The 144,179-nt window shown below is 32.5% G+C and overlaps 3 protein-coding genes and 1 long non-coding RNA gene across 8 annotated transcripts; 2 read left to right on the top strand and 2 right to left on the bottom strand.

Moving 5' to 3' along the window:
* Window positions 1-30,937: 30,937 nt before the first annotated feature.
* Window positions 30,938-41,513, top strand: LOC118202749 (DNL-type zinc finger protein-like). The gene is made up of 2 exons (XM_035374944.2): window positions 30,938-31,349; window positions 41,244-41,513. The coding sequence occupies exons 1-2, from the start codon at window positions 30,970-30,972 to the stop codon at window positions 41,374-41,376; spliced, it is 513 nt and encodes a 170-aa protein (XP_035230835.1). The 5' UTR covers window positions 30,938-30,969; the 3' UTR covers window positions 41,377-41,513.
* Window positions 41,514-53,467: 11,954 nt separating this feature from the next.
* On the bottom strand, window positions 53,468-87,370 carry mbf1 (multiprotein bridging factor 1). The gene is made up of 5 exons (XM_035374943.2): window positions 86,960-87,370; window positions 82,776-82,827; window positions 69,304-69,464; window positions 60,643-60,736; window positions 53,468-54,261 (listed from the first exon to the last, which is right to left on the bottom strand). The coding sequence occupies exons 1-5, from the start codon at window positions 87,041-87,043 to the stop codon at window positions 54,194-54,196; spliced, it is 459 nt and encodes a 152-aa protein (XP_035230834.1). The 5' UTR covers window positions 87,044-87,370; the 3' UTR covers window positions 53,468-54,193.
* A 16,123-nt stretch (window positions 87,371-103,493) lies between these two features.
* On the bottom strand, window positions 103,494-109,952 carry LOC146995168 (uncharacterized). Of its 5 annotated transcripts, none has more exons than XR_015043589.1 (3): window positions 109,817-109,952; window positions 106,352-106,494; window positions 103,494-106,175 (listed from the first exon to the last, which is right to left on the bottom strand). It is a non-coding gene; the product is annotated as an uncharacterized LOC146995168 (long non-coding RNA). The 5 variants fall into 5 exon arrangements; XR_015043591.1 differs by having other exon boundaries at window positions 109,792-109,909; XR_015043588.1 differs by having other exon boundaries at window positions 109,589-109,895.
* Window positions 109,953-110,191: 239 nt separating this feature from the next.
* Window positions 110,192-123,120, top strand: Hsp83 (Heat shock protein 83). Its single transcript, XM_085825737.1, has 8 exons — window positions 110,192-110,346; window positions 110,475-110,633; window positions 110,933-111,299; window positions 118,113-118,709; window positions 118,932-119,122; window positions 119,779-120,195; window positions 120,685-120,909; window positions 122,752-123,120. Exons 2-8 carry the CDS (start codon window positions 110,475-110,477, stop codon window positions 122,968-122,970), a joined length of 2,175 nt encoding a protein of 724 aa, XP_085681863.1. The 5' UTR covers window positions 110,192-110,346; the 3' UTR covers window positions 122,971-123,120.
* Window positions 123,121-144,179: the final 21,059 nt, after the last annotated feature.

Below are 144,179 nucleotides of genomic sequence, written 5' to 3'. Positions count from 1 at the left end.
TTTTGGATACCTAAAGGAAGACAAGTAGTAAAGAAAGTTATTAACGCTTGCCTGGTGTGTAAAAAGTTTGCAGTGAAGCCCGCCAAACAGTTAACGGGTCAGTTACCCAGAGATCGTGTAGTCCAAAGTAATCCTTTCACAGTTGTAGGCATCGACTTAACGGGAGCAGTTACTATTAGAGAAAAAGCGGGTAACCACGAAAAGGTGTACATAGCCTTATTTACATGCGCCGTCACTCGCGCTGTACACATTGAAGTGGTTTCAGATAAGTCAGCAAAAAGTTTCATTTTCATTACGACGTTTTTTAGCAAGAAGAGGGAGCTGCAAAGTGATTTATTCAGATAATGCCAAGAATTTCCGCAGCACATGTGAAATAATTAAAGGATTTAAAAGAATCAAAGCAGATCCAAGTGTGAGTGATTTCTTGACATCCAAAGAGGTAACCTGGAAATTCATACCTGAGCGTTCCCCATGGTGGGGAGGGTTCTGGGAGCATTTGATGAGAAGCATCAAGGAACCACTGAAGAAAATCTTAGGGAGAGCATTACTGACTTTGGAAGAGCTCTCTACAATATTAACTGAACTCGAGTGTGTGCTAAATAATAGACCTCTAACATACGAGAGCAACGAGCTGGGTGAACCTCGCCCGCTCACACCTTCACAGTTTTTATTGCCAGGACGTGGTACATTTAACTTTCCCGAGCATTTCTTGGAAATTTTTAACAAGGTATCCGACAAGGAGACTTTAACCAGAAGGAAGCTTTACCAATCTAAGCTCTTAAAATTAACATGGATCAAGTGGAAAGAGCAATATTTACTCCATCTTAGAAATGCGCATAACTTTGCTAATCCTAAAACTGAGCGGAACATTAAGACTGGAGACATTGTGTTAGTAGAAGGACCAAAACAATCCAAACTACTTTGGGACATGGGTGTAATTGAAAACGTGATTATAGGAAGAGATGGACATGTTCGAGCGTGCCTTGTTCGCAAGCCCAAAGGACAATTCAGAAGATCGATCCAGATGTTATATCCTTTCGAGATTTAATTTAGATAGAACTTTTGATATTATTGAGTTTTATTATATTATTAATTATTATGTTCATTTGTGGCTTTGATATATACTAGTATAGATTATTCTTTTATATTATTCATTTATATATGTCAGACCATTTAGTATTAATCCATTATTAATTAATGTTGATATTGTTATGTAAGTAAGTTTGTATACTCTTGTTAAAGAGTACAGGTGGGGAGTGATGTAGGAAAAAGAGATAGAGGGCGCTGCGCCGCCCGTATGTTTAGCTAATTAAGAGTTTCGGCAGAGAGGGTTGAGAGGTTGATGAGAGTGGTTGAGAGTGACATAAACTAGATACTCTGTAATCTGTATATAATATTTGTACATAGTCTTCTCTTCATTAAATAGATTTAGTTAAAGGAAAGTGTCTTTGTTTGGCCAATAGAACACAAGAACCACCGATAAAGAAGATGTAAGTAAGTTATTACACCCACAAAGATGAACTGCAACATCATCAAATGGAACCCATTCCAACAAATGCAAAATTTGTCACGGACAACTTTGCCACTACAAGAAAACAAATAATATATATGAAAAATGTCAAAAGTATGTTTGCGGAAAATGTACACATAAAAGATTTCCACTTTCATTTGCAAAAAATATACAAATAATAATGCATAAATTATTTTTGTCCATGTGAAGTAATTTTTTATTCATATTTACTAATAACTTGTCATATAACTGTAAATAATATAAAAAAATATTTAAAATTAATTTTAAACAAATTTCTCTACACATTAGTTATTCTTTCACAATGAAATCATTTTGACTGCTTTGGGGCAGAATAAGTATATACCAAGTTTCAGTCTTTCTAGTATTAATTTGCTAAATGGTTTTATCATGAGAAAGTTATAAAATCAGACTTTGGTTTGTTGTCGCTTAGCTCAGTCAGAGAGACAATGGGTAAAATTCTGAGTATTATTGCAATTTAAAGCTATCAATTACTGGTCCATCCATTAGTTTTTATTTACATATTATGCAGTAAAATTTTGCCTTTCTACTTAACTTAAATGTTTGCTAAGTATGTCAAGAGTAATGCTCAATTAAGTTTATATTTTCTCTGTAACTGACTGATTTTTCTGGCTTGTTTCAAAAGTATTTTTTTAGTGTAGTTTTAGCTCAAGGTAACTTGTTTCACATCCTGTTTCTGAGGGTAGCTGGTTTTGAGCGGGAAAGGGGTTGCTGTTTTTTTCTGCTTGATCTTGTAACGGTGCAGGGAGTGGGTGAGTTGTAGAAGGGAATGAACATTTTTCTAGTGTTTTTATTCTTGGCATTAATGAAAAAATTTTTCTTGCTGATTTGGGGGCTTTTTGCGGGAATGTAGCATCTGCTCGCTTTAAAATGGGGATGCACACTTTGCAAGAGCCTCTTTTTGGACACTTTTCCGCTGCTATTTTCTGCAAGGTCCTCTACTTGTCATGAGCCATTTTAGCTTGCACCTCTTTCTAGGAAAAAAAATAATGGACCTAAGATTTAAACCTTCCGACCTTTTTTGTAATTTACAGGAACTACCATTAATAGCTAATTTGCTGTACTTGGAATCTTATCTCTGCAGTTCCTAGCAGGGATGCAGTGCGTAAAAGTATGCAGATGCTAAAATCAGGGGCGGCCGAATTTTTAAATAATTTAAATTCATTGTAAGTTCTTGTCATATGCGAGTACTTTTTATACAGTTTGTCATATGTAAGTACTTAGTATAAAATAAAAATTTTATTAATCATTGAGCAATTTTTTTTTTTTTTTTTTTTTTTTTTTTTTTTAAATTTGGGGGCAGCAATCTTAGGGAAGTACATGGGCAGCCAATAGCCTAGGAACGGCCCTCTCTGCAGTATAAGTCGGAGTGTCGCTATTTGTTTACTGCATGTTTCATAGATGGCAAATTATAGTATTTGTTATGGAGTGTCCGGAGTGATTGTCCAACCTGCCCTGGAGTTGAGCTCTGACCACCCTGCTACCCGGTTATGAAGCATGAAGTTTCTTACATGCTTTTCCTGTTGAAGTGGCGGACAGCTTGAATTCCAGCTGCTTTTAGCTAAGTTTGTTTTTCTTTCTTATTTCTGGTTAGAATAGTATCTACTGAAATAGTCTCCAAATGTGTCCTTAATTAATGTCCGTAATTAAAATTAATTGTGACTGGATTGTTTTTTCCTGAAAGTTTCATTTAGCTGAAGTTTAGTGGTGCTGGAAAATTAGTGTTTCTTTACTTTTCTTTTTTTTTTTGGGGGGGGGGTATGCCACCATTACCTCTCATCATTTTGTGTCGTTTTGGTTTTCTGACGACACAACGCATGTACTAGAAATGAACTGATTGTAATTAGTTATGACTTGATTGGGTTGATAAAACCTTTTTGGAAAATTACAAACTTAAACTTTTTGGAAACTTAAAGCATCTAAAGTTAAAATTAAATTGGAATCACGACAAGGCAATTCCTCAACAATATTAATAATTGCATCTGTGTATAAGAGGTTTAACACAATATCTAAACATATCAAAATTAAAATAAGAATGCATTGTAGAACTAACTCGAAAAATAAAAATGCGAAAAGGAAAAATATACAAAATTATAAAAATTAATCTCTTTTTACCGAAACTCCAATTCGGAACTCATGAGAGGAAAATGAATTAAAGTTTCACAAAAGTTGATTAATGTATTTCGAAAACATGTTTCGTTCTCCTGGTTCATTTGAGATCAAAAACCGAAAACATATTCAACTAAATTTTCATTTAAGATATTAAAATTCATATAAAATCAAATCTCTAATGTACCAGAATTTTCCCTACACACTTTCGAAACACTTGGATAAAAAGAATAAAACATAACATGTTGCCAAATTGACTACAAAAGAAAACCATAAACTTTACATTATGCAAATGGACCATTCAAAAAAAAATTGGGCTAAAAACATTACATGCGAATCCGAAATTCAAAAGTAATACAAATAAAGAGCAAACAAATATACTTTAAACCAAACTGTCATTTACAGCTAAAAATTGGGACAAACGGTCAAAAATTGAGTGGTCCCCGATTATGCGAACTTAAACTTTTAATACCAAGAAAACGAAAACGTTTCATAGAGTTTTCCATAAATAATAAAATCTAACTTGAGGGAAAATTTTAGCACATTTGATATTCGATTTTTCGGCTTTATATGAATTTTAATATCTTAAACGAAAATTTTATTGTATCTTTTTTCGGTTTTTGATCTCAAATGAACCAGGAGAATGAAACATGTTAATCGACTTTTGTGAAACTTTACATCATTTTACCCTGATGAGTTCTGAATTGGAGTTTCAGTAAAAGGAGATTAATTTTTATATTTTTCGTTTTAACATTTTTATTTTAGCCTGTCTGATATACTTGGATAACATCTTCATCGTCGGGAAGAGTTTTAAAGAACATTAGAAAATATTTAAAAAATGCTTCGGAAATTGAAGGAAGCCAGTCGAAAGTTAAATCCCGCCAAATGTTAATTGTTCAGACAAGTAGTGACTTCATATCGGACAAGAAATGACTTCCTCGGACATATTGTCTCTGCAGAAGTTGTGTCTAGGGATCCAGAAAAAGTGTCGACGGTTGAAGATTGTAGACTCGAGAAGTTTCCTAGGGCTTTGCACCTACTGTAGGAGATTTGTGAAGGACTTTTCTTCAATTGCAAGACCTCTTCGCAAGCTGACAGAGACCAAACAAAAGGTCTTGTGAACAATGAAAGTGAGAATGCATTAAACAAACTGAAGGAAGCTTGAACATCTGCGACAATCCTGACGTATCCTCAGCTCGATGAACCATTTATTCTCAACACAGATGCAGCAATGAGAGTGTCGGTGCTGTTCCAAGAAGTAAATGGTCAAGAATGTGTGGTAGCGTATTGGAGCAAGTGTCAGTCCGTACCGGGAAGAATAACTGTGTCACCAGAAAAGAATTGCTCGAAATATTTAAAGCCATAGAACATTTCCATTATTATGCCTATTGTAGAAAATTTCTGCTCCGCACAGATCATGTACCGTTGTTGTTGCTGTTGCCTAATGCTCACTTGTCTCATCTATAGTCAGCGCAAGCCCACGAAATTTCTCGTAGCAAGGAGCGCAAGTTTACGCCTATCATTGGCAACAGCCTTCAGCACTTAACTGGTGACAGTGCGATTTAGCTCAGTTCCGCCCCCAATTTTGATGGAAAGCACCCCGGGGAGACGGGTCCGAGGGTCTCCCACGCCTCTTTCCCTAGCATTAACCTCTCGAGAGCACCTTCGGCTCCGCGCATATTTATAGTGCTCCCATGATGCACGGACACTATACATTTACAAACATTCATACGTTCTGCGGAATTCGAACTCAGGCCCTTCGGCACGGCAGTTAGCGACTAACCACTATACCAGTTGGGCGGCTTATGCATCTTTAACCTGGTTTTAAAATTTCAAGAATCCTGAAGGCCAAATAGCCAGATGGATACACAGACTCCAGGAATATGACTTCACTATCCGTCATCAGACGGGATCATCACAAGAAACCGCCGACGGCCTGTCGAGAAGACCCTGTCCAGAAAGCTGCCGATACTGTTCCAGAGTCGACGCAAAATACAACCTGCTTGCTCCGGTCGCACGACAAGTTACAATTTCAACATTGGCTGATCGAGACACATGAAGTCACGAAGACCAGTTGGAGAATGGCGACATTCAATCCATACTTAATTTAATGGAATCCTCAAACAGGAAATCTACCTGGCAGGACATTGCGATCTATAGTCTTGCGATAAAACAATACTGGGCTCTCTGGGATTCACTGTATATGCGAAACGGCGTCTTGTACCGGAAGTTCGAATTAGATGATGGAAAAGAATTCCAGTGGCAGCTGATACTTCCAAAACCCCGGACGTTCTTAAAGAATTACATGACAGCCCTACAGGAGGCCTCATCGGAATAATGAAGCATAACTCCCTCGCTTCTGCTGGAGTTGTAATAACTTACTAAATATTCTATACGCGGCATCGGTGGATCTTGATATGTTATGATACCAAATAAAGATACTTTCCTTTAACTAAAGCTATTTAATGAAAAGAAGACTATGTACAAGTATTATATATAGATTACAGAATACCTAGTTTATACCTCTCTCAACCACTCTCATCAACCTCTCAACTCTCGTGAAAACTTTTAATTAGCTACACATATGGGCGGCGCAGCGCCCTCTATCTCTTTTTTCTACATCACTCCCCACCTGTACTCTTTAATAAGAATACACCAACTTACTTACATAACAATATAAACATTAATTAATAATGGATTAATACTAAATAGTACGACATATATAAATGAATAATGTAAAAGAATAATCTATACTAGTATATATCAAAGCCACAAACAGAACATAATAATTAATAATATAATAATAAAAACTCAATAATATCAAAAGTTCTAAATTAAATCTCGAAAGGATATAACATCTGAATCGATCTTCTGAATTGTTCTTTGAAAGCGCGAACGAGGCACGCTCGAACATGTCCATCTCTTCCTATAATCACGTTTTCAATTACACCCATGTCCCAAAGTAGTTTGGATTGTTCTGGTTCTTCTACCAACACAATGTCTCCAATCTTAAGGTTCCGCTCAGTTTTAGGATTAGCAAAGTTATGTGCATTTCTAAAATGGAGTCAAGTGCTCTGTCCACTTGATCCATGTTAATTTTAAGAGCCTAGATTGGTAAAGCTTACTCTAGTTAAGTTTAGCCTCTTAGTTTGACACCTTGTTAAAAATTTCCAAGAAATGCTCGGGAAAGTTAAATGTACCACGTCCTGGCAATAAAAACTGTGAAGGTGTGAGCAGGCGAGGTTCACCCAGCTCATTGTTCTTGTCTGTTAAAGGCCTATTGTTTAACACACACTCGAGTTCAGTTAATATTGTAGAGAGCTCTTCGAAAGTCAGTAATGCTCTACCTAAAATTTTCTTCAGAGGTTCCTTGATGCTTCTCATCAAATGCTCCCAGAACCCTCCCCACCGTGAGGAACGCTCAGGAATGAATTTCTATGTTATCTCTTTGGATGTCAAGAAATCTCTTACACTTGGCTCTGCTCTGATTCTTTTAAATCCTTTAATTCTTGGCATTATCTGAATAAATCATTTTGCAGCTCCCTCTTCTTGCTAAAAAACGTCGTAATGAAAAAATGAAACTTTTTGTTGACATATCTGAAACCAATGTGAGTGACGGCGCATGTAAATAAGGTTATGTACACCTTTTTGGGGATATCTGCTTTTTCCCTAATAGTAACCGCTCCCGATAGCGTAATGGCAAACCGCACATTGAGTTTGTCAATGTTAACGAATTTCGCTTAGTGCGCATGCAGTGGTGTACCTTTGGCGTGGGAGGAAATACTAGCGACTAAGGGAAACAACCCTACACAAGCCTGTTAGTCATGTTGGTTTTACTGTTTTACAATTGCAGTACTACGGAAATTTGTGTGTGCTTATTGAATGTGCTTCTGTTTCATTTCGTTCTGTTTTATTTTGTTCATAAACATTTAACATCAGTTATTTGACTTTAATTCAGTAATTTAAACTGGATTTATTCCTTAATTTTTGACAGTATATATGAAAGGAACGTATAGTAAATGCTCAATTGCTTTTATTCCTCAGAAGTATAATCAATAAGTATTCAGCTAATATATCTTGTAATATTTCCTGTTTTGTATCCTTCTTAAACGAAAATGTGCGTAGTTTGTAATCGATAATTATAATCAAAGTAATGAAGCAACTTATAACCTAACAAATTTTAAAACCCCGAACTGTTTACGCGTAGATAACACAATATCAACCATATACCGTGTTTATCGTCTTTTAAAATTGCGCCAAAGTTGTAATTGCGCCAAATTCTATTCTGGGCATGCGCAGTTAGCGAAATTCGTTTAACATTGATCAACTGAATGTGCGGTTTGCCATTATGTCTCCCGATAAGTCAATGCCTACAACTGTGAAAGGATTACTTTGGACTACACGATCTCTTGGTAACTGACCCGTTAACTGTTTGGCGGGCTTCACTGCGAACGTTTTACACACCAGGCAAGCGTTAATAACTTTCTTTACTACTTGTCTTCCTTTAGGTATCCAAACTTTATTCCTGACTTTGATCAACATTGCCATGACTCCTAAATGGAATACTTTTATATGTTCACTAAATATCACTAGTTCGGTGAACTTCGTTTTCGGCAGAATAATGGGATGCTTTTTGTCATCTATTAATTCTGCTTGTTCCAGACAAACTCTGACACGCAAAATACCTCTACTGTCCAGATATGGTGCTAAACTGTAAAGCTTCGAATCTGGTTTTATTAGATTATTCCTCTCTAGTTGTTAATATCCGAAAAATAATTCTCTCTCTGGACTTGTTTTATCCAGTACTCCTCAGCTTCTTGGATCTCCAATACAATAACAACAACAAACTCTTATAACCGCTCCTGCTACTGAAAGCAACTGCGGTGTTTTGTAACTATTCTAATTGTTACAAAACGATTGTTAAAGTGTAACGATTGGAATCCACGTTTCTAACAACTCCGTTATCTCACTCCGGATTAGGCAGGAGGAGACAGGTGCTAACTACCAAAGTGGGCAAAAGCCAATAGGCTAAAACTGTGCAGAGCACGTCAACTAAGCAAAAGAGCTTAAAAAAATTTAAAAAAAAAAAGCAGCTGAGCGGCTAATAGAGCGGGGGTGCCTTTCGGCTAAAAGGAAAGAAACAAAAAGCCAAAAACTAGTCTAAGAAGCGGAGAGCTATTACGGCTAAAAAGAAGGGGAACAGGCGAAATGAAGCAAAGCCTATCGACTAAAAGGGGCTGAGAGGAAAGGCTAAACTTAGAGAAAGCTTTGTAAACTTAAAACAAAAAAGGGGGGAAGTCATGACGGCTAAAACAGGAAGTGAAGGGACAGCCAGTGAAGTTACAATGCTAGCGTAATTTAGGGAAAAAAAAACTTTTTACATAAATGAACAATTAATTAAAGCAGAGTAAAATTTAAAATAAACATATATACAAACAAAATAATAATCATAACAGATAAAATAATAAGCATAATCATAACAAATAAATAATCATAATCATAACAAATAAATAATAATAATAACAAAAATAAATAATAAATAACAATAACAAAATAATAGAAAAATTCAAAGAAACTTATAAACAGATATACAATTTCCTGCAGGTGTATACACTACACCACTACAGTAAACACTACAGTGACTAAATAAATTAGCATTACATTGAAGTGAATGGAAGAAAAATAACAATCAGAATGACATAAACATTGTAGGATTAACGATAAACAATAAAGTCTGAGTCATTTGCATGTATATGTTGCATAATTGACTTCATGGCATTAAGAGTAGAATTGCATTTTGCCAAAATTTCCAGTGAAGGCAATGGCGATGGAAAAAGAGTTGTTCTTTCTTTTGCTGTTATTGGACAAGACGTGATGTAATGGAGAGCTCCTGCAAGTTCTCCACTTGTCCCGCAGCCACATCTTGTGTTCTTTTTATGAAATCTTTGCATATATTGCGGAAATTTACCATGATTTGTCAAGACTTGATTTAAAATGTGATCTGAATGTATACGAGAGAGAGAAATTTGTGGAAAAAAGGCATAAGTCGAACGTCCTGTAGAGTCCTCATCCCATCTTTGCTGCCATGTTTTAAGCGATTCTTGCATGATTTGATTTTTGGCCGAAATCTCTGAAAGTGGCACTTCAACATCTATCTGATCTTGTTGTGTTGCTCTTTTTGCTTCGGAATCTGCTCTTTCGTTCCCTGCGATTCCAATGTGAGCTTTATTCCAATTAAGCTCTAGAGAATGGGAATCTAAAAGAGTTTTTATGATTTCCTTTAAGCTAAGAATGCTTCTTATCGTAATTTTACCACTATTTAAACTTTGAAGGGAACTACGACTACTTTAAACTCTCTTACTGGCGGATTCGAAGATTCAAATGTATGAATTCTTAATCTTTCTTTACCAATAGTTGGTAAACTTGCTTTCCTAGAAATAAACTGACAAACATAAGATCTTTCGGACGCTGAGTCGCATAACAACCTAACGTTAAATGTGGAATTATCCTACCAGTTGGCCTTTCAATGTTTGATAATAAATCACGTCATTAGAAATTTGCTTACTCAGTGTTTCGAGGAACAGCGAACTAACATTTGTCTCTTTTCCTGCGCTCGCAGTATTTTTTATGGATTTATTTTCTTGCACATTTGCATCACACAGGCTCTCTAAATGCGACATAGATTTTCAAATATTACATTTAACCCATTTCGCCTTACAAAACGGTTTTTTGTGATCTTTTTTTTAATCAGCGCTTGCACTTAAATTGATCGTATAACGCTTTGTGTTTCTCTGAAATACTCAAGTCGCAGTCTTTTGAGAGATGAGATTTAAGACAAAAGTTGCACATATAATTTTCAACCAATGTATTAAGCGTCGCCGCTGATACCATTTTCTTTTTAATTGGAGCACTCTTACGATAGTTGTCGATATTTCTCTCGCTTCAATTCGAAAGTTTTTGTTGATTAAAACCCAGAGTTAATGACTTTTCGCGCGCTTCTACTTCTCTCTTTAGAAACAACAATAAATCTGACACTATTAACTCTGTGCCGACCCTTTGCCCCCTACTAAACTGTAACACTAAATCGTGCGGTATACACTTATATAAAATAGGAAGTAATAGATTGCCATAACAATTAAAATTAATACGTATCTAATGTCTCTAAAATTCTTGTTTGAACCGTTATTTCATCATATAGTTTTCTTAAACTGGATACATCACTTGAGCGACGTACTAGCTCCAAAGCTAGGAGAACGTTCATATGCGCGCTAACTAATATTTCTTTTTTCCCAAATCTGTCAGTTAAGATTTCGATGGCCTTTTTATAGTTTTGTCCTATTAATGACAATCCGCTTACAGCTTTTGCAGCTGAATCGGTGAGTAAAGATCTTAAATAGTTAAATTTCTCAACATCTTGAAGCGTATTGTTTTCGTGAACGGCAGCTTTATACTGAGCCCAAAATTCAGTAAATTTACATAAATCGCTGCTGAAAAGTTTCTAAGGTAATGCGAGGTAATTTAGTATAATAATTAGTTTTGATTTCCGAAACTTGTGAAGTTGTTTCGGTTTTACCCACATTTTGAATATATCTATTGACTTTTGATTTACATCTAATGATGGATTCGCTATATTCTAAACAATATTCCACCTCTGTCTCTAATTCCTGAACAATGCTTTGAGCATTAATAACTTCATTATATTTTAACAAGCTAGTTTCTCTCTCGATTAACACTGAAAGGGATTCCTGCATCACTTCTAGGTTCGGATTCTCGCTTTGCAATTCCTCTTCCAATTTCCTTATTAATTTTGTTACACTGGTACGAACCGAACCTCTAATTTTTCTATTTCTCTCGACAGTTTCTTCAAAACTCATTTTCAAAGATAAATTGCATGCAGACAAAATGAAATGACTCACGCTTCGACGTGGTGCTACCAAAACTTGATGTATATAATAACTTACTCAATATTCCATACGCGGCATCGGTGGATCTTGATATGTTATGATACCAAATAAAGATACTTTTCTTTAACTAAAGCTATTTAATGAAGAGAGGACTATGTACAAGTATTATATACAGATTACAGAATATCTAGTTTATACCTCTCTCAACCTCTCAACTCTCTCTCTCCTTTAAACTTTTAATTAGCTGCACATACGGGCGGCGCAGCGCGCTCTGTCTCTTTTTTCTACAGGAGTAATACGAGGACTGACGTGCAAAAGTGATGCAAAACATATGATGTGCAAGTCGGAAAGGACCAAAGAAACGCAGCCGAGAGATGTTCCAACGTTACAATGTAGGAGTGCCCTTTGAAATCCTTGGAACTCTGCATAAACTGCTGATGGCAGCAAATAAATCCTCGTTATCATTGATTACTTCACGACGTGGCCTAAAGCGTTTCCTATTCCTGATTAAGAGGCTGTGACGGTAACAGAAGTAATAATACAGCACTGGATTTCCAGATTTGGAGTGCCTCATCAATTACGTTCCGATCAAGGAGGAAATTTTGCATCGTCTGTAATAAAAGAACTCTGCAAGCTACTCGGCATTGATAAGACACATCCCCAATTAGACGGCAGGGTAGATAGGTTTAATCGAACCATCCTTAATAACTTCCCGCTGGTGGTTTCCAGAAACCAATAGGACTGGAACAAGACGTTATCTGCTTCTACTAGCCTATCTCAGTGCTGTCCACAGGACTATCGGTTATTTCTCATCCCAGATGCTCTTCGGACGTGACCTCTGTCTGCCTTGTGATCACCTGTTTGGTCGTCCTTCGGTTAGCGAGATATCGCCAAGCTAGCAACAATTTTGACAACAAATAGCCAAAAGTGGTCGAACTTGACGACAATCTGGCGACATTTTAGTCTAGTTTCTGTATCATCGTAATAATTATTGTAAATGAATAACTGTAGTTGATTTCGTGCGTAACCGTAAGTGTATTCGGCCCTCGTGTGCCTTCAAAAATTTCGAGAAGCAGAAAGCACTAGAAATATCTTGGCGGCCAGGTGAAAACTATACAAGGCCAGAGAGAGCATCTGCCTTGATTTGCTGTTGTGAGTTGTTAGTTCAGAGCAACTTTGGAATATTGGAAGCTTCGCTTTTTAGATGAGTTTGGCTTGCGTTGTGTTTAACATTCTTAGTAGTTTGATGTGTAACTTCTGATTGTACTCTGTGATACTGTGAACACCTATACGATTGCTTCTGTGGAAAGTTTCAGAACTTTGAAGTGCTTCTTTTGTTAAAATAAATTTCATCAACCTATCATCGGACCTGTGTGCATTCAATCTATTTCGAACACCTACGCACGCAACAACATAATCTAAAGAGTCATTTTCCGCGAAACATTTCATTAAATATAAACTTCTAAGATAATAATAATAAGATTCTCACTAGTGTATTTCTCAGTTACTATAGAAAGTGACGAATCTTAAGAACTAGTTAGTGAATAATCACTTAAGTTCGTGTAACAAGAAACAACAAGATGGAAGGGTAACTAACCCTTTATTATTCCAATAAGATTTAACAAAACTCCGTCTTGGAGTGCACAATAAAAGCAAACACTTGGGCTTGAACTTAAGAGACTAAGAAATTAAGAAATTAAGAAATAAACTAAAACTAAGATTAACTAAAGAGATATAGCCGAAGCTATCAAGATTCTAATCGAGTTGGTCCCTTAACTCTATTTGACTACCAAGCTTATCAAGGGCCTGAGTACGGCCGAGGGTAATAACAGCTTTGAGAGAAGGCAACCAAAAGGCAGACGCGCGCAAATCAGAAACTCTGATTCTCTCTAACTGAGCAAGTAGAACTTCGCGGTTTAAATACCTCTCCTCCTCATTAAGTATTCAGAGTGAATTCAAAACTACGTTCTGGCCGGAAGTAGTAAGTTGAAGTTAAGAATTTGACAGGAAAAAAGTTTAACTCAAAATTTAACTGTTAATAAAATTAACATTATCCTTACAACTTTTTTCACCGGAACAAATGAAAATCGAAGCATAATAACCAAATTCAGCATTACGAAAGCAACAAAATACTTTGAAAAGTTTATCAGATACAGATGGAGTTCCTACAAAAGTTACTTACATTGTTGCACATAAGGTTGCAAAGCAGTGCAATTCTTTTCCTGACGGGGAATTTGTGAAGTAATGTTTGATAGGTATTGTTGAATTATTATGCCTCGATAAGAAACAAACATCTGAAAACATTTCTCTGCCACGAGGAACTCTTATGAGTCGAATTGCTAATATTTCAAATAATTTATGTGGTGAATTAAATTTAAACTGAAAAATCCGAAAAAGCGGCGACCAATTGACTCATTCACGCTTAACTGACTCTGCGGTCTGCCCAAAGAATATCTAAGGAGTAGAGATTCTTTTGTTTGCCTGACTGACTGACTGATAACTTATAGCCAGAATACCACTGAGATCAGTAGTTTATCTGGCTCAATCAAATTTATGCCAGATGGGCACAATAACATAGAACTATCTTCACATAACGTCCGCCGTAAGGAGAAGCTAAGACGGATAAAGAATAGGAAGACCAGCAACGCAAGAGCTCACTAGCAAGTAACCGGCCCGGTAAAGGCGTGACTAAGTGGGAGTCATAAAATGAATGTAGAATGTGAATAAACTTAGTGAATTTAAGAAATACACAGTACAATAAATGAGTAAGATACAAAATTAAGAATGCTAATAAACACATTAGGTACATTATTTACAGGTGGGCATTAGGTGGGAAAGTTCGGGTCCCTGATAAGGTGGGCCGCAAGTGCGCGCAGTTTGGCGTCCTCATTCAATATTTCGTAGGTAAAGATATCAAAATTTCTCATATGGTCACAGTTCAGAGCTTTCGTGAAGAATTTCCTGTTGATCTTATTCAGGTGCTCTTCTAGAGTGCCCAGTTTTAAGTCACAGTGCATTGCGGCCCCCCCCACCCCGGTGACTCAAACGATCGCACCTATATGTGCGGTAATTAGGCAAATTTATACGCACGCATGGCGTGGCAAAAGTCTCTGTTACAAGGGCAATATCAATATTGTGATTGTTAAGAAAGTTTAAAAAAACTTGTTCTGAATGGCATGAGCATTCCAGAATGCTAATTTTATAGGATCTCCTTGTGTGGTGTACCTATCCATTAAGATCTTGATTTATGGTAGTTTTGTCCTTATGAGTAGGTACATTTTGTCCTATTTGCTGTGTTAAAAGAAAGCCGGATCTCTTTATGACCAATGCAAGCTCGGCCAGATGTGCAAAAACAGTTTTTGCTTCCTTGATCGTCTCTGCATACAAACCAGTCGACAGGGCTTGTGAAAATGATTTATTTTCTATAACCCTACTAGTATAGACTTTTGGATTATCCTGTTTCTTTTTAGGGAACATCTCACACCTCCTAAAGTTCGTGTGTATGTGTATTTAATTATGGCAAAGCACACTAGGGCTATCTGCCTAAGGGGAGGGATGCCTTCGTGGAGGACTTTCTAAGGGAAACTGGCTCGTATACACGTTACACATGGGGAAAACCACGAAAACACCCATGCAGCCAGCCCGTTCGCGGGATTCGAACCTCGGACCGAACTACCAGTGTTCAGCGACTTTACCGCTCGGCCGCTGGTGGGCCCTCCTAAAGTTCGAGGTGTGAGATTGTTTACAGTTCGCACAACGTGGTGGCAAGTCAGAGTTTTTATTAGGGCATTCAAAGGACAAATGTCCTTCTCCGCATCTCACGCACTTGGGTGCATAGTTACAGCCAGTTTGCGTATGATGAAATCCTTGGCACCTATAGCATTGTAGCGTGCCCGATCTACCTTTATAGTTTTTGACTTTAATTCCTAGGTCACATAAGTGAGTTTCGTTGTGTATATCTTTTGATTTGGGTTTCTTAGGCAGAGTAACTAAAATAGCGGGAGTTTAATAACCTCCCCTTTTCTTCTGCGCGTAAGTTGCTTAACTGATTCAACTTTGGATCCTAAATCCTCTAACTCCTCTTGTATTTCTACCGTATCTGTATCTCTTAAGAGACCTCTTATCACTACTTTTGTTTTTATCCTCAGGAAGCGTGAATGAGTGATGTTCCACTTTCGTGTCTTTTAAATAAGTAGTCTGCCTGTAATGTTCAGGGTTTCTGATGAAAATTTTAATCCCTTTATTATTCTTATTAGAGTTAATGTTTCTCTGTTTAAGTGCCCTAGCTATGTTTTTCCAAGTAGGGTAATCTACTTTAACAGTTATGGGTGGTATCCGTGACTTTTTCACAAATTCCGCTTCTATGTTTTCATCTGGTCTGCCTCCCGCGGCTACGTCTTATAGCAACACTGTACTTACCCTCCCCCGGTCAGCGCTAAATCCCCGAACGCGCAGGGAGGTCACATGATCGTCACTTCATGTATAAGCCGACATTACAACGAAGCTCCCCAAAGCTGTCAGCTTTGGCTCCGCCCAGCACCAACAACAACTTCGGTCGATGTAAACATAGTTCGCAACTTTGATTCGGAAATCTGAAATAAGTCTTTGTGGATATCTGTGAGAGGAGGCGCTGCGATCACCGAGGCAAGCGGCTGCACGTTCACAGCGCTCCGTAAAAGAGTGAAAAAATTCCTTTTCCCTTGGTGATTATCAATTAAATTACTTTGAAATAGTGTTTTTTCTACAAAACCTATCTCTTTAGAAAAGAATTTCCGCTCCTATGTTGACAAGAATAAAATAGCGGACAATGTGAGGCCTGGACTACGAAAGCCTGGAATTTTAATATAAGTACTTTTCTTTCATCTAAACTAAATCAAATTTCTATAAATAAGTGCCTTTAAATCAATAAATTTTAATTTTTCATCAGTTTTTAACATTAAAAAATACTTGAAATTGCTCGTTGCTTGTGGCTTCCTTTGTGAATTAATTCCAAAGAGACGCCAACGTTATCAGTTCACGTCTGTCACCACCTACAAAGGCTGCGAGGAATCTCGTGAGAGAGAAAATTTGGGGACTCGGGGCATCGCGCTACTTCCCTCTCGGATATTCTGGTTTCTCTTTTTTTCTTTTTTTTTTTTTTTTTTTTTTTTTTTTTTTTTTTTTTTTTTTAGATTGCTTAAATTGCTTAAATATATTTTCGCCTTTAAGAATATTATACCTCACCGATTTTTTTCTCACACTGTTCTTTGCTATCTGTTGTTAAATGTCCATATGTAAGGGACGGATTATTCTTCACTGCCTTAAATAAATTCTTAGAACTATGAGCTTATATAAATCACAATGTGCCTCATTGTGTTACACTAGCATTAAGTAACTAGTAATGAATTATGATAGTAAAATAATTAATCTTGTAATAAACTATGATAGTAAAATAATTAATCTTGTAATAAATTATGATAGTAAAATAATTAATCTTGTAATAAATTATGATAGTTAAATTAATAAATACTATGTTTAATTTGTGTTTTATAATAGTACATATACTCTGTAATTTACACACACACACACATATATATTATTATTATTATTATTATTTGTTTTTTTTTGTGTGTGTGCGGTTGTGGTCTTGTATTGTATATGGTTCTATGTTGTTTGTCTGCTGCTGTTTTTTGAAAAATGTATGAAAATGTTGGGAACGAAAATAGAAAATGTTGGGAACGAAAGTAGTTACTTTAGTTAAATTAATATATACTTTTGTTTGATGACTTTTGTTGATATCTCAGAATGCAAGCATACATATTTCTTTATATTCCATGCTAAATACCTTGATACGAAGCATTTTAACACCGCCAATATTTTTTTTTCTTAGTAACACATCCATTCACCACTACCAAACACACTCACTACACACACACCTGTGAGACACAATTTATTGTAAATGAAGACAGATTCTTCTCCCTTTAACTACACTCATGGACACAATCGTATTTTAGGATATTTTCTACTTCTTTTCCTTTTCTTTCTCTAGCCCTTTTTTTTCCTCTATAATTTTTGGGCCATTTATTTTAAATTTTATTTAATCCCATCTTTTCTTCCCGGCCTTTTGAACTCGTACAAAGTGTACGAAGTTCCTTTTTACTCTCCTCAAATACGAAATTTTATATATACCTTTCTATATACCTTTCCTTCGCACCTATGCTTGATTTTTTGCCCATCGGTGCAAAAAGACTTAGCGGGTGCAAAACAAGATATCTGTCTACTTTGTCTGTCTGGATATCTGTGACTAGCATATTCACAAAGCCTACAGACCATTTCGCTACGGGCTGCTCTCATTGGAGGAAACATCTGCTTGGCGTTCATATTTGGAATGGCGATTTATCGCCCTGTAGGCGTGGTAATTAACGCCAAACAAACGGAAACAGCGTTTATTTCATTTGATATTTTTTTAGTTTATGAATGAAAGCTTAGAAGAATTGTGTGGAATATATTTTAAATAACCTGCTGATCTTTTTAGTAGTTTATTTGTATTTGAATTTAAACTTTTAAAAGAACGTAATTGTTTTACAAGAAAAAGGTGCTTACATGGAGATAGCATATGCACTTTTTCGTCATTTCTGTTAGAAAGAGTCTATTGTGTAAATTTCCATAACACATTAAATTATACAAATAAAGGAATATTAAAAAATTAACCAAATGAACACATTCAGTAAACATTTAAGGACGTCGGATACCTATTCGTTTTACCTAAATTATGAGTAAGTATAAATAAAATTATATTTTATTCCATTATGCGCTATTTCTATCGAAACGCTTTTCGGGATCTTGGATAGTAATCTTGCTACTGGTACCTACTACAAAGAGTACAAACCAGTAAATAAAAATAAGAAAAATTAACATTAACAAAAATAGAAAAAATAAAGGCGTTTAATTTTTAACACCGCATCCGAAGACGAAAAGACAAATAATGACAAAGTCATTCAATAAAGTTAAAACTAAAATTAATCAGTGCAGAGAAGAGTTCATGATAGCTACAAGCGGGAATACAACCGGCGACCTTAGAAGCCTGAGAAATTTTCCCGCTCTCGTTACCTCTGAGCTGCGGTTTCTCCGGTGAGTTATGCGCACTTTTTGGTACACCACGCTCAAATACAAATTGTAAAAGCGATGAACCAAAAGTCTCCAAGCACTAGATTCTGTAACCCTACGTTTCCTGTTTTAACCACTCAGAGCAAACAGCAGCAGAAACGGTCTGTAGGCTTTGTGAATAAGCCTGTGACTAAGACTGCCCAGTAGGGATACTAATTTTTCGATAGGCCGAATACTTCGGTCAGCGCTAAATCCCCGAACGCGCAGGGAGGTCACGTGATCGTCGCTTAATGCGTAAGCCGACGTCACAGCGAAGCTCCGCCCAGCATCAACAACTTCGTTTGATGTAAACATGGTTGGCAACTTTGATTCGGAAATCTGAAATAAGTCTTTGTGGATATCTGTGAATATGTATGTTTGAACGATTTCGAGCACTATACAACTAAATGGCTTGGTTATGTTTCTCCGTATAAGAAAGCGAAAGAATAAATAGTATTAATTTTTTAGATTGCTCTTGTATAGAAAATGTAGTGCACGTAAAATAAATCTTCAGTAAGATTCTAGTATTAGATAATTTTACATGATACGATTGCTTTCTCAAGTTCACTGATTAAACCAAACTTAGTCTATAAATTTCTCTTTCAAAGAATATTCAGAATAAAACTGGGATTATGGTAACCTCACAATAAGATTAATAATTTAATTCACAATGGACTGTGTTTGAATAAAAAAATATATGTGACACAAGAAAAAAATAGCAAATAATGTATGGAAATGCCAATCAACTGCATTTCCATATATTATTTGCTATTTTTTTCTTGTGTCACATCATTCATTATCATTGGCAAACTTGTGAATAAAATTTATATAATTGCTACTAAAACATCTGTGTGTTTTATTGGATTTAAGATGCTTGCATAATAACAGATATGTGTTATGCCACCATTCATACTTGTGGATAAATATCTCTCACATAACAGTTTATAATGATATCAACACAATTAGAAACTGAATTTCATGGTGCCAGGCAAACTGGGATTTGTGTTTGCTCACTTTCAAAATCAATTTAGTTTTATCCAAAATCTAGGATCCTATTTTTTTTACCTAATTTTAAATAGTTTCCTTGCCAATTCAAAAAAAAAATGTACACAGTTTCTATTCTCTGATTTCGCAAATCAACAGATACATAAATCAGAAATTACAGAAAAAATGACAGTTTTTTATTGCTATCTGAAATTAGGTGCATTTGAGTAAAAATTTTATTATATGATGATGCAGTTAAAATATAAAATGAGCAAAATTTCAAGCACACATCTTGTAATTTATTTATTTGCATCATATTTTTCAAACAAAAATCTCACATATGTTAAAAAAATCATGAGCAATGTTCCTATTAAAAGTTTTATGCTCATTTTTTCTCTAATAAGTATGTTTTTAATATGTTTGTGTACTTTTATCATGCATTTTAATAATACAAGTGAAACTGAAAAAAATTAATAAGTATCAAATTTTATATGTGGCGCTCAACACACTTCTGTTCTGCAGTGTTGCCTCTGCGATAATTTTATAGAACACAGCATTTCTGAATATTAAAAAAAAATGGATATCAATTGTATAGGCTGCATCTTTATGAAAAACAAATTAAAGGCAGATTCTGCCAAACTGGGAAATAATAGGTAGCAGTGCCAGGAATGTGTTTTTTTCTACATATATCAACCATTCAACTTACTTTCTGTGTTTTCAGCATTTATCTTTACCATCTGTATTTCTGTCACTAAACTTGATTTAGTATTAAACTATTATTTTAATTCTAAGGTATGCATAGATGGAATTAGTTTCATTAGTTAAAAAGATTATTAGTAAGTAAGATGCTTGCTTGCAATGGTATACTGCTAAAGATATATAAGCATGCAGGAAAAGGATTGTTTTAGAGGACATAAATTATATCTTAATAGACAAATCAGCAAACCAATCAATAATATAATTTGCTATTTCGGAATTTTCAGCAACAATACATTTTATTTTCTTTTCCTTTTTTTTTCTTACAAAGTTACAAAACAGAAAAAAATCCATGACTGTTTCAAAATTTAAATACTCAAACAAAGTGTAGAGAACAAAATATGATCTTAATATTGAATATTTATAAGAACTGTTCAAATAAACTATCACTAACAGCAACACATGCATCACAACCACAATGAGGTAATTGGCATATACTTCTACAGCAATGGTGCTAATTTGGTGATCTCATTTTGTGATCGAATTTTGGCTAGCCTATATCAAATAATATGACAAAACAGTTTGTATCATACAGGCAATCAGTCTCTTCAAATTTGTTGCACTATGCATGAACTATCTTCTCTGTAAATACTTCTGTTTGATAGTTCATAATTTAGAGTAAACTTGGAAAGATTTGTTATTGTACTGCTAAGCAACTTTTGCTCTATTTAATATTACTATTATATTAGTGTTTATAGAGTATAAACTCTGAAGGAAAATATGATACCTCGTGATTTAAAGAAATTATTCTGTACTTTGCTATTAACGCAATTCGTACAGTCTATAAACAAGTTATTCTTTTATCTAAAATTACAAATTTAAGTTTTTAAATTATTGAATATAGTTCTGTTTAGATCATAATTATACTTACAAATTAACACTGCATTATTTAGATTATAACAAAGGACTGAACAGCTATTTGGCTAAGAGGAAGAATGCCTTTGTGGAATACTTTTTTATAAGAAAAGTTCCTCGCTTCCATGTTACACATGGAAAAAAAGACAAAAACTCTCATACAGTCAATCCATTTGCTGGGATTTGAAACTGGGTTGAACTAACAACACTCCTCAGTTTTATCAATTGCCTATTGTGAGCCATTTCTGTCACAGGAAAATATTGTTAATACACATTAAATATGGATCCCACCAGTCGTTGGGAAGTTATGACCCCTGAACATTGGTAGTTCAACCCAGGTTTGAACACACTCAAATCGGCTAGCTGCATGGTTGTTTTTTTCCATGTGTAACATGAATATGAGCTAGTTTCCCTTAGGAAGTTCTCCATAAAGGTATCCCTGTCCTTAGGCATGTAGCCCTTGTGTACTTGTGCCATATTAAAATAACCTAACCTAACCTTAAATTTGAATGCAGTGTTCACAGTTAATGGTAAATCACACATTTTAAGGTATTTTTAAAAAATTTCTTGAACTATAGAGAAAATTACTCATTATCTGTAATATGTGTTATTGATCTTTTCGCATTCCTAGACATCCATACCCTGTATGGTCATTAAACCTTTAACTGTAATAACTCATTTGCACCATTGGAAAGAAACATTATATCTATTGCAACGATTCATCCACTGCCACTTGTTTTTTTATATTCTCCTTTTTCTATATAACACACATATATGTCTAAATTTTTGTGCTTTTGTTCTCACCATATGCATAGTCATCTGTTTTTAGGTAAGGAAATATCTGAGAATATTATAAACTTGGTATTAAAATTCCAAAATCAGAAAGAAGAAAGAGGCGCGTGATGTCTTTAAAGCAAGCCACGTTACAGTCTATGCATGCAGAAGGCTAGATATGAGATTTTGCCGAAAACAATCAAAACTGCACTATGCTGTCCACCACTAGGCTATAACATTAAAATTCCCATTGGAGGGATCATAATCTGCAGTCATGCTACTGAAAAACCATCTGTGAGAATGCTATACATATGCCTGGGTTGAACAATAAATATTTTTTGGTGAAATCATGGGTTGCCACGTAAATGCTTTTTGGCGACATGGTGCCTTGCTTCATCAATATATTCTCATGACTTATCGGTGGAAATGTACCAAAATAAAAAAAATCAACTGGCAAAATATTAGGTACTGTTCTATTTTATCGGGACCGGATTGACAAATATATGCATTGTTAAGTATGTATATACAATGTACACGTACATTCGTACTTATAATATATGAACACATACATCCATATATACATGTATAACATGTCTACATTTCTGAATTAGGTCCTGATAAAAGAACAGTGCCAAATATTATACGCAAATAGATAAATTATGCATTTAATAGACAATACAGTGGCTTTTAAAATAAAGCCCTCACCAACCAGTTAAAAATCCTTTACCTACTTCAACACAGCCTCTTTCTACTCAGATATTTATAGATTTAAAAATTTCCTGTGAGGAGACATCAGTAAATTTTCAAGTCCTTGCTACGTAATGTAGAGTTTTATGAAATTAACTAAAACATATGTAATACAGAGTAATGACACATTTCTATATTTTAAAAAGAAATTAAAAGAAATTCATAATTGGAGGACATCAAAATCAAAACATACTGATATGGCAACGACACGAACTGAAAATATAAACAGAACCTTAGTTTTAAAAATGTTGCGATACTTCTCTTTTGTATTGCAGCTTCCATTTTTTAAACATCAAGCTGTCATCAGAATTATTGTCAAGTTCATGTCCTCATGTACACTTTGTTGCTGCCCTACTTCCTCAATTGCTTTTAATATGGCATAAGAAGCATTCTACAGTAGTGGCCAAAATTGTGGACACTTTTGGAAATTTTTATGTTTTTGAACTTTGTATGCTTATAGAAAACGTTACGTTTCACAAAATGCAAACTTGTATATATCATTTTAAAGAGAATTTATTACTGAATTCAATACAAAACACAAAATTCAATTATTTGCAATACAAAAAAGTTAAACGATACATTATCATCGAGTCATCGATATACATTAGATAGTGATGATTGCAGTGAGTTATCAGTACTTAGTAGGGTACCCTTTATTTTTGATTACAGCTTCACATCGACGTTTCATTGAGCTGACAAGAGTTTTAAGCTCTTCTTTCGCTATTACATGACGCCAGGAATCAATTATAGTATCAATTAGTTCCCTTTTATTTGATGTGCGGCTCATTCGGACAAGAGTTTTCAAACGGTGCCACAAATTTTCGATAGGGTTGAGGTCAGGACTGTTTCCCGGCCATGACAACAATTTAATGCTCTTTGTACGAAACCACTCTTTCGGTATTTTGGCCGTGCGGCAAGGAGCAGACTCCTGCTGAAAAATAAACGAAGCATTGTTGCGAAAGAGATCTCTGATGGAAGGTGGAAGTTTGGGTTCTAGAATAGTGTCAATGTATTTTCTGGCATTCAGTGTCCCATCGATGACATGAAGGCGACCAATACCATCTGCTGACATGCATGACCAAATCATAACATTAACTGGGTTCTTCACAGTTGCCTGAATGCAGTCAGGATGTAGCTCTTCTCCTATTCTACGTCTTACAGATTTTCGCCCATCACTACCGAATAACGATATCTTAGTTTCATCACTCCATATAACTTGTGACCACTGATCATCTGTCCAATTAATGTGTTCCTTTGCCCACTGTAGTCTTTTTTTCGTTGCTGAAACTTAAGATAAGGCTTTTTTCGTGGAATTCTACCTCTCAGTCCAACATCTGTTAATCTTCTCCTGATTGTTCTTGAACTGACAGAAACACCAGCATCATTCAGATCACTTCTGATGGCCGCTGATGAAATTTTTCTATCTTGGAGACATAGTCTTTTAATTCTTCTGTCATCAATAGATGTGGTGCACCTTTTTCGGCTTTTTCCTTTTTTGTTTTTTATTGAATTTGTCTCCTGAGCTCGTAAACAAAACTTTCGGACTCCAGATGTAGTCACTGAACCACCCACCTGTCTTGCAATTCCAGCATAGGAAATACCACTTTCCCGTAACACAATAATATTACATCTCTTTCTAGGTGCCCAATCTACTCTTTTATTTGACGTTATTGCTTCTTGACTAAATATTAAAAATTTTTATAAAAATTCCTACTTGTAATTGCAGTGTATAAGAAACAGGTCCTCCTTCTACAGAACAAAGCAAAATAATGAATTGTTTCAAGTGTAAACATGATGTCAGCTTCTACTGGCAGTTACTAACATTTGATTGGTTCTCAGAACAAGAACAGTGATTGGCCAGGAAAGCTAGACATTACAAACCACTTCATAACTGTGTTTTTTATTTATATTAAAGTACATATAACTTTTTTGTATTGCAAATAATTGAATTTTGTGTTTTGTATTTAATTCAGTAATAAATTCTCTTTAAAATGATATATACAAGTTTGCATTTTGCGAAACGTAACATTTTCTATAAGCTTACAAAGTTCAAAAATATAAAAATTTCCAAACGTGTCCACAATTTTGGCCACCACTGTAAGGTCTTAAAGATTTTTGCTATATTAACTCTGCAAAGTAAGATATATGATGATAGTGAAACGTGCCTCTTCAATTTTTATCCCACCACTTAGCGGAGCTCCACAGTGTTTCTATATTTTATATCGAGCAACTGTTGTTAGATCAAGAAATAGAAATTTATATTCCACAGAAAAATGTCTCTTAAGCTGGTATTTACAAGTTCCTGTCTTTTATATTCTCACCAGAAGTTTGAATAAATTGTCACTCCCTCTTGTAGATGGTCGACAACTTTTGGCATGAGTGTGGATGGCTCTCTATTTAGAAACTGAACGAGAAAGAATTTTTCAGTTTTTTGGATTGGATTGGATTGGATTATTCAATTACGGCAAAGCACACAAGGGCTATCTGCCTAAAGGGAGGGATGCCTTCGTGGAGGACTTTCTAAGGGAAACTGGCTCGTATACACGTTACACATGGGGAAAACCACGAAAACACCCATGCAGCCAGCCCGTTCGCGGGATTCGAACCTCAGACCGAACTACCAGTGTTCAGCGTCTTTACTGCTCGGCCGCTGGTGGGCTCAGTTTTTTGGCATAACTTTTCATATATACAGTATTGTAGAAGAATCATGCCAGTTTTTGTTTTTTGTTGTATGAACAGATTTTCCGCTATGTTCAAAATTTTTTCAGGACCACCTATTCACATATTTGGTTGGTGGATCATATGTAGAGAATACATCTCTCTCGTAAAAATGTTCCAGTGAATAGTCATATTTTTTTAGTGTTTCTTTCATTTTATGCTGTTACAAACAGTATTCTGAAACCACTAAACCAGCTGTTAAAACATATACTTTTCTTTCATTTGCAAATTTTCGAACTGCACCTCTAAATGCTTTCACTGATGTGAAATTTTATTTAATGTCCATTTTTGCATATTGGAATGTGATGTAAAATATGCGCATTTCTTGAAAGAAAGATATAGCAAGCATCTTCCTTACTTCTCAGTAAATTAAGAATTTTAAAATTAAAACATAAATAAAATTCATTAACATGTAGAATACTGAAAGCTCTTCTTGTGATGAGAGAATTCTGAGTTATTATAAATTATTAGCATTTGCATGGTAAGGAATATAATAACATGGTTTCCTCGAAGGTCTTCTCATTACAATTAATCATCATTGTTGGGTCTGCCAGATGTTTCAGAATAGTTTACATTGGCGATTTATCGAAAATCTTGACACCTTTAGAAAACAGGGTCTATAATAATAAGAAAGAAACAAGGATAAGGTTCGGAGAACAGCCTTGGTTGCGCCTACTTGGCTCCTTTAAGGATATGGGCGACATTTCATTATGCCAACGGAAGTAAATATCATGTGGGGAATAGGTGCTACGGAGAAAAGGAAAATACATGGGGAAAACGGGATTAAGATGTGTTTAAGGCTGTTCTCCGAACCTTATCCAGAAACAGTATCACATCCTTACCAAGCTTGATTTAATTTATTTGATTATAGCACGTAAAGGCTATCAACCTAAAACGATGGATGTCTTTGTGAAGGACTTTCTGGGGGAAACTGGCGCGTATCTAGACTAGAAAAGCCTAGAATCCATTTTTAAGTCATTTTTAAGCCTTAAATTAATATTAGCTTCCTATGAAAATACCTTGGCAGCTCTACAAGGGCTCATTCATATTAAAATTTGAGTGTATTTCACAGGATAAAAATTTGTTATTTAAATTTAGTGTGGGTGCAATGTATTTTTCAAAACTGTTCAGAACAAACTTATATACACATTAAAAATTCTGAACATGCAAAAATTAAAAAAAAAAAAAAAAAAAAAAACTTCCACCAGATCTTTAGTTTAAATATACTGCATGATAGCTTTTTAATCCAAAGATTATGTAAATAATTTATATTTAAACCTTCCTTTCAGATATAGAATAAAATAATACAAGTTTTCACATTTAATACAAAATGTTCATAATTTTAAATTCATTAATTATTCATTTGAATAATATATAGAGAAACAAATGATATTTTTTTCTAATACAATGATGAAATTAAAGCACAAAACATTAATTATTAGATGAAATGTATTGCAAATATTAACAGAATTAATTTAAAACTGAAATCTCATATATTTCTCAGTGATTTAAAATAAATACACGAATATTTTGGAAAGCAATATATGCTAAAATGTTAATATTTCGTATGTATTTAGTTAGCATCTGTAGTATTTTCAGAAAAATTTCCTTTGCTTCTGAAACTCATATTGCTTCAATTTATACGCAGAAATTTACTGAGCGTAATAGACATAGTTCGGATGTCACGTGACCTCCCTGCGCGTTTCGTGATTTAGCGCCGACCTACCCCCTCCCTTTCTTCGCGACCGCTAGCGCAGACCTGACTATCTTTTTTCGTCTCCCACACTACTCTTTCTCCTCCTCCCAGATTCTTATCAGAAGTCGAGTAAAAAGATGTTCCTACATCTTGACACTCGAGTATAAAATACGATCTGTGTGATGCTTAGGGGAAAAAAATGAGAGATTCGTTAATATATATATATATATATATATATATATATATATATATATATAATTTATTTACTAAACAGTATTGATTAATTAATTATATTATCTCCTAAGTTTAATTAAAGTAGAATTATTTTAAAAGTGGGCATCCATACTGGTAAGTTATATATTGAAAGATGTTTTGAAGTAATTTGAAAGCAAAATGTTAATAATGTTTTAACCGGGACTGGAGTTAAATCATCACGAAGAATAATATTTCAATTGTAAAAGGAAAAATTAAAACATGTAATCATTGTCATTGATCGGAAATTAGTTGACTTTTCAAGGGGAACAAACCAACTCCCGTTCAATGAACAATAATTGATAAAAATACGTAAATACGAAAGTGTTTCGTCTTTACTCGAGTTATAAGTTAAAGCCAAACCGGCAATTCTAGTCAGGCCAAATATTTCCGCGAATAGTAGGAATTATGAACCAATTCTGATACTCAAAGAACTTATTCTTATGAAGTATTTTAGTCAATTCAATTTTGAGTAAAAATCGATTACTGTAGAGAAATCCTACTATAAAACTCGAGTAACCGTCCCCGACATTTTCATGTTTATGCATTTGAGTACTATATTATTTGTAGAAATTAAACATTGGAAATTGTCATTATGAAATTGAATTCAAAGTAAAGTTGAAATAAACATAGAAGATTATAAAAAAATATAAATAATGCAAACTTTGTAAAAACAAATCAAAGATAATATAAAAATAATATAAAAAATAATATAAATAAGATCAGTGAATGTACATGAAGATATAAAGGCCAGAAAAGGTATTAAGTAACTTACATTCTTTCTAGTGGGGGAGTTGGCAAAGTGTTCTCTTCGTGTCTGACTCAGAAGTGTAGGGTGTCCGAAAATTCTTAGCGGCAGTATGGGCTTTGAATAATATCAGTCGGTAAGACTTGGGTGAAGTAATTTATGGTAGTGGGTGGGACTTGGAATTCTTGAAGGATGTATTTTGTGGAGTTCTTATCTGAGAGAGACCGTCTGTTAAGATTTTTTTGAAAATACTAGTGAATGGAAATTAATTAATTTCTGGCTAATTGTCGTGTCGCAATGATTAAGAATTTAAGAAAGGAAAAAGGCATTTTCACTGTCCAAGAGCTAATAGACAGTCTAAAGGCATGAAATAGGCCCATTTTTTTAGTAACAGTATATGTCTGAAGACAATTAGCTTTTTACAATATATACAATTGAGTAATTACACTAATACAAATCTTCCAACTGACAGTCATCCAACTTATAGCGCCTTCTCAGGTTTAGGAATAAATTATCATATCCCTATCAGTTAAATGATTTAGAGTGAGTATTAAACGCCTGCTCTTTTAAGGCAATGGTTGATAAATTGAAAGGGAATTAGATTATTTTTGAGAATTTTGATAAGGGTCAAAATTTCGCGTTGTAAATCTATTGTATCTGTGCATATAGTTTTAATTCGTTGTATTTGATTAATTATAGTATTGTTAATTACTTTTTTGGATATGTTGGAGTTCCAATTTATTAATTTGTTAGTATTGAAATTGAAGTTTCTTGTTTTGTCAAAAAGTACAATTTTTTTTGTAGTTAATGATTTGAAGATCTAGAAAGTCTATGCTATTTTGTGAATTATTAGTTTTATTAAGTGTAAGACAATTCGGATAAATCTCGGAGTGTTCAATTTTACCAAAATTATTAATTGTAATAAGGTCATCAATATATCTGTAGGTGTGTTTGTAGTAATTTAACTCTTGTGGTTGTAGATTTTTTTTGGAAGTTACATTCTTTGACAAATAAAAAGATATTACAGATCGAGGTGCTGGAATGTAAGCCCATTGGCAATCCTCTGACTTGTTTAAAAAGTTGATTTTGAAACTTGATGTAGTTATGAAAAAGTGTGCATTTTAGGTAGGTTTTCCATTTGTCAAGAGTCATGATATTGAGTATATTAGGGAAAAGTTTTGGTAGATCAAGTAGACTGGTGTAGATATCTTCTAGAGGAAGTGAGGTATATAAGTTTTCAAAATCATAGCAGTTAATGTTTTGGATGTTAATGGTATGAATGGTATTAATGACAGGAGTGTTATTATGAATGATCCAGCAATAGTTATGATTAGTGTTACAATCATTGAAAATAAATTTACAGATTTTATTAAGTTGAATTGAAAAATAATAGTCTACATTTTTCTTGTAATTATTAGTTCCATTATCTATAAATCTAAATTTTAATGGTGTTTTATGGAATTTGGGAATCGCATAAAGATTAGTAAATCTGTTGTAGTTTGCATTGAAAGTAATATTGAGTTTCTTATGAAAAGTTTTAATCCTGTTTATTATAGATGTTTCTGTAAGGTTGGCTAATTGATAAGTAGTTGCGTTGAGAAGTTCTTTATGAATAATTTCAGCGTATAATTGTTTTCATATAATGCTAAAGTTATTAGTTGCTTTATCTATTTTTGTAATAGTAAAAAGCTGTTTTAATTTATTAATATCTGATGTAAGTTGCGACCAATTCAGTGTACTTTTAAATTTGAGGTGACTGATTTCGGTGGATATGCGTTGAAGAATTTTAGCTTTCCATTTTAAGAAGGTATCTTCATGTACATTCACTGATCTTATTTATATTATTTTTTATATTATTTTTATATTATCTTTGATTTGTTTTTACAAAGTTTGCATTATTTATATTTTTTTATAATCTTCTATGTTTATTTTAACTTTACTTTGAATTCGATTTCATAATGATAATTTCCAATGTTTAATTTCTACAAATAATATAGTACTCAAATGCATAAACATGAAAGTGTCGGGGACGGTTACGCGAGTTTTATAGTAGGATTTCTCTACAGTAATCGATTTTTACTCAAAATTGAATTGACTAAAATACTTCATAAGAATAAGTTCGTTGAGTATCAGCATTGGTTCATAATTCCTACTATTCGCGGAAATATTTGGCCTGACTAGAATTGCCGGTTTGGCTTTAACTTATAACTCGAGTAAAGACGAAACACTTTCGTATTTACGTATTTTTATCAATTATTGTTCATTGAACGGGAGTTGGTTTGTTCCCCTTGAAAAGTCAACTAATTTCCGATCAATGACAATGATTACATGTTTTAATTTTTCCTTTTACAATTGAAATATTATTCTTCGTGATGATTTAACTCCAGTCCCGGTTAAAACATTATTAACATTTTGCTTTCAAATTACTTCAAAACATCTTTCAATATATAACTTACCAGTATGGATGCCCACTTTTAAAATAATTCTACTTTAATTAAACTTAGGAGATAATATAATCAATTAATCAATACTGTTTAGGAAATAAATTATTATTAACTAACTTTGCAGCAATTGCGCAAGTAATAATAACTTGTATTCGCACTAAATGGATTTAAGATCATACAACATTATATATATATATATATATATATATATATATTTAAAATATCTATTAGATTAAGTAAAGTCGAATGGCAACACCCTATGGAGTGATGAAATAATGTTTTGTTTACTGGCGCGATCCTTGGGCGCGATGAACGTGGCGAAGAGAAGGCTATTCTCCAGTAAGAGTATTAGAATAATATTGACATCAGACTTTTCAAAGCTTGCAGCAAATCGTACTAAGATTTTTTATAACCCTGTGAGAAATATAACTTTGCCAACAGTTCGTATTTATTCAAATACTGCTTATGAACATACTAAGGAACATATAACTAAGAGTGATACGATCGGAAAGATACAGCCAAAATTATTTTTAGCATTTACTTGTAAAATATGTAAATCTAGAATTGAAAAACATATTTCGAAAATAGCTTATACAAAAGGTGTTGTTATTGTCACATGTGACGGATGTCAGGAAAATCATTTGATCGCAGACAACTTGGGTTGGTTTCCGAATTTGAAATCTATGAGGTAATACTAAATAAGTGCATGTATATTTGAATATTTCCATCTGAAAAAAAGTTTGTTAATTTATAAGTGTATTCTGCGTTAACATCTAGTTAAAGATAAAGATATTGCTAAACATTTTCATTTTATTAGCAACCTGAATTTTTCCAGCTTAGAACCCCCCTTTTTTTTAATGTAGCTAAGGCACTTTAACATGAACTCTTTTGGGGATACAGAAAATGTGGTACTTGAATATTAGCAGCATTTTCTAAAACACTGCCAGCAGTCTGTTAGTGCATTTTGGTTGAGGTTGCCTGGTTGAAAGAAGTATAGCATTTTGTTTTAGGTAATTTAAGAGTCTATTGTACCATGCTATAGAATGAATATATGGATGATTTTTTTATTCATGTATATATATATATATATATTACTAAATCAAAATATATTGTTTACAGTATAGTTGAATGATACTATTATAAGTTTAAATGATTTGATAATTTTACATTCTAAAGGTAATGATGTATTAGTGGTACTTGGATAAGAAAACAACAAACTAGCAACAATAAATTTCACATCACACTACTTAAAGATTGATTTGTTATATATTGTTGGCTATATAAGCAGGGAATGAAAAAATTAATGTAAATAATGTTGTTAAATCAAGATGTATGAGAAATTTTGCAACTCTGAAAAAGGATGAATAATGCTTCAGGAATAGTTGAAATACTGTTTGTAATTTTATTCTCTTGTTTTTGTAAAAATCTAAAATTTACTTTTACATAGTATGTTAATTGTTAGTTTACACTTAGTATGTTCAATATTTTTGTTTGATACTGAAATTAATATAAGCATTTTAATATAATATTTGATGATCTTGATTAGACTAGAACAGGGTTTCTCAACTTATTTGCCCCATGTACCTTTCTTTCTCATTGTTGCTAGAATATCATCCCCCTTTACAAAACTTGAAAATTACATTTATATTTATTTAAATTTAGATTAGTTTTTAATCAAGGAAAAGTATAAAAGTATTAATAAAATCCAATGTGAAATAAAGTAGTTTTTATAGTAATAAAATGAAACTAAATATTTAGCAGATAAAATAAAAGGCTGACCGCATTCCCCTATAATTATTTATGTCAGTGGTTATTTATGTTCTCAGAAATGCTGATTTCCTCTAGGGATGGCCATCTACAGGAGAAAGGTAGCATGAAAGAATTTACTATACATTTCCATATCTAAGCTGCTAACTCTCACACTGAAAATTAAATAGTGTAGTTTATGCCATTTGGAACTAGCTGTTCAATTATGATGAGAGACTATTTTAGTGTTTAATTAAAAGTCCTATAAGGTTTTGTCAAAAGCATGCATTTTAACCCTTTGACGCAAGCTATATTATTTTTATAATTTTTTAACTAAAAACTCTAGAAATTTAATATTATGATCCTAGAAACAAGTAATAATATATAAATTTTAAAAAAAAAAATCTATGCTTGCCCAGTGTTCTGTGGGTGGTAGTCGCACTGTGAAATTAGGACTTTGAAACTTACTGAGGTAGTTGGGGGGGGGGGCTTACCTTTTTCCGTGCACGTTTCCAATAAATGACAAAATTTATTTATTTTAAAAAATATATGTAAGAATTGCATTATGTGTAAATTTTTTACAGTATTTTACAAAGTAAATTGTCAGAAAAAATTAAAAAATAAACATTTATGCAATTTTTCTATAGCAGTGAAAATATAAGTACCTACATAATGAGGACGTTCGGATAAATGGTTAAAAAGACTCAGTAAAGTAAGGGGGAAAAACTTCAGTGTTTTTTTATTATTATTTATTTATTTTTTATTTCAAAGAAAAAATTTTTTGGTGACATTGTTCAAAGCATGTTTTTGTCGTTTTGGTACATGCATAGACCCACATTGCACATGCACATTTCGCATATGTATCTTGGATAAATCTTTGGATTATGGTAACTTGGCGATTTTTTTGGTGACCAACCCTGCTACAGCAACCTGCTAGTGTTTTTTTTTTTTTTTTTTTTTTTTTTGTACGCCATTTTGTTTTTACAAAGTAAAGGTTTTTTTTTTTTTTTTACTCAACAATTTTTCCAACAATCTGCTAACCGAATTACGCTTATGCTACAACTTTTATGGAACAAAAGTGCTTAATCATACGAAGATTAGGTGCGAAATTGTTTCTAAGTGCTTATTAGCTAAAATCACGATCGGAGTTTTCCAGAAAGTAGTGGAACAAACGAACGTGCACAGAAATTTGTTTTTAACAGGGCAAATTTATACATGAAACATGTAAATAATTTTTCTCATAAATTAGAAAAATTTGCACAAAAATGCAGGAAAATTTTGTGAATCTTAATCTGTGATTGGAACTCTGTACTTCTCAGATTATTGCTAAAGTTCTAGCTAGTAACCTTTATCGCCTTACCAAAATGTCGCCAAATTATCTGTTACCATATTCCAAAGATTAGCCGTATCTTGTTCTGTAAGGTTTCTTCCTTGTGCTACAAAATGTACACTTCCTGCAACTAAATTTCACTGGTATATGTCCAGCATTATTTAGTTACTTTTCATCTGGCACATGAAATTTGTGGTTTTTTTATGTTAATGGGGGGAGGGGGCTTGGTCTTTTTGGCTTTTTGTCCCAAAATATTTAGAAAATATTTTTACTTTAAATAAAACTTTTACATGATTTCTATTTCTAATAACAGCAAAGTCTTTACATTAAATTTAAACCACACCAAATAATTTATAAAATCACAATACTAGCTTGGGTAGCAAGTGTGTTGAAGTCAGAGAAAAATCTCTGGGAAAGAAAGGCCTTTTCACTGGGCAAATGTATGTATTGTTTAGTAATAAAATAACTCTGTGGTTTCAAAGCCCTTTATCTATATCTGGGTAAAAATAAACATTCCTATTTGAAAAGCAACCAAACAACCATTGTGAAGAGCAGTGGTTTCAAGGCGCAACCACCGAACCTCTAGAGGATTGTGACACAATGGTCTAGTGGATCAATGGTCGCACCCTGAAACCACAAAGCAAATGCCATAAATATAGATATGTTTTTTTATATATGCAGTTTAATTATTGCAGTTTTTTATTGTTTACGATAGAAATCATGATGTGAGATGAATAACTTTTGAAATTTAAAGTTGTTTATATTAATAAAAAGAAGTTTGTGGTGATGGCGATAAGGAACGCGCCTTGCGCCCTGTGACAACCCTAGAGGAGAATTTTCTTACGAGTAGAGAGCAGAGCGAAACAGGCCGGCTGTCGGGGAAATAGTGATTCCTATCATATTGTTACCGCCAATCCTCGCATTCCATATCACAGATTATGTTCTTACAGCATTAATATAAATATTAACAAGACATAGTGCACAATAAAAATTAAGCTTTATTTCGGAACTTCGCGCACACTCTCCGACAGCCGGCCTGTTTCGCTCTGCTCAAAGGAACTGGGGGGAAACTCTGTGATGATGGCGATTAGGAACGCACCTTGAACCCTCCAATAAGTGTGGCAACCCTAGAGGAGAAGTTTCTTACGAGTAGCGAGCAGAGCAAAACAGGCCGGCTGTCGGGGAGTGTGTGCAAAGTTCCGAAATAAAGCTTAATCTTTATTGTGCACTATGTCTTGTTAATATTTATATTAATGCTGTAAGAACATAATCTGTGATATGGAATGCCAGGATTGGCGATAACAATATGATAAGAATAAGTTATTTTGTCAAATGGAAAACAAATTTTAAAAGGCATCCAATTTGAAGTACTAAGACTTAAAACATGTATGATTCTGCAGTCATTTTGTGTTATTTAGAGGTAAAAGGTCAGTAATCAATTGATTTTCACTTAAAATTTTCGGAAAGAAGAGAAAAAAATTCAAAAATTGTAGTTTCATGATATTTTAATATGGGAATCTAATGAAAAGGAACATGAGCTACGACTTTAAAAAGTACTCCAGAGAGCACAAGAAAATAATTTGAAGTTCAATAAGGCTAAATGTAAAATAATAGTTAATCATGTGAATTATATAGGGCATGAAAAGTGAAAGTTATAAGTGAAAATGGACTAAAACCTGATTTTTCTAAAGTGGAAGCTGTTGTTAAAATGCCAGAACCTACAGATGTGCCAAAAGATTTTTGGTATTAATTATTTAGCCAAATTTATTTCTAACTTAACTACTATTACTGCCCCATTAAGACAATTACTTGATAAAAATGTTCTCTGGCAGTGAACTGAAAACATCAAAAAGCTTTCGAAACACTTAAAGAATTGGTTTGAAAAGCACCCGTATTAAAATTCTATCATGTTAATAAGGATGTAACTCTTTTAGTAGATGCAAGTTCTGAAGGATTAGGTGCTGTTTTACTACAAGAAAAGCAACCAATTGCTTATGCTTCCAGAGCTCTAACGAAAAGTCAGAAAAATTATGCTCAGATAGAAAGAGCTATTACTTTTGGATGATCCATATTTCATCAATATATATATGGCAAGTGTATTACAATTGAAACTGATCATCGACAATTAGAAAGCATAACTAAGAAACCTCTTTTTAAAGCACCACAGCGATTGCAAAGAATGCTGTTAAATTTACGAAAATATAATCTAGATGTACCATACAAAAAAGATAAAGACTTATTAATAGCAGACACTTTGAGTAGAGCATATTTGAATACAACAAATGAAGATACAGAAATTTATATGCTGATTCCAGCATCTGATGACAAAATTTATGAACTGAAGAAAGAAAGTGAATAGGATGCTACACTGCAGTGCATAAAGAAATAATTCTGAGAGGTTGGCTAGAAAAGAAACATCAGGCGGAACCTCAAGTCAAAGTATTTTGGGACAATAGAGATGAGTTGACAATGGAAAATGACTTATTTTTCAGAGGATGAAGGGTCTATACAAAAAGAGATGTTAAATTTAATTCATGAGGGTCATTTTGGTATAGAAAAATGTAAGAAAAGAGCTAGAGATGTTTTGTTTTGGCCACTTATGAACAAACAAGTAGAAGATAAAATTTCAAAATGTCTTATATGTAATGAATACCAGAATAAAAACATAAGAGAGCCTATGATACCACATGAAGTTCCCAATTTACCTTGGTATAAAGTTGCAACAGATTTATTTGAGATTAACAAAGATGTATACTTATTAATTGTATACTATTCCAACTTTTTTGAAGTCTCCAAACTACCAGATATTCGAAGTCAGACAGTGATCAGTTACATGAAATCTCATTTTGCAAGATATGATATACCATTGATAGTGATATCTAATAATGGACCTCAGTTTGCAAGTAAAGAATTTGCAAAGAAATACCAATTTAAACATATAACAAGCAGTCCATACCATCCACAGTCGAACAGATTAGCAGAGCGTTCAGTACAAACAGTGAAGAAATTGTTAAAAAAAGCTCAAGCAGATCATGCTGATCCTTATTTAGCAATGTTAGCTCATAGGAACACTCCAACTAATGAGATATTGGGATCACCAGCTCAGCGACTTATGAGTACAAGAACAAGAACAATTCTTCCTACATCCAAAGAATTGCTAAAACATAAAGTTATGAAAAACGTAAAAGAATAAAATCAATCAAGAAAGAACTAAGCAGAAGTCATATTATAATCGTCATACATACCATCGCTAAGCAAAGGAGATTGTGTTAGGGTATATCAAGATAATCGCTGGAAACCAGCAGTTGTAGAAGTATATAAGACACCTAGATCATATATACTGAGATCAGGTGAATCAGTATTGAGAAGAAATAGAAAAGACATCAGAGAGAACAGTTCTGCTCAGCTGTTGAAGAGATTATCAGAGGAACAGAACAAGGAGCTAATGCACAGAAAACAGATGTAAAAGGATATGATTCCAGATACAGTCAACAGTCGTTAATTCGGACACCCATAATCCGGAATGATCTATAATCCGGACCTCAAAGCTAAAATCTTTCTGCGCATGCGCACAGGGGTTTAGGCGTACGCGCAAGACCTTTACGACTGCGCGTATGCGTCTGTGCAAGCACAGAATATGTTTTTGTGTGCACGTTTAATGTATAACGAACGGTATAAGCTAAAATTATCTAATTATCTATTTCAATTAATGTTGATGATTGCGTTGTTTCTCAATCTTCGAATTGGATCCGGCTTATTATTTTTTGCAGACTGTAAGAGCAATTTTATAAAAGTAAGCTTGAACTTTCGATTATGTCAAATAGAATTTCCGATGCTGAAGCTCCCAAAGGATCTAGAAAACGAAAGTATATTTTGATGTCCATCAAACAAAAAACGAATTGCTACAAAAAATGGATAAAGGCATATCCTTTGTTTATCTAACCGTTCCGAAATCTGTTTATCAATTTCGCGCTGCTCTGCGGGGGGGGGGGGGGACGTCGCGTTGCGCAATGAACTGAAAGTTGATCTGTCAGCACTATCGTTATCTTCAGAGCAGATGTTTTTATTTTATTCGGCTTATAATTCCTTACTAAATGTAGTATTTAATCTCGATGTACTCCGTCTTTGATATGATTTAAATCAAATTCCTCGTCATTATAAATATCACGAATACAAATCAAATAGTTTTCTGATTGCAATTTTCTAATTTCGGCTATGCGTAAGGTATGCTTTACGCATGCACGCATTGAAAGAAATGTTTAATAAAGTAAACAAATAAATATTAAGCTTCTTTTTTTGAAATTTTGATACCCTTTAGATCATAATTGCTCATTATTTTATAAATTACGGTTTCATATTTTTAATTTTATAATTTCTGCATGCCATCTTACCAGATTTAAACTGATGATCTATAATCCGGAATTGCCGAAGTCCGGATTAGAGACTTTTGACTGTATTCTCAAGGGCAAAGGTTAGAAGAACAACTACCAAATTCTGCTAACTCAGAAACAAGGGGTGGTGAGCAAAGAACTAGAAGTGGGAGAGTGATTAGAAAGCCGGCCAGGTATTTGGACTGTAAAAAAAAACTTTTGAACTCTTGAAAAAATGGAAGATGTAATATTTAATAATTTGTAAATGGCAACATTTAATATTTAGTAACTTGTAATTGGCAACACTTTGGATACAGATATGAAAATATAACTATGCTGGTATTGCAGTTCTCTGTAATATAATACATTCTATGATTATAAATACAGTCAAAAGTCGTTAATCCGGACTTTTCGGGACTTCAGCGATTCCGGATTATAGATCATCAGTTTAAATCTCGTAAGATGGCATGCAGAAATTCTAAAATTAAAAATATGAAACCTTAATTTATGAAATAAAGAACAATTATAATCTAAAGGGTATCAAAATTTACAAAAAAAAAGCTTAATATTTATTTGTTTACTTTATTAAACATTTCTTTCAATGTAAGTTGTTTAAGTTGCTTCGTTTCATGTGATAAATACTTTCTCTTTAATTTTATTAAACAGACATAATTTCTTGTTCAGTTACAAAGTTTCGCTGTTCAAGTCCCGTTAATTGTTGTGCCGAGAATACCGACTAACTTGTCAATCGAAATTTTTTCGTTTTCACTAACCTCTCTGTCACATTCTTCATGTCTTTATCCATTTTTCGCAGCAATTCCATTTTTTGTTTGATGGACATCGAAACATACTTTCGTTTTGTATGATCCTTTGGGAGCTCCAGAATCGGAAATTCTATTTGACATAATCGAAAGTTCACGTTTACTTTTATAAAATTGCTCTTACAGTCTGCAAAAAATAATAATCCAGATCCAATTCGAAGATTAAGGAACAACGCAATCATCAACATTAACAGAAATAGATAATTACATAATTTTAGATTATGCCGTCCGTTATACATAAAACGCACACGCGAAAACGTATTCTGCGCTTGCGCACACGCATATGCGCAGTGGTAAAAGGTCTTACGCGTACGCATAAACACCTATGCGCATGTGTCAATGCAGCGCATGCGCAGAAAGTTTTTAGCTTTGAGGTCCGGATTATAGATCATTCCGGATTATGGGTGTCCGAATTAACGACTTTTGACTGTAAATAGTTCATAAAAACTAAAAGTGTGCTCTCATTATTCTATATTAGGCTTGAAGTATCCTTTCAATAAAACTTATATTCCTACCCAATTTCCTATTTGATATTTATAATTTATTATACAGTAGAATATTCTAAATGTTAAAATATGGAAAAGTTTGTTGGGTTTAATTATCCGGTGCGCACGGGATTTGGCGACTTTATGATGAGCAGTAAAAACGACATAGTAGATGAGTAGTAAACGGGTCATTCAAAGAATATACTATATAGTTATACATAGTATAAAGTGATGGTATATAGTGTATAATATATACATAGACGTTCTTTGGGACATTTTTGGTGTTGGCGATAATTTTCAAAATCGTACCAATGCTGCACCTTATACTAGGATTTTACCTTTCGTTGCAATATATATACTTTCATAGGTACTACTTTGGTAGATGGTTGCACGGATTTTTGGCGATTTACATTGGCGCAATTGTTGACGCGGTTTTTAGTCATCAGCCATCTTGAAAAATGCTGTTTTTACGTATTTTACGCATATAGTAAAGTATTCGAAACTTTAAAAAAATAAATATCGTTAAAAATAATGAATCAATTTTTTGTTAAAAACGTTGTTTTTTAAGATGGCTGGCAAATGTAAATAAATACATTTACTAAGAGTATAAAATGGTAAAAAGTAAGGTTTAATTATTACTTTCAGATAATAGAATAAAAACACCGCTATGAAAACATTGCGCCAACATTTAATTGGATTAAAATATTACTTAAATTGAATATCAAATTAAAAACATCATACTAACATTTAAAAGAATTAAAATATTACTTAAATACTTTAAAATAAGTTTTATAGGATTTAATTATTTAACATTAAAACATATGTGGCAATAAATATCTCAGGAATTTTTGAAAACATTCTATTAATTTTTTAATAAAAATTGAAGTATACAATTATAAAGTAAAAGAAAATTATGTACTTGCATTTTTTTAAAGTATTTTACCTGTCATATATTAATAAATACACACACACACACAAAAAAAAAAAGGGGGGGTCTTCTAACGATCTTTATCTGTGATTTACCTCTCTCGCATTTCATTGAAGAAGCAATTAGCGAGGTTTTCTCCAAAAATTTTAAATAAATTTCGTCTGACGCTATTAACAATTTATAAATAAATCTTTCATTAGGAAAGACAGATTGGCCAAAATAAGGTCTCAAAGGGCAATTTTTTTATTCCGATACCAATAATGCTTGGTAATTATCAATAACAACATTCATCATTGAAACGGACGAGGAATTCGAAGAGATCAATAATAAAATTTTAAAATGGCGCGGTAATGCACAAATATTCAGTGACCAATCAGGGAGCTGATTACCTCACTCATAGAATTAAAATTATTTAAATAATCATTCATAATAAAATCATTTTTTAAACAAATGCAAAATTAAATTGTATTTTAATATTTAACAGCCATAAATAATGTTTAAAACATTAAATTTATAGATATTAATAAAGCCAATTACTTTTTAAGCAAGGTGACGTCATTGATTACATCATCCACAACATAAAATTATATAAAATATTATTAACAACAAAATTTGTATTTCAAATAAAAATGCAAAATTAAATTGATTTTTAATATTTAGAAGCCATAAATAATATTTAAAACATGGAATTTATGCATAATAAAGCGCATTATTTTTTTAAAATAAAATGACAACAAAGTATCGGTTACCATAAATAACTTATCCAGCGGGTTTACCATAAGTCATATTACTCGCCAAAAATCCGTGTAACCGTCCACCAAAGTAGCACCCTTTCATATTTGATATATATTAAAATGTATATACAAACTTCTGAGAATTTACAAGGCATTTATTTATTTCAGAAATATTGAAGAAATAATGGCTGCTAAAGGTGAAGTTGAGAAGAAATCAGTAGATGGTCTTCAGATTCAAGAAACATCACCTGAAAATGACATTCATCTGACAGATAAAGTAATAAAAGAAAAAGAAAATTAAATATTATGTGTTTTAATAGATTGAGTATAATTTATCTGAATGCACAAATTTATGAGTTCATCAGCTGTCAGTATATTATTTATTTCTACTATTTGTTAACTACTGCTAAACAATAAATCCTTCTTTGTGACTTTTGACATTTTTATGATTGAATTTAAACATTTTTTTCCTGGGCATTTAACAATTATGCTATTAATAATGCTCAAATTTTTCAGTTCACTATCTATATATAATTTGCTCTGTTATATATTTATGTAATTTAAAGATTATAAAAATGAATTTTATATGACTAACGAAAAATACAAAATATTGAAACAGTAACATGATGTACACAAATAAAAGATGAGGTGGCCAAGATGCAGGTAGTTAGAATTTACATTAAACGCTATAGAACAAAGTTAAACTACTAGTAATGAAAGTATTCTCAAGTTCATGTTGTTCTCAACGTTGCCAGACTGAGTGATTTTTTGCAGATTTGCTACTTTTGACAAACCTGTGCAAGTAAAATTTTAGTGTAAATAATTTTGTGACTTTAAAGGCCTTTTTTAGTATATTGTGAAACATTCATATTTTTAAATGTATCTATTAAAATTAATTTTTAAAAAAGTTTATTTAGGCTTAAATAGAAGTTGCCATTTGGCAAATCTGAGATCATAGAGCAGGTGCAAACAGTTTTTACGTGTTTGATTGATTGCTTTGTTTAATATTTTGATGGTAGGTGTGCAAAATTTGTTTGATTGTAGCTGCTGTGTTAACTCTTTTGCATCGAAGTTACCCAACATACCAACCATTCAGACAGCAGGTTGCCTGAATTGTTTTTTAACTTGTGCTTTCCCCCCATCACGTTATTGCATTGCTTTCGAGAGTTGTTAAATGACATGCCAATCATTCCCTTGAAGCAACTAAAAGTATTTCTGTTATTTTATTGCATCTTCTTTTCCCTTTGTTTTCTGTCAGTGTTTAGCTATTGATGCCCGAAGTTGTAATCCTGCACACTTAAATAGATTATTGTTAGCGCTGTACCATTCTACTTGTTCATGGGGGAAGGAAAACCGTTTCAAAGAGAAATTCATACACACGGGCATTTTCGAAGTTTGAAGAAAACAAATTTGGTCCTTCGTTTATGTGAAACAGTTAATGAAGTGTGATCTATGAATTGGGAATGATTGGCATGTCATTTAACAACTCTCGAAAGCAATGCAGTAACGTGATGGGGGGAAAGCACAAGTTAAAAAACAATTTAGGCAACCTGCTGTCTGAATGGTTGGTATGTTGGGTAACTTCAATGCAAAAGAGTTAACACAGCAGCTACGATCAAACAAATTTTGCACACCTACCATCAAAATATTAAACAAAGCAATCAATCAAACACGTAAAAACTGTTTGCACCTGCTCTATGATCTCATATTTTCCAAATGGCAACTTCTATTTAAGCCTAAATAAACTTTTTTTAAAAATTAATTTTAATAGATACATTTGAAAGGGATTTCAACCCTTTGTCAAATAGCACTTCAATAACTTTCTTATAAATAAATTTAATGACTTTTTAAAAATGGAATTTTCCAGCTGCTGAAGGAATGGAAAAAGTCATAAAACAAAATGGTACTATCTGATTCTATGACATTTGTATGTGTGTGTGTGCTTTTGTGCTGCTTCAAGAGCAATCAAGGATATGGTCACTATCAAATGTTAGTTACAGCAAGATGTGTGCAGATGTGCTACATTGTAGGGTACATAATATGAAACAGCTGCCTCTTTTGCAAGACTGGAATGATGCTCTTTCTTAAAAATGCCGCATAATATTTGACTGTAATAGAAATGATTTGATTCTGGAACTTCCTTAAAGAAAAAAAGGCCATGTAATGAATGATACTGTGAACCTATACCACACCATCATCTTTATCTGACATAAGAATGTTTCTGCAATCGTGTGTAGGTATTCAGTCACCAAGATGCAGAAGTTGAGTGCCTTTACCTTCTATTATGCAAAAAGTGCATCTCATCACATCACAGGACATTTGACAGCTTATCTGCATTGTTTTCCATCTATTAAAAATCCATCTACAGATTCATGACATCTCTTAACTTTTTAATACACATGGAATCTGAAATAGAAATTATCCAATACCCCATTTCTTTATTAATTGCTAATTTAATTTTTTATATTATGTATGTAAATTTTGATAGATTTTAAACTATCCATTGCTGGCTTATTGTCATAGCAATAAATACATAAGATTACAAATAATTACATTTCTGGTAATTACTATTCCGGTTATGTTACTTTTTAAACAGGTATGATTATCGGAATACACTAATACAAACTTAATCTAAAACACAATGCTAGTATTTTTTAAAAATTTATTCTCCTTAATATTTTTCTCTCTAATGTTAATTTGACTTCAGGCAGTATCTGCTTACATTCTTGTGTGGTCCCATTGCACACAGTGACTACAGTTGTGATCCACCTGGAAGATTTGCTATTCATTGTAGGGTACAACTTTTATTCAATCCTTGAATGGCGTGATAACTGCTGAAGAAACCTATTTCACCTTGCAATCCATATAAAGCTGTTTTAATCTGTGGAAGAATTTTACAAGGATTTTATTTTTGGTGGAGCCTCTTACTTGGTTAGGAAACTTGTCTCAATTTTCTACAGAACTCCTTCAAAATTAATTTCCTATCGCTAAGCAAGTCAAGCCTTTTTATGCAATTGCTTCACAAATTTCGCAATAATATGCTTTATGAAAATTTCTTTCCGCATGAAACTCTTTCATAATATTAATTCTTTGGTAGAGATTGTAATTTATTTCACCAATTGTTAGGCACGCTGAAACATTTGGAGTCATGGGAAGAATCACTGGTTTGACAATGATTTAAATTTTAGTTAAAATGTTCAATTCCCATTTTATCAAATATTATTATTCTAGATAGAGATCTTTCACCTTAATCATAAAATCTTCATATCAATATGTCACATCAAGCAATGAGGGATGAACAGAACATAAACATCTCTGCTCTCCAAAGTTTCTGTCAAAATCGGCATATTGATACAGTACAAAGTCTGACATCCGGACTCGGCAGGATTTAGGCGATCCCAGATTTGAGATTTTTCAAGGATCATCATTTTAAATTCAAGATGGCATATAGAAATTATAAAATTTAAAATATGATCGCGATTTGTGAAATAATGAAGCATTTATGATCAAAAGAGTATTAATATTTATAAAAAAAAGCTTAATATTTATTTATTTACTTTATTAAACATTTCTTTCAATGAAAGTTGTTTACATTGTTTTTGTGCTAATACTCACTCTTTAATTCTATAGATAAATCTAATTTCTTGTTCAAAGTATTCGGTCCTATTGCATGTTCTCCACATTTGTCCCTTTGCAATTATTTTTGTTTCCCAAAAACTAAAGTTGCCTCTCAAAGGAAAGTTTTAATCAACTACGGAAGACATAAAAGGGAAGTGACATCACACTCTTACAAACATTACAAAAACAGACCTCTATAAGCCTTAAATTACTTGTTGCATTTGTATTAAAACAGCAAGTTGCATCAATGTACACTTTAGAATGTTTCAATATTTTTAATACATTCTGATTACTTTATTTCAATACTCTGAGTGTTCAGTACAACTATGATTACTTGAACTTCAGCAAATCGAAGTTTTCGATGGAATGGTTGTTAAAACTAGCAATTCGAAATCAAGTTAAACACAGTATTCAAAACTAATACTAATTTAAAGTCAAATTTTTAATATTTGTTTTTATTATAAAATTATGTAAATCAATATATGCATTTCCTAAATTAAAACGTGGATTATACATTTTTATCACTTATATATATATATACACTTTTTACTATATTACAACTGTGCTTTATTGTATTTTTCTTTTAAAATATGCAATTTTTCAAAAGCATCAAAGCATATAATGGATTGCAAAGCATTCTTCTTCTGAAGAAATTGAAATTCAAATAAATTAAATCAAATTCCTGAAACATTTATATTCAAATAATAATAAATAGATTTAAAGCACACAGCTTGAATAAATAAACAAAAAAAAATTAGCCATGCGACTCAACAAAAAAACAAAACAACAAAAAAAAAAAAAAAAAAAAAGAACCAGAAATAATAAATTACAATAAACTGAAGAAGTTCACCAAGTGAAAAAAGTGCAGTATACTAAATTTTGTAATTATTTCGCAAGTTTCACTTCAATTTTTACAAATTTGGTATTTAGGTATAATTTGAGTTGTAGGATCAAAATATGGAAAACAAAAAAGACATGTTAATTCAGAAGAAGTCCAATATTCTATCTGTTAGGACAATGATATGTATAACCCTAATAAAGTACAAAGTCTTTAATCCAGACTCGTCGATTCTGGATTAGGGTTTTTTCCGTATTATAGATCATCAATTTAAATCTGGTAAGATGGCATGCAGAAATTATAAAATTAAAAATATGAAACCGTAATTTATGAAATAAAGAGCAATTATGATCTAAAGGATATAAAAATTTACAAAAAAAAAAAAAAAAAAAAAAGCTTAATATTTATTTGTTTACTTTATTAAACATTTCTATCAATGCGCGTATGCATAAAGCATACATTACGCATAGTCGAAATTAGAAAATTGCAACCAGAAAACTATTTGATGTGTTAAGACACAATAACACGCCGAATAAATACTAATTCAGAAGTCAAACAACAAAAATCAGCGTTATATTTTCAAAATTTTCACAGGACTATTTTCGATGGTTTTACCGAACCACCATCCTCAGCTGCAAAACCACAAACGAACAAGATAGGAAATAATGATTAGATAAGATAAGAAAGCATGGACAAGAATAAGCAAGTGGCGCCATAGTAAATTTTCCAGAAATGTTGAATGTGTGAAAATTCCAGATAGTTGAGCATAAAAAGTGCAATTTAAAGTATAAACGTCAAATAAATCAAAGAAATTCCAATCTAAAATTTTAAAAACAGACATCTTACTTGTTATAAGCTTGAACAAATGCCTACATTTAACATTATATACAATTAAATAAATAAAACACATTTTAAATGTAAAAGCTGAGTTATAGAGCAGGTCCTGAATTTTAAGCATTTTTTGCGAGGGAAAAAGTAGATAACTTATATCTTAGCTGCTGATATAGCTTGCATTATTCTTTACAAAAACTGTATTGGCTTATTGAGAATTAATTTGGTTTACATAAAGCAAGATGAAGATATTATGATTACATTGTAATGTCACACTTATCTATTACTGGTTCTAAATGACACTCTTTGAGACAGTTTTTGTTTGTTTGAAGTCATAGTTTTGTACATATTTTATGATAGCTTTATGAGTCTCTCACTTTCTTAATTTTCTTTTAGGTTGGGGACTGACTTTTTTTTATTTGAATGTCGGTCAGTAAGGCAATTAAAGTAAATAAAATTCGCTTCCTTCAATTAAAGAAACAATCCATTTAAAATTTTACTTCAAAAGAAAAACATTCACTTAAAAAATTTACATATAGTATAAATAAACTATTAAAATTTTCTCAAATTTCTTATATGCACTTTTATGAAAATTTTTTTGGGGAAAAAATCTGTTAATCCTATAAGTCTAACAGTCACAACACAGTCATGTCAATTTTTAACCAACTAAAGTTCCATGAGAAAGGCAACAAGATGTGCATTATTAAGATTTTTTCTGAAATGTTCAGCATGGCGAACTTTAAAAACATGTGTTTCCATTTTATCATCATCACATTCATCGTCATAATTTCTATTGTTCTCTGGATTTACAGCATAAATGATTTCTTCATCACCTAAAGACTGACAATGTGGTTTGCTGTTTTCTACATTTTTCATTACAAAACTTTCTGAGCAATGTCTTCACATCCTCTTATTTCTTGAAAACAAGCCTATGAATTCACCGCCTGTTGATATTTAACTGCTAGTGGTGCTTACATCTTTAGCACATATAAACCATACCTTTTTTCATGATGTACAATACGAAGAATTGTAAATGACCGATCACTGATAAGAAAGGTCAAAAGATCAATTATTGAGATAATTCACAAATGTTGATCATTTTTATTGCACCCTTTCTAACATTATCACATTTTAACGATTTCTTTAACATGATTACCTGTTCAGTTAACAGAGATCTCGGTTGATAAAAGCTCAGTTAACATAGGTTCTACTGTATATGGAAAACATCTGAACATTGGCTAACTATTTTGTCAAAGGATACTGTAAATTAAGAAAGGCTTTTATTTGATATTATGTTATAGATAGCTAGATTATATTAAAATTTTCTTTAAAAGTATGATTAATTTATATTGTGGTGGATTACACAAAGATAAATTTATATGTGCGATCATCTCACAAGTCCTAATCTTCGAGTTGTTATGAGGTGTGAAATGACATACTCCGACATAGCAGAAACAAACCTGAAAGCCCTGATGTAGGCATGTTTGAGAAGTTTTGAAAGTTAGTTGGGGGTCTGTCTAACGCAGTTAGAATCACAGCTTCGTGTAGAGTTCCAGAGGCTGTAATCCAGTTAATATAGTACTTTAAGGTTCCAATTAAGCCACTAAAGTCGTTTTGTATTATTTTAAGTCGAGTTTTGCAAGATGCAAAAAATAAGTTTTAAATGAATGTTTACATTTTTACGTTTTATCTTGTGACCACAGTAAGGATTAATGATAGCAATAACCTGTTTTAATATGCAGAGCTAATTTTTAAGGGTAAGCAGTTAGTCATAAATAATTAATTTAGGTAGTTAGATCACTTTAGTCATTATAGATTTACATGGCCACTATTAAATTTTATTTCTTTTTTAACAGTATTTTTTAAAAACACCCTATTAAAATCACAATCTAATAAAATTTCACAATTTAAAATACATTTCATTTATGACATTGATTCTTAAACAACAGTAGGAGAATTACACATTTAAAAGCTACAAAATATTTATGTTTTGTATCAACAACACTAAAAAAATATTTATGTATCTTTTTAATTTGAAGCCTTATTTTGGCTAATTTATATCGATTTCCTTTTCTTTAAGCATCTTTTCTCTAACAATTAGAAAGTTGTCTCAATATGCACACCAGTCATCTCGCTAGTTTCTGCATGCTTTATCTCCTAACTTGTCAACATCTCCACAATGTACATATGAGGTTTTACTTGATCTGATAAAAGTTAAATAGTCCAATCCCCCCCCAACAGGCGTGAAACAAATTATGTTTATGTCTGAAAGTAACTCAGACAAAGGTTTAAATAAGCCTTTTATTTAAAAAGAACTTGGAACATAAAATCATGTTCTTATGCTAAGAAAATCAATTATAGTTTGTGGTGATGTAATTAAACACGAAGATTCAAATTCAAACTAAAAATGTGGACTAGTAGTCAAAGACTATACAATTTAATTTTAACTTAAGCTGGCTTAGTAACTCTATCATAATAACAAATTCGAATGTGGGCAGCGATAATGCAAAGACGAATATTTACAAATTATAGAGCTGGCAGGAACTAATGCAGCGAGCAAGCGGAGGTCAGAAACACACTTCTGTCTTGCACTCCAAAAACTTCAGCTTAAAAACTGCTTAGTGATTTGCATTCTGCTAAGGAAATAAAAATGGCAAGTAAAGGCTGAAATTGTAAAAAACTCGGTAATTATAAAATAACAACTGTACATATCTTTGAAGTATAATTTTCTTCCTCTTTGTGTATTCAGTTTCTTTTTTAAACATGTTTTCTTTTCACTTTAGAATTCTTGGATTTAATTAAAGATTTCTGACATTCTAAAAAAACAAAAGCATTTAGAATGTAAAGAAAAAGCTGATAAAGTGCTGGTTTCAGGGCCGATGAGGCATAATTTTTAGAATTTAGAGACACACCGAGCAACAAAATCTAGAAATGGCAAAACTTTAGTATCAGAAGTAAAACATTCAAATATTATGCTTTCATTGTTCTTCCAGATGTTCTCCAAAAAGTAAAAAATTCATCACAAATTTTCTGTAAAATACATCCATTACATGTTAATACTATGGAGACATTTTTCATTTTGTCATATTTTTCTGGAATCTTCTATACTTCGCGACAAGCTAACTTGAGAATACATACAAGGCTAGGACGACCTTTTCACCCTGTACTTCAAGTTATCCATAAGCAGTAAACTGCCCGCGGATATTCAATTCCTTCAATTCGCTACACATTTGGTGACTTCTTGCCAAATCCAACGTATTTAAATAACAATCTTTTCATGCAGTGAAGCTGCAATTGAAACTGATAGTTCATTGTAGTGTAAAATGTAGCGCATGTTATTCATTATCTTAATTTAAATGAAATTTTTCACTATTATATAAATGGGATGTGTACGAATTTGATAACATTTAAAACCTGAATCGTTTCTTCAAACTTGAAGCGGAAGAGCTAACAATATATTCCTTACAGTTCGGGTCAAACTTTTCCCCCCCCAAGACCGTTCACTTAGTTAAAAGTAAAATACATAAATTTTGAAAATATTTTCTCTTTAATTTTTAGAGTTAACACAGCTTGTTGCTATCAAAACAGTGAACGAGGAAAAAGTTTTGGATTTTTGTTTTTTAAAGATGTTAATTTGATTTTAATTTTCCAATTGTTTAAAAAACTCTGACAGTATTTTATAGCAGACATTATAAAAATTATATTCTGTATTAATTATCTCCTAAGACACATACACTTTCAGTCAGGCCCAGATGATCATCCTCCTACAGTACATTTTATCCTATCTTTTTGATTACTGCTTAAAATAAAATATTAAATGAATAAAAAGACTGGAAACTTAGATCTTCAGATTGCAGTCTAACGACTAAAGAGTTTACCATTAAAAAATTTCAAGGTATTAAAAAAATATTAAAACTTAAAAAATGTGAAACAAACATAAAAATTAAGAAATAAATTATCTTATACCAATGAATTAATCATATACCAATTAATTCTACTAATCAGTTAAAATAAGAAATGTCTTGTACTAGTTACAACAAAGCACAAATGTTCATAAGAACTAAAAAAGTATAAAAGAAATTAAATTAAGAAGTGTGTTTATTGCTTTTAAGACATTTACCATATTAAATGTCTGTTTGCTTGTATTGTAAGAATAAATTAAGGTGTTAATGCTTTGACGAATAAAACGTCTTTTGCGCTACGGGGCGTGAAATGTACGTCTTTTGCTTCATGCAGGGAAATATATTGCTTTTACATCTCTCAATTTATAAAAAGCAGATTGATTCAGCTCTCTGAGAATCTGTGAATTATATCTTGTCATGTAGAACTGTATAAGTTAGGTGAAAATCATACATTACCTTCCAGGTATAAAAACAACAAGCATATCGTACGGAAAAATCTGGCTATTCCTTTCCTTAGATGGAATCATCTGCAAATCAAGCGTATTAATGATAGAGTTGCTTAAATAACACTGGTAGTACTGTAAGCTCTGAATTGCATAGGAGTCCCTCAGTGTATTATATAAAAGTAGTCCTTTATCTTTATAAAGTTCCCACGAAGCCATCTCTTCCTTTAAACAGAAAGCCTTGTTTCTTCTACCATGGTTAACTTAATTGATCAGTACTTCCATATTGGTTAGGTTAGGTGATTTGAATATAACAAAGCCCACAAGAGCTATCTGACTAAGGGGTGAGATGCATTCATGGAGGACATTCTAAAAGAAACAAGCTCATATTCCCGTTACACATGAGTAAAACACCAACACCGACCATGAATACAGCCCGTTTGCTTGGGTTCAAACAATGACAAACTATCACTATTCAGAGATTTAACCACTCGGGTACTGGTGGGTCACTTGCATATTATATTTTCTAAGGGATTTGTTAGCTTGTTATTATGATGTTATTTATAATTGTTTATAATTCTGCCTTTTTTTTAATTTTTGGCTTGAAAATGACCCTTGTATTTTTAATTTGTGGTCCTGAAAAGGGCCTTTTATTTAACTGAGGTATTCACTCGCGATAAGATCATAACAAGTAGCAATATCGTTATCATATTTATTAGGAAAATGCTCCCGTAGTTTTACAAAAAACATTCATTATGATAATCTTAGCGGAGCTGTGTTTTCAGGTTTATGAGGTTTTCCAGCTTTATGATGTTGAAAATTATACATATACATCGAAGATGAAGCAGATACCATGACAATTGCTTTTTCTCCTCCCGGTTAGTGAATGAATGTTTTAATTGCTTTTCTCGTCAAGAGCGGGGAAGGTCGGGGTTGCTGGAATTTGCAGTTTCACCAATAATGACCCCCCCCCAAAAAAAAGGATGTCTGCCTGCTGGTCATTGAATGATTGACACGATTTAGCAAATTTTTAAACAAAACGCTGGACGCAACATAATCTATCGTTTCACACATTTTTTCCTTCTGATCTCTTTGTTCAACAGTATTCGTATTTCACAGCGAGTAATTTTTACAATATTACTTCTCGAAATGGTAGAACTATATTCTATGGCGGACGCATATACTTTCTACTATATCCAGTGTTCTCAATTTAGGTTGACCTGTAGTATAGAATTGTGGGTCTGTAAATCTTGCCTTCAAATCTTTCTAAACTTTCCAAGCTGCAATGTATAAAATCCTACAAAAAAATTACCCCTACCAATTCTTCAATGGCAAAAAGCCTGAAATATTTTGGGGAAAAAAAATCAGAGGGGAAAAAGTTTAAAACTAATTTTATAATGTTTATTCTCAGAATTCTTAAAATACTGAAACAATTACATGGGAAAAACTCTTACCATGCAAAAATTACCATTAAAAACTGCCCTTTGAATGCACGACGTTTTTTGCAAATACGTGAAGAAATGGGAAGTAGTCGTACCCAGCTTCTTTTTCATACCGATGTTCGTTGGCTATCTCAAGGAAAAATTTTAAATCGATTGTCTAAACTTGGAAATGAACATCAATGTTTTCTTAATGATAGAGCTGAAAAATTGTTTACATGACTGGAAATGGCTTTGTAAACAAGTATACTTAGCAGAAATATATTCTCTCTTTTAAACTTCCTCAACTTATCGTTAAGAAGCAAAGACATTTCATTGTTTCACGTTCAAGACAAAGTGAATGCTGCCATCACAAAACTAAAATTGTGGCAAAAAAGAGTTGGTACTGGAGAAGTAAACTCGTTTCCCCTCTCTTCTTGAGTTTATAACAAGTTCGACTACTAGAATTGGTGCTGGTACTCTGAAATGCATAACACAGCATTTCGAGAGTTTGCAAGCGAGCTTGAAAAACTATTTCTCTGCTTTAAACAAAAATGAATGGGTAGGATATCTGTTTAGCATTAACACAACATCCATTCCATTAAGTTACTCCCACGCTGAGGGCATTAACTGTACCTTACTCTCAAAATAATTGCTTCTATGCATTTAATTACTGATTAGTATTTGATGTTATGATATATCAATAGTGCTTTTCATGGATTTATACAAAGGTGACTCAATGCACAATTCAATATGTAACCTAACCTACACGCAATGGAGTCACCCCAGTAGCGCACCAAGTCTCCAATACATGACATAAGTTTTATAAAATGTTTGCTCTTTTTGCTATAAATTACAGAAAGGTAACCATTTATTTAATTTCAAATAGAGATACATTCATAAAAAAAATTTACGTAATTACAGTTAAGTATAAATATCACCACCATGAATTTTCAGCAATAATATACTGATATTTTCTAAATTTATGGCATTTTTACAAATGTTAAAGCAAAAACAAACTCTGCAGATATTTAAATGCAAATAATGAAGCCTTTATTTGTTAGCATTGCTAATTAAGAAAAATTCAGAAAATAAATAAAGTTCCTATAAAATTAGGAAAATGTGCATATTTTTCCATACATGCTCTCATAAACATAACCCTGTGACATAAATTTCCCACCCTTTAGCTGAAGCCGATTAAATTAAAAGTTAATATCAACAACTTCAGTGTTACGGCTTTAAAAAATGCCATGTATTTTTACTTTCGAAAATTTAACTCTACTTCATGACTGCCCAAATTTGTGTCTTTTTTACATATGCACAGATATACACACACATAAGATATTCATTAATATCCTTTTATTTATTACAAACCTACAGCCAGTTCCTCAACACACTATTAAAATATATTTGCATTTTTCAGTGGTACTTTTTATGGACAGTTATGGTATTACTATTTTTAGTAAGTAGTAAAAAATAATAAAACAGATGAACATAGAAGATAATGACAGCCAATAAGAAAAGATATTGCTTAAGACTCTCACTACACAAATTCACTTCATAAAAAGTCACACAAAAATTCTTAATCATATTCGATGATCAGCCAATTCAAAATGAATTAACTTTGAATGCAAGATTTTCTCCCCCAAATGTTCATTATGAATCATTTAAAAAAATAGGTGCAAAATATTATCTCTGTGAATTAATACACAAAAAAGCTGGCAGAGGAATTGCATTTTATTCCTCTAATCTAACAGGAGAGAAACCACAGGTATGCTGATACATACGTGCAGATCACATAATGATCTTCTTCACTACTAATTATGACAACATGTCATTAAGAAATTTAGTTATTTAACAGAGGAATATACAGAACTCAAGATTTTTAAAATAAAGATAAGTAAACTGTGTGTGCAAAACACCAGTCTTCTGTAGACTTAAAAAGCACAACACCTGTAATTTCTTTAAATATGTATATAAAAGAAACTCACAAAAAATATACAGATACTGTATAGTTTTACAATAAGCAAAATTTGTTGCTGAAAAGCAATTCTTGAAAAGTAATTTGTCATTTTTTCTTTGCAGCAGATTTTGGCTCCATGGGCTGGCCTTTTTCTTTGCCTCGCAACTTCATACCTGTTAAAAATTGCAAAATTTCTTAATATATTAATTTTTGAAGAGATTCAATAACAACAAAACTATTGAGACTCTGCCATATATTTCCAAATATAAGCCAAAAGAAGATTTTACTCAAAAAAATTCAATCTAAATTGGAAACCTAAATTTAAAATTGCCTTATAATTACACATATTGTATACTGCCAAAAGTATGAGTAACGCATCATCAAAATACAAAACCATCACCTGAATGGTAGGTAAGTGCCAATTCATTTTCAGCTTCCATTTAAAAAACAGCGGTGATAACATTGTACAGCATGAATATCAATTGGTGCTTCAGTAAAAACATGTCAAATTTTCCTTTGTTCTCAACTGCGGTAAATGTTCTCAGGCAGTTACAAGATTATTTTCTCCAAGTTGCAGTTTTACAAATAAGATACAATTCTTAATTGTTGCTACATATGTAATATAAAATATCTAATAAGGTATTTAATATCTTATTTATATAGATATAGAATACCTACATAATAAAGGGCATACATATTCTGTTAGTTTTAAACTAAAGACAACAATATATATTAGAGAAAAAACAATAACTGAAGAAAATAATATATAAATTTTATCTACAAAGTGGATAGCAATGAAATGAAGGCCAATGATATTTATACAGATTTACCTTAAGCAGATTTCAGAGAATTACTAGAAAATACCAATATAAGGAAATTTGATTCATGTATAACAAAAATATTTTTTCTATTATTTAATCTGCAATAAATATTTTAATGAATTATTTGAAAATTACTTTAATATTTTGAATTCGTATATAAGCCTCTTTCTCCCCAAGCTTCAATCGTACAAAATTTGCTATCTTCTTGGCTTATGGATGACAATATATAATACTTGTAAATTTTTAAGAATACTCCAAAATAGTTAATACTGATACTAATAAAAAAATATGTAGTTTAGATTAAGTAAAATCATCTTTAAGACGACATCCAAACATATGATACAAATGAAATTCCTCCAGAGTATAAGATTGACTTTGATTAGTGATTTATTACATTTCTTTCATAGAATCAGTAGGCAATTTTCCCTACAAAATTGTAACATATATGTATAGTCAATCTCAATTTTTTAAATATAAGTTACTTTCATTTTATATTATATAAGTTATTTGCAAGCATTTTTTCTGAAGTTATTTATTTGAAAGTTTAAGAAAATATTTTCATAATATATTAACAAATAAAACAAGTAATTTAGCATGTAACACTTTTCAAAATTATGAAAACTTTGTTAAAATGTGCAGTATATCTAATATTTATTATCAAGGCTGGAGTCAAATTCTTGAAAAGTTCTTGCTCCTCACAGCTTCTTAAGATTGTATTTTTTTTTTTTTTTAATCATTTAAAAAAATAATTCTATCTCATTTGCATCAGCTTAGACGACACATTTAAAGAATTTTCAATTTTCGTAACAAAAACAACTAAACATATTGTAAAAAAAGGGGGAAGGAAAGAAAAAAAAAAAAACAGTTGCTAATAAGTCAAGACAGTCAAGTCTGGACAGTCAAGTTCAGGGCTTTCAAGTCAAGTTCAGGGTCATGAATTTTGGGGGTCATAAAAATTTAGGAAAAGCTAAATATTAATATTCAAAATCAGTTTAGCAACATTACATTATATTACACCTAAGAGTTTATAATGACGAAAGAGCATTTATGCCAATTACGACTGGTCACCATGCTCTCACTATCAAGCTTCTCAAAAAGACAATTGTGGTTTTCCCCATGTGTAACATGTATACGAGCCAGTTTTCCTTTACCTTACACATGCACAAAGGATGGGGGGCTGCAGAATTTTTGAGTCCTTTCCATCAGTTATCTTTTTACTGTATTATCTGTTTGTTTTACGAGGAAAAACAGATAAGAACTATCAACATATCTACTTCTGTTTTCCTGAAGGGGGATAATTTTATTTCCTCATTTATTACTTGTGTCATCTGCAACAGAGCTGGATTAACCATTACGCAAAATAAGCACCTGCTTAGGGCACCAAGGAAAAGAGACACAAAAAGGTCCTTAGAAACTCAGGAAAGGAAACACTACAAAAATCACCAATTGTGGATTTTACCATGGAATAAACAGATCAGGGAAACCACAACCGAGAGAGAAGAAATTGGGAGAGTAAGTATACATTTGGCACAGGGCACTAAAACCCATTAGGGTCTCAAAGTCTCAACATGGTCCTGTTTTCAATAACATTATCAATGTTTTTTGATGAAATTCTGATGGGCACTGTTATTCTAGAAAATATTAAAATTTATTAGCTTAAAACTTTTTAAAAAAAATTTCTATACTGCATAAGTAATTAACAGAAAACTAATTAAGTCATACATTTTATTTTTAATATTCTGCAGTTTTGAAACCAAATAATAACCTTTTATTGGCAGACTCACCGGGTCAGGTTGTTGCATATACATATGGCATCAAAATCATACTTTAACTGTTCTCCAGTTGATCAGAGAGACAGCATTTATAGGTCAAAAAACCAAAACACAACTGGAAATGTATATTTTTACAACAGAACACTTTTTTAAGAGTTTTTTGGGCTAAAATTGTTTTTTAATACTACATGGTAATTTTACTAAAATTCTCAGATACTTTTAGCTTTTAAGTTTGTCACATTCATTTCTAAAATTCCTAATTATAATATATCAAAAATTTCATAGATTCTAGTATATTCTTTTCTATCACAGCTATGACATTCGTTGCCAGTTATTTTTCAATTTTATTATTATGCGACAAACAACAGGTTTATATTACAGAACTTCACGTTTCTCTCGGGAACGAACAGCAATGTACGCTGCGAGGGCTGATGAAAGTGATCAAGTTAAGGAAGCTTAATTAAGATAACCCCCTTTGCAGTATATCCATTACCGATCTGGTAAGAGAGACACGTTTTTGTGTGAGAAATGGCGAGCAAGTAAGACGCATCACATGTCGGGAAAGCTGTTGTCTTTTCCCTTCTGTAATAATGCTGTAATGTTACTTTTAATTAACCAAATAAATTTTAAAAAAATTTTTAAATAAATTTTAAAAAGAAAATCAGTCTTAGATTTTTACATCACAAAAGTTTGGCAACGGTTCAGTCTCTTATTTTAAACTTTTCAGGAAGTAATCATCGAAAAATACTGTTTTATCATCCTCTGGATGTGTGCACAAGAAAAAAAGACATTTATGTTAGATGAAGTTTTCACAAATGACAGCTCACAATGGAATAGAGAATTTTCACAAATGGTAGTTCACAATAGTGTCTGTAAAGACAGTGCTGGGGGCAAAGATAGGTGAAAATATTGCCAATGGACATGTAACTTTCACTCACTGCATGATTCACCAAGAATTACTGGTAGCCATAAAAACATCACTAGATGTAAATGATGTGTTTTGTTATGCTACCAAAATCAATAGTTTCACAAAAAGTCAAGCCATTAATAATTTACCTATTTTCAAACCCCTGCAGTAACATGAATTCTGACTGCAAACATTATAACTAGCTACATGTAGAAGTATGGTGGTTCTGAAGAGGTCAAAGTTTATTTAGATTACTAGAGTTGAAGAGGAATGATGCAGCGTTCAATCTAATGGTTTTAATGAGTTTAATTAATTAAACTTATTTCTTAGATGACAAAACTAAAATGTCATTTTTAAATATAAAAATAAAAACAAATAAATAAATGAAAATGATTCCAGTAATTTAAGAGCCCGCGAAGATTTTAATTCCATTAAATTAAAATGTCAACAGCTTTCATATTTGAACATGTTACAAAATGGTTAGAAAAAGGAAATGATTAAAAGAAACAATTTTAGCGGCACCATTTAAAAAATAAGTAACTACAAGCATTGGACTGCATAATGCATCATTACCAGATGAAGTTGTATTTTTAAACATGCAGGAATCCAGTTTTGTTGATCACAATGAATTATTGCTTTCAAAACTGTATTATTCATCAGATATTTTTCAAAGTAATTGTGACATTAAAATTGAAAAGAATGTTTAGTTAAAAACATAAATATATGCAAAAATAAAGAGGAAAACAAATCTTAAGAAACGTTTACATACTTCTAAAACTGAAAATATTCCTTAAGAGTTATAACTCATCACCTGAAACTTTTGGAGACAAAAAAATACTTTCCTTCAAATTTTGATATTATCCCTAGAATGCTACCCATTCATCTCCTAGATGAAGCCCATAACAAATAATCTTGCCCTGTCTTCCCTCAAACGGGAAATGGGATGTGTGACTCAGTACCTTTACATGACTTTGGCTACTACAGATAAAGACATTCCTTCTTACCGAAATATTTTGGAACAATATTTGCCTCACAGACAAATGTAATATTTGCTTTTCAGAATCCAGCTTAGGTTTATTTGTATGTTGCCTTAAAGATGTCATCCGGGAGCGATGAGGAAAATTCTGTTTCAGGGGATGAAAGATGATTTTGCTGAAAACCCTGAATTCTCAGACAGTGACAAAGATGAAAATGAGGAACTATCATTTCACAATAAAGATAAAGAACAATGCTTGAAAAATAAAGCCAGGATGATGAAAATAATAAAATTGAAATAAAGCTAAAAATTCCAAAATTTTTTAGTCATGACAAATCTATTATTTATCCCAGCAAAATTCAGCTCAATAGTGATATGTCAAAGTAGTCATCTGTTCTTAAATCAAGCAACCCCAAAACAGCGTCTTGCAATATTAGTAAATTTATTAAAAAACTTGGGCTGAGCCACATAAGTGATTGTAGACACACTGGATCAGATGTGCAACTGTAACGTCATGTAGTAGAAAACTCATCCATGGTCTCTTTGTGCGTTTTATGCATGATAAATAACAGTTTAATAAATGCATATGTTATATATGTGCATAGTATGGATCGAAAATCCAAAAAGGCATTATCAAGAAAAAGTTCACAATAATGTTAAGATACTCTTGCTCTATGAATGAAGAAGCATTACAACATACTAACTTTGCCTCAGTCAACAAGATCAATTTATAAGGGAACTGCTGAAATTAGATCTGAATATTCTCCTCCTGAACAATCTGACAGTAAAAACGCAAAAATATGTGTATTTTGCCCGTACAATTTGCGCAGAATGACATGCAAGTTTTGTCAAACATGTTTCAGAGCAATGTGCAGAGACCACCATGTGTAAAGATTACTTTCAGAATAAATGACACTTTCTTGCTAACTTGAAGTTCAAGAGTCATGAAATCATCTGCAGGTAGTATACTTTTATTTTAATTAGTTTTTAAAATAGGTTTAAACATGCTTACACTAACTTCCTCTTGCAGAAGAATGGTTACCATTTCTGTAAATTTTTCAAATAACATACTAGGGTTAAAAAAGAAAACTGGGTGAATAAACCACACATATTTGAAATAACTAGTGTCAGTCATGTAAGATCTAACTCTCCAAGAAGACTGCTGTGTTATCAACAGGGTTCATACACATTTCTGCACATGGAAATTTCCTTATTTACTTTTCAGCTTCAAAATACTATATAATAAGTCGCCAAAATGGAAAGTAATGCCACTTTATAATAGGACAGCAAAAAATGATATTTGTCAGTGAATTGTCAAAAATATTCCTCCATAACGATAATTCACATTCAAAACAGCAGTCATAAGACAGAAATTTCAGATGATTAAAATTAAGGACTTTTAAGGACCGTATGAGCCTGTATCGAGCAACCTTAATTTAAAACTTAAATTTTTATAACAAATACTCAATTGATTTTGGCTGGAGATATAGACTGAATTTTCAACACCTTCTGAAATGGCCTTCAACAAACTTCTAGTATTTCGTACTAAACAACTACACGAAGTGTATACCAAAGAATATAGTTATGTAATTAATTTTCAGAATAAAGTTACGTAATGCTTTATCATCAGTGAATGTTTCAATTCATATTTTTCATTTATATACCCCTACAGAAAATGTCGTGAAAATATTTGCATGAATAAAAGGGGTAGCTTAACAGAGAAGTTTGAGAAGCCCTGGTCCAGTCTGTACCAGATTGTCAATCTGATTATCACTTACAAGTGGTTAAAACCTGCAGTTCATTCATTATTTGCAAACTATTAAATTTTAACAAAGCTGAATTATCTAAATATCATTACAGATCAATAATGTGTTGCTTGATTAAATAAAATTTTTATTGCTATTTATATTGGCATTCAGAAGGTATTCAAACACACAATGCAAATACATTTCTAAAGTATTAATCAGTGTATGCTAAATTATTAACAAACACCACACACAAATGCAAGCAGAAGGTTTGAAAAGACAGAAAAAATTGAAGTAGGATCTGGAAAATAACACAAAAAATATATAACCAACCTATGACCCTCTCTATTTTTGTGAGAATTTGTTGATTAGGCACAGCTCTTCCTGCTTCATAATCATTTATAACCTGAGGCTTTTCATTAATCCTCTAAAGAATTAAAGATAATTTTATTACTTTATAATATATTGCCAAGGTTACATAAGATATTTCAAAGTTATTAAAAAACTTGCAATTAAATACACAACTAAATTCTTCATTGCAAACACAAATTTCCACATCACATGGCAAAGAGGCATCAATATCATTTGCAGATACTACAGATTCTTCATTGTCATTCTCTCAAACTTAGTTACAATGTTACTTTCCAGCTTTGATGTTACATGACTACCATTCACAAATCTGGCTAAAAGCAGACTCGATGTTATTACCCACTTTCGGCTTGCATAATCCACAAATCACGGAGCATCCTTGTTGATAAATAACATGCAATAATAGTATACAGAAAGTATAAATATATTTTACAAAATTTTTAATTTACCTTACAATAAACTAAATAGGTCGAGAAATATTGCAATATCAGATCTTATGGTGCTTCTCAGCAAATAATTCTAACTGTTTGTTTTAGATTATGATGAATTGTTGAATTAAAATGGCTTGTTCTCTGGCACTGGATAATCAAAATAGAAGCAAGATATTCAAAAGAACTGCTGTTAGCATCAATACATTTCGGCCAAGTTGTTTTAAGCCTTATTTCATACCAATGGTCAAAATTTTTAAAAAGCAAATCACATCTTCAATGCATTACTATAAAAATTTAAATTTTAACATTCATTTGAACAGAGAATATTTGAAATGTCGTACGTAAAATTCTAATACAAGGTCACAAGTGTAAGCAAAGTGTTCCACAACATAAAATGTTGATTTTCAGCATCAATTTTCACATGGCACATCCTCAAATGTTCCCTTGAGAAACCATACAGAAAATTGCATATTATTTATTTTAAAAGTAATTACATTTACAAGAATTTTTTGGCTAATTTTTAGAATGGAAAAATACACAGATGATAATATGCCTTTGTTTCTTGGTTAGCTAATGCAAGGCCTGTATGAAACCATGTGTCATTATCAGCACACAACACTTACTTTCTCCACTTCATTTGAAACTGTAGTTCCAAGACTTCATTCATGTGCTTTCCATGAAGTAAAATCAGCTGAACATAAGTGAGGGGAAAAAAACAGAGGACTCAACTATTAGTCTCAGCCACTGTTACCATGGTTACAAATTCAAATCAATTGAAAAAATTCACTTCTATTACACATATATTTTACATTCTAATTAAATATTTATCTCTAAAATTAATAAGCCAGCATACTTACAAGCTGGTCTTTATTTCTTTTGTTCTTGTGGAAATTTTGTGGCAATCACTTAATCAAGATTCAAAATAATTGTTCCTTTTAGCAATTTTGCAGCAAAATACTGTATTCATGCAGGACTTTTAAGTTTCCTTCTTTGCTGGCAAATATTATGAGCACATATTTTAAAATTGACAACATTCATCTTGATTTGCAAGATTGAAGAAGCAATCCTGCAATTTTGCATGGATTCGATACATAATGATTCGTAGGAAAAACTGCAGGAACTTTGTACTTAACAAAAAGAACACATATGAAAATTGGAGCATTGCTCAAATGAAGAACTGTTACGAAATGATTCCCTAAAGAATTTTTATGCATTTGCTAGCCAGAATCTGATACATTCTGAAAATTTGACCACTTCTACCAAGAAACCCACTTTAGCACTAATACTTAATATATACCTAAATAGATAAAATATGAAAAAACTATTAATTTTAATTTAGCAATAGTCTTTTAAATTTGGCTACAACCTCTTCCTAGTGCATTGACTAGGAAACTAATCTGCATTATGCCATCTTATTAATCCTTCAATGCAGTAAGCTCTTGTCAAATTGGACAGATGATACACTTTAGATGCCCTGGATAAGAGCCTACTTATTACAGGATTAATAAGATAGCATAATGCTGGTTAGTTTTCCAGATGATATAGAAAGATGATGCAGCCAAATTAAAAGAACTATTGCTAAATTTAAATTAATAGTTTCCTTTTATTGCTAAATTGAGTAGTTTTTTCATATTTTTTACATTACCAATTCTACAATTAAAGAACAAATTTTTGCTATGTTAAATGTGCTGTTGCATTGCTCCATTCTCCACATCATCCATACAATATGAAAAACTGTAGGGTGTAAAACAAAATATGTGTCTTCAGAATTAAAATCAAAGAAATAAAACTGAGTCTGAATCAAGAAATAAAACTGTGGCGTGCCACACTATAAGTCATTTATGCCAACACTTTCTCCATTACTATAAGTCATCTTATGTACCTATGTTATCTCCTAATCCTGAAGTACATGTTAAGATATAAATATGAAAGAAAAATACTAATTTTAATTCCTCATTTCAATTTGGTTACATCCCCTCCCTGGAATCTTAACTGTATTCAGTGGGAAAAACTAATATGCATTATACCATCTTTTTAATCTTGCAATGCAGTGAGCTCTTGAACAGTTACAATCCAAAATTTAAACAAAAAAGAAACTCTATAAATACCCCTTACTGAAATGTAAACTTACTTTGCCAGCTTTCCTCTTGCTCTGCTAATATGCGATGCTTACTTCTCCACTTCGGCCATTGTCTAATGTTGTGATCCATAATATAAAGTCCTAAAAAATTATTAATGGCGAAATAAAATGTGGTGAATCTACAGCTATGTTTGGTCTCCAAGCACCATCCTTCTATTATGCATCCTGTTTGTATGTCAGCAATATCCATAACCATATAGATATTGCTGATTAAAAAATAACTGGTGTACTTTCTCCCATACATCCTAAAATATTACTACAATAAAAATAGCTGGCAGATTCTTTCAACGTGCTAAAAAATGAGTCCACGGAAAGTCAATAAAAATAGTTGGCAGATTCTTTCAATATCCTAAAAAATGTGTCCATGAAAAGTATCTCCAAGTTCAAAAGTCTAACAACTAAAGTACAATCTGGCTTTTACAGCTGCGACTCAGCAAGAGAAAAAAAAAAATTTCTTTTAAAATAAGAAGTGATTTGGAATCAGCTCAAGATCACCCACTGACGAATGAAAAGTTTGGGGCAGAAAAAAATTATTTGCTTTGAATTTCCAACATGTTTATGCCATTGCATTCTTTGGCTTAAAAGTTAAATATCATCGAATGTATCAATTCCTACTCCCATCCCCATCAAAAAATTAAAGTTGTGCATCCTTGAAACCAATGTGACCTCATTACATTTGGCTTTCAAAATCAGTGTTTTTTAAGAAGTTAGAGTGTAATTACCTGGTTTTAAATAATGTGAGTAATTTTAATGCTGATGAAACTGTAAATGCAGACAAAGTTGCAAATCATAAAAATGTCCCACGAAAAATCGAAGTTAAGTCTTTAGACAAAGATAAATTGATCTGTCCGCTATTTGATCTCACTGTTGATATAGTTTGTTTTTTGAAGAACAATGTCGTGCAAAAGATATTCCTAACTATATTTTTAGTTTTTTAAATAGTGAAGCCTTGTCATTTTATATCTACGAATCTGTTGAAATTCAGGATCGGGATGTGCTAAACACAAAAATTTTTCATTTATTTTCTAGTTCAGAATATTACATTTGATGATTTTGTTTCAGTTACGTACAACATATTTAAAAGATACAGGTCTTGAACAGTGGAAATTTGTAACTGAACAAGAAACAATGTCTGTCTATAGAATTGAACAGAAAGTATTGGGGGGGGGGGATTACATTCAAAGAAATGTTTAATAAACAAATAAATATTAAGTTTTTTTTTTTTTTTTTGGTGTGTGTGTGTGTGTGTGTGTAAATTTTGATACACTTTAGATCATAAATGCTTCATTATTTCATAAATCACGATTTCATATTTTTAACTTCATAATTTCCACATGCCATCTTACTAGATTTACCCTGATGATCTAATATCTGAAAAAAATCACAAATCCGGAATCGCCGGAGTTCTGACGAGTCCTGATCTCTGTAATGTATTTTTTTTTCATATAAAACATGTTAATGCAGAAAAAATATGCAAACTACAAATGGTCCATTTTCAATTTTTGCTTACATATGCTGTCCCAGAAGAAGAGAAAGAAAATTCAAGATAAATGAATATTTAAAGTTTAATTTGAGCAATGCATTGCATAAAGATGACTACAAATACATTTCTACAATTTAAAATATAAAAAAATCAATTAAAATTTTTAGATATAAATCTTAAAAAATATGAACAAAGGTGCCTGTCCCTTCCAAGTTTTATGTTATTCGAACTCTTTGTTTTGTAACCTAATTTATTTTTTTTGATTAAGAAGTTTAATTATTTTAAATATGAATTATTAATGTATTTACATTCATGATAAAAATTAATTATAGAAGTTTTTCCTTTAGCAAATCAATAAAGATAATTTATCTCCCACTTCATGTCAAGTCTTAACCTTGAGTTTATTTTACCCACAATTAGTTTGTAAATCTGGATACAGGGGGATACATATTCAGTGACATAGATAAAAGCTCGACTAATTTATCTATGCCACTGAATATGTACTTCCGTTTACTATCCAGCAGAATACAGTTCTGCCAAGTGACCTACGGCTGTCATGGCCAAACCTTTAACATCTTCCCTAGGAAGCCTAAAAGGGATTTTGCTTGAGCAGGAAAACTAACTGTACAAACTACCATGTACTTCACGGGCCTACCCCGGCTATTATTTAACTATTCTCTTCACCGCTGGACCTAATCCAGCCATTTTTCTTGATTCTTACTCCTATACTGCACTGAGGATTCCTACCTGCCTTACCACGACTTCTAAACCAGGTTAACATCATTTATCTACCATCTTAGCTATTCACTTTGCCACTCCAGAGTGAATTTAATTTTAAAATCTAGCTTAACTCACCTTTCTTAACCCTTTGCGGCATGGTGGGTCAATATATGTCCCACCTAATTAATATTTATTTTCTCAGTTAGCAATTTCCGTTAGAAATTTTCTAATCTTTTAAAAATAATCTATTTTAGTTATTATTTTTCTCAGTAGATGTTACTACTATACCAGGGCTTAAGTTTCTAAGCAAAAAATATTCAAAACAGGATCACAAGAGTGATATCCATGCATCTCGCATTTTTCAATATTTTAAAAATTTTGGTATACAATTTATGATATGTATGATTCTTTTTAATATTCAAAGGTATTTTATTTTCAAAAATCTTAATTCGATTCAATATTTTATAACATTAATTTTGCACTTGAAATAAGTGGGTTAAAAATTGTCCCACCACACACTTGAGTTTCCGCTCAATAGATGGCAGCACTCACGATTATTTTTCTTTTCTTTTTTGCATCTACTTTTTTCGTGATTGCGCGCGCTTTTACATCCGTTGTATGCTCTGATGTGCTAAAATGCCTAGAAAAAAATTAACAACTCAGGAAGCTTTGGATCTTTTTGCTGAATTGCCATCCGATTGCGACTCAAATGCTTCAGATATCAGTTCTGATTGAGCAGAAATTGAAATCCAGGAGAGAATAACTGAGGTTGAAGTTATTGCTGAAGAAGAAAGGGAATTATATAATTTGTTTCGCTTTTTAAAGACACAGACCCATCTATGCATGTGGCTGCCATCTATGCATGTGGCATTGTAAATATGAATTGAAAGCATCTACCCAAAAATTTAAAAGACAAATTTATGTCAAGAGAATATATAGACTTTTCAGTTAGCGATGATTCAATTTATTGCATAAAATGGAAGGATAAAAGATCCGTTTCTATCCTGTCTTGCTTGGAAAAGGCAATTGAAATGAAAGAAATTAATAGAAAAGAACGAGATGGAAAGACAAAAAAGTACTGTGCCCAAACAGCATTATTTCATACAATAAGAATATGGGATATGTCGACTGATTGATCAACTGAAAGGACTATATGGAATAAATCGCAAAAGCAAGAAATGGTGGCACATGATTTTTTTTTTTTTTACTTTTTAGATGCGAGTATAATAAACGCATTTATTCTATTTAAGTTTGTTCGCGAACCAGATCATGATGTAAAAACAATGAAAGATTTTCTTCTCTCAGTTATAGAAGGTCTAATGGCACTTGCAGGCAAGAAAGAGCTGAAAAGAAAACTTAAATAGAAATACCCAGTTCAAATAAAAACTAAAAACCCGTTCGTACAACCAGAAAAGAGACTAAAAAATGCAAGTCACACGCCAAAGAGAACGAGCAGGAGAAGATGTGCATATTGCAGCACATCGAAAGAAGAACGACGAACATTTTGGATGTGTGAAATATGTGAAGTGCCTCTATGCTTACAAAAGAATGAAACAACATGTTTTTCAAAGTTTCATGAAAAATGACTTTTTTCAATTTTAATCATACATAAACGTTTTTGAATCAAGGGCCAATTTTCATATTTTATTTAGTATCATATGTACGAGTATCAAATTTTAATCTTAAAATAATATTCAAGAAAATATTTTCTTTTGTTCCTAAAATTTAAAAATATTAAATATATATATGCAAAATGTGCATATGAAGAATTTTACAAGTCATGCATATATGTAATAAGTACAAAATGCATTTTAGTGTGTTTATAATGAATATTTTAGAAAGCACGCTTTATTTTGTTTATTTATTCCACATGTGATTTTTTTTCCCTGCTATACACCAATATGCTATAAGACATGCACTAGTTGCATGATGGGACAAACGGTATCCCACCTTCTCCCATAAAAAATTAAAGCGCAGAAATTTTTTCAAGCCTTAAAGGCACTTAAGTAAGTCCATCTGACTTATTCTAAGGCATTTTCTTAAAGATTAAAATATATTTTAAATATGCGTGTCGCAAAGGGTTAAGTTTTTATTAGCTAATAATTTTTAACCTTAAATTATTAATTCCATCCTTAATTAATAATTAACTGTTAATCTATAATTTATCTCACATCAACAATCACTTAAATTAAAGCTCACAATCTAATCTATGTTAATTACTCATAAAGTAATTTAATTCAATTCCTTTACCACATTCATTCTTAACTACAAATTCTGCAGATTACAAACTGACAACTCCCCTCTCCTTGCTTTTAACTTCGTTTATCTTCCTCAAGTGAATAACCTGTCCCCCCTCTCAACCATCCCAAGACTCTTAGCTACTTGCTTTGTTACAAACCAAAACTAACTAACGGAAGTCCAGTTCTGTTATGAGTTACACTTTATTCCATCAGCTGTTCTTATCGTTATAAAAATCATTCATGCCAGTTGCGTGCTGGCTGTCTTTTTCTTCTCCTCTTGAGCTATCTGCGTGCGCATCGCAAAAGGGGGCTAATCCCCTTCTATTGTGGCTAACCACAAGAAGTTAACACCTATATCCTAATAAAGTGGACTCCTTATTGGTCTTCTGACTTTAGCCCAGCGGCCTTTCTTTCATTTTTCTTTAGCAGATGCTCATTCTTAATTATTTCATTTTCGATAAACGATGATGTGGAGGTAATTGCATTTATTTGAAAACGAATTCTGTAACAAAACACCTTGGTCTTGAATATGTACTACCCCCTTTAGGCACATTTACAAACTAAATATGGGTAAAATAATCTCAAAGTAATAGACATAAAGAGGAACACCAATTATTTTTATTGATTTGCTATATTCATATCTAAAAAATTTCAATCGATTTTTTATATTTTAAATTGTAGAAATATTTATAGTCATCTTTATGTAACACATTTCTCAAATTAAACTTTAAATATTAATTTACCTTGAATTTTGTTTCTTTTTTTCTGGGACTGCATATCTTAACAAAATTTGAAAAAAAGGCCAAATACATATTTAAGAATACAGCCAAAGTCTTAAACTAACTGAAAAATACGGCAAGTACACCAAAATCAAGGTTCAAATTTTCCTCTCACTTGGTACCATCTAGAGAAGAAACATATACTTTAAACTGAATTCTTAACAAGCAACATTACCTGACTGAAGGTTTATTATGAGTGTGGTTGCCTGAAGAATGATTAGGAACATGACTGTCAGCAATCTGAGAAATTCTGCAACTTCTGCTAAGGTGGTTGCAATGATACGCAAGTACCACATAAAGGAAAGATGCAAATCACAGTTTTTTAACTGTTAGTTGAACTCAAATAAAATGTCATAACACATAAAGAACTTCAGCAACATATGAAAATAGTATGGGTTAACATATCCTAGCTGAATGGAAGATCCCAATAAAATTGTCAAAAATCAATAAACATTCACTGTATATAGAGAAAGCATGTTCGAAGAATTTTATTTAAACAATGGCTTTTAAGTGCCATGAAACAGCAGAGTATATTTTGGTCAACAGTTCCTACCAGTGGTACTCACAGCACTTTTGCAAAATATGTATTTGGAGTCTTTATTTGTAGAAATTTCTGAAGTTGAAAGTATAAGGACTGAAAGTACAATTTCAAAGTTATTCTTGCAGCAATTACAAAATTATGGCTGCTAAAAATTTCTTGAGTTTAGATTAAGGCTGTTTTGGCAAACTGGATGTTCAAAACATCCACAAGTACCATTGATCTTTTTATTGACATAAAAATAAAGTGTGATTCTGAGATATTCTCAGGACTGGACATTTTAAATAAGCTTACCGTTGCAAGATCTTTCTGAGTCAAGCCTTTGTTCTGCCTCCCTTGCTGAATGAGACGACCTACATCCAGTCCAACAGTTTCATGGTGAAGTTGCTCCGTTTCTTTATCAAGCTTGGAAGTATTTAGAGTTGTTTGGTGCTGTTTATTCGTAGCAGCATTAACTAAATAAAATAACAAGAAAAAATTAGACCATCTGTGAAAGTACTATTATATAGTTATTTCAATAAAAAATATCAGCATCATATAGGGTGAATCTAAAATATGTGGCAAAAAAGGGCAGATAAAGGGGACCCAAAGAAGCAGGTTTTACAATGGAATTTGAGTGCCGAAATGGCATGTGTTAAGTTTTGCTACATAAGGAAACAATGAATAGGAATTAATTTAGAAAGACAAATAAAATTAAACATTTCAGTCAGCTTTTCAACAGGTGCTCAAAAGTGTGACTACCAACAGTAATATAAAATTTATTCTCACACAACTCCAAGTTGTTTGAACTCCAAGTTCTCCAAATCACACTTGGATGTTTGGCAACTCGGATTCTAACTACTCAGAAATTGTTCTCTGAACATCCTTTGAGTTGCTGCTCCATTTCTGTCTGCAGCCCCACAGATAAAATGCATTTTCATCTGCTTGAAATCTGCACTGAGAATGATAATTTAACCCAGCAGAGCACTTTCACCTACTGATCTCAAGAGCATCCTTTACTTCTTCATGCATCATTTGCAAACCCACAATTCATTATAAAATGTTTATTTCAGTCTCCTCTGCTCTTACATTTTATTTTCTTTTACATTCATTACATTACATTTCATATACAGTCAAAAGTCGTTAATTCGGACACCCATAATCCGGAATGATCTATAATCCGGACCTCAAAGCTAAAATCTTTCTGCGCATGCGCCGCATTGACGCATGCGCATAGGCGTTTTACTCGTGCACCCAAGACATTTACGACTGCGCATATGCGTCTGCGCAAGTGCAGAATACGTTTTCGCGTGCGTGTTTAATGTATAACGGACGATATAAGCTAAAATTATCTAATTATCTATTTCAGTTAATGTTGATGATTGCGTTGTTCCTTAATCTTCGAATTTGATCGGGCTTATTATTTTTTGCAGACTGTAAGAGCAATTTTCTAAAAGTAAGCTTGAACTTTTGATTATGTCAAATAGAATTTCCGATGCTGGAGCTCCCAAAGGATCTAGAAAACGAAAGTATGTTTCGATGTGCATCAAACAAAAAACGAATTGCTACAAAAAATGGATAAAGGCATATTCTTTGTTTATCTAACCGTTCCGAAATCTGTTTATCAATTTCACGCTGCTCTGCGTGGGGGGGGGAAGACGTTGGCGCGCAATGAACTGGAAGTTGATTTGTCAACACTATCGTTATCTTCAGAGCAGATGTTTTTATTTTATTCGGCTTATAATTCCTTACTAAATGTAGTATTTAATTTCGATGTACTCCGTCTTTGATATGATTTAAATCAAATTCCTCGTCATTATAAATACCACGAATGCAAATCAAATAGTTTTCTGGTTGCAATTTTCTAATTTCGGCTATGCGTAAGGTATGCTTTATGCAACCCCGCGTTGAAAGAAATGTTTAATAAAGTAAACAAATAAATATTGGGCTTCTTTTTCGGTAAATTTTGATACCCTTTAGATCATAATTGCTCATTATTTTATAAATTACAGTTTCATATTTTTAATTTTATAATTTCTGCATGCCATCTTACCAGATTTAAACTGATGATCTATAATCCGGAAAAATCGATAATCCGGAATCGCCGAAGTCCCGACGAATCCGGATTAAAGACTTTTGACTGTATTTAAAAATAATTCTGTATATGATTCATATTAAATACTGCATGTACTTCTCAACTGATCTAAAAGATGAAAGAAAAACCCCAAAACATGGATATAACAGAATTAGTTAAATGTTAAATATGAAAATTATTTCCATAAGAATGGATATTTCTTCAAAAACTTTTCTGCTGGGAAATGATATTAACATTTTTGAACTAGAGCTCTGACACTTTCAAATTACTAAAAAAAAAAAAATTTTAAAAGCTCAAATTTCTCGTATCCTACACTCAGTTCCCACTTTCAAGAAACTGCTTCCTATCTGTAACAATGTTCTTAAGAACATGGATTCATTTCTTAAGACGCGAATTTTCTAACAATAAAAATGACGAAAATCAATCCTTCAGGGTAAGCTCTTTGATGCAGATAAACGTCTCAGTCTCCAGAAAATACTCTCAAGGCTTGATAGTAATTTTGGTCAGCAGTCTACAAAAGATGAATGGCTAATACACAATACATCCTTTTTTAAAATACAACTACTATTGTCTCTGTATTAATCATTATTTCAAGGGCTAATATTATGCACAGGAAAAACAAATATACTCAATTAAAAAAAAACCTAATTTAAAGAAATAACAGCTGAATTTTATAAGTGCATATCTGCATATACATCAGCAAACATGTGCTTCTCACAGACCTGGACGGTTATTCTACGCTACGAGAGTCGACAGCAAGTTGTGGGCCGCCAGATGTCGCTGCTAGTAAAAAACAGGTCTGCCCGACATCCTATATTCTCTGAGTACGGAAGTTGTCGAAAGCACGTGAAAAAATGTTGCCGTGTCATCAATCAGGGTTGTCCAGTTGACGTACTAAGTAGACAATGACTTTGTATGCATTTTCGCCGCTGATTTTTTCATATTTAAACGAAGAATACGGTCGTAGATCTCTGAATCGGTGGCGAATTTATAGAAAATATGTTGATGCTTTTGCTCTGTCAAAAGATGTTTTCATTGCGTATTTCAGATTCGTAAAATTTATAGTTATTTTAATTTGGGGTGAACTGAGAGAGTATTTGGAGCCACATTCAGAAAACAAGAACGCAATTTCTACTAAAAGAAAGGTTATACTATTCCTGAAATTATAGATATAAATTGTAATTGTACGCTTTAAAAATGTAGAAGATAATAAGTTTATCAAGCACATAAACCTTCTTCATTTAATACAAATATAGACATCTGATAAGCTTGTACTCGATTTATGTACAGCAAGAATTACGTTTACTTTAAAATCTAACAGTTGAATACCTTACGAATAATACTGTGAACACAAAAATGTCGTTCATTATTACGCGAAATTCACACTACTGTAAAATAAAATTAAAAAAATAATAATAATAATAATTATAAAACTATAAAATAGATTTATAATATTTTTTTCAGTAATTGTACTACTATTAGTGTGATACTTTTAAAAATAAGTTTTAGCCCAGAGGGGCTATTAATTTCGTTTTGCCATTTTGTGGCGTTTCACGATAAATGGCGTTTCACTTTTCAAATCGTTGCCACCAAGTATTATTGCACTCTATTATATTTAAAGAAATTAAATAATGAGGAATCTGCAGAATGCATGAATGTTTCTCGCACTGTGATAAAACAACGGTACCTAGAGCCATGAAATTCTGAATAACATAATCCTCCATCCTAATAGAGGCATCTGGAGGGCCAAATTTTAACTGGGAATTTGTATTACTATCCATTTCATATATCATATTTTGTAAAGCATTTATGAGTTTTTGATTAAGAAACCCAACGATTTCAAAGCGAGCAATGGCAAAAAACATTTTCATCTCTAGCGCGCGAGACTATGTATCGGAAATTCTAAAGATATGCTTTTTTTTTAATTACATGATATTGCTGTTGAATTGATTTTATGGTTTAAGTGCGAAAAACATGATATTTAATAAATAAAGGTAACACGCAAAACGTTAAAAAAATTACCCTTTGGGAGTAATATAAAATCTGAAGGCTTTCATTTTTTTTTTTTTTTTGGTGTGTGTGTGTGTGTGTGTAATTTTAATACGTTTTAAAACTGGTTTTTAAGTGAGGACTTTCTAAGGGAAACTGGCTCGTATACACGTTACACATGGGGAAAGCCACGAAAACGCCGGCCAGCTCGTTCGTGGGATTCGAACCTCGGACCAAATTACCTGCGTTCAGCAACTCTACCGCTCGGCGACTGGTGGGCTTGTTAGCAGAATTATACTGTATTATTATTGTATTATGCTATAAAGTAACAATGCTATAAGACTGAGGGTTTGTTCATGGAATAGTACTTTTGTAACCTATTATAGTATTAAAAAATCATTGTTTCTTTGCAAACTTAAAAAAATAAATAAATAAATAATAAAAATACTGTTCATAGCATTCTTATTTTTATATTAAAAGAGATATTGATTATTATTAGTTTTCTATTTAAAATGTGTCGAAACGCTGGTTTGAAAAGGAACTTGAACTGCAGGAGACCTACACTGATTATTTTTACTTTAGTACTTCCATTGTGAAAATATTACTATCTTTTAATTATTTTCACAGAACAAAATCTTTTGAGAAGGAAGAATAATTAAACTGAGCAGTTCTTATATATATACAAAATTAAAATAACAGCAATGTAATATTGAAAAAAAGATATTAGTAATTGTGTGACAAAAATTGCAAAACGAATTAATCACACATACAGGATAGATTAATTTAATTTTGGTTATATATTTTATATTGAAAAAATACTTTCTTTCATGTTAATTATAGAATAAATTATTTAAAATAAAGCATTTTGATGTGTGTCTGATAACTGAATGCAGCAGCAATCGGCCATACTGTAATAGAGAATGAATTTTATTTTTTTTCCTGAAAGAAATAATTTTCATAGAAAAAGAAAATAAAAAAGGGAAGAAATATTAAGAAAGAAATATTTTCTTTCTAATTTCTTATTTAAAGAAATATTTTTCAAATAGTAACTGTAAAATAAATTGCGGGAAAACAGTTTTAATGTAAACATGGAAAAAAAAAAAAAAAACTTAGTTTGCTATTAGATTGTAATGCAAATTAATCATATTATAAATTTAAATAATTAAAATGGTTTATTTCTAAAAGGATTTGAAGAAAGCTTAATTCATTTACTCTTATTTACCATTGCTTTCGTGGTATCCCATATCACTCTTTATTTTTTAGCTCTAAATTCCTGCGTTGACTTTCCCATTAAAAAACGAGATTTTCTTTCACATAACACAGCAGCATATTCAGCATGTATTGGTCATAATACTGTTTTGTGCAATTTTTTCGAACTACAAATGCAACGTGTGAGTTAGTGAAATAATAGGAGAATATTCCTAGAACTTCAGCCAGCGCGCGCTATAAATTTCGTCACTCGGTCTGTACTGCGATTGGTCTAAAGCTCCTTGAAGCCTTGTCCGCTTCCAGTAAAGTTAAATGGACCCACCCGCCCACCAACTGAGGACCACGGAATGGCTTTCTCCGATAAGTTGTGATGGCTGTCTATACCGGTTTTTTTGAGTCAATATTGTTCGCTTAAGTTGTAGATAGATCCAGTGATCATAGAATAAGCGTCCAGGATTGCCACATATATACTTTTCTGCTGACATTCTGCATTGCTTCATGAAATTTTTTTTGTGATTTTTCACTGGGGATACAGATAAAATCAAGAAGTGCTACATTTATTATAGTAATTACCTTAATCAAGCATTTCTTGCTTTTATCTAAAAGGCTACATACATTCAGCTTGATGTTCAAATCTTATTTTAAATAATATATGTTAATGTTTTAAATTAGAGATATTATGATCAATTTTCTGTATATCTTTAACCCTCTAACTGACCAATCTGTAAGATTATGTACTAGAATAATACACGTATCTTAACACATGTCAAAAAAAAAAAAAAAAAAAAGAACACAGGCATAAAATATTATAGTATTTTGGTATTATTATCAAGAAAATACTTTATGGCAGTTTTGTTGGCTTTACTTTTCCACATGCAAATTTTGATCGGAGGTCGATCGGCGGTAAGCTAACGTGGTTGCCGCTGATTGGCCGATGACGTCAAGATCGGCGGGTTGGCCGAATATAATATATATGTATGCCGGTATCGCCAAAAAGTTTTCGGTGTTCTTGTTCTCTTGTGCTATTATGAGTTAGCATAATGCTACTTTGCTTTCACTAAATGATTTTAAATGTAAAGGCTAAAGTGTTAGCTCTTTTATTTTATTTATGGAATAAAGCAAGGATTTTATTTAGTTTAGTCTTAGCTTTATTTTAAGGGAAGCAAAACATGCCAACCACATTCACCACTGCCAACAGGGTTATGGGCCCAGCGTCAACAGCTAATCAGTCATCCAGTTCAACTCAGCTTTGAAGGAATGTAGGTGAAGAGGGCCATTATCCACGAAAAGAAGCTGACCTGTCTTAGAAGTTTAAGTCGTTGTGCTCACACTTAATTGAAGATGTCATTACTACCTGAAGGTTTTGAGTTGTTAAACCATGACAACTGGGATCGATGGAAAGTCGACATGAAAATGCTGTTACTGGACAGAAATTGTTGGAGCTCCATAGAGGACAAAGAAGAAGAATTAGATAAAAGTGCAACAAAGCGTGAAAAGCAGGAGTTCACACTGAGGGAGAACAGAGCCTTCACTACATTATATTACGGAATTAAAGCTGAGTTCAGGCCGCTGATACAAGAATGTTCAAGTGGTAAAGAAGCGTGGGAAGTTCTACAGAAGCAATTCGAACCCAAAACAAGAGCAAGGATAATTCAGTTACTGGATGAATTTTTTAGTATTAGATATACGCCAAATGAAGAAATAGGATTATTCATCGCAAGAATAAGAATGACTGCAAAGAAGTTGGCTGAAGCTGGTCACAACTTGGCAGATCTTTTTAAAGGATTTCAGGCAATAAGGAGATTACCCCAAGAATACTCCGGCATTGTACAGTTGATATATAGGTGGAAGGACGAAGATTTTACTCTGGAAAGAATTGCTGAAGAGCTGGTAAGGGAAGAAAGCCGACTTCGCCAGGTAATTGCCGATTTAGAAGACAGCAAGGTAAGCGTGTTTAATACTATTAGTTTAAACTCAGGGAAAGATAAAGTTGAAAACAAAACTAAATCTAAGAAAAAAATGGGGAATATGAGAATAGGACCTTGTTTCAGATGTCATAAATTTGGGCACTTAATTGCTCAATGTAAAGAAAATGTAAGTAAAAATCAGAAGTTTAAAATAGACGATAAAAATGGACAGTTTAAAGATAAAGAATTAATGTTAGTAGAAAATTATGTAACAACTACAGATAAAGGAGGTAACGCAGATAAATTTAATTGGGTCGTAGATACTGCAGCTACAACTCATTTCTGTAATAATAGAAATTTAATGACAAATTTCGAAGAAATAAATGATATACGTATGTCTTTAGCTGTAGGAAATTGTGAAAGTAAAGTACTAGGAAAGGGTACTGTCAAATTTGTAGTAAAAGTAGACAATCGAATAAATTGGATTGAGTTAGATAATGTGTTATATAATCCAAATCTAAGAAGAAATTTATTAGCGGGAGCAAGGTTAGAAAAGGCTGGTGCTCATCTTGTGATTTCAAAAGGGAAGATGTGGATATACTTTAATAATTGGGATAGATTATGTTACGCTAAACGATATGACGGACTTTATCACGTAAAACCAGTTAGATATGCAACAGGTAAAAGGGAAGCTGGATACGGTACAGAAATTGGAAAGTTAAATAAAATAGACGATGCAATGCTATGGCATCGGAGACTTAGCCACGTAAATTTTGATTATATTGAGAAAACTAGTAAGAATCAAAGCGTGAAAGGGTTACCAGAAATTGAAAAACCAATAGAGAGGTGTAAATCGTGTATTATTGCTAAATCTAGTAGAATAACTTTTAAATCTGTTCCGAAGAGATCGGATAAACCATTGCAGTTGGTTTATTTAGACGTTTGTGGCCCACTACCAGTTCCATCTAAGGGTGGGAGTAAATATTTTCTTGCTATTATAGATGACTATAGTGGATTAGTAACAGTGTATTGTATGAAAAATAAAAACGAATCTTCTACAACTTTAAGAATTATCATAGGCAAATGGAAAGACTGAGAAATAGAAAATTAATAAGTATACGCACTGATAATGGTGGGGAATTCTGTAATAGGCAATTCGAAGGGTACTTAGCCGAAAATGGAATTAGTGTTGAATGCACGAACGCGTACACCCCAGAAGAGAACGGTGTGTGTGAACGTTTTAACCGAACGGCATCAGACGCAGTTAAAGCTATGCTTAATGACAGTAAAATGGGAAAAGAATGGTGGGCAGAAGCTCTTGGCTGTTTCGTACATACGTGGAACAGAGTATGTCATAAAAGCAACCGAACCCCTTATGAAAAGTTCCTAAATAGAAAACCCAGTGTTGTTTATTTTAAAGTATTTGGTTGTAAAGCCTATGTTGGCGTGCCAAAACAGATTAGGAATAAATTAGAAATGAGGTGCAAAGAAGGAATCATGGTAGGATATGCGAAGGAAACTAGAGGTTATAGGATATGGCTGCCAGAAGAACGCAAATTAACAGAAACCTGTAATGTTAAGTTCGATGAAAAACTGTATGCAGCAAATGGCATCCTGGAACAGAAATCAAAACCTAAATTTAAAGGACTAGAGGAATCTGAGCTATTAGTAGAATCAGATGAAGAACAGGAAATTTCTAGTGTGTGTGTGTGTGTGTGTGTGTGATTATGGCAAAGCCTCGAGGGCTATCTGCCTAAGTGGAGGGATGCCTTCGTGGAGGACTTTCTAAGGGAAACTGGCTCGTATACACGTTACACATGGGGAAAACCACGAAAACGCCCATGCAGCCAGCCCGTTCGCGGGATTCGAACCTCGGACCGAACTACCAGTGTTCAGCGACTTTACCGCTCGGCCGCTGGTGGGCCCCAGGAAATTTCTAGAGAAGAAATAAAGTTGTCAGATGACAAATCTACTTCGAAAGAAGTATCAGACTTAAACTGGCAAAGAAAAGCAGTTAAAAGGCCAGATGGAACACGTACAGACATATATTATTATGTAGAGGGAACAGACACCCGTTTTAGATCCTATAATGATATTGAAAAGTATTGTGAGGCAAGAAATATTAAATATGAAAAAGATAAGTTCGATTTTAGTGGAAAAAACGAATACTCGGGGAAAGTTAATTTCGTGGAACAGGAGACTAGTTCTGCATCTGAAGAGGCAAATTCCGTAGAAATAGTTATCCCACAAAATTTTAAAGAAGCACGAGAATCAGTAATTGCCGAAGAATGGGATAAGGCAATGAAAGAAGAAATCGACACAATAAAGAAAAGAAAGGTTTGGGAATTAGTCGAAAAGCCAGAAAATAAAACTATAATAGGAAACAAATGGGTCTATACGCTAAAAAGAAATGAAAAGAATCAAGTGGTTAGATACAAAGCACACTTAGTAGCACAGGGATTCAGGCAGAAAAGGGGTGAAGATTTTGATGACGTTTACAGTCCTGTAGTAAATTTTTCAATCATAAGAATATTTTTCACTATACTGGTATGTTTATATGGATGGACTAATTGTCAGTTAGATGTAAAGAACGCATATTTATATGCAAACCTAAATGAGAAAATATATATGACCCAACCAGAGGGATTTATCGAAGAGAAAAATAAAGTGTGTTTATTACACAAGGCCATTTACGGTCTACATCACAGCGGCCGTGAATGGTTTTGTGAATTTTAAAGTACTTTAGAAAATCTACATTTTAAGAAAATACAATGGTGTAATTGTGTTTATAAGGGTTCAAATGTAATTATCTTGTTATATGTAGATGATATGGTGATTTTTAGTAAAGATCAATATAGTATAGATAAAGTAATTTCACAGCTGAGTAAGTTTTTTGATCTTAAAGTATTAAGCAAAACTAAAACGTTACTTGGAATTGAATTCTTAGAGAATGAAAATGGGTTTTTTATACATCAGCAAAAATATATCGAAGAAATTTTTGAAAAATTTAAACATTTCCAGATACCAATAACTTCACTTCCCATAGCTAAGGGCACTATTCTTACAAAATTAGATTGTCCATCTACAAGTGCAGAAATTACGGAAATGCATACATTACCCTTTAGAAATCTGTTAGGATGTTTAGTTTTTGTAGCTAACAGGACAAGGACTGATATTACATATGCAGTGAATATCTTATCACAATTTCAGGAGAATCCTGGAATTAGGCATTGGGAAGCATTGTTGAAATTGCTTGGCTATCTCAATAGTACTAAATTATATAAGTTAAACTTATCAAAGATTAAACATCTAAATTTACATTGTTATTCAGATGCTGATTATGCAAGTAATAGAGATGAACGCGTGTCCATGGGAGGATTTATATTATATTTAGATGAAGTACCGGTAATCTGGAAAACTGTTAAACAAAAATGTGTAAGTTTATCAACCATGGAAGCGGAGTATATCGCCTTATCTGAAGCAGCGAAGGAATTAATGTGGACGAAAAATGTCTTACAAGATGAAATTTTAAAGTTTAATTTAAGAGAGTGTAAACTATTTTGTGATAACAAGTCTGCCATTGATTTTTCTAGATCGCCAATAGAAAATCGCCGAACTAAGCACATAGACGTAAAATATCACTTTGTTAGAAGACTAGTAAATGATGGAGTATTTGACCTTGAATTTATCACCAGTAAATTAAATACTGCCGACTTATTTACAAAAGCAGTGACTGCTGTTAATTTAAGAAAGTTTTGTTTAGATGTTTTCAGTGTTTAAAGACAATAAGTATTTTTGTATAATAGAACTGAACTATGAACTTCTGTGAAAGTTTTGTTTCTGTCTTTGCATGGGAAAAAGAGGGCCGTTTGTTGGCTTTAGTTTTCCACATGCAAATTTTGATCGGAGGTCGATCGGCGGTAAGCTAACGTGGTTGCCGCTGATTGGCCGATGACGTCAAGATCGGCGGGTTGGCCGAATATAATATATATGTACGCCGGTATTGCCAAAAAGTTTTTGGTGTTCTTGTTCTCTTGTGTTATTATGAGTTAGCATAATGCTACTTTGCTTTCACTAAATGATTTTAAATGTACAGGCTAAAGTGTTAGCTCTTTTATTTTATTTACGGAATAAAGCAAGGATTTTATTTAGTTTAATCTTAGCTTTATTTTAAGGGAAGCAAAACATGCTTTGCCTTTATCACCACTGCCAACAAGTTTGGGATTTGCATGATTTTTACAGCATTTACATGAAGACCATATTTTTAAACATATTTAACTATTATTGTGGATAATTGTAAAAATTAATGGTCAGAATTAAAAAGAGAAGTATAAACAGTAATAATGTTGGAGTTATATATATTATAATCTAAAATACTAAGGTGAAAAAAGTATGAAGATTAACTTAACCACATCAATAACTAAATTAGTTCTATGTGCATTGTTTACCTTTTTTTAATGCAAACGCGTTACTGTATTCAGCCTCAGGCGATTTTCGCCTAGCAAGGGTTTCTCCCCTATATCGGGTTCAAGAGGGAAATTTTGTAAAGCGTCTTTTCACGTCATTTCCCTCTTGGCGTCAAAAAAATCCTTCCGAGGATTTGGCGATTTTTGCCGATTTAAGATGGCGGAAAAATTGCGCCAAGTGCCGGTTATCTGAGTGTTCCCATTGTATCTCTAACAGTAGAAACCTGACATGCATGTTGCTAGCAAAAAGTCTGATATACATTTATATGGTAAAAGTTTATGGGTTAGAGTAGACTGAAGGGTACCCCTTGTATTATCGCAAAGTTGTTGTTTCATTTATGGTAACCTGAGTAGTTTAATGTTCCGTAAATACAGTCAAAAGTCGTTAATCCGGACTCGTCGGGACTTCGGCGATTCCGGATTATCGATTTTTCCGGATTATAGATCATCAGTTTAAATCTCGTAAGATGGCATGCAGAAATTCTAAAATTAAAAATATGAAATCGTAATTTATGAAATAAAGAACAATTATGATCTAAAGGGTATCAAAATTTACAAAAAGAAAAAGCTTAATATTTATTTGTTTACTTTATTAAACATTTCTTTCAATGTAAGTTGCTTCGTTTCATGTGATAATACTTTCTCTTTAATTCTATGAAACAGACATGATTTCTTGTTTAGTTACAAAGTTCCGCTGTTCAAGTCCTATAATTGCTGTGTCGAGAACACCGACTAATTTGTCAATCGAAATTTTTTCGTTTTCACTAACCTCTGTCACTTTCTTCGCTATCGGAAGCGAATTATAATGACGAGGAACTTGTTTTAAATCATATCAAAGATGGAGCACATCGAGATGAAATACTAATTTGGTAAGGAATTATAAGCCAAATAAAATAAAAACATCTGCCCTGAAGATAAGGATAGTGCTGACAGATGAACTTCCAATTCATTACGTGCCCGCTGCGGCGTTCCCCCCGCCGAGCAGCGTGAAATTGATAAACAGATTTCGGATTTCAAAACATACTTTCGCTTTAGATCCTTTACGTATTAACAAATATATATCGGAACTTCTATTTGATATAATCGAAAGTTTAAGCTTACTTTTATAAAATTGCTATTACAGTCTGCAAAAAATAATAAGCCGGATCCAATTCAAAAATTAAGGAACAACGCAGTCATCAACATTAACTGAAATAGATAATTAGATAATTTTAGCTTATACGTCCATTATACATAAAACGCGCACGCGAAAACGTATTCTGCACTTGCGCACACTCATATGCGCAGTCGTAAAAGGTCTTACGCGCACGCGTAAACGCCTATGCGCATGTGTCAACGCGGCGCATGCGCAGAAAGTTTTTAGTTTTCAGGTCCGGATTATAGATCATTCCGAATTATTGGTGTCCGAATTAACGACTTTTGACTGTATAGTTTTACCAAAAGTTCGATACTCCTTTGACTTTTTAAGCGAAAATATATCAATGTGCACATGGACAAAGTCAAGAGTATGCACAATGCCAAGTTTGTGCAATTCTCTGATGTTTAAGTGAAAATATGTCAACATGTACATGAATAAAGTCAAGGGAGTGTGCAATGCCTAGTCATAGAATTGCACAAACTCAGTATCCATGTACCGCCCATTTTCGCCAAGGGATACACGTAAATATACTTTTACCAAGTTTAAATTTTCAGTAGAAGGGCACCACTCTCAACAATGAACAATGTTCATTAAGTCAATAATATGATTAAAAACAGTAAATTTTAGTTCAGTAAACTTATTAGAAGTAAGACCACCAGCATTCCAAAAGAGCACTCTAATACCAGTCAGGGGTGAACCTTGATAAAAGCTATAGAAAAAGGCAGCAAAATATGTTTGTTGCAAAAAACTGTAGAAGGCTGCACAGGGCCACAACTGTCAGTCGTCTAGCAAAAACAGGGGGTACCATAAATAGGCAGCCCCTTTAAAAAGAAACTGCCACAGTTATATTAGCATTATATTCTTATTAAATCAAGCTTTAATAAAACCTACTTCTTTTCAAACATAATTACAGGGGGAAAAAAAAAAAATCCTTCTTTTAATGATGTACTTTTAAAGCAATTTAAATAGCACAAAGTACTCACATTTTTTTGTAGTTTCAATAGCCAAACCTTGTCGCTGAGCTGCATTAATTGCCTAAATAAAAAATTTTCATTTCCTTATAAATTTCCAGAGTAATAAAATACTTCTTAATCATAAAAATTGCACTATAAATCATAAAAATGTGATAAAAGAACATGTGACAATGAAGTTTAAAAGGCTAAAGTGCAGAATCGCCCACTTATTTGATTGGTGTTTGGCACTTTTTACAAGAGTAAGAAGAATTGGATTTTTGTCAATTTTCTTTGACCTTTTAAGTGAAAATAGGTCAATGTGTACATGGATAAAGACAAAGCAGTGTGCAATGCCATTTTTGTGCAATTCTGGGATTTTTTTTAAGTGAAAATAGGTCAATGTGTACATGGATACCAAGTATGTGTAATTCTTAAAACGTTCCAAGCAGTGGGCGATTCTGCACTTTTCCCATTTAAAAAACTAGACAAATTGTATATTGCTATTAAACATCATAATTCGGTACAACTCTAATATACGCCCTAATTTCACCAAATGTGGCGATATGTGTTCTGCGCTGGTTTTTGGCGCGATTGCGTGTTCTATGGCAACCCTGTTGACGTTGAAAAATCTTTCGCTGGAGCTCGTTGGTTCGCCTCTGTGTCTGAGAAGATGGGAAGGAAAGATAAAATGGTAGTTGTTGAGTTGAAGTTCGGCAAAATGAAATATCATTGTGGCTATCCTGTTGAGGGATAGTGGGTATTTGGAAGTGTGGAAAGAGGGTCTGGGAGATTATTTTTAATGGCAGTGCATGATAGAAGTAGGGATTTGTGATTTTATTTATTTGTGAACCATAGTATAAATTTTCTGGATAGTGTGTCTGGCTGTCATGTAAATACGATAGTGATTACGTGGCGGCACGTTAAAGGCGGTATGAAATTTATATTTCTGCTATTCGAAAACGCATTAATTCATGGTAAGTGCATTTTATTTTATCCTTGTTCTTATTTTGTAGAATGTCATGTTCATTGGTTCTTTAGTATGAATTTCTGTCGTTATTGTTGTTTTTTTAAATTGTTTGAAATTTATTTTAGTTTATTTAGTTGTTTAGTGTCTAGACTGTGCAATTCGTAGATGTTTTTTAAAGTTGAAACAGAACGCTGTGTACATGCTATTATTTGAAATTTATTGTTGTTATGTTATTTTATTAAAGCGATGAGTGCGTAGATCGTAGATTCCTTCCTTGCCTAAATTGTGCAATTCGTAGAATTTTTTTTAAGTTTAAACAGGATGCTGTGTACATGGTATTCTTTGAAATTTATTGTTGTTATGTTAAGTTATTAAAGCGAGGTGTGCGTAGTTTGCAGATTCGTTCGTTGCCTACATTATGCCATTCGTAATGTTTTTTTAAGTTAAAACATGTCGCTGTGTACAGTAAGAACCCGCTTAACGCGGGGGATACGTTCCATCAAAGTAGAGCGTAATGCAAAACAGCGCTAAACGAGGCTATCTTTACATGTAAATATTGGGGTTAGGGGAAGATGGCTAGGAAATTGGTTAGGTATTTAATTTAAAAAGTATGTTTTTTAATAAAAATAAAACCAAACATTTATTTCTTAAAGCCCAAATTAATACCACATTATTATTTCTTGCAAAAATAAAAACAAAATATAAACAAAATGAATATTCTTAAAAAAAACAAATAAAATTCTAAGTTAGTCATATTTAGTTAGCCTTCCGCGTTTTCAGTGTTCTGCCTTTTTGTGACAAAAGCATCTAATGTTGTTTGCCTTTTTCTTTTGCGTTGTTCTCTTAAAAGTTCTTCATAAACGGATAGAGCATCTCTAACACCATGCCTTACTTTTGAGCTCCTGTCAAAATTCGGATCATTTTCAATGAATTGATCCATTATTTCAGTTATGGTAGACAAACTCCTTTTTACAAACGCCATCAAAAGTTCTTTTTGCTCTTCTTCTGAATCACTGCTGTCAACATTTTTGTTTTCTTCTTGTTCAGTTAATTCCTTGAGCTCATCATTAGAAAGTCTAGCCGCTGCTTCTTGAATTATTTCTTCGACATCTTCCACATTTACCCCTTCAAAATATGTCTGTACAATACCGCACCAAACAAGAAATACAAGTACACTCTTTCGGATATGTATTTGAAACCTATCGCTGCATAATATTTTGGGGAATCCCCGTATGCTGCGAGCGATTTCGTGGAATCCCCGGGTTGAAATAAAAGAGCGCTAAACCGAAACAGCGCTAAACCGAAACAGTGCTAAACGAAACAGCATTAAGCGGGGTCTTACTGTACATGGATTCTTGTCAAATATTTTTGGTCAGAAACTTTACGTTTTTGCTATCTAAATTTTTTGTTTTTGTTTCGGATTTTTAGCTAAATTGTGTGTTCAAAACGTAGTTTTTGCATGTGCGAAAACCGCGTTTTTGGAGACATTTTAGGCTAAAAGTTCAAAATGTAGACAAAAAATTTAGATAGTAATATGGCAGCGTGAAGTTTCTCGCCAAAAATATTTGGCAAGAAATTTGGCGACTTGAGGGCGCATATCAGAGTAGTTCCCATAATTCATACAAGAATCCATAAATTATCATCACAACTTCAAATATTCTACAAAAATTCATTTCTTTGAGATATTTTGATACAGTTCATCCTATATTTAAAGCAAAGTTAAAACTTTGACTAATCTTTGGAATATGGTAACAGGTAGTTTGGCGACATTTTGGTAAGGTGATAAAGGTTACTAGCTAGGACTTTAGCAGTGTACATGGATAAAGACAAGAGCGTGCGCAATGTCATTCTTGTGCAATTCTGGGATTTTTTTTAAGTGAAAATAGGTCGACGGACATGTACATGGATATCGTGTATGTGCAATTCTTAAAAACGCGGCAAGCAGTGGGCGATTCTGCACTTTCTCCCAATTTCGCACCTAATCTTTGTCATGAATAAGCACTTTTGTTCCATAAAAGTTCTAGCATAAGCGTAATTCGGCTAGCAGATAGTTGGAAAAAAATGTTGAGAAAAAAAAAAAAAAAAACGTGCTTTTACTTCGTGAAAACAAAATGGCGTCCAAAAAGAACTAGCAGGTTGCTGTAGCAGGGTTGGTCGCCAAAAAATCGCCAAGTTACCATAATCCGAAGATTAACGAAAACTTTTTTTACATTTACACTTGTTTACTTATAGCACCATTAGATAATAATAAAAAAAATAAATAAATAAATTTAATAAAATCTGAAGAATTAGTCCAAAGACATTGAATATTCGATTTTATTTTCATCAGGGTATTTTAGTACCAAATTGTAAGATACAAAATTTATTTTAATGAAATTCTGGCTAAAATAATGCTAACAGGTTTTCTACATTCTTTTTCTAATTAAAACAAAAAATGTTTAGAATAATGTTGAAATTTCCAAGCACAATTTTTAAAGAATACCAAATGCATGATCTACATCTATATATATGCTAATGAACATATAAAACATAGGTGATCAAACTTCATGCGAGTATGTTACAGCAAACAAATTTTATCAACACACTGATTCTGTTCGTTTGATTAAATTTCTTTAGATATACTGATAAAGTTCATACATTTCTACAAATGGCATTTAATAATAATGACACTTACTTCCTTAATAAATTGAATTCAATTAGAATAGATTTTCACCAAGTCCATATATTTTACAAATGGCATTTAATAATGATGACACTTATTTCCTTAATGAATACAATTAGAATAAAAGATTTTCGAAGTTTTTGTAGCTTTCATTAAAATATTTTCAAAAAAAAAAAAGGAATAAGAAAAAATTTTTGCTACGAATTTTAGTATAAACTGGAAATATTTTACGCTTTAGTACTCCAGTGATATCGTAATTAATGAACAACTCGACTTATAAATTCAAATTATTAAGTTACACATTATTAGAAAAACGGCTAATATTTAACAAATTCACTGCACTTTTGTTCTTCCCCCCCCCCTTTTTTTTTTTTTTCTTTTCATGAAATGATAATGTATTTATTGTTTCTTAACCGCACGATCGTTTAGGCCTAGACTCAGTAATTCCTAGATTCAGTACGTATTATTCAAGGGGAAAAAAAAGGGGGGAATTCTGAAATTCACATGACACTCAGTGCAGTAAAATTAACTAACAAATTTTCTACTTCCCAACAGAAAGAAACTGTTTTTAATTTTAAAACAAACCTGCTGCGATCGAAGTTGACTTGCTTTAGGTGGTTTCTTGCGCAAATATGTTACAGTGTCCCAATCACTAGAATCTTCAGACATGACTTCTATTTACAAAAATTCTCCAATTACAAATCTTCTGTTCACTGCAGAAATTTAGAAACAGGAAATATACAATATAAACACGTTTCAAGAATTCTGCGAACAACAGGCAAAATATATACAATTTACGGTTACGACTAGTATTTCATTTAGATCCATCGTTTGCAAAAGTATTAAACGAATCAATTCCAAATAATCACATCTGACAGCTCAAGCATTTTTCGAAGAAAAATTTTTATTCCTGGTGTTTTTTCTGCCTTAAGATTATTAGAACTGAGCGCTTAGAAAACCATCTGGTAATTTCATCGCACGTTCATCGAAATTCCCGAATTTTCTAGTCGGACAAGCAATGTCTACACGTCCGACATCTTTTCCATTGGTGTCCGATTCTAGGAATGGAGTTGCACCTAGGAACCTGCAAAGAATATGTAGGGAAGAATTTGATCTCCCTACAAATTCTTTGGTACCTGGGCCGAAGACCCTACCCCATGTAGAACGGTTTACAGTCTACAAGAGAAGACTAAAAAATAGATTGTAGCTGACTGAATTTACAGAGATGTAAAAATAATTAGGTAATTCAAAATATGAGGAGCAACACTGCATAAGTGAGATATAAAAACAAATAATATATAGATATATAAGTATAACAAATAGAATATAATACAATTTTACATTATATAGTTGTGGAAGACAGCCATTGGCCTATTACCACTGCTAAAAGAATACAAAGGCAGGCAAGGATATCTGCAATGTTTCAGGTGCCAGGGATTCAAACACACGCGGTTGCAATTGTAGCCCTAAGTGCGTTAAGTGAGGCAAAGAGATTAAAAGAGATTTTAAAGATTGCCATGATGGAAACAATAAAGACTATCCCCCCCCCCTGTTATACCAACTGCAGTGAATCACATACTTCCAGTTTCAGGGGTTGTGAGAAATTCCCAAAAACGAAGTCTAATCAAGCAAAATTTTCTCTAATAGAATCATTGAAAATAAGAGTTATGCTCAGACACTTTCAGCCGACATTTACTCATACGCCCTAAATGAGGCTAAGAAAGTTTTCGTCGATTTTGCTGAACTGGTCACTGTAATCAAAACTGCTGGTTAGCAGTCAAGAGAACAAAATCCCTAACAATACTAATAATGGAAAAAAAAGCACCAATTAGAGCTCCCATCAAGTTCACTGTTTGGAACGCATGTAGCATTCAAAGTAAGCTTCAGGAGCTACAAAATTTTCTCTACACTTATGAGATAGACATTGTACTTATTACAGAAACGCATGCTACACCGAGCAGTAGTATGAAAATTTCTAATTTCAGATGTTACTGATACGAATTACTAAGTCACCGTGGTGGGGAAGTTGCGATTTTCGTTAAAAATACCTTTCAATCATGTCACATAAATTAAGAAAGAGACAGCGGATATGAGATAGTTACTTAGTTTTATTCCCATCGTATGGCATTATGTACTTTTCATGTATGTATAACGCTCCAAATGAACTATTGGAAGAATCTACCCTAGCAAGGTTTCTACCCGCTGATAAGCCGGTTAGTTTAGCTGGAGACGTAAATAGTAAAAGTAATAAATGGCACTGTAGAAAAACTATAAAAACAGAAAAAAACTACTAAATTTCATAGTTAATCACCCAATGTACTTCTTCGCGCCCACTGAGTATACCTACTTGCCTAGCAACAATCCACTTGGTGACATCTTGGAAATAATTATTCCACAACTTCGATTCCTGTGTGTCTGGAAGTAATTCAGGATTTAACTTTTGCTCATGTTCCTTTGGTTGTCACACTCGGAACTACTAAAAGCAAAGACCCAGAATTTAAGAATAATACTGATTGGAGTTTTTTCAGTTCACTTTTAGCGCAGAATAATCTTGATAACAATCGCCTCAAAACTCCTAGGGACACTAAAAATGCTATTACGTACCAAATTAAAGAGGCCTACAATAAATCGACTAGCAAGATTCTTGTAGAAAAATACGCAGAACTTCTCCCACATTTTATTAGAGACGAAATAGAAGAGAGAAATAGGATACGCAAAACGTAGAATTGTATTTGGGACGCGGAACTCAACAAAACATTAAATAAGTTCAATAGACATATAAAGATATTTTACAGCATAGAAAAAATACCTGGAAAGAGAAGATTCTTAGTTTCCACGAACCGAATAGTTCCTTATGGGTTGTAGCGCGTAAACTCAAACAGAATCCCACCACTAATAGGCCCATTTATACAGAGCACAGTGTTGTTGTTACAAATAAGGACAAGGGATGCGTCTTAGCAGAGCACATGGAAAATCAATTTATTCCGAAAAATGATACTTGCGACTATTCCTTCGCAAATCGTTCTTTACATATCCGAGAAAGATAACAGAAATAATTAAACGTCTCAAAATTCGTAACTCCCCTGAGCATGATGAAATAACGAATATTGCCATTAAGCACCTTCCGATCAATATTATTTGCAAATTCACCAGAATTCTTAATGTTTGTCTAGAAAATTCCTATTTTCCCAAATGCTAGAAGCAGGCAAAGGTGACTTCAATTCTGAAGCCAGGCAAAAGTATTATGAAGCCGAATGGCTATTGTCCGATAAGACTTTTGCCCGAACTTTGCAAATCTACGAACGTGTTATACTCAATAGAATGACTCCTTACCCGGATAAATTGCGATGTGGCTAATCGCACCGACGGTGCGAATAGCTAAGACGCTATTCACACCACCTACGTTCGCGCATGCGCACAATTAGCTCATGTACCAGCGTTTTACGCAGATTTCCCTAACACAGGCGATAGCGAGAGCGAAGGTTGTTAACCCTAACTCAGCAATAGAAACGGTTGTTAATAGTTCACCAGCAGGAGAATAAATTGCAAGTAATAATTATCAGTTACAAAGACGAGGTCAATCTATATACATGAAAATGTTCAGGAAATGATTAGATAAAATAGGGATTTAATGATGGTTCTAATTGTAAGTGAGGGCGTGTAATTAGTTGAAAAATCTTTAATGTCTTGACAAAAAGGCTACAGAAATTACTTAAATTCTTTTATTTCACTGAGGAATTTTTATGCAAACTTAGACCCTTGTCTTATAGCATAGGACTGTCAGAATTTATTATTCAATGAGAAAACTTATTGAACATTACAATATCCTTAGATATTCATAACTTTTCCAGTATCCACATATATTTCAAAATAAAAGTTATTTATGAAATTAAACCTTATAAAATCTGATAAATCATTTGTGTGTGCAAAATTTTAAATCTAAATCTCTTACATTAAATTATTTCTGTCTTTTAAATTACATCCCATTATTTGTTTCACTTTAATTTAATAGTTGATTTAATCGCTTTTAACTTATTTCATGTCTCAATTTTCTACACAGAAATCCTCTGCCTAATTTTTATTATCTTTTCTCATACAATCTTCAAAGAGGACTGAATTAAAGTCTTGATTGTGCAAAACACATTTTTGAAGTAAACGTATTCTCAGAAGTACAAAAAATGTAAACAAGATTTTGTCCCCCCCCCAAAAAAATCAGTCATTTAAACTATTCCAGTCGTTCAGGAAAACCATAAACATTTTGAACATAAAAATCTGCCCTTTTTTATATATACTTTAATAAAAGGAAATGTGTTGCTTTTTTAATATATAGAACAAAAGGAACCCATTTTCCTTTCTAAACTCTTGAAAGTCGCCAACGCTTAAAAAATGATAAACTACGTCAAGGTGCCCTTGATAAATAGATAAAGATAAACCCGCCTTTTATAAAAAAAATAAAAATAAAAAAAAAAAAAAAGATTCACTACAACACTTTTAGGCAGTTCGCGTACGTAGAATCCGTTCTTTTCGATTGGGTTCAAATGACGGATCCGACAATTCAATGCGCATGCGTGGTTAATGTTCGTGCGAATAGCTCAAGCGGCTAATCGCACCACTGGTGCGACAGTTCATGTCTGAACAATTTGGGTTCAGACGTGAACTGTTAACTATTAAACAGCTGGTTAGGCTGACAGAGTTTATTGGAGATACCGTTCATAACAAGTCTTGTGTTGCCTTACTCATGCTAAACGTGGCGAAAGCTTTCGAAAGCGTCTGGCATGAGGAGCTTATCTGTAAATTGATTACTTTCAATTTCAGTAGAGAGCTCATCTTCCTAATAAGCTTATTCGTCACAGAAAGAAATTTTTTTCGTTAACTTCGGAAAAGATGTTTCAGAAAACAAAAGGATTACAGCTGGGGTCCCCTAGGGATCGATTTCGGGCCCACCTATCTATATATACTACGTTGCGAATTTTCCTAGGGTACAAATTAGTCATAATCATTTTCTTGGTTGCTACGTGGACGATACCGCGCTAGCAGTTAAATCCATGAGAGCTGAACTTGCCGTTAAAAAACTCCAAGATCTTATGCCTTAAATTGAGAACTGGTGTACCAAATGGCGCATTGCCATTAACGTCCAAAAATCGAAACTTCTTATCATTCGCCGAAAATTCGCCAGGACTCCACTAAGCGTAACTTATCATTCGCCGAAAATTCGCCAGGACTCCACTAAGCGTAACTTATCATCCGCCGAAAATTCGCCAGGACTCCACTAAGCGTAACTTTGAAATTATTCAACAGTGATATCCCCACTGCAAACAAAGCAAAGTACTTGGGTATTACTTTTAAGAGTAAACTTACCTGAATCATCCTTACATCTCAAATTTGATAACAAAGCTATAGGTATTATGATTCAGATAATTAATAGGTAAGTACTCCAGTCTAAACTTACACAAGAAGAGACATATCTACATCGCTATTATCAGGCCGATGTTTAACTACGCATCGCCTGCCTGGGCCGGCCTACACCAGGAAAGATGTGCAGAAACTGCAAGTTATGCAAATTATATAATGCAAATATGTTTTGAAAGTAAATCTAAAATTCATAATTCACAGTCTAGGTTCTAACTTTTCGCCAAATGTGAATTGCCGTTAGCAAGATAGTTTCTACTGATCCCATTGAGGAAGCACATTATTCCAAGAAGCATTGATCCAATCATCGGCGACATCCAGGGATATCCAAGGATGCTCTCCGAGCATTACCCAAATCCAGCTCCAGCATTTTTATATCTATTTCTTTTTCACTGTAAGAATCATCTAAATATCAGCGCCCTACCCAAGACTAACTGTTGGCCTAGCTCGCTTATGCTTTGAATTTGAATTGGCTTTAAGATGAGCAACTCGACAATGAAAAGAAAACCCCGAACTGCATATCAAGAAAGCGGTCAGCAAGTGGCCAAATGGATAAGACCGTTGAACAAGGGCGGATTAAGACATTCAGAGATCCTAAGCATTTAAAAAAGTTTGTTGCCCCCCGTGTGTTTATCCCAGATTTATCTTCATGTCTTCTTTCTCCCTTTTTGGTTTAGCTACACCATACTTTTCATGGTAAAACTGACTAGAAGAAATATTTTGCTGCTCCTTTTTCTAGATGATCTAAAAACGTCTTATATTACTCAATGGTTAATTCAGACCTGCCATTAAACATTGATAGTTCAAGACATGTGTTATTCTTAGTGAATGGCTTGGCTGTATAACCCTTTTTTGTGCTTTCCCTTATGTGTACGTGAAAAGCATTTTCCCCAAAAATTCCTCTATGAAAACGTCGCTTCCCTTACTTACATTAGAGAAATTTTGAGTCCAAGAAACGTGAGTAAAACTGATTTCTCCGTTTGACGGCTTTTAAGAGAATTAATTTCATGTACTGAGGAATATTTCAGTTTTGACGTTTTAAATAACTTTATTGCCTAAACTAATCGTATTCAATATTCAAACTTTGTTGGTCATAAAAATGCAAACGATCTCAAAAAACAATTTTCTGACCCCAATCAGAACGTCAGTATTAGTCATATAAACCGCTAGAGCAGACAGTTTGGCATTGATTGGACTACAGCTAAACGCGCTAGGTTTACCTACCTAAGAAGAGAAATGCCTTCGTGGAGCACCAAAGTTCTCAATGAAGTACTTCGAAGCAGGAAACTGGCTCTATTCACGTTATGAAAGGAGCACTTGCTTGTATTCAATTCATGGATGCATGAGTACAAAGTTACATATAGGAAACTACAGAAACTCTTGTCGTATTTTGGGATTTGATCCTAGCTGAAACTATGAACATTCATCCATCTTTTTTCGCTTGGTAATTGATGTGGCGAAGAACCATTTATGCTGAATTTCTATGCAAACTTTAACTGAGGAGAGCATCGTTTTCACATTAGGCGGAATAATCAAAGTTATTTGAAGAAGATTTCAGTGGCTCTAAGTTGTTGTTGTTGTGCCTTCCTCATTTCATTGAAACTTTTTAATGAAACATACAAATGTCAAATCATATTCACAATGATATAAGTAAGGAAAAATTCGTCACTGAAAGAGACATACTTTCAAATTTTATTTCTGTTTCTGCTTGGGAAGATGAAGCAGACTGTAAGCAGAGTCGTTCTGGTAAGCAGATTCGCTCTGAGCTTTCGCAATTTCTTCTAAACTACAATTTTCACAACCAGAGTCCAGATATTGTAATACTATTGCGAAATATTTTTACATAATGCATCTGAAAGTAGATAAATATAAGACAATACAGACAAAGAAAAAACGAAGACGTTTCGACACATTTTTTTAATAAATTAGAGAATGTTGGAAATGTATTAAGTATTTACAAGTAAGACTCTGATGTGAGCAAGCAATAATTTACAATATATAATAGAAAACAATACATGATTTACATTACATTTTGACATGATTAAGAAAAGCACAATTTCTTGTTCGATCAGGGATAGGGCCTTCGGCCCAGGCACCCTGGTGTTCTATCATCACTCCCACACCGGTCCGGTCCATTTTTTTATAATAGCAACATTAATTTTACTTTCAAAATTAAACTTAATAACCTAAAACTGCAATAGTGTATTACAGTAAAAGTGAAGAAACTGATAGTTTCACTCACGCTTGTCTCGGATTTGCGTAATTTGAGGTCCCACAAAATTTTCGTAAACATTATGGGGTACCCACACCAAAACGTTTAAGGATCCCTGATCTAGAGTAATGAAACAAAATTTTAGAATGTTATCGATGTTTTTAGCTAAAAGGAAAAGAAGGAAAACGGCACTGTAGAATGTTGAAATTAAAGTTTTATTTCAAGAATAAAGATAGACCTATATATCGTTTTAATATCATATAGATTTTTTAGTGTCCACTAAAGGGGAGAAGCAGTTCAACTCTGTGGAATAATGCAAACAACAGAATGCCCGTGTATGAGGCATTATACTCATCGAATGAGAATTTGTATTGCGAATATTCACAAGTTTTAGTTGCCAAGAACATTCTTTGACTGAAGTCTTTTAAAAGAAAGTGGTCATGGTTCTTGACACCGATAAAGTAATCATTTGGTAAGTTACCCAAAGTAAGGTAGTTAAAATTAATTATTAAGATTCGTCCTTCGACTTACTTATTACGATTGATTTTTAAGACATTAATTATTATTTCTTATTTTAAGAAATTTGCAGTTTATCAATTTTATCAAATTAATGAGGTTAGTTGTTTAGGGTTCGTGACCCGATTTGGGATCGCGAAAATTTTTTGGGGGTTGCAAGGTTGCTGAAAACCTGGGTCCAAACACATTATGACATACATTCCTGAGAATTTAGGATCGCATTCCTGTCCGAGTACTGGGTACGATTCTAAAAATTTGAAAAACCACTGGATTAGATTATTTGAATATGATAAAGCACACGAAAGCTATCTGTCTAAAGAAAGGGAATGCCTCCGTAGATGACTTCCTGGATAAAGCATTCATCTCGTATGTCGTTCTTATTTACAAGAAATTCCAATTTAATGTACTAAAAAATTTTATCAAATTAATTAGGTTAATTGAATATGGCAAAGCACACGAAGGTTACTTGCCTTAAAGAAGGATGCATTCGTGGTGGACTTTCTAAAGGAGCTGGCTTGTATTCATGTTATTACATGGCGAAAACCATCCACACAGGCAGCTCGTTAACCTAATTTTGAAGCTATGAATTACCAATATTACAGTCTTTAAAGGCTCGGTTGCTATGAAATTAATAAATAATTATCTTAAACAGGTTATTTCAAGGGAGAATTCGTACTACTACTTCTTCAATACAAACAATCAAAGCTAGTATTCTTCAAGAACAAATCTTAAATCCGACATTGTTGAATTTCAACATGATTCATGTTTCTGTGGGTTTAAGAATAACTGGCAGTAAGCATGTAATCAAAGGAACTGGACAGATGGTTGAAAAATGTGATTCGTCAGCTTCACATGCAATTTATAGATAAGGAGAGGTCTTCTATTTCAGTTTTAGCACTAAGCATTTAGAAACAGTTACCAATCCTTCTCAGATCTATGCTTCGACGAGGGATAGCTTTTCTCGGGGCAGAGGCTTAAATAGGGTTTTCAGAACCCAGGGATGAGTGAGGGATCAAATATCAGGGATATCAAAGTCAATGTAGATAAGACTCATCCTTTTTTACCAAGAACAACAAATTCAATAAAAACATGCAACTTTACGGAGAAGATATCTCATGGGTGAAGCAACTCCTTTATCTTGGGGTGATCCTTAGTAAATCTCTCTCATAGTACCCACACATAACATCTATCTTTAATAAGTTTCGAGTTAGTAAAGCTACACTTCATCCCTTAATTTCTCGAAACAGTGTACTTTCAATAGATAACAAGTTGCTTATTTATAAAACTGCGTCCTCTACTATGTTATGCCTACCCGGTTTGGGCATAGCCATACAAATCATATAGGAAAAAGTGACAGCAGGCACAAAATTGTGTCCTAAAATAGATCACCAACTCGCCCTGGTACGTTCGAAATCAAAAACTTCATGATGAATTAGGCATTGAAAAACTAAAATATTTTTATTGCCGGCTTGCCCCGAATTTTTATGCTAACCTCGCAAGTATCAACAACCCTGTATAAGGGTCTACGATTATGATGTAAATTACCCAAATAATTGTAAATGGCCTATGGCCATACTTAGTACTCATATTGTTTAATTTGACTTACTTTACCTGTACTGTACTTTATGACTTATGCTATGATTTGAGTGCACTAGTTGACTCACACTATCTGTATTGTATGTATGTATTATATGTATCTCTAGACTCAGGTTAAAGCCAGCTCTTTTCCCCTTTCTCAGCTCTCCCAGATGCCATTTTCAGGTCTTTATTGGAATTCGGCGCACACTTTATTTCTGCTAGAATATCTTATTATCCCACTAATATAATCATAATTTATTAAAAAAATTATTATATCATATGTTAGTTACTCATGACAGCATTCGAAACAACCTATATGTTCGACAACGGGTAGGCTCCTTGACCCAGGCACCCTGGTGTTACACCGCTTCTAAGTGCGACCGCATAAGTGAGGACTTCGCGGCCCCTCCTGTTTGCTAAAATTAGGAATAGCAGATTGGTCGTTATTGGATGCTGCGCCAGGGGACAGATTCTCCCTCTTAGCTACACCATTGCTCGGAGGGGGGAGAGAAGAAAGTACATTCAAATAAGCAATCATTTTAATTCCCCCCGACCGATTGCCAATCGAAACGAAAACACCAACCATATTCTTAGGCTAACGGGGGTCTGTATCATCGAAAATTTTAATGACTGAATGATTATGGTAAAGCTCGTGAGGAAAAGAGGGATGTACTCCTGTCAGCTCTTAAAAAGGAGTTTAACAAATATTATATCAAAATATTTGTTAATATTCTAAGAGGAAACAGCTCATATTTACGCTACAAATGGGAGAAAAACACATGAACGGCAGCTAACTTATTCAGCTGTCGGAAACCGAACGACATATGATCCATGAGTGTTTCACGGCTCTGCCAGTGATGAGCTATAACACCTAGAATACTATAAGAACGGGAAAAAAAATCGCAAATTAAAAGCACAAGAAAGAGAATGGTAAAAGATAAAAAAGTTTGTATCCTTAGAAAAACGATCATATACTATTTTTCTGAATCAAATTGGAGAATTTGGTTAATTTGCCGCCAAACGGGATAGTGACTCTAACTACCGTAAGGAAGGAATCCCGTAGAAGCTCATATTTACGCTACAAATGGGGAGAAAAACACATGAATGGTAGCTAACTTATTCAGCTGTCGGAAACCGAACGACAGATGAACCATGGCATACAAGGCATGGATATTTTAAATGTATAATGTTTTTGCGTCATGGGAGCACTCTAAACATATGGCGAGTAGAAAGTCTTCTTGTGTGGTTTAGTGGTAGGGGAAGAAGGGTCGGAGACCCCGAAACCAACCCCTCCGGGTGTGCTCTGCCTTAAAATCAGGTGGAATTGGCAAAATTGCATTATCACCTATATGGTCTCAAGGCTCTTGCCAACCACATGGGCAACCTTGTACTCCTCGATATGATAAATTTTGCGGGATTGCTCTGATGAGGCCAGACAAGCGAGATAAGTCAACAACATAACAATAGGGTTGATTTTATAACACATGAAATGAATAAAAGCTCACTGCTTATTATTCATGAAATAGTTTAGAATTTCAATGCAAAATTTTTTATTTCCTCTTACCAAAAGTATTGTTGCAAGGAATATGGTAACTATATGAAAGAAATACATACATTTTTCTTGCGAGTGTCGGAAAATTTTATCAAAATATTTGTTAATATAACTTGTCCACTCAAATTGAACACTGGCATACTATATCACAAAAGGAATTATCCAAAGTTTTCAAAGGCAAGGGTAAGCAGCTATATTCAGAGCCTGGCATGATATTGCATATCATCATTTCTGCCATAAATTACATGCAGAAACATAAGTGCAGAATTAATCTACAAAGAAGAATAATTAATCCACTCTTATAAATACAGTTTTAAAAGAAGAGAAAAATAAGTATATTTATTGCGCATTAAAAATTAAAATTTTATACATAACTCAATCTCTTAACATTTTCATTTCAAAAGATTCATGTTAAGCTGCAGAAATCTGAAAAAAGTCAATTCAGTATTGATATCAATCAAAAAGTTTTAAGGCATTTCAAGAGGAAATCTGGAGTGAACATTCTTTTTTGGAAGACCAATCCTATGAGTTTATTATTGTTTGTTGTTCCTTCATCTCATTATACTTCTCCCTCCCTGTAATTAAACGGTTAACTGAACAATTACTAAAAATAGAGAATGTCACCTAACTTAAAAACTACTCCCTAATTTCATACTTCTGTCTATAGCCACATACAATCATTTTAAATTTCTAACACATGTATGATATTTTGAAAGTAACTCATAATTTCCGTAATTAATGCATGCATATAAATCACTGCCTTTCATGTTCAAAATCTAACTGCAGAATGAAGATTGCAGGTGGCCCACTTTATCCAAAGAAATAGCATATTTTCATCCTCTGCTACATTAGGATCTTTAATAAAGCAGTGAGATAACATGTAAAGAAACATTTCACAATTTAAATATAAGATTTGAATAAAAGACTTATCAAGTACATGGCATAACGTTTATTATAACTTTTGGTAAAGACAGAGTATTTTATGAAAGAATATTTACAATATCTCATTACTAAACCTTACCAAACAGATGAAATGATTACATTATTCATCAAAGTCCTTTGAGCTTTGCTGTTAGCACTAAATTAAAAATTCTGCAAATTAGTAGTTTTCAATTTTTGACTTCTAACATAAGCTGTCACTTATAAGACAAATATTGCATCATGATGTACTATACACCTCAGAGCTTAAATTCCAGTACTTCTCAGTTTTGGGGACAAATCATAATTCTAGCTGGAGCCCTATATAAGAAGGCTCCGACGTTTCTTGCATGTAACTGAACAACAATTTCAGTAGAAATTTGATTCTGAAAATTTTATTTTTTGAAATAAAATTGTATTACAGATAGCTTATTAAATTTTAATTAACTCTTTACATTTTATTTAATTAAATAATAATTGACATATATTAATTATTTATATTAAACAATAATTAATTTGGTAATAATTAACTATTTAATTTTTAAAAATTAATAATGATTTTAATAGTCATTTTATTTATTTAGTTACTTATATTTCTCTTTGCTGACGGTCTTCCATAGGGCTTCAGCACTTCTAATTTTAGAAATTAAGCCCTGACACATCTTCATACAGAAGAATGGTACTGCAAATGTTTCTATCTGAAAACATGATTCTTTCTTACATGTTGTAGAATTATAGTGAAACTGCAGTATTATTTAAATTAACGTTATTTTCCATTAATGACATTACAACAAAGAATTAATTTACTCTTTTTTTAGGTTTCGCTTATTTTACTGCTACAATTTACATATCAGGCTTGCTTGTGTTTTTTAAATTATTGCTATTGTTTTCCTTTTATTATTTCTATGAATCATAATTTAAATATTGCTTTTCTTTGTCTGACTATAAGTCATAATAAACCTGAAATGATTGAAACCAAGTGGCTTTCATAACTCATTTATTGCATATAAATGATCAACCTGATTTCAAATAAAATTACAAAAAATGTTTTTAGATTAGTGGTTTTCAATCTATTTTGCTATATTTTGTCTTCTGATTATTTATTTTAAAACCATTTTGCCATAAGATTTTTATTCAAATGATGTATTCAAAATAATACTTTTAAATGAAAGTATTTTATTTTAATAAATTTTAAAACCACATTTAAAAATTTAAGTCAGTTACAGTCAAAAGTAGTTAATCCGGACTCGTCGTGACTTCGGCGATTCCGGATTATCGATCATCAGTTTAAATCTCGTAAGATGGCATGCAGAAATTCTAAAATTAAAAATATGAAACCATAATTTATGAAATAAAGAACAATTATGATCTAAAGGGTATCGAAATTTACAAAAAAAAAAAAAAAAAAAAAAAACTTAATATTTGTTTACTTTATTAAAAATTTCTTTCAATGTAAGCTGTTTAAGTTGCTTCGTTTTATGTGATAATACTTTCTCTTTAATTCTATAAACAGACATGATTTCTTGTTCAGTTGCAAAGTTCCGCTGTTCAAGTCCCGTTAATTCCTGTGCCGAGAATACCGACTAACTTGTCAATCGAAATTTTTTTGTTTTCACTAACCTCTCTGTCACATTCTTCATGTCTTTATCCATTTTTTTCAGAAATTCCACTTTTTGTTTGATGGACATCGAAACATACTTTCGTTTTGTATTATCCTTTGGGTAGCTCCAGAATCGGAAATTCTATTTGACATAATCGAAAGTTCAAGTTTACTTTTATAAAATTGCTCTTACAGTCTGAAAAAAATAATAAGCCGGATCCAATTCGAAGAATAAGGAACAACGCAATCATCAATATTAACTGAAATAGATAATTAGATAATTTTAGCTTATACCGTCCATTATACATAAAACGCGCACGCGAAAAGGTTTTCTGCACTTGCGCACACGCATATGCGCAGTCGTAAAAGGTCTTAGGTGCACGCGTAAACGCCTATGCGCATGTGTCAACGCGGCGCATGCGCAGAAAGTTTTTAGCTTTGAAGTCCGGATTATAGATCATTTCGGATTATGGGTGTCCGAATTAACGACTTTTGACTGTATTTATTGTTTGTTATTTGATTATGACAAAGCACATTTGTGCTATTTGCTGAGAAAAGGATGCCAATGTGAAGGACTTTCAGACAGTACCTAGTTCATTTCTATTACACGTGGAAAAAACTATGAAAACCCGCATGCTATTAAGCTATTAACTAGGATTCAGGCTAGGTCTTTTTACACACAGTCAGAGGCACATCATGCTGAAAGAGGTTGAAAAAGTGCACAACACTTCACGAGTTGAAAATTTTAATTTCAATGTTAACAGCCATTGCAGCTCAGAAATTTGCTTGGCCAATAGTGGGTTATAAGTTAAGCAGACTAAAATAGCACAGATCTAGTTTAGTAAACCTAGATGATTAAAAGTATTATTGCATATTTTGCAACAAAATGCCAATTCAATCTGTTCAGATAGAGCATAACGAAGATGCTATTGAGGCTGCTGAAGAAAACCTTAGTAGAAAGACCACTTAAATTTGTTAGAAACACAGTACATTCAGTGGCATTGGGATATTTCATTGAAGTCTTCCATCTGTTTTTCACTCAAAGCTTCTACATCTGAAAAATAGTTTAAGTTGTTTCATTTGGTGATGCAAGTGGTCAGGTAAAGAAATCTATTTTAGAAGCTGAAGTGCAGGAGGACAATTTATATTTTTAGGGAAGGGCAACTAAATACACAGTAACATAGTATTTGATTTAAGAAGTAAAAACTCAAGGACTGAAATCAACAAAACATAATAGCTTTGTTAAAACAAATAACACTTTTCCTGTAACTGATTCAGGCGTTTTACCACTGATACTGATAACAAAACAAGGAATAAAAAATTGGCAACTAATACTATACACTTTTCACAAAAACTCGACTGGATTTTTTTTTAAATAAAGAAATATTAAAATTTATTAACTCTAATTTTTGTTATATAACTAATTCAGGTTTTTGTTTTGCATATATTTTAACATAATAATGACAAATATGAAAAAAATGTAGTTTCTACTTTTTCAGATCTCAAATATGTTGGATATTTATAAAAGTTTTGTAGTTTTTTTCAGATTGTTACTGCCAATGACGAATGAAATTGATCGAATTGTTTGTTTAAACAAGGTCTCTTCTGCTTGCGTTGTGTAACTCAAACATGTGGTGTGCCAATTATTATTATTTTTTTTCAGTGTGGTGCTAAGAGCGGAGAACTTAAAGGTTCATTTTTGTTATATTAAGTTCTTTTACATTAATAAAGGAAAAAATGCTAGTGAGACTACTTATAAAATTTGTGCTGTAAATGGACAGAATGCTATTGATGAAGATCTGAGAGAAGAACTAAAAAATAATGCTTCGGGGGATAGTAAGATTACAAAGAAATTGTACACTAATGAATTGTTGCCATCAAATCAGACAATAAATTTGGAAAAAATTTAATAATTGAGACGTTGTTTTCCATAATGACAGTGCTCAGCCCCAGATTTTGATGAATGTGAGAAAAAATATATTTTGAGAGAGGGTTTTGTGTCACCAGGGGCATAGCTAGAGGGAGGCAAGGGGGGCATCTGTCCCCGGGCGCAGAATCCAAGGGGCGCCAAATCGATGTTACGACATTTTAGAATTAATTGTTTCCCATCGTTGGCAAACAGTAGGGGGCGCGAAATCTTCAGTTGCCCCTGGGCGCTGAAAACCCTAGCTACGACTCTGTGTGTCACTTCCCATATTCATCAGATCTTGCACCTTTGGATCTTCATCTCTTTAGGTAACTTTAGGCAAAATTATCTGAATGGCCTAGAGTTCATTTCTTTAAAGACAGTCAAACAGCATATTGATAACTTCTTTCCAAATAAGCCTGAGTAAATGAGTTTTTGAAAAAGAAATTTTCCAACTGCTGCAGAAATGGCAACATCAGACAGCACAGTAATAGAAAAAAAAAAAAAACGCTGCTTATGTGATTCAATAAACTTTTCTAATGTTTTTGCATTGCTCCATTTATATATATCATCAAAACACCACAGAACCTTTTAACTGATCCAATATTTCACAGGCTCACTTCTGATTAATCTGCTACAGATATTTCAGAAATTTAATTTGGTCATTGTTAAACCATAAAAATATTAACTACTAATATAAATTTGAGAATTACGTTTGAAAGCTGATATGATAATTATGACAAATGATCATTTAAGCATAAAAAAAATAAATATTTATGGTAGAATATGGTAGTTTTGAAGACAACTGGTTCAGTGATCTTAAGAGGCCCATTCATTACTTTTGAATTTATCCACATATGTTAATCAATGTTTTATATAGAAGTTACCTATGTTCCTGATGTATTCTACATTTGTCTTAATCTTTTGCCCCCCGTTTTTTTTTTGTTTTTTCCTTGGTTCAGACTATGTAGCAAGAGGGAAACAAAAACAGTAATATATAACTACAAAGATTATTATGAAATTACACATTTTTATTTCATTAAAGTAAATGGGAAGATGAACATCCACGGTTAAAATCTCTACTAATTTTCAAAAGGTTCGTTACATAAGTTTTAACTGGGATTCAGCATTGTTCATGAGTGCAAGACTAATTATAATCAATATGCCTGCACTGAAGAATGTAAGTGGTATAAATATGTTTTAAAATGCAAACCTTTTTTTTTTTTTTTTTTTCGCTTCTTCTTTTTAACCTTCCAGCGAGTACGCCCTCTGCACCAACAAGAAAGGTCGTACGTATTTCCTAGATACACTATCATAAAAAATAAATTTTCCAGAGCAAAAATATTAAAATTATTTTGTAAATAGTTAAATGTTAATAAGTACAATTGAGTTAAACAATATTAACTTTAAATTAAGGAAAATAAAACATTTCAACTGAACTTTTGTATTTTTAATCAGTTAGTATTACATTAAATATTACAAAAAAAAAATCAATTTCATAATCACTTCATTGCAGTCTGAACAAATATGCTCACAGTGCTCTAGACAAATGAATTTTAAACAAATCTCAAAGCTGAACCTCATAATTCTAGTGCTTGTCATTTTGACAGGGCCTGCATCTTTTTTTCCCTAATGTCCTTTCTTCAACAACATCTAATTCTGCTCTTCGTTTCAACAATTTTAATTTCAGGTCACTTTGCAGAGAGGTACGGCTTCTTCTTTCAAAGTTTCCCTTCACAAGAGCATTTGCTAGCTTTCGCAGATATTGCCTTCTAAATAATTTTTCAATATTGTTTGTTGAATGAATTATGTAGCTGTTGATTGCTGCTATATTCAGCATAGAGAAGAAAACTACAAGAGGCCAACGCCTATTGTTCCTGGCAACATTGTAAGAAGCACAGAGTTTGTCACTGTATCCACACCTCCTTTGGTAAAATTATAAAATAAGATAATCTCAGGCTTTTTTTTGGTCATGGGTATCTTCATCTATTGCTATGTCATCATGAAGACTTGAAATCAATATGACGTTTCTATAATGTTTAGGTACATCAGAGAGAAGAGTCATACTTTTTCTAAATCCAAAAAGACTGGTATTGGGATCCCAAGTTTACGTCAGCTTGAACTGATTCGGAATTTGAGGTTTATTTTTTTTTTCAAAGTACCTACAAATGACAATTTTTTTTTCTATCTAGATCCCATACTAATTCAAACCTTGAAAACCAGTTGTCTGTGGTTACATTTCTTCCAGGTTCTGTCAACCTTTTTACAACATCTTGTGGTTTGTTGCTTACATAAAAAGTATCATCGGTACTATTCGGTTTCGAGGGCTGTAAAAAATCGCCAAACTATTGTTGATGCCAATACTGCCAAAAATAATTGCGGCAAGAAAGGAAGTATAATAGTAAAACACTATCTAAGATTGATGTTTTCATTTAGATGAAAGGTTAATTTCATATAATACTTTATTATTATTATAATTTATATGAAAAAGGCTAAACATGACTGAATGTGAGCATAAGAGTAAATAACTATTTCAGATCATTATTAGAATTTATATAAAAAATGCTAAACATAACTGAATGGATGCTTGCATCGCTATTTCGCTACTGACTTATCGCTAAAGCATAATTTCATCTCGTTGGTTGTTCAAACGTAATTTTCTATAATGAATGATGCCTTTTCTCTGAAAATATTCTCGGTAAAGTGCAGAATCGCTCACTTATTTGTTCGCCGCATTTTACAAAGGTAAAAACAATTGGATTTTTGTCAATTTTCTTTTACTATTTAAATTAAAATAGCTCGATGTGTACATAGATAAAGTCCAAAGTGTGCGCAGTGATATTTTTGTGCAATTCTAGGATTTTTTTTTTTAAAGTGAAAATAGGTTGATGTGCACATGGATACCGAGTACGTGCAGTTCTTAAAAATTCGTCAAGTATTGGATGATTTTGCACTTTACCCAAAATTCTATTGCTGACTTTTCATCATGGGCAATTCCCAAATTGTTAAATCTAAGGATATCCAAAGAATAAATAAATAAATAAATAAATTAAAATCAAAAAAAGGATTTAAAAATTAAACTAGTATTTCAATGGCGTCTTAAGAAATATAGAACTATATAAACTTACGCAATCTGAAATCAGCGTGTATGTTAGATTTGGCACACTGTTAAATGGGCACGTTTGCTAGATTTGGCACTTTTGCGCATACATTTTCGCTGCAATTTTTTTACGGCCCTCAAAACGGAATAGTACTGGATCATCTATCTGGCTGCGCTCCAGCATAAATTTCCATATTGTATGTGTAAAACTTACGAGCATCTACTCGAAATCCTTCTAATTTCTCATCGATTGTGATATTCTCTCGAAGTGAACAGAGATTAGCAATTAGAGACAAACTTTTCAAAAATGTTTCTTATTGGAGCCAAGCGGTCAACTCCTTATCGTTCTGCTCTTGTGTTTATGTCATCAAGCTATAAAGCTCTTAGTAAAAACAAAAATCTCTTCAAGTTCATTACTACTTTAAAATCATCCATTCTTCACAGTTCCTCAAGATTAACTCTGTTACCATGATAAATACCAGCTAAGCTACCCAAAAGAGCTTTTATTTCTGCTCCATCCGTGTCTCTGCTGTCCCTTATACGAGAATAATTAGACCTCACAGGAGAAATAAACTTATTCGTACCTTCATCGATGATTTCTATCATACTATCAGTAAAGAGGCATTTAAATACATACAAAATATCTGTTAGATATTTAGCTTCACCGATGATTCCAGGAACATGAACACGTGTTATGAAGCACTCATTTAGTTTTCTTAAACGGTTCTTCATGCCATGTCCAAGAATCAATGACTTTTCTGTTTTTCTTTTGATAAGCTATATACACTTCGGAAGAATTATAATCATTATTTTCCCCTTCAGAATTGCTCTCTGCACTTATCTCCGATTCTGAATCACCTTCTCTTTCTGAAATTCGCTCTTCTTTATCTGTACTGCTTTCATATAAAGTAATGTCCTCATCGTCATCACTGTCACATAAAAGCAGATTTCTTATAATTTCAAGACCCTTCGGGTCATTCATGTCAAGCATTTTCTTTTATTCGCCATAACTGAAAAGAACAAAAATATCATACATGGTTGCACGTATGTGATGCATACAGTGCTTGTATTTTATCATTAAAAGTAATCATGCACATAAATTATATAAAATCATAAGATTTAGATGCAAAAGAATAAAGATTTTCTATTAAAAAAAAAAAAGAAATTAGATATAACAAAAACTTACTTCAACGGTCACGTGTATTTCTGGAATACAAATAGTAAATCTGCAGACTCCCATTAACCCCTCAAAATCCAGCAGACGACTGAGAGAAGGATGAATGAAGAGGAGAGAATAGCCAAGGACACACGGTCATAGCGGCCTCTGGGCTACGAAACAAATGTGGAATTAATATCTAGTGCATCTCACACATACGCGCGCCCGCTGGAAGGTTAATATTAACTCTCTAAGCAGCAAGGCCACATATATATATATATATAAATGTAGTAAGCTCGCCTAAAAGTTACCAAGAGCTGCTGCTCCAAAAAGTTCAACACGTTTTTAAAAATTAATACATATGAAAATCAAACCATTAAACATGTAAAACATTAAAAAAACAGAATCAGATAAAAAAGGTAAGCGGAAAATGGTAAATTAGCCCAACTTGACTTCCAAACTGGCTTTTCAAGGGAAATTTAATTTATTTGAACGTCGAATCAAGCTAACCCCATTACGCGTTTCGCCAAAACAGACAATTGAAACTTTTTCGGTACAAAATTTTTTTTTTTTTTTTTAAATTTAGACAAAGTGTCTTGGAAATTTTAATAGTCTCAATTCTCTGTTCCAATTTCCCGACGCGTCCGCACAGAATGACACATTAAGGTGTTAAAATATGTTAATACCTAAACACCTTAAATCTAGACTAAAATCAAAATTAAAATCAAAAATAAAATCAAAATAAAAACGAAAATAAATAGCGGTCAGCTATTAGTCCTAAATATACAAAAAACATACGGGCTGGGCCTGCAAGCTTAAATATTAACAATTTAATTTTTTATATATTTTAGAAATCTGTAATGATTTTTATCTGATTCTGTTTTTTTAATGTTTTACATGTTTAATGGTTTGATTTTCATATGTATTAATTTTTTAAAACGTGTTGAACTTTTTGAAGCAGCAGCTCTTGGTAAGGCAAGCTTACTACATTTTTTTATATTTTACTTATTTTGCAGCATATTGCGCAAGATGTTTTCTAGACCAAAATTAGTTTTTCAAAATTGTAATTACTACCTTGCTTGATATATATATATATATACCTCTTTACTGATAGAAAATATTTTAAGCCATATATATATATATATATATATATATATATATACATATGGCCTAGAATATTTTCTTGTGATATCTGTAAGAACGTACATATTAAAATGTCAAAGAAATTAAGGCAATATATCAAAAGTACACAAATCCAGGTATGAAATACTAGGAGAGATTTTACTTTAAAATCAGAAAAATAATTTGTTCTCATAGTAGTTTTGGAAAATTTGTGCTTTCTCAGCGAAAACCCTGGCCGCTCAGAGGGTTAACAAGGATTTTAAAACTTGTGAGATAGCATAAGTTTGTCCTACAATAAAATAAAAGTCTTTCTTACAGAGGCTATGAATTGCAATTAATAAACATAAACAGATATCTCTTATCCCTGATGTTTGGATACACAAACTACAATAATTAATTTTCTCAAGTGGACTGTAACTGTCTTTTATAAATCTCCCAATATCTAATAAGTCATGGCTTTTAGTGAGCCATTTTACGATCTTTTTTGGATGCTCACAGCGGCAACTCTGGCTTTTATAACACCATATGTCATGTGGCTGCTCTAATCGTATTGCATGGCATGGGCTCCAATACATGGTGAAGAATGCCCTGGCATCAAGAAGTATTACAAGTTTCGTTTATTCTTCAGCTCTACTGTGCCTCAATAACTGGTGGGATTCAATTGGTTCATCAGAACCAGTTCCTAAAATGTTTTGAGTTTGAAGTTAAAATATAATAAGTAATAGTTAAAATTGTATTTTCATGTTTACCTGTGCATTCAGTTTCATAATGTTATCACTTATTTAAGAAATGGACTAGTTCTTAAGTTTGGAAACCTACTATTTTGCCCATAAAAAATAAACTACACTCTTTTTTTTAAAGTAAACATGTAGGCCTTTGGCAACATTTGAAATATTTACATTACAACTTTGCCAACTATGCATCGTGACCTCTTTAAAAAGAAAATACTAAATAAACATATCCTTTTTACCTAACTGAAATAAAAGTAAGTTCAAAATAGGCTGCTGACTGTCAATAATAAAATATCTTGATTCTCAGAAGTTAAATTTTCCTTCTGTACAGATAATGCAAATGTTAACTGTGGGTAGCAAAATTTAGGATGAAATTTGAAGATAATATTGCAATAATCTCATTTCGTACAATGCCATGAGATATGCATCTGATGGTTTAGTTATGGATATAAAAGTGATAATTTTAAAACTATATAGACAACTTTCCAATACTACCAAAAAAGAGAAGATCTGAAATTTTTTATTTTGATCGATAGGAAAGCGATTGAAAATTCCTCATTATGCGCCATGTAATAACAGCAAATAAAAAGACTTTTAATAAGAGGAACAAAAAAGGTTTATTTTCCCTGATTTTTATGGCTAAATTTTTTATTTTCACGATGGTCATTCTAAACATCGGAGAGTTTCATTTAGAAACAGGGATGTCATCTCAGCATGCCATATGCCTATACATTTAAAATAAACAAATGAAAAGAATTATTGTTTTTTAACTTATTTATTACTAAATATTTATTAACCATGTTTAATCTATAGTAATGGACTAAACCATCAGTATTATAATCAAAAATTCAAAATGAAACTAATTGCATAATACGTACTATATCTTGTTTCTCTCAGCTCATTGCCCATTATAACAAGACAGAGTATGATGAAGAATTTATTAAGTTTTTTTTTTTTTTTTTTTTAAATCGAAAATCAGATGGCATATTTTACAGCGCTAGAGGAGTGTTATTTAATTTCGGAATAAAAGTAATTAAGCAGAATGAGACTGAAAATTTACTTCCGACAGTGTCGTTACTCTTAAGTTTAATAAATTTTTCATAAGCAGGAGAGTGTTTAAAATAATGATCTATAAAAGTACTCAAATTACAATACAATTTACTGACTGTTATGACACAGAACATTTGAAAATGTCGGTCTGTAAAAAAATTTATTTTGCTTCATGTTAAGACAAAGTATTTGGAATTTCTACGCACCTTAAATATTATGCATATTTTAAAATGTTACAAAGTATACCTCAGAACCCGCGAAACTGAAAATTTTAACGAATACACAAAAAATTGCAAAAGATTGAAAAATAATTTCAGATACAATGCATTTAAATTAACAAAATATCACATGTCCGATTTTTTACTTGATTCTGATCTGAAAGAGAGATTTTGAAAAATATCCTAATCTTAAAAATCTTCCAGAAAATTTATGAAGCATTGAGAGCAGCCATTGTTTCGTAAAACGGTATGAGAAATTTAAATAGATTTTTGTTTGCATTCATAGATATTTAAAATAAATATTTCTGATCTCTTACGCGTAATTTAAAATCAAAAAAATGTTACTAACAGTTTTAAAATCAAACTGACAGTACCATTTTAGCGATATAAATCGTACGCTTCACTCAATTTTCTAAAAACCCCTCTATCAAGAAAAATATCGCGCCCAAACATCAAAACCGGTAGCCACACGTAAAATTACGTCACTTCCGTCTCTGGATCATCCTCGATCGTTCTAGAACGTCATAGAATATTCTGGAAGTATCCGGCGAATAGTACCTTTACCGGTGTCTTCTCCGCTTTCCGGTAAATAGTTCTAAAATTTATTTTATTGCTTTTCAAAAGTATACAATTTTATGCCAGGAAAATTATACACATGTTTTTCGTAAGATATTTGAGTGTCTTAGTGAAAAAATAAAAGTTTTCACAAAACCGATTAAAGGTTACGAAATCGTCTCGCGTACTGTTACAGTTAACTATATATATCAGTGCTAAGCCGGTTTGCGGTCAGGTTATACTCATTTTCGTACGCTCTTAGTACAGCGAATTTTTTGCGGCATATTTAACTTACTCTCGTGCGAGAAAATTCCATTGCTGGTTATATTGCAATTTCTGAATAGCAAAGGTAAGTACCGAAAGTTTTTAAATTAGTGGTTCAGTGTTGATCAGTATGTAATACCTTATACAATATGGCTGATACACGAGTAGAAAGTTATGAAGCAAAATGGCTGAAATTCTGAATTTTCATTTTAGATGCCTGAAGAGAACGAAGTTCGTATGCAGGAAGAATACGATGATGCGGAAACGTTTGCATTCCAGGCTGAGATAGCTCAGTTGATGAGCCTAATCATCAACACCTTCTATTCCAATAAAGAAATCTTTCTTCGGGAACTGATCTCAAACTCTTCGGATGTAAGTAATTCTGATTCATACTTGACTGTTGTAACTTCATAAGATTGACAAACTAAGTGAGGTAATTTACGAAGTCGCACAACGTGACCATAATTTGATGTCGTCGTAAAGATGTTAATTGGTTATAGATTATTTCAGTTTTACCGAAGGGCTCTAATTTCGGTTAGCATAACTGCTGCTAATACAATACGTCTTAACTAGCAAGTTTATGCTTTAAATTCGTTCATTGGATGATGCAAGGAAATATAATGTGATGTAAAAATTAGTACCTGCATTAACCATGTCAATTTTTTATTTAGGCACTTGACAAAATCAGGTATGAGAGCCTCACAGATCCTAGTAAATTGGAAAGTTGCAAAGATCTGTACATCAAAATCATTCCGAACAAGGATGATAGGACCTTGACCATCATTGACACTGGTATTGGCATGACCAAAGCAGATCTGGTGAACAACTTGGGAACAATTGCAAAGTCTGGTACCAAAGCATTTATGGAAGCACTGCAGGCTGGTGCTGACATATCTATGATTGGACAGTTTGGCGTAGGTTTCTACTCTGCTTATTTAGTTGCAGACAAAGTGACTGTAACATCAAAACATAACGATGACGAGCAGTATACTTGGGAATCATCAGCTGGTGGATCTTTCATTGTTCGACCTGATCATGGTAAGTTATTTAGTGTAGTAATTATAATTGCAGTAGTAATTATAATATATTAAGAATAGCTGAGAATGCATGTTGGAAGTTTGTTTAGAAAAGCATTTTAAGTATTGATCTAACGATGTTGAAAAGTTGTTATAAATGTGTAGTCGTTTGTGAATGCTTGTTTAGTGTGTGAATTCAGTGATTAATTTGTTCATCAAGGGGATAATTTTATTGGAATAGCTCCATAGACTCCAACCTTCAGCAAACCTTGTCAGTAGTCAACGCGCGAACGACATTTTTACAACTTTGAAAATGTGTGCGTAGCGTATGTTGTAATTAACCATTTATTAATTTTAAATTAATAATTAATTGTAATCAATTTTATTACATTTAAAATCCATATACATATAAAACTGAATAATTAAAAATATACATTGTAAATTATATGCACATTTAATTAGAAATTTTCTTTTAACTCTTCAAGCATTCACCAATAAAAAGTACTTCAAATCACTACTAATCATAGAAAAAATCAGAAGCTATAAATCATATCTTTATTCTGGATATGATTTCTACAGGGAAATAAAATTTAAATAACCAAGAATGATACATATAAGTATTAATAAACAAAATATGCATAATTTATGAATGCAAAGATTTATGTGTAGCATGCTTAGCAAGCTTAAGTTCTGATTTTGAGAATGTTATTTTATAACACAGTTCTTCATTTGCCTGCATATTTATTTTTTCAATCAAAACCTTTGAGTTTTAAGACCTAAATTTGGTCGAAATTCAGTCTGATTTTTTTTAACAATAGAAAAAAATTCTTTCGCAAGCTGCATTTGAATGAGGTATTAAGACAGCAAGCATTACAGGAGGCAGTACTTTGTATTTAATACACCCATTCATATTTTTTAATTTGGCAATTTCTCCCCATGCTATATCAATATGCAAATCTAAAATTTCTTTCAAACCATCTACTTGATACATGGAAAATTCAATTTCTACTTGATTCAGACATTTTTCATCAATAATGGATGGAAAAGTATTCAAGTAAAGAACAGATGAAAATAAGACTTCAGTTTTCAAGTTGATGTCAGCAACTTCAGCATGTTTTAGAAATGGATCACTCAGTGGAAATTTATCAATTATATATGAACATGCAGTTACAAAAAAAGCTTGCACAGAATTGAAAAATGATTTCACTTTCATTCAACTTGGCATTTTTTAAATATAGTCTTGTTTTGGCACCAATCACTAAATTTTCATTTTCTTTTTGTTTACTATACTTCTGAAATGGAATAGACATTAGAGTAACATCTTCATTTTCTTTAGAAATTACTGATGGTTTTACGAATCTAACAAATTCATTAAGAGTTCAAAAAGTTCTCTTCTCAATTTACGTATATAAGGAGCTTGTTGCAAATTAATATTTACTGTTATAAACAAAGGCAAAGTATTTTTCAAAAATAACAATTACAATTTGGTGGTTGGTGACTGTAAAATTTTTTTAATGTTTTGCAATCTCTTTCCTTCATTCTCACTGTTATCTGGTTTATCTCCAAAAAATTTATTCTAAAAGAGAAATTCAAAAATTCTAAAAGAGACAACCATCTCGTACTGCAATATTTCAAAATTTTATGAGATTTTGCATTCTGTCCCAAAATTTGTTGAGCAACTTTAAAGCTATGCTTCCGTTTCGAGCTTTTCTCCAAGTAAAAATATATATCTACTATCAACATTTCAATTTCTGAGCCAATTAATTTTTCAGTAGCTTTTTTTGCAGCTATATGCAAGAGGTGGCACTGACAACCTTGGGTGATTATACTTGGTTGATGCATTTTGATAAATGATGCTACACCTTTAAACTTTCCAATCATATTACTAGCATTATCTGAAGAAATTGATAAGCAATTTTACCATTCTAAACCTTTGTTTTTAAAGTTTTCATTTATACAATTAAAAATACCTTCTCCTGTATTATTCGTGCATTCTAAAATAGAAATCAATGAAGTAATTATCACTCCCTTTTCTTTACTGTAGTATGTTATAACCAATGGGTACAGTTTGTTATCATTACTTCCATCAGTACTTAGAGAAAATGATGTACTGCACACTGATTTTATAATATCAGCAACAGTATTTTCTGCAAGTGTTTTCACAATAGCAGCAGTTTTGGTATGACCGCAGCTAAATTTTTTTGCTATGGCAGAATCCGGAAACATTGCTTTGAAAAGCTCTTTGGAATGATCCGAAACAGAAAGCGGTAGATTATGTTTAATTAAAAAACGAACAAAATAGCATTCGGCTTTTATAGGATCTGTTTCATCATCTTTTATTAAAAAATTTGTTATTTCTTTAGATTTTATGGTGCCAAGTTCTATATGCTTTTGAGAAAACACATGCCGTTTAGTCATCTTTTCCGCCATGAGCAACTGAGAAGTCTTTGTTGCATACACTGCAGTGTGTGTGATTCACAGAAATTTCGGATGCTTTAATGCATGGAAATTCTGAAGAATATGAATTTTTAAACTTCTGCTTTGATAATTTTGGCTTCTTTGTTCGAGACAGCATTATGATTAAAAATCTTTCACCTGATTCACAGTTCACAAGACACACGCTAAGCTCTTGCCGTAAACCACACGATGCAGCCTAAACACGCATCAGCGAGGAACCTGGGAGACGGACAATTGGGTGGAACTATTGATAAGTTGTTAACGGTTGGAGTTACTGATCTACGATTGGCTAATTCTTCAAAACTGGGAACGCACTCAACACGTGATATATGATAACACGAGTATTCAGCAAATCATCGGATGAATTAGTTGGTTCCGTTTTGCGTACTGGTTCTCCTGCTCTTGCTTCTGTAAAATCCGTAGTGTTTTTCATACTTTTCGTAGCTCGTAGTTTTTCATGAATTTCCGTAGAAACTACGGAGAATCCGTAGTAGTTGGAGTCTATGTAGCTCTAGTATTGGTCCCCTTGGCGATTATTCGATTTAGCTGTAAACTTATCTTGCCACCGGCTTTGACGATCGGAGAAAAATGGCAGATTGTCATCAAAACCCGTTAACAATAAATATATCTAGACTAAATAAAAATTCTAGTGTAATCCTAGTATCCGGTGCACACAGGATTTGACTACTTTTAGTGATGAGCAGTAAAAACTGTACATATACGATGAGTAGTTAACAGGTCATTGAAAGAAAATATGTAGTTAAACATAGTATGTACTATTTATATAATATATATATGTGTGTATATACATATACTATGTGTGTATAATATATATAGATGTTCTTTGGATCATTTGGTGTTTGCGATAATTTTCAAAGTCGCGCCAAGGCTGCACTGTATACTAGGATTTTACCAATTTTCAACACTTAATATTGTTAAGATATAATTTTCAATACTTAATATTGTTAAGATATAATTTTCAATACTTAATATTGTTAAGATATAATTTTCAATACTTAATATTGTTAAGATATAATTTTCAATACTTAATATTGTTAAGATATAATTTTCAATACTTAATATTGTTAAGATATAATTTTCAATACTTAATATTGTTAAGATATAATTTTCAATACTTAATATTGTTAAGATATAATTTTCAACACTTAATATTGTTAAGATATAATTTTCAACACTTAATACTGTTAAGATATAATTTTCAACACTTAATACTGTTAAGATATAATTTTCAACACTTAATACTGTTAAGATAAATTCTTGAAAAACTGCCATTATTTCAGCATAATGAAATTTGAATTGAAATGAAGACTAATAAATGGATTTTAAAGCTAGTATGTGTTAACAGTTTTCTTAAATTCTGTTGTTAAAAGTAAGAAAAAAGTTTCAAGTAAATTGAATTAATGTAACAAGTAAATTTTGTACCAGTGTTAGAAATACTTTTGGTTTAATCCTAGTATCCGGTGCACACAGGATTTGGCTACTTTTGACGACTTTATGATGAGCAGTAAAAACCGGACATTGCGATGAGTAGTTAATGGGTCATTCAAAGAAAATATATAGTTAAACATAGTATATACTATGTATATAGTATATATGTTATATATATACACACATAGTATATAGTGTATAGTATATATATAGACGTTCTTTGGATCATTTTTGGTATTGGCGATAATTTTCAAAGTTGCGCCAAGGCTGCACCGTATACTAGGATTTTACCATACTTTTTAATTAAAAATAATTTTTGTATATACTTTCTAATTTAATGAAGTTATGCATATAAATGGTTAATAATATCAATAAGTGTGTTTTTAATCACTAAATTTATTACAAGTAATTTATGATAAGTTAAAAGATAAAATTGAGTAGTTTTTATGCTAATGGTGGGCCCACCAGTGGCTGAGCGGTAAAGTCTCTGAACATTGGTGCTTTGGTCCGAGGTTCTAATCACCTGAACAGGCTGGCTGCATGGGTGTTTTTGTGGTTTTCTCCCATGTGTAACATGTATTCAGCCAGTTTACCTTAAGTCCTCCATGTAGGCATCCTTCCCCTTGGGCAGATAGCCCTAGTGTGCTTTGCCATAATCTTAATAAACCAAAAAAGCAAATCATGCCAATGGTGATAACATATAATAACACTTGTAGCTTGTGATTGTCTTTGGAATACATTAATGGTGGAGATAAGCCACTGATCTGTTTTTTGGAATCTACAAATGGTGCAGATTAAGCCACTGATAACTGGTAATTCAGCCTGCTTTTTTGTGGTTTTCCTTATATGTGATGTGAATCTTATCCAGTCCTTTTTGAAGGAATCCTCTTTCTGCTAGCCTGCATGTTTTATACATAATACTGTAGTTTTTTAAATGCAGATCTCTATATATTATATTTGCCCTTTTACAATAAGTGAGGAAAAAACGATGTGTTTTTAATTATGAGTTAGATAAAATATTTAGAAGAGGAATGGGAGAAAGTGCAGAATTGCTCATACTCGGTATCCATGTGCCCATCGACCTATTTTCACTTAAAAAGTCAAAGAAAATTAACCAAAATCAAAATCTTCTTATTCTTGTAAAGAGTGCCAAACAAGTGGGGGGGGGAATTCTGCATTTGACTTAAGGAATCTAGGTTATTTTTCTGCACCTTCCATTGCTAAGTCTGTCCACATCAATTTTATATGAAAGCTTTATGTAGCAATGATTTAAAGCTGTGAAGGTATTTGTACTTATATTACCATTTGAGGCAATATTACTAGGATGCAAGATTTGTAATCTTCAGTCTTGCATTATAATTGCTGAAAGTTAAATTCCATACTGCTTAAGTTTTAAGGCAACTTTGCATTAAACTCGTTTGTGTATCCTTTGCCTACTAGTTTATTATAATTTTATATTTAAAATTAATTGCTATCATAAGTTATCTTGCTTCAAGTGGCATTCTGAGTCGTTAAGTACAAAGTGTAAAAACTACTAAATAAGAAGGCACACTTTGAAAAAAGATCTTTTTACATTATTCTCAAGATATGTTTGTTATTTTAAATGTAATAGTTTGCTAAATATTTGTTATTTTATATGTAATAGTTTGCTAAATATATATTGCTAAAAATTAGTTTAGTTGCACTATATGATTGTAAATAATATATCTACACTTTACACAACATAACTGTTATATTGATTTCATAATCTTTAAATGTAAGTACTTGCTATATAGTCAAATTTTCATATATACAAATTGTACACTTTTATTATAACAAAATCAGACTTCTGTTAAGTCTTAAGTAATGTATGAAATTTGCATAAAATTTAAAATAAAAAATTGACAGTTATGGTGGCATGTGTTTTTAGCTCTGTATTCAGGGTTATCATATTTTTTCATTTATTGCTCATAAAAAGTTGCCAATGCAATAGTTGCTAGGAAAGAAGTTTAGAAAAATGGATTGATTAGTGAGTAACCTTGAGGTTTAAACCAAATGTGCTAATCACTGATGTTTTAAGCTTTAAATGTACATGGTGTGAGTGGCTTGGAGTGTCATGTGTATGGATTTGAAGTAAAATTTGTATAATTTAAACAGCTAAAAATGTGTAAAACTAAAACATTAGTAGTTACTGCCATTTATGAAAGTTCTCCCTAATTCAAAATTCTGAATTTTTAATGATATTTTTATTATGTTTAATAAAAAATGTGCAGTGATGCCTTGCATTTTTAGGTACTTACTGCTTAGCAAGAAAATCTATCTTATTGAGATTTCTTTTTTTCCCAACAGTCTATAAGTTTGGTTTGTAATTTTAAAAAGGATTATTTTGTAATTACTAGTATTATCTGTGCAGGTGTTAGGTATGTGTATGTTAAATATTCTAAGATGGAAAATATGATAGTGTTTTCGGGAATCTGCTGAAGTTTCAGTAAATTTTCAGAAGTTGTAGTCAAATAGTAGTAAAATACAAAGGAACTTGATGTTAATTTGCTGTTAATAACTAACAGTATTAAGTAAATTTTAATATTTTTAGGTTTCTTGCAAGTGGTTGAGTTGAGTAGTATAGCTGCTAATCTTCCCATAAAACTCTTAATAAATTGCCATAATTTGTAATAATGCTATTTTCATTTGTTTTTGTGACCATGCTTGGAAATGTTTGTATGTATGCATCAAAAGTCTTAAGTAATGTGAAATTTTGAAAGGATAATTTAATTATAGTTGACAGCAAATTAAAGGTGCTTCCAAATTTGAGCCAGTCGTTTAGGTCCTTATTCTCTAATAATCAGGATCTTGTAATTTTGCGTAATTTTTGGAAAAAGACTTGCTTTAAATTAGATTATAAAATAAACTTTATTGTAATTATTATTTTGCATGTTCTTATTGTTTTTAGGTGAGCCATTAGGCCGAGGCACAAAGATAGTCTTGTATTTGAAGGATGATCAGCAGGAATATGTAGAAGAAAGGCGAATTAAAGAAGTCATCAAAAAGCACAGCCAGTTCATTGGTTATCCAATTAAATTACTTGTTCAGAAGGAAAGAGAAAAAGAAGTATCTGATGATGAGGCTGAAGAAGAGAAAGATGAGGAAAAAAAAGAGGAAGATGATAAGCCTAAAATTGAAGATGTAGGTGAAGATGAAGAGGAGGATAAAGAAAAAGACAAAAAGAAAAAGAAGAAAATAAAGGAAAAATATACTGAGGATGAGGAGTTGAATAAGACCAAACCTATCTGGATGAGGAATCCTGATGATATTAGTCAAGAGGAATATGGTGAATTTTATAAGAGCTTGACAAATGATTGGGAAGATCATTTAGCAGTGAAACATTTCTCTGTCGAAGGCCAGCTGGAGTTCAGGGCTTTGCTGTTTGTTCCAAAGAGAGCTCCTTTTGACTTATTTGAAAATAGGAAACAGAAGAACAACATTAAATTGTATGTAAGGAGAGTATTTATTATGGACAACTGTGAAGATCTCATTCCAGATTACTTAAGTAAGTGGACCTTTTGAGCTTGGCTTTAATTTTACATTTAATCATAAAAAGTAATCAGTTTTATGAGTTGTCGAATAATAAAAGTAACTGAATTTTCTCAGTTTTTATCTGGTTCTAAATTGCATTAAAAAAAGTGTCTTGTTAAATAAAAGAACTGTGCCATTAAAATAGTGTTTTTTAAATCATGAAGTATTTCATTTTGAAAATGGGTTTTTCTTACAGATTTTATCAAAGGTGTTGTAGATTCAGAAGATCTGCCATTAAATATATCCAGAGAAATGCTTCAGCAGAATAAAATCTTAAAAGTTATTAGGAAGAATCTTGTTAAAAAGTGTTTGGAACTCTTTGATGAAATTGCTGAAGACAAAGATATGTATAAAAAATTCTATGAGCAGTTCAGCAAAAATCTGAAGGTATGTAAATGAAACACTTAAAAAAATCTTTGTAATATTTTATACTATTATCCTGAATTAGGGTAAACTGAATTAAAATTTAACCTTTTCTTGTATAAAAGTGTTCTGGATTATGGCAATGAATTATTATTACATAGACTTGTCTAGAAACCTTGGTTTATTTAATGAAAATTAACATGAAGATGTATGAAAAATTCCAGAAAAGTCTCCTTTAAAAGTAACATAATACAGACTGCAATGTTAAATCCAACTATCTCTAGATTTTGGATTTTTAGCTTTTATTAAAGCATACTAGAAAAGACATTTCTTAAACTAAACAAACCTGTAGTTATTAAGGCTTATTTGGTAACTGATAAAACTTTTTCTCTTTTATCATCTGCTCAATGTTGTATAGAATTGTCTTAATGTAGCATGCATGCTAACTTGAAAATTTTTTCACATCAACTAACCAGTCATATTGGCATAATACAATAGAGCTTTTCTTTGTTTAAATAATGTTGCTGTGCATTGTGAAAACTTAAAGGGAACTAGTTCATTTTTTTATATGTGTGTTGTAAGCTGTGCATATATAGGTCCTATTTTGTATGATGTAGAAAAATGCAATGTTTGTTTAAAAAAGGAATATACTGATGTTCACAAAATGTATTTTTTTATAGTTGGGAATTCACGAGGACTCGACTAACCGAAAGAAGCTGGCAGAGTTCTTAAGGTATTATACATCATTATCTGGGGATGAGTATTGTTCTCTGAAGGACTATGTATCCAGAATGAAAGAGAATCAGAAAAGTATTTACTTTATTACTGGTGAAAACAAAGACCAAGTTGCTAATTCTGCTTTTGTTGAAAGGGTTAGGAAACGTGGTTTTGAAGTCATTTATATGACTGAGCCTATTGATGAGTACTGTGTACAACAATTGAAAGAATATGATGGGAAAACATTAGTTTCAGTAACCAAAGAAGGACTTGAATTACCTGAAGATGAGGAAGAGAAAAAGAAGCGAGAAGAGGACAAAGCTAAATTTGAAAACCTATGCAAGATCATTAAAGACATCTTGGACAAACGAGTAGAAAAGGTATGTTAGAATCCATCATTGACATTTCTTTATTCCAGAAGTAAAACTTTTATATTAGACTTTAGTGTCAAAATTGTAGGGATCTGGATATATGTTTCAAAATTTACTGTTTTGAAAATACACACACGCACACAAAAAAAAAAAAAATTGAATGTTCTATGAAATTGAGCAGTAATTTTTTCTGAATGAAGGAAAAAGACCTTGTTGGATATGAATAAGTTAGGAAACTGTTCACTTTCTGATTTTTTATTTTAAAAGTTGCTGTGCAGTGTTTGTTATAAGCTAAGTGAATTCTGTGCACTTTTATGCACCTTATAAACAACTTTTCTAATTGAAATTGCTAAGTCTAGAGGCTAACACTGAAATGTATTCATTTTACATGGCAGGTAGTATTTTGAAAACTACTAAAGGGTGAAAAGATATTTTAACAAATTTCAGAGTTAATTGTTAATTATATTTTTGATTTGTATTGAAGTTGTCTGTTTACAGGTTGTAGTGTCAAACCGTTTAGTTACTTCACCTTGCTGTATTGTAACAAGTCAATACGGATGGAGTGCTAACATGGAAAGGATAATGAAGGCTCAAGCTCTAAGAGATTCAAGCACAATGGGTTATATGGCAGCTAAAAAGCACTTAGAAATCAATCCTGATCATCCCATCGTTGAAAATCTGAGGCAGAAAGCTGAAGTGGACAAGAATGATAAGTCTGTGAAGGTAAACATTTTATTTCAAGGACCTATCATTATCTTACCATTATCTAATTTTAAGGTAATGGATATGCCAAAGTGTAGATTTATTGTTCATTTTCTTTCAGTACACCTTTACATAATTGCTAGTGGTCGCTACCGTTCCAGAATTAAGAAAATAAATCATCGCTTTAATTTTTTAATGCTTTTTAACCTTTTCGCGACGGCGCACCTTTGTTTAAAACGCTTGTGCAGGACGGAAGAGAATCTAAGGCAGTCACTGTACAGGACGGAGGTTTTGCATTGTTAAGCCTAATTTTATAACAAAAATCAGAAAAACAAAAGTTTCGCTTCTAGCATTGTAATTTTTGGTATCATTTTAGATTATTACTTGAGCTCTTATATATCTTAAAATTAGCCCTTAAAACATTTATTTCTTTATTTTACATGGAAATATACTTAAAAAATTGCTTATCTTCCATAATACTTTTCGGAAGAGCTATTCAAATTATTCTAAAGTTTTAATTGATAAAATCCACCAATAAAGTTTAAAATTATTAAAAAGAACACAATAAAGACTTTACAGTAAGAAGTAACAAAATTTAAAATGAAAACGAGCGTGGTAAATTTTGAAGCACAGAGAAGTATCACCTTGTAACTCTTAGAAAAAGTATCACTTTTTAACTCCTTAGAAAATGAATCGGTACTCTCCTTTGCGTTAGTAAATGGTTCACTAACCATACTAGGGTATTCTTCCTCTGATAAATAGCGCCTCCTTCCCGTCATAATAGACTGGAGGTGAGGCTTTCCTAAATAAAAAAAAGAAGGAACGGAAATATATCTGAAGGCAATGCAAAACTTAAAAAACTCCGCACAGTAACCCTAAAAGACCGTACAAAGTAGAGGAAAAAAATAGAATAAAAAAGGAATTGGATATAAATCAGATACGAGAATGTTTTCATTAGCACACAGGGATTTAAAGAGCCGCAAAATACCAAAAACAGCCAGAATATAAACAATCTGAAGGTCAGAATACTAAAACTACGTTCAGTTTAAATGTAATGGACACAGAGTGCCATCTAGTGGCTATTAAAAATTGTTTCAGCTTAAAATGCATATCTGCACTGCCAGTTCTCCAGGAGTGCACGGGTGAACCGCCCGGGCCTCACATGCGTCCGTACAGAATGCATATATGATTCGCCCGTCGCGAAGAGGTTAAGTGAAACTAGAAAAGTGCAGAAAATCGATATGCTTAAATAAGCATGCCCAATTAAAACATTCAGCAGTTAAAAAAAAAAAACCTTTGTTTTAGTGTAGATTTTAAGACTATCAATTTTATGCCAAATCTAGGTTGTTGCTTTGTATAAATTTAAGTAGTAAATGTTATGTTCAAACTTGTATTCTTAAACCAATTATTAAAACAAGAAGTAAAAGAAATCATCTGGTTACGAATGGCTATGGATTTGCCAAACTCGGATATTTATTTTTCTCTGCATTTTTGTCCCATGAATTCTGTTTGAAATTGGCTTTCAGAATAGTTTTTGACACTGCTACTTGGGAGTATATTTTTTTTATGCATGTTATTGAAAATGGCATTTGCAATCCTCGAATGCATCCGATTATGAAACAGAAGAATCAAAAGATTTACATTAATTTTGAATAGTTTCTAGGAAGAGATTTGAATACTGGTTTCTTAATTTGTATATTAAATTTGAATGAAATCTGCATATTGTATGTAAAAGGATTAGTGACTGGAATAATTGATCTCTAGTGTTGATATCCAATTTCTAGTCTGCAATTAAAATTGATATTAAATTTTAAATCTTTAAATATGTTTCTTTACATCTTGCTTAATATTTTTTTTTTACAGGATCTGGTTATGTTGCTGTTCGAGACATCCTTGCTGTGCTCTGGGTTTGCTTTGGAGAATCCTCAGACTCATGCATCTAGAATTTACCGCATGATCAAGTTAGGTTTAGGTATTGATGAAGAAGAAATTGCTGGTGCAAGTGGTGATGCAGTAGTTGAAGAGATGCCTCCTCTTGAAGGTGATGATGAAGATGCTTCTAAAATGGAAGAAGTAGATTAAGTTCATTAGCTAAGCTAATTTTTCTAGAACATGGACATTTTTCAAATTCCTATTGTACATATATACAAGCTGTATATTTATTTAATATTTGTCATTCCATTTGTTGTACATTCTTCATAATTGGAATAAATATCAGTCAGTTCAGTAGAAGTTGCCTTATGTTTTTTAATACTGAAAATAATAGAATTTTAAACTGCTAAAGTAATAAATATGCTTGGAAGTAATTCATATGAGAAGTGCTGGTAAGGAATGTTCAAGGTGCTACTGTTACAGAAGTGGGAAGCAAATGGTTTTCTTAATGCATGTAAGTTGTAAATCTAGGATTTTGTTGGAAGAAAGCAAATTTAAAACTTTTAATGTATTGTAAACTGTGTAGTGTGGCCATTAGCTGTATGTGTCTATGTTACTGAATGAAGTAGTGATTCAAGAAACTGTATATATTTAAAAGCTTCTGCATTTTAACTGAAAATTATTGCCGATCTTAACAGATTCAAATGCAAAATTGCTGTGGCACTCTATTATAAGAATCTTGGGATAAAAACATGAGCATGGCAATGTTGTATTTCTAGCTAGTATATTTGGATGATTTGAAATTGGCAAGAAATCAACAAAGCAGGGATTTCTCTAGTGTAGAAGTTTTCCAAAAAGGTCTGAGAATTCCTTGAATCTCAAATTTCATGTGCTAAGAAGATTGCAAGGAAGATATTGACAGGGTATATGATGAGTTTTTAGCTGTGGTAATCATTCAGCTTTTTGTTAATTTGGTTGAGGATTACAAAAATTAAGATCAAAGTTTATTGTGTTATTAATATTAAAATTATGCATTATATTCTTTTCTATTTATGGAGCTTTTTCCTAAAATTTCTCAAATATGACATTTTTAGCTTCTGATGAGTCTCTTTTAAATGGAAAACTGAGTCAATTTATAATTAATGCTCTATTTGGTCCATTTCAAGTTAGAGCATTTTAATAGTGAAATACTTAACTTTCTCTGAATATTTCTGAAAGGGAATAAAATAAATTTCAAGATTGCTTTATAGTATGAAAAATTCTTGTTTTGAATAGTTTTGTTAGTACAAAAAATTCTTGCTTGAATAGTTTTGTAACGTATTTGTCAACATGATTTCAATTTGTTTACAATTCAATGCCAACTTTGTTACATATTTAGGTAATATTTGTAATCATTATAAATTTAAATTCATTTAATATTTCTTCACAGTAACTTTAACTTGTTTATGAATGAACAAATCAATCATTTCAAACATATTACGAGTAATTTAATAAATATTTATTTGTTAAAGGCAAATATAAGCTTTTTGAAAGTGCATGCCTAAATACCCATATATTTTTCATTTCAGGCATGTGCAAATCTTTAATTTCTGTGCATTTACTATATTTGTCAAGTAAAATACACTAATTTTAACAAACCTGAGAGTTTTACATAAGAAATATGTATAAATATAATTTGAATGAAAATTATATGCATTACTTTTAATACCCACTCAAAGGTAAGTTTCTCTTCAAAATTCCTCCACAATGGCATCTCTCCCTTTGGGCAGACAGCCCTTGTATGCCTTACTCTATTTAAACAGCTCATTACTATGCATCAAGGGAATAAATGCTATTAAGTGCATAAATACTAATTGCTACTACATACATTTAAAAGTGGTTGAAATATACTGTCTTTTAAGTGTCAAAGCTATTAAACTTGATATATATATATAAATTTTAACAACCTAAACACAATACTCTTTAAATTAAAATAAAATTCACTTTTTTAATAATTGATTCTTTTTATGCTATAAAAATATGTTCCTTGCATTAAATAATAATGCCATACATTATTGTTAATTATTTCTGAAATATAGTTTACAATTTCTCAATTAAAAAAAAGGAAGCTTAAAAATTTCTCAAATTTTATTTTCAATAATGCCTTTATATTTATGTTAACTCAATAAACAAGAAACTTTTTCTTCATTCCATCAAATGAAGCTTGAACATATTCACCCTCAAAAAAAATTAAAAATCTGACAGTTTGTTATATAAATTTTAACTGAATTAATGTCCATTATCAAATGAAATTTAAAAAAGTAAGATAACAGAAAAATAAGAAACTGAATTTAATTAATGATATGCTAAAAACTAGGAAAAATTTCAGAATGTTTCTTCATGCAAAACTATCTTTAAAAGTGCTCTTACTCGGAGCTTTTCTTTAAAGAAATGCTTAGGGTTTTATCAGTTTGACTCTAGAAAATTCCTCATTTTTTTAGTTCAAATAAAATAAATGCAATTAAAGGATTTTTTTTTTCCGAAGGACATTCATTACCTTTTATATTACACAGTTCACCATCCAGATGGGAAAATTGTTAGCGACTCTGCCACACCAGAGGGACTAGTTCAAATTCCGGAGAAGGCATGGGTCTGTCCACCTATTAGGTGCCTCTATAATAAAATGACCACACTTCCAGCCTTAGTTGTGGCTAATGCCTATAATGGCTAGCACCTACCAATGGAAATAAAAAAGTTTACAATAACTTGTAATTATGCATAAGTCTGTATTCACTAACAGTTTCCAGTGTGTATGTGTGATTATGGCAAAGCCTCGAGGGCTATCTGCCTAAGTGGAGGGAGGACTGTCTAAGGGAAACTGGCTCGTATATGTTTAGGATGTGGAGGAGAGGAAGTATTTCGGCTTTTTCTGAAGTAGAGAAGTGGGTGACTTATTTATTGTTGCGGATGTCGCAAGTTTAACCGAGTTGCGATTGAAAACATTTTTCTGTTGCGTGGGAAAGAAAGGGTCTGTCATCTTGTTTTTAATTGTTTTGAGAGTTTGTTAGAGTTTTGAATTCTTCGAATTCTAGAGGCTATTTATTACTTCGGCTAGAGGGGGCAAGTTTTGCTTAAGATTTGATAATTTTTAATTTCAGTATTGTTTGAGCCAGTAGTGAATTTGGATTGGATATGCCCTGGTGCCTTAAGAACTTCTCCAGTGGAAAGCTTGTATGTGGAAAGTAACGAGACCTCCCTGCGGTTAAGAAATCGTGAAAATCTTTGTTTTTTAGCATTATTTCAAAGTCTTATCATAAACCGAAAATTCTAATGACCAATACTCCTGTTTATATCAGGCACGACCATCATGTGTCCCATCTTTCGGCTTGCGGAGGAGTATAATTTGTCTAATATAGATATACAGGTGGAGGATTTTTTTTTTTTTGGAATTCCTCCCTGGGAGGATTGGAGAATCCATTCTCTGGATACTTTTCGACACTGGAGTAAATCACAAACTGATGAAATCATCTACAAGCAGATATATTTTGAACATAGAAACAAATATAGGAAATATATCCCTCTATATACAGACGGATCAAAATCCCAGGATCATGTTGGCGCTGCTTTTGTCACAGAGAAAACAATAGTAGGGGTTTGATTACATACAGTTTGCTCTGTGCTTACTTCTGAGCTTACTGTAATTCACCTGGCTTTTGACTTGACTTTCAAAACAAAAGTACATAAAATTTATTATCTACAGATTCCGTGAGTGCCTTATTGTCATTGGAAAATCACACTCAATGTACTCATCCAATTGCAACAGAATCCTGAAGTTGAATCATTCTTTAAAAATTCAGGGTACCGGATTCTTTATTCGTGGATCCCTGGACACATTGGCATTAAGGGGAATGAATTGGTGGATATTGCAGCTAAAACTGCAACCACATTGTACAATCAGATTCCACTAGCAGACATCAAAGGGTTTGTCAAAAGCAAAATTCTCAGCAAATGGCAGAAGCAATGGGATGACAAAGTATATAACAAGCTGAGAAATGTAAAACCCCACCATTGGATACTGGCCATGTATGGCTAATAGAAAGGAAGATGTCATCTTGACTGAAAATTGGCCATTGTTGCCTTACCCATGAGTATCTTCTGAAGGGAGAAGAGAATCCCAGCTGCTCAAACTGCAATGCAGATCTGACAGTCCATCATATCTTGGTGGAATGCCAGAGTTTTAATTATTTTTGCCAAAAACATTTTAATTGTTCAGAACTGGACTTAAGAAATTTAATTGAAAAAACACATCATCGTAATTTGTTTCTGTTTTTAAAAGATATTGGCTTTTATAATAGACTTGTTTTTTAAAAACTATCAGCTTTTATCATAGATTGTAATCTGTCTCTTTTTACCTAAGCTGGAAGTTTTTACAAATGACTAATTGCATTGTTACCATTTGTCTGGCGCAGATAACCTTGACAGGTTTTGTGCCAAATTACAATAATCCAATCCAATCCAAGTCTTACTCTATTTAATAAAAACTTAACCTGACTTATGTGCCTAATTATGAAATTGTAAAATGCATAACTTTACATTTAGCCATCAAGTGTCAAACTTTTGACTTAAAACATGTTAGGATACATTCATTGTCAAATTCATATCTTCTAGCAAATATATTTTGGCAGAGCACTTCATTGATTTTACAGTTTAATAATTCACTGATAATATAGTAAATAATAAGTAAAATGTGTAAGCCGAAGTGATTATTTTTCAGATGTATAAAACTAAAAAATTTAAAAAGTACATGTTGCAATAAGATATGGAAAAAAATTATTTTATTTAAAACATTTTGGCGTTTGGAATGCAAAATAAAAGTAGCGAATACTCTATCAAGGGTATCGAAAGATTTATACAATTTTAAAGGTACTGTAAGGTATTTTTCATTTTTAAGCATAACCTTTTTTGCTAAAATCTGTATTGTAGTTTAACAGCTTAGGATGTTATAAAACAAATTAATCAAAAATGCTGTTAGTGATAAAAAAAATTACCCCATCTGGTGTTCGAGCAGTGCTTCACTTCTAGTGCCGGTTTGGCCACTCCTTTCTTACCTCCATTGTCTTCCATGAAGGAATCCTTCCCCTTTTGTAGATAACAATAAAAATACAAAGCGTTTGGTTTATCTACCAACCTTTTGTATTTTTTATTAAATGTTAGACTATGTACTGTGCAGACTATGGTTTGGGTCAGGAAATCCTTAACCCCTTAACTTCTTACGACATCTTAAGACGCATTTTTAGAGATCGCTCTAAAAATGCTTAAGATGTGTATGTATGTACAGACAGCTGTCATTTGCACAAAGCCTGTTAATAGGGTGCGAAATCTGTTTGAAAAGCACAATTTACTATAAAGAACCCTCTGAGTGAAGCCTTATTGTCAGACAGCAAGTACACAAAGTCTGGACTCATCCGGACTTTGGCGAATCCGGATTATATATCGTAAGATGGCATGCAGAAATTGTAAAATTAAAAATATGAAACCATAATTTAAGAAATAAAGAGCAACTATGATCTAAAGGGTATCAAAATTTACCAAAAAAGCTTAATATTTGTTTACTTTATTAAACATGTCTTTTAATGTAAGTTGTCTAAGGTGCTTCATCTTTTATGCTAAACATGCATGCGTAGCATACAAAAAAAGTGTCTTTGAAGTCTAGATTATAGATCATTTCGGATAATGGAGGTCTGGATTACAGACTTCTTAATGTAGTATATATTTTGTAAGCTTGTTGAATGAAGATAAATTGTTTTAAAACTGTGTTTTGGTATTTTATGGTAATGAAAGCCTGACACACAGTTTAAGATTACATCCCCAAATCTAGTTAAAATAGAAAAGATTCAGAAATGTAGTGAGACATGCATATTTAGTAAATCGAAATACATAATTGACTTTTTAATCTTATTAAAAGTTGGTTACCTTCTGATTTGTCAACAGCAAGGAGGTTTTGATGGTATTTTCTTTCAACTCTGTGAAATGACAGTACTGTTTTGCCAGAGTTTTGGAATTTGCGTGAGTGACTTTACTGTAAATGTGAACTTGTACATAAAAAATTCTTACATGTAGAAATTATAATTTTTTCTCAAGAAATTAAGTACATAAATATGCCGAAAGAATTAATTGGGATTTGTATGGTCCTTAAAAATCTGCAATAAATTTTTGGTCCTTTAAAGTCCTCAATTTCGGCCAAAATTGCCAGAAGGTCCTTAATTTTAATCGTGTGAAATTTGTTTTTATGACTGCCATTTTGAGTGTGAATTAGCATTTTGGAGATATATTTTTTGGCGATTCACTGATAAATGATTTTTTGAATGGGTTATAATTTGTTCCTATTTCTAATGTATAAATGGTGGGATACTGGAGTTTTTGAGCAAAAAGTGAAACAAGCATTTCAAAATTATTTCATTTTTTATAATGCATGGTTCTTAAACAACTCTTCGCTTTTGGGGATATGAATTTTATTGAACGGCTCTAAATTTGGTTACTTATCAACATTTTGGTGATTTTTAAGATAGTTTCTATGATAAATTTTTAATTCCAAGATCTGGGAATTTTTCAAATATTGTAACATTGATAAATTTCATTAAAATAATGGTAATGTATTGAAATTATATTTCAAAATAACATTAAAACTTTTTTTTTATTTTTCACTGTAATATTTTAAAGTTCTATTTTGGCCATTTATAGAATATTTTGAATCTGAAAAATAAAGTATGATGCTGTAAAGCAAAATTTACAAAACGGTTGTTAGCAAAAGCAATTAAAAATATCTTTTTAATTTTTTCATGAGTTTTCTCATGTAATTGTCTCAGAATATGCATCGGTTTTCTCTATAAGATTAATTTTACTCTTTTCTCTGATTTTTCTTATTCAAAATATTTCTGTCTTTACTGTTAAGATATTAGAAGGTTTAATTTTTCTTCGTGGCATTAGATATTGCAACTTGGAAAATTAAGAAGGATTTGAAGGCAAGATTTATAGACCCATGATTCTAGAAAAATGTGACAAAATTAAAAATGTCTCCTGAAAGTTTTACATAAGAAATGAACATGTAATGGATGTATTTTACAGAAAGTTTGCAATGAATTTTTAATTTTTTGGAGAACATCTGGAAGAACAATGAAAACATTTAAATGTTTTACTTCTGATACTAGAATCTTTTTCTTAACATTTCTCTACTTTTCACTAGACACAAGCATGGAAAATATTAAAAATGCTTCTAATCTTACCATATGGACATACAATTATAGAAAGGAATTTTTTATTAAAATTAAAAAAGAAATTGGAAACTTAATTTAAAAGATTCATCTAACATGTCTTAATGCATCATGCACAGGTCTGATGCTAGGCATTTTCCCACCTGGTGCAATCACGTGGAATATTAAACTTATCTCTGTAGATCCTAAACTTTGCTGACTAGTGCTTTTCTAAATTCTAAAAGTTTTGCCATTTCTAGATTTTGTTGCTCAGTTTGTCACTAAATTCTAAAAATTCTGCCACACCAGCTCTGTAACCGGTCCTTACCATATATATTTCATATTTCTTCTGAATGTTCGTATTACTAATGAAATAAAAATATTAGCTTTTTCTATACATTCTAAATGCATTTAGTTTTTTTAGAATAACAGAAATATTTAACCCTTTAAGCGTGCTTGACGAACTCACCTCGTCATCGTCCCCACTGCAGTGCTTGCGCAGGAGCAAACGCTACACGCTTAAAGGGTTAATTAAATCCAAAAATTCGAAACGGAAGAGGAAACGTGTTGAAGAAAGAAATTGAATACATACAAAGAAAATTATTCTTCAAATATATATACAGTTATTATGTAAATTACTCGGTTTATAATTTCAGCCTTTACTATAATTTCCCGTTTCTATTTCATCCTCAGAATACAAATCACTTGAGATGTTAGTTTATAATTTCAGCCTTTACTATAATTTCCTGTTTCTATTTCCTTCTCAGAATACAAATCACTTAAGATGTTTTTAAACTGAGGTTTTTGGTGTGAGCCAGCTTAAATTAAAATTAAATTCACCACTAGTTTGCACTTTTGTTCATTATTTTCACTACTAGTTTGCATTTTGTTTGAATTTGACTGTTCTTGTTCAATTACATCATCACAAGCTGTAATTGATTTGGTTAGCATAAGAACATGCCTTAAATTTTATAAGTATTATTTTTTAATTTTCAGTAGTAAACTGTTATTCAAAGTATAGAGCAGCAATATGATGTTTTCAAACTATAAATGCTATATTTCTGTTCTTTGTAAATAATTCACATTTAATACCTATCCTTTTTCAAATCAGAAATTCACTTATAGTTTAAAAAATTTTTCTCTTCAGCCTGAATTTTAAGATATTCAGTCACAAAGTTTTATGTGAGTACATATTTAAAATTGTTTAAAAATGATTGTCTATATATTTTTTCAAGCATCAATTGCTGAATTAAAAAGACAAAATTTTTCCAGAAAGCGCAATTCCTTTATAAAAACATGTAAATTTGAGCATAAAAGAAGCCTCAAAATTTGAAACTTTGAAATCTACTCCATTTTTAACTATGAGTTTCTTTAAAAAGCAATTTTAAAAGTCGCATCATATTCCATTGATTAAATTTGGCAGAAATTATAAAACACAATTTTATAATAATTGTTCGAATATTATGCTAAATATCTTAAAAGTAAAAGAAGGTAAAAAAGGTTAGGGGTACTTTCATGGAGGACTTTCTGAAGGAAACTGGCTAGTATACATTTTAAACATGGGGAAAACCACAAAAGCACCCATTCACCTGGATTTAAATCCAGGTCTTAACTACCACTATTCAGCGATTTTACAGCTCGAGCTGAATTTCAGTATCATGCAGAAGATGTGTGAATGAATAAATGCAGCTAACATGCACTGACAAGCCAAAACATTTTGAAATCTGATTTGTAAAAGTTATTTTGATGATATGCGACTGTTAATCATTATTTTAAAAAATAATATGTAACAGTAATTCTCAAAATTTAAGTTTCTTATATGAAGTTTTCATTTTAAATCCAAGCTTTAGTCACTATAACTACAAAATTGAAGATATAAAGTTATTAGAAAAGAGAATAAATGATAAAATTTGATTTGTAAACTGAGGTGAAATATGCAGATGAGTACAAGCTCAGTTTAGTTAAAAAAAAAAGATATAGTATATGGTTAGTGCAAGATAAATATTAGTTCACTAATTACAGCAAAGCACTTAAAGAAACGGTCATTAAAAATCTTAAAAGAAGTACTATTAGAAATAGAGTGGCTCTCAAAAGTGTTCGTACACTTATGATTTTCATTAAAATAGGGCTCTATCCATTAAAAGTAAACTTTCTGAATGAGATTTTAATAATAAGATCTATAATCTATTCGTAACAAAATTACATGAAATATTTTTTAAATATAGCAAAACTTTATTTTTAAGAAATTAATAATCAAAAAATGACAAACATTTTATCTCACAAAAGCCTCCGTACACTTCAAAAAAATCTTGACATATTAGTAAATATTTTCATTTTTCATTAAATTAATATTAGTAGAATAGCCTTTAGCATCCACAACAGCTTTTAAAGGTCTGGGAATAAATTTTACTAGTTTTTTTTTTTTTTTTTTTAATTTCTGTATCAATGTTCATCCATTCTTCCATCATGGCTGTTTGAGTTTGCTTTTTGTTTTGATGTCGTATTTTCGTACTCTAACCTCCAGCTCTTTCCAAATATGTTCTATGGGGTTTAAATCTGGCGACTGAGGTGGTGTTTTCAAAACCTGTGTACAATTATAGAGACACTACAGGCAAACATTGAGAGCCTTATATTTAGGATCGTTATCATGATTAAAAATAAAGGTGTTTCTAATACCCAAATTTTGGGCTGATAATTTTAAATAAAGAGAATGATTTATTATGCCATCAATAAATACCAAATTACCTAGTCCTGATGCTGTCATACTCCCCCCCCCAAACACACACACAAGAACACCTCCACTGCCATGCTTAACTGTTCCTGTGTGTGTGTGTGTGTGTATTATGGCAAAGCCTCGAGGGCTATCTGCCTAAGAGGAGGGATGCCTTCGTGGAGGACTTTCTAAGGGAAACTGGCTCGTATACACGTTACACATGGGGAAAACCACGAAAACGCCCATGCAGCCAGCCCGTTCGCGGGATTCGAACCTCGGACCGAACTACCAGTGTTCAGCGACTTTACCGCTCGGCCGCTGGTGGGCTGCTTAACTGTTCCAACTAAGTTCTTAGAATAAGTTCCTCATTTTTTCTTCTCCATACAGTTATTCGACTACCGGAACCAAAAATGTTAAATTTGCTTTAGTCAGCAAATAGAACATGATTCCAATATGTTTTGGGTGTATTTATCATTGATTTTGCGAATAAAAGCCTAAGCTTCCTGTTTTTCTCACTAACAAAAAAAATTTTTTTACGGGCAGAACGCCCATGTAATCCAGCTTCTCTGAGAACCCGTCGAACAGTTTAAGGTGAAATTGAAGTAGAAAACTTTGCATTAAATTCTGCAAAAACTTTTACAGCACTCAAACGTGGGTTTTTCACAAATTTTCTAATAATAACTCTCTCGTTATGTTTAGTTAACTTTCTCGGTCGACCTTTTCTCACCTTGTTTTCAATCCAATTTTCTTCTTTAAAGCGTTTTATCACATACTACACTGTAGAATGGGATAAATTAACTAATTTAGCGATATTTCGAATTGATTTACCACTACTATGGTGAAAAATTATCAATTTTCGAATGCTATTTGTAATTTCTTTACGCCTGCGACCCATTTTTCAATAATAAATAAAATATTATGAAATAAACAATAAAAAATTAAAGCAAACAATTTTTTAAATGCCACCACAATGGAAAAATTAAAAAAAAAGTGGCAAACGATAATTCTAATGTTGATTATATCCAAAAATATTTCAGTGTCCAAAGACTTTTGTGAGATAAAATGTTTATCATTTTTTGATTATTAATTTCTTAAAAATAAAGTTTCGCTGTATTTTAAAAATATTTCATATAATTTTGTTACGAATAGATTATAGATCTTATTATTAAAATCTCATTCAGAAAGTTTACTTTTAATTAATGGATAGAGCCTTATTTCAATGAAAATCATAAGTGTACGAACACTTTTGGGAGCCACTGAAATTTTAGAGCAGTGGTTCTTAACCGGGGGTGCCCTCACCCCCAGGGGCTCGGGAATGTATTTTTGGGGATGCGGGAGAAGCCCCTTAAATATCATTTATTAAATTTCTTATAATAAAATATTTGAAATCTGCAATAGTGTCCCCAATATTGAAGCTCATAAAAATTGGTAGCACCTAGCTCACTTATCGGCAAAAGACATAGGAAAGAGCCGGTGCCGATGGGCGTATACACTACGCTACGAAAAGGCATGAAACGCTACAAACGAACGCGAACAGGCAGCTAGGTGACGGAGAAAAGAAAAAAAATTTGTGGGAATACAAGCCAAATTCTTTGTACAAGCGAAGAAGGTTATCCCAGCTTGCGCATGCGCTGAGTTCAATATATGCTACTCCAATGGAATCTACGGATTTACAGATTTGTATTTGCATCTACTGCGCCTGTGTTAGGTTGAGTCAACTATTGTGCCTGCGACATGTGTATTCTGACTTGTCCAGAAACCTCTTGAGACTAATGCATTCTTAATTGCCCGTTCAAGCCGAGTAGGATTCAGTGATATTACAAACTTAAGAACATTATATATATATAATATTACATTATTTCTAAATAATTAAATCGATTATAATAAACCCCAAAAAAATACGTAAAAAAAAAAAAAAAAAAAATAGAACGATAAGTATGCCGGTTATGGATTTACCTGCACAATCGAAAAAGATGGCATGCAACGACCGCGATGCATCTTGTGTTCCAAGATATTTTCAAACAGCAATCTCAAACCATCAAAATTAGAGCATTTCAACAATCTGCATGGTGGCGAAAAAACGCATAGCATGAACAGCTTGAAGTCGAAGAAGGCTCGGTTTGATACCAGTGGAACTATCCTAAAATTGTGCGGACCAGCAATTCAAAAACATTTATTAGAAGCGTCATATCAAGTGGCATATTTATGTGAAAAAAAAAAGAAAAAGAAACCTCACACGATCGCTGAAGAGTTGATTAAACCTTCTGCTTTAATTATTGCTAAAACAGTTTTAGATTCGGAAGCGCATGAAAAAATCCAACAAATTCCATTATCGAATGATATTATAGGATAGCGAATACAAGATCTCAGTGAAGATATTTTAATGCAAGTAACTGAAGACATAAAAATCAGTCCACTAAAAATAAGCATGCAACTGGATGAGTCAACTGATGTTGATAATTGTAGCCAACTTTTGGTATTTGTCAGGTATGTGAAGGAAAAAGAGGTGATAGAAGAATTTCTATTTTGTGAGCCACTGGAGGTGAATACGAGAGGAATTGATGTTTTCAATCACATCAAAGATTTTTTTACTAAATATCAATTACCAATGAATGTGATTGGCTCAATATGCACTGGTGGAGCACCAGCAATGTTAGGCAAAAATTCGGGATTTTTTTCACACATGAGAAGAGAATTACCGGAAGTTATAATAACGCATTGCATGTTGCATCGTCATGCACTTGCGTCGAAAGCATTGCCAGAAAGTTTAAAACAACATCTACCTACAGCAGTAAATGTAGTAAAATACATCCGAGGCCGAGCGCTTAATCATCGCAGTTTTCGTGCATTTTGCGAAGAAATCGGTGCTGATCATACCGTGCTCCTATATCACACCGAAATACGATGGTTATCTAAGGGTCGTATGGTTAACAGAGTTTTTGAATTGCGTGAGGAAATTATTCAATTATTGATTAGCCAAAACTGTTATTTAGTAAAAGATTTTGAGAGTAAATGATGCAATGCTGAGGTTGGCCTACTTAGCAGACATATTTAGCCATTTAAATGAGTTGAATCTATCAGTGCAAGGATTTGGTATAAATATAATAATATCTAATGAAAAATTATCTTCATTTATCGCAAAATTTGAAATTTGGATACGTCGAGCAGAAAAGGGGAATTTTGCAAACTTTCAATTGCTTGATTCTGTTATTGCGAAAAATGAAAAGAATACAATTATACCCGGCATTGTAATACATTTGAGACGATTGAGCAATTATTCAATGGATATTTTTCTACTGGAAATATTACCAAAACTCAGAGATGGATACTGGATCCATTTCTATTTGACTTAAATTTGATGGACTATAGTGATCTGAAAAAAGATCAACTTATTGAAATGCGAGCAAGTGGACATGTTCAAATGGAATTCGAACGATTAGAATTGCAACAATTCTGGTGTTCACAGTTACAATGTTATTCAGAGTTGGCGAACGGAGCACTGCAGTTACTCTTACCCTTTGCTACCACCTACTTGTGCGAAATGGGATTTTCATCGCTTTTGCATATAAAAACTAAAGCGAGAAATTGTTTAAATGCAAGTGATGACTTACGCGTATTTCTTTCAAAAAAGGAACCCCGCTTCGCCAGTATAATAATGAACAAACAACAACAGACTAGTCATTAATAAAAATAATATTGTTTTGTATTTATATAAAATTACAGTGTTTTTAATAAACACTAAGTTTCGCAAAAAATGTATTTTTCTAGACATAAACATTTAAAACACATTTTTCAATGGGGTGCGGAGATATATTTTCAGATTCAATGGGGTGCGAAGATATATTTTCAGATTCAATGGGGTGCGACTCGCTAGAAAGGTTAAGAAACACTGTTTTAGACGAACTGTGTTTTAGCTTATTATTTTCATCATTTAGAGGATGTCGAGGTAATTATTAGAGAGGAACCGTCTTCAATAGCGAATTTATTGGAGTAATATTCAAATAGTTTAACAGTAATTTGTTCTTGTTGAAAAAACAATTGAGAGTTTCATCAAAAATGAAGAAAATAACTTTTAAGATTTGAAAACTTAAAAGTTATTTTAATAGATTTAAAAAATTGCGATAATTTATTTATGAAAATACTCTTTTAATTTATATAGGTATTTAATCGCTCGAAAGAAGTGCAAATAGAATTTAAAATAACAAATATAATACTATGACAGTTCTGCGCACAAGCTTTAATAAAAATCTGATTTAGTGCTGCCATCTAACGTTTTAGATAGAAACTAAAATTTTCTGTAAGTGAAGTTATTACATATTACCGTCAATGTATGAAAAGCGGGCAGTATATGAAATACCTTGGAATAAATGTCAAAGAATGAAACGATTAATCTTTCGCACATTTCATAAAGGGTGATTTTAAGAATTCGTTAACGAAATCGTTAAAAGTAGGCAAATGAAGTGCTAATGCATGGTGTTTATCTGTAGTGGCCCAGTTATTGCATGACTTGCCTGTCCTATGCAATATATAAATTGAAGTACTGACGAACTCTGCCCATAGGAAAGCTGGAAAGTCCACTTCCTCATTCGAGTATTTGAGAGTTCTGGCCATTTCTAGGACTGTTCTGTTCTCTCGTTCAGCACTGCCATTTTGTTCTGGTGTATATGGAGCTGTGAGCCTCTGGGAGATTCCATGCTTGTTCAAGATCTTGCGAATGGCTTGGTTGTCAAATTCTCCACCATTGTCACTGAGCATTTCTTTAACCGTATGCGCTAAGTTCTTAGCGTGAGCTATGAAATTTTCAAGCACATCTTTTACTTCTGATTTGTGCTTTAAGAAAAAACAGTATCGAAATTTGGTGTAGGCATCTTTGAAGATTGCAAAGTAACGGTATTTCCTAAATGACTGATCAAATGGCCCACAAATATCTGTCGAGAACAATTCTCCAGCTTTTGTAACCGCTTTCCTGGTTCCAAACTTTAAACGGTGGGATTTTCCGTATACACAAGCTTCACATAATTTCATATCAGACTTAATCTTAATATTCAACTCTTTCTCTACAATGGCCTTTACATGCTTTTTATCTTGGTGACCCCATCGTTCATGATAAAGTTGGAGAGTCGATTCATTATTCTCAGTCATGTTGATGTCAATGTGAGTTTCAGGAACTAAGGTCTTCATCACGGCTTTGAAGAGACCCCCACCAGCATTTCTTGTTCCATGCAGAACTATTTCACCATCTATTTTTAAATAGCAGTCCTTAAATGTTGATTCAAACACACTGTTTTGATTTCTATCTTGAGATGCTAACACAGAAAATAGATTTTTACTTATTTCTGAAACATACCAGACATTTTCAAGATTTTTGATTTGATTCATCCCATTTACAATGGTCATTATCTTGATGGTGCCTTTTCCAATTGCTGGTAATGACTTTCCATTTGCCACAGTGATGCTATGAGGAAGCTCAAATCTTTTGAAGTCTATAAAGTAGTGCCTGTTATTGGCGACATGCTTCGAGGCCCCATTATCAATAAACCAATCATCAGAATTCGTTTCTGCAGAAAATATTGTATCATCTACAGCTAGAAGTGTCATATTTGCAGCAACACTGTTTTTACTTCCCTTGTTCGGCCCTATATGTGGACTGGTTTCGGCGGTTTTCCATCAGCTATCCATTTCTTGCATGTTCTGACCCAATGTCCTCTCTGGTGGCAATAATTACACTTGCCATTGTTTTTCTTGTTAATAGATGATTTCCGCTTAAATTCCGGATTTGCTATCAATGCTTCCTGATCTAAAGTTTCTAAAAAATTTGAATCTTTCCTTAATTCTCTTTCATGGGTGCACAATTGTGTAGTTAATTCATCTAAAGTTCTCTTTTCATCACTAAGAAGTAACCAACTCGATTTGAAAGTACGATAATTGGGAGGAAGAGTATCCAATATTTTACAAATCAACAGCATTTCTGGCAGTCTGTTTTCTTCCTTATTTTCAAGCCCACTGTTCAGTTCATTCCATAGATTTTTCAATTTTGACAAATGAGCTGCCATATCATCATTTGACCAACTGAATTTGAAGAACTGTAAACATACGTTATAAAGTTGGTTATCGGACGAATCTTCGAATACTTTGTGAAGTTCCAGCCAAATGTCTCTTGCGCTGTCAAATCTCATTACCTTTTGTAAAGTGTCTTCAGTCATGGAGTTCGTAAGAACCATCATAGCGCAATTATTTGCTTTATTAAAAACCTTCATATCATCTCTAAATCTCTTTAGAATCTCTTCGGCGGCCGCATGATCAGGCTCCTCTGGCTTCTTCAGTTTTCCTTCCACGACTTCTAAAGCGTTTTCGTGATAATTTAATACGAACTTAATTCTATATTTCCAAATAGGCCAATCACTTTTTCCGCATAACGGCTGAACCAATATCTTTGCAGCTTCCATTTTTGCGAACTAATTTGCCGACTCACTTAAGGCTTAAGAACTGCCGTGTTAGGCTTACGAACTGCCGGTAATGTTTATCTCCACTTCGCTCATAAATTTCCCCGCACAGTTATATCATGCTGGTACCCATAACCTGATGAAGTCTAACGTTAGGAATGGAGATAAATAAATAAGCAGAGATTCATCTAAATTAACATATATTGAAACACAAAATGGCACAAGTAGAGTAAATTCTACATGCTAAAGTAAAACAGTGACAACAACTAAAAAAAAAACGTTGCCAAGAGAAAAAATATAAAAAGCGTGTTGCCACACATGTTATAAAATACAAATGGGAAATATAATCACAAATAAAAGTTATTTGCAACATATAATTCATGCTGTTCCTAGTCATAAATTAATTTTAAACATTAGTATCCAAAGCTACATCGTGGTGACCCTGATTAATTTTCGAAATGTCAACTAATGACTCTTCTGAAACTGCTATGAAAGATACGATGCAGTCACCGGAGCTTCATAAGGTGAGTGTAAAAATACCTCCTTTTTGGACTGATAAACCGGAAATATGGTTTTTTCAAGTTGAAGCTCAGTTCAAAATTAGTAATATCGTTTCAGAAGAAACGAAATTTATGGCTGGAGAAGCTACCTGAATAAAAAATATATTATTAGTTGGTGATGAAGATGTAACCAAGTTAGCGTCTATGGCAGATAAAATTAGTGATATGAATCGGAAACCAGAAGTATTTAGTGCTAATGCTCCTTCCGTTCCCGCAAATGATTTGTTGCAAAGAATTACCTTTCTTGAACAAAAAATTGATCAAATAACCATTCGCTCAAGACGCAGGGACTCGGATTTACGTAATTGCGTTCACGATCTCGAAGCCGATCTCGTAAATGATATGACCCTACTGGCAAATTTTGTTTTTATCACTTTAGTTTTGGAGCAAAATGCATTCCAGAGAAATGCAAGCCTCCGTGTGCTTGGGTAAAAAACGATTCCCAAAACCAGGAAAACTCGAATCTGCAGTAGGTTCAGCGGCAAACGCTACTGCAGAAAATATGAAGGATTGTCGCAAATTTCGTTTATTCGTTCGTGACCGAAGATCAAATTTGCACTTTCTTATTGATAGCGGAGCTGACGTAAGCATAATTCCTGGTACTTCACAGAATAAATGTAAAACTGAATACAAACTGTATGCAGCTAATGGCACAGATATTTCCACTTATAGCATAAAAACGCTAACTCTTGATTTGGGATTACGTCGTGATTTTCAGTTTCCATTCATAATTGCTGATGTCACAAAAGGTATTTTAGGAGCTGACTTTCTTCACAAATATAAATTGCTTATCGATATAAATAAGAAAAAATTAATTGATGGCGTAACACAGCTTTGTGTCCAGTGTGATGTCGCTGCTATTTCCAGTGATTACTCAGTAACCACATTAAATAAATCCATAAAAATTTTCGATTTACTGTCGAAATATCCCGAAATTTCTAAACCTAACCTTTTTCCTACACAAATTAAACATGGTGTTACACATTTTATTACGACTGATGGTCAACCCGTTTATTCAAAGGCACGACAGCCCGATCCAAAACGCTTAGCTATAGCTAAAGAGGAATTTAAATTTATGCTTGACAATGGAATAATTCGTCCATCAAACTCCCAGTGGTCAAGCCCCTTGCACCTTGTTACGAAAAAGGATGGTTCACATCGTCCATGCGGAGACTACCGAGGATTGAATGCGCAGACGATACCTGATCGATACCCAATTCCTCGCATTGAAAATTTTCATCATATTTTAAGAGGTACAAATATTTTTTCTAAAATTGATTTATTCAAAGCTTATTTTCAAATTCCCATTGCAGAAGAAGACAAATGTAAAACGGCTATCATCACTCCTTTCGGTTTATACGAATTTAATGTAATGAGTTTCGGTTTAAAAAATGATCTTGCAAAGTTCCAAAGATTTATTCACGAAGTCTTTAGAGGATTAGAATTCGTTTTTCCCTATTTAGACGATATACTCATTGCATCCAGTACCCATGAAGAATACGAAAATCACCTTAAATTAGTTTTCGAAAAATTACATACATTTGGGTTAAGAATTAATGTTTCAAAATCTGTATTTGCTGTTCCACAAATCGAGTTTCTAGGCTACCTAATTACACCTAAGGGTTCCCGTCCTTTGCCAGAAAGAGTTCAAGCTATTACTAACTACAAACGACCAGAAACAATTCGTGAACTTAGAACTTTTCTTGGAATACTTAACTTTTATCGTCGTTATATAAAGGATGCAGCGAAGAATCAAGCATTGTTACATGCGTATCTCAAGGGAGTTAAAAAGAGGGACAAACGTAAAATCGAATGGACTGAAAAAGCTGAAAAACAGTTTGAAACGTGCAAGAATGACCTGGTGAACACGGCACTGTTGTCTTTTCCCAATTCTGAACTACCTCTGGCGTTATTTACAGATGCTTCAGATACGGCGATTGGCTCAGTGTTGCAACAATATGAAAACTCCTCGTGGAAGCCAATAGCATTTTTTTCTAAAAAATTAAGTGATACTCAGCAAAAATATAGCACCTATGATAGAGAACTATTAAGCATATATCTTTCAGTTAGACACTTTAAGCATTATCTAGAAGGAAGAGTATTTACAATTTATACAGATCACAAGCCCTTAATATTCGCCTTTCGTCAAAAACTTGACAAAGCAGCACCTAGACAGGCTCGCCAACTTCAATACATCTCCCAGTTTTCGACTGATATCAAATATGTAAAAGGTGAGAATAATATTGTGGCGGATACATTATCTAGAGTTAATGAAATTTCATCGATAGATTATGATAAAATAGCTGATGAACAAACTCAAGATGAAGAACTGAAGAGTTTGCAAACCACTACTTCCTTGAATTTCAAGCAATGTTCTCTACCTTCGGGGAAATATTTGTGGTGTGATACATCAACTAAACATATTCGGCCGTATATTCCTCAGGCTTTCAGAAAACACGTCTTTCAACGAATTCATGGTTTATCACATCCAGGAATAAAATTGACTATGAAATTAATGACATCAAAATTCATTTGGCCTAACATAAAAAAAGATGTACAGTTGTGGACAAGAACCTGCATTCCTTGCCAAAAAGCTAAAATCAGTCGGCATACCAAAACAAAATTAGGTGAGTTTGAAGTACCACCAGGAAGATTTTCTGTCATCCATATCGATCTCATAGGACCACTTCCAGCATCTAAAGGGAATAATTATTGTCTTACTTGCATAGATAGATTTTCGAATTGGATGGAAGCAATTCCTTTAGAAAATATTTCCGCTGAGAACGTCGCAAGAGCCTTTTATAGCAACTGGATTGCGCGTTTCGAAACGCCAAGTAAACTCATTAGTGATCGTGGATCCCAATTTAAAAGTGATACATTACGAGCTTTGTCCAAAATCTGTGGCATCAATTTACAACACACTACTGCCTACCACCCCTCGTGTAATGGCAAAGTTGAGCGCCTTCATCGAACATTAAAAACAGCATTAAAAGCCCACAACAACATATCTTGGACGGACACGTTACCAACAGTATTTTTGGGTTTGTGTACTGCTATTCAAGAAGATACCAATCATTCTATTGCGCAAGTAGTTTATGGCCAGAGTCTCAGACTTCCTGGAGAGTTTTTCAGCGAACCAAGTATCCAGACAGCATCGGAGACTTTTGCTAATAAACTCCAGAAACAGATGGAAGTTGTTGGACCGAGACTAATTCGTAAAAATTCATCTGAACAGATATTTGTCCATAAAGACTTAAAAACTTGTTCTCATGTGTTTCAGCGAATAGATCGGGTAAAAAACCTCTGGAACCTCCTTATGAAGGACCATTTCCTGTTATTGATCGCAAGGACAAATATTTTACTATTAGCATAAAAGGAAAACATGTTAATGTATCCCTGGATCGCTTGAAACCAGCATATATTTTAGCTGAGGAAAATTCTCAGTTGATACTACCTGACTACACTAATTTGCAGAGACCGGACTCAAATTCGGATGTGAATCAAAAACATTCTCGCACAGGCAGAACTATACGTTTACCTGTTAGATTCAAGGACTGACTAAATTATTTTGATAGTGGTTAACACTGCAATACTAGTTACTACCTATTTCTCCATCTTCGTAACGTAACTTAGTTACTGGTGGGGGAGTAGTGTAGTGGCCCAGTTATTGCATGAGAAATAATTATTTTTTATTTCATATAGTTGTTCATGTGTTTAATTATTTTATAAAATTAACTTTAATATTTTGTTAATATTCATATTTATATTTCTTTTATGCTGAATGGCAATAAGTAGTTCATATTTATATTTAAATTTCTTTATGCTGAATAGCAACTAGTTCTAGTTCTGATTCATGATTGCTAGGTTTTGGTTTCAAAACGTTGCTCGTAGCGTCGCATTTCGATAGCTGGAAAATAAAATGCAATAACTTAGCTATTTGTTTATAATTCATGCTGTTCCTAGTCATAAATTAATTTTAAACATTAGTAGCCAAGGCTACAAATCTCCGTCTTGTAACTTATTTTAATAAACTTGAAGTAATATTTAATAGCAGAGCTGAACTTTGATATAGAAAATCTGAAGTAATAAGGGTCTTGGAAATTTGATTAAATTTAGATTTTATTGTTTTGCGAGATTAAATGAGGGAAAATTTGAGAATATATTCGTTCATATTAACAGATAGTATTTCAGAAGGGTATTTTTAATGAAATACTCGTGTAAGGTAAATAATGTACTAATTTTTAGCTTTAATTTACTTATTTAAATGGCAAGATAGTGCACACAAGCACTGAAAGGATTTTGAGATCTGAAATAATATATGTTTAGTTAATATTCTTAATATAAGTAACTTGCATAAAATAGAATTTTTCCTTTCCTGTTATTAGTTTTAATTAAGTAATAAAGTGATGTATGAATAAGCTAGTAGAAGCAGGGCTGTACCTTGAAGTTAATAAAGGGTGTACGATTAAGCATG

The sequence above is a fragment of the Stegodyphus dumicola genome, chromosome 10, assembly GCF_044657685.1.
Source record: "Stegodyphus dumicola isolate Sdum_Otavi_A_Nest chromosome 10, ASM4465768v1".
Taxonomy (NCBI): domain Eukaryota; kingdom Metazoa; phylum Arthropoda; class Arachnida; order Araneae; family Eresidae; genus Stegodyphus; species Stegodyphus dumicola.
Note: the sequence above shows the minus strand (reverse complement) of the source record. Positions and strands in the feature narration are given on the sequence as shown.

Excerpts from the sequence above, each read along its gene's own strand:
- LOC118202749 (XM_035374944.2), top strand. The coding sequence starts at position 30,970 with ATGAACGTGGCGAAGAGAAGGCTATTCTCCAGTAAGAGTATTAGAATA. Across the intron at positions 31,350-41,243 it reads CCGAATTTGAAATCTATGAG|AAATATTGAAGAAATAATGG; the intron begins GTAATACTAAAT and ends TATTTATTTCAG.
- Hsp83 (XM_085825737.1), top strand. The coding sequence starts at position 110,475 with ATGCCTGAAGAGAACGAAGTTCGTATGCAGGAAGAATACGATGATGCG. Across the intron at positions 120,196-120,684 it reads TGGACAAACGAGTAGAAAAG|GTTGTAGTGTCAAACCGTTT; the intron begins GTATGTTAGAAT and ends GTCTGTTTACAG. Across the intron at positions 120,910-122,751 it reads AGAATGATAAGTCTGTGAAG|GATCTGGTTATGTTGCTGTT; the intron begins GTAAACATTTTA and ends TTTTTTTTACAG.
- mbf1 (XM_035374943.2), bottom strand. The coding sequence starts at position 87,043 with ATGTCTGAAGATTCTAGTGATTGGGACACTGTAACATATTTGCGCAAG. Across the intron at positions 60,737-69,303 it reads CTCAGAAAGATCTTGCAACG|AGGATTAATGAAAAGCCTCA; the intron begins GTAAGCTTATTT and ends TTAATTCTTTAG. Across the intron at positions 54,262-60,642 it reads AAAAATAGAGAGGGTCATAG|GTATGAAGTTGCGAGGCAAA; the intron begins GTTGGTTATATA and ends AATTTTTAACAG.